This window comes from Phyllostomus hastatus, unplaced genomic scaffold (assembly GCF_019186645.2).
Source record: "Phyllostomus hastatus isolate PE091 unplaced genomic scaffold, TTU_PhHast_1.1 phas_contig_86, whole genome shotgun sequence".
Classification (NCBI taxonomy): Eukaryota; Metazoa; Chordata; class Mammalia; order Chiroptera; family Phyllostomidae; genus Phyllostomus; species Phyllostomus hastatus.
The window spans coordinates 38,375,099-38,506,536 of record NW_025333977.1 but is presented as its reverse complement, the minus strand read 5'-3'; the positions used below and the strand labels follow the sequence as shown (position 1 = coordinate 38,506,536).

At 35.2% G+C, this 131,438-nt stretch overlaps 1 protein-coding gene and 1 long non-coding RNA gene across 4 annotated transcripts; both read right to left on the bottom strand.

The window, feature by feature from the left end:
* Nucleotides 1-9,986: 9,986 nt before the first annotated feature.
* OSTN (osteocrin) lies at nt 9,987-72,272 on the bottom strand. Of its 3 annotated transcripts, XM_045851412.1 has the most exons (7): nt 72,195-72,272; nt 66,358-66,505; nt 65,453-65,518; nt 42,807-42,905; nt 39,864-40,078; nt 13,810-13,906; nt 9,987-10,072 (listed from the first exon to the last, which is right to left on the bottom strand). In XM_045851412.1, the coding sequence occupies exons 4-6, from the start codon at nt 42,903-42,905 to the stop codon at nt 13,822-13,824; spliced, it is 399 nt and encodes a 132-aa protein (XP_045707368.1). In that variant the 5' UTR covers nt 65,453-65,518; nt 66,358-66,505; nt 72,195-72,272; the 3' UTR covers nt 9,987-10,072; nt 13,810-13,821. The 3 variants fall into 3 exon arrangements, with proteins under 3 accessions (XP_045707368.1, XP_045707370.1, XP_045707367.1); XM_045851414.1 differs by lacking the exons at nt 65,453-65,518; nt 66,358-66,505; nt 72,195-72,272 and adding an exon at nt 54,615-54,668; XM_045851411.1 differs by lacking the exons at nt 65,453-65,518; nt 66,358-66,505; nt 72,195-72,272 and adding an exon at nt 47,484-47,607.
* Nucleotides 72,273-74,539: 2,267 nt separating this feature from the next.
* LOC123827100 lies at nt 74,540-76,059 on the bottom strand. Its single transcript, XR_006787175.1, has 3 exons — nt 75,976-76,059; nt 75,734-75,812; nt 74,540-75,469 (listed from the first exon to the last, which is right to left on the bottom strand). It is a non-coding gene; the product is annotated as an uncharacterized LOC123827100 (long non-coding RNA).
* Between the last annotated feature and the right edge of the window lie 55,379 nt (nt 76,060-131,438).

Here is a 131,438-nt window from a genome sequence, read left to right as displayed (position 1 = left end):
CAAATCCAGCTACACCAGTGGTGTTTCCAGGCTCCCCATTATTTACACCCAGCGCGGACTTCTTGCACCCTAACACTGTTTCTTCCGATTTCCTGTTGAGTCATGCACCTTTCCCAGCCAGTCTCTAAATACAAGAAAAAAATCCTTTTTTTTCTATTTAATTATTTGTGTTTATTTTCTTTTATTATTTTTCTTTCCTTTCCTGTTCATTTTTCTCCTTCCTTTCATCTTTTCTTCTCTTTATCTTGCTCTCACCTTCCTCTTCTTTACTACAAAAGAGCATGGTTGCTATTAAAGATTGATAATTACTGTATTTCATTTTTAACAGCTGGAAAAGCTAAAACAGCAACACATAGAGGCAAAGGATGTTGAGATGGCCTGTGTTATATACTCTCTAACCTCTTCCCATCCTAGGAAATAAGGTAAGTTTTCATTTTGAAGTTTATAATTGACTTCTAAAAGATTACTTTTGCAATTATTTCTAAGAGGGAGGAATTTAAATTGACATTTCTTAATCCTATAGTGGTGATCAAGATCAAGGCTCATATTTTTTAAAAAAGATTCCAGTGGAAGTGTTCCTCCAAGGGTGTATCTGAGCTTTGTCATGTTAACAATGGGCAGCAAGGCCATGCATTCCAGGGTAAAGTGAAATAGGCCCTTACCATTTAAAACTGTAGCCCACTCTTGCTATTTTGGCATAAACAGTGGAACTGGGAGGACCACAGATAGAAATCATAAAGTTTTAAATCACTTTAGAATTTTAGAACATTTCATATGAATAAGAAGAAATCCCATTGCTTAATGTTAGGACCAAGGTTTGATTCATAACATTTAACTTTGCAATGACTCATCTATTGTATACCTCTAACATTTTATAACATTTTCTGGGGAATTTTTGTTTCCTGATGAATTAATTCTCATGTTTGAAAAAAAATTTATGTGTTTCTCTATTCATGTAATGAAGCGAGATTCCCTAAGGCTTATTTTATTTTTACTTGTTCTTCTCCTCCTAGATTTGTGTCTAACTTCTGCAAAACCTTATTTTTACAGTGCTACTAAGAGGATAGAGGATGAGATAATATTATTTAAACAATTAGCATATGGCAGACATTTTATATTTTAATATCTCAAAATGTCACAGTTAAGCATATAAACTCTAGAGCTAGACTACCTGGGTTAAAATCTTAAGTTCCATATGTCCTACCTATGAGACCTTGGGCAATTATATATCTTCCTGTGCTTCATTTTCTTCAGACCCCCCCGCCCCACCCCAATTTAAAGGATAATAATAATGTTTATGAGAGTGCTGGGAGAATTTAGCTAATACATGAAAGTCACTTACACTAGTATCTGACACACAGTGGTATGTAAGCTTAACTTTTTTTTATCACTTCAATCATTGTTTCTATAATTATTATTTTATTTTCAAACAAATACCGTAAGATAGCTATCACTAGGCCTATTTTATAGGTGAGAAAATTATAACTTAGAGAGGCTAAATTATATGCTGAAAATAACCAAATTGCTAAGTAACTTAGCTAGTGCTTAAAGGAGAATGGAAGAAGATGGAATGGAAAGTTAAAGGGAGGGAATCTTCAGGATTTTTAAAAGGACTTTAGCTTTCACTGGGTATCATATGGAATTCATTGGAAAGTTATGAGCAAGTGAATAATATGAAATAAGTTTTAATGGAATCATTCTTGATGCTTTGTGTAGAATACACTGCAAAAGAGGGACAAAGGTGGAAGTGGAAAAATCTTTAATTAGGCAACTTTAATATTCCAAATAATAAATGGTGACAGTTTGGATTAGAGTGGAAGTAGTGAATTGTTAAGTAGGAATCTGATTCTGGACCAAATGTCCACAAAGTATTCCTTAAAGTTACATACAGTATAAAAACAAAGGCAAGGTTCAAAATTGATTCCAAGCTGTTTGTTCTGGGCAATGAGGTAAAAAGGGCAATTTCTATTTATTGAGCCAGTTATAGCTGGAGAAGGAGACAGTTTGGTGTTGGAGAGATTTGGAATAGAAATTTGTTATACCTTTCCAGTCAGTTTGGCCTAGGATATGATACCAATTTTAATCCAAATTTCAGAGGCTTAATATAATAAAATCCAAACATTAAATTTAACTCATGTAGTATAACCCTCTACTATTTTGGCTACAACATCTGAATGTTGCTTTATCTTGCTAGTTTCCAAAACTGCCAAGGCAGAAGAGAGGGACAGAGGACACAGCTTAGTTCTCAATGGCCTCAGTTCGTAAGTGATAGGTATCACTTCCACTGAAGTTCATCAGCGAGAATCAGTCACTTGTGCTGCCACCAAAATATTGGCAAGAAAGGCTGGATATCTAAATGTTAGGAAGTCATATAGTACTTGGAGAGTGCTTCCTTTATCGAAGTCAATCCTTTAATCTCTTCTTAAACACGGAGACTGTACTCAACTGAGTCCCATTAGAGACAACATTAAATCCCTTTCACTGCATCCAGAACGGAACAGGCTCTCCAAGAGATACTAACTAGTCTTTATCAGATGGAATGTGACTTCTGTTCATTCACAGACCTGTAACTTTAAAGGACAAGTTATTCATACCATGTAATTTCAATAATTGGCAGGAGAACAGGGACAGAATAACCATCGTCGGTATTCCCATTGATAAACGAAAAGAACCAGAAACATACAACATCTAGAGTGCTGACCTCAGCAGTTCTGAAATCCCACTGGACAGATGTTATAAAAATCTTCTACCCTGGGGCTGAAGAAAGGTTTCTTGATTAGGGCTATCAGGGTCTAGAAGGAGTCCTTTGCCCACTGTATTATTTCTGCTGGCTCCACCCCTTCTAAAGTTTTTGCTTTTTCATTATTATTCTTGGACACAGTTATGTACTACTTGGGTATATTTCCTCCCTGAGGATTGAATGTCTTTTTTTCAGATCTCATTCTACTCTCATAAAGTTGGAGGCTCAAAGTTTATTTTGTCTCAAAATGTCAGACATTTTTCAACCAGTGTTTCTTCGGCAATGATGTGATTTTAAAAATCTGGAAAGCTTCTAAGCTATTTGCTACACACAAAGATTAAAAAAAATTATTTTGATTATTTTGCATCCTGACTCCCCAACTTAGTAGCAATTGCCTTTTACACTATCTGGAATATACCTTAAATACTACATACTGAATCTGACTTATGCCCTTTATTCCAAAATATTTACTGAACCTCTCTCACTTAGGCATTTTAAATTTTATCTTACAGTGTTTGGGATCTAAAAGTAGATCACTCTTTCAACAGTTCAAGACTTCCTATTTCTCAATGCTAGTCCCTTTTGCTTGTTTGCCAAGATGTCATTTTCTTCCTGCACTCATCAGTCTCTTGCAATACTTTGCTGCCTGTGCCCTACATCAACATAAAAATATTGCCAATATTCTGTTTTCCAATCTTTCCTTCCATATGTTCAAGAGAAACACATTTACATCTGAACTGTGACAGATGTCAGTTGTACCACTTATTTTGCTATTTCATCAAATGTCTCTTCGTTTTCACAGCCAACAATATCCGAGTTAGTATCTGCCAGCTGCTGAGATTGTGCCATAATTTAGGTTCTTAGAGCAGCACTTCTCTTCAAATTATCAAATTGTGTTTTGGGATAAATTAGGCAAACTACACTAACAAAATAATGTTATAATCTTAGTGATGTAACTTGCTTTAAGATCTATTCTGTATTTACATGAAGCCTTATACACATTAGCATTTTCCTCCTCTTTGTGCCTGCACCATATGCCCCTGGAACAGAATAAGAGAAACAGAGGTGAGCACACTCTTAAATGCCACCATTAGGCACATGATCTCTATCTAACTCAGCAGGGGCAGGGAAATACCTGGGAAATGTAGAGACGCACAGGGATTATTTGGAAAGTCCCATCATTACCACAGATATTTAGGGCATGTTATCACATGTGTAACAAAATCTTCCCGATAGTGATTTGAGTAGACCATTAAATATGTAAATTCGGAGTTTAGAGAAGCAGCCCGGGGTTAGAAATATAAATGTGACAGTTTTCATTGGGTCCATATTGCTCAGTATTGTGATGACAGCATTTAGGGAACAACTCTAGATAAGAAAGAGAAAACATTAAAGGCTGAGACCCAGGTCACTCCAAGGTTAGAGAATGGGCAGATACGAATTAGCAAAGGAGACTGTGTAGGAATAGCTACCAGGAAGTGGGGGCAAAGAAAGGAATGCCCCAGAATTCCAATAAAAAACTGTCTCCAGGAAACAGTAGTTCAACTGTATCTGAAGCTATCATAGGTTCAGTGAGATGAGAACAGACTTTCTTTCCGAACATCAATGAAAACGTTATTAATGGCTTTGACAGGAACAGTCTGATGAACTTTTGATTAAACAGAACATGGTAAAACAATAGAAACCACTGACAATAGGCCACTATTTTGAGGAACTTTGTTCTAAAGGGGAAAAAAAACCAACTTGGGATATAAGCTTGAGGAGTTGGAGGGGGTCAAGGAAGCTTTTTGTTGTTTTTAAGCAAGGAGAAATTAAAACATATCTGTGTGTAGTATATACAAAGTAAATATTTGTGATGATAAACATATGAATTAGATGCCCAGATTAGGTCACAGAAACCATCCATATTATGTCTGATGTGTGGTTCTATTCCAGTAACTGGAAACTGTCTACCATGAATAACAATGTATGAAGGTTAATGGATCCAGAGATCGAGTTTAAAGCAATAGTAACTTTAGCTTACCATGAGATATTTTAATTTTATTTAATTATTTAATATGTAGTCGACAAATACTTGCTAAATTCTTCCATTTGTTAAAAATGTAGCTAACACCTAGTATTACGCTAAAAACAGGAATTATGAGTGAACCAGACAGACACGAAGTGCTGCCTGAATGCTGGCTAGGCTTTTCCTCCACATAAATGATTGAGGAGCTGGCTCTACTGGTGACACTACTCAGGACAGCTCCCTTCAACCAGGTTTAAAATTTTTTCTAAACTGTATTTCATTGCATACTTATTTGAGCTGCCAGACTAACATATTCAAAGATATACAAAGGGAGAAAAAAGGCAGTGATGAAAACTTTCCAAAGCACACTATAAAAAGAAGATTGGATTAAAGGGGCCAAGCTCCTCAGTTTAGTGTCTAAAAATAAACTTCTGTCACAGAATTCAAATGTGGTTTTGTTTAAGGAAAACTGTGGCTCTTAAAGAAATGAAAAGTTGACCCTGAGTGCCATCATAACACTGTGTGCATGATGGCTGCAAGCATGAGGGTGGAGCCTACAGAGAGAGTGGAGCAAGGGAGGGAAACCTGGGCAGATAGATACTTCATTCATTTCAGTGTGTTGACTGCACCATGAGTTTTCTTAAAACCCTTTCATTGTGCATCCCATTAATCAATAGTGAAATCAAACACCCATACCCCTGAGGTCTTAATTTCACAAGCCATTTAAATTAAAGAAAATTTTAAAAAATTATAATTAGTTAAATGAAGCTACAGTGTCAAGCAATTGATTGGGAACAACCTACAGAAAATTTAAAATGACTTATTCATGCATTTAAAGATTAAAATGCTGTTACAGTTGGTTTGCGTTTTCTGAAACATCATTTTATGACCAGAATGTGAAGACTCTATGTGGCAATCAAATTACTTAAATATCATTTGGTGGTTTGCAAAGGGAACTTTAGACTCTCTTACTTCTTCTTTCCCTAACACATAGAAGTGTGTATATCACTGCTTACTTATGTGACTTTTTCTTGAGACTTCAGTTACCCCCAACTATAAAATAAAGGGTGCACGTAATAGGATAACCTACTGCATTCTCTGAACTGTATTACATGCAATACAACGCATATGACAATATTAAAATAGAACAGTGATGTCCAGTAGAGCTTCATGTGATGATGTGGCCATTCTCTAATTTGCGCTGCCCATGATGGTTCGTCACTAGCTACAAGTCACCATTATGCCCTTGAAATGCAGCAAGTGTGATGGCAAAGCAGAATTTTCCAAATTTTATTTAATTCTAATTAATTGAAAGATCCACATGGGGCTAATAAATACCATGTTGAACATCCCTTTTATAAAACTTTGTCATACTCAGGCACACATAAAACTATTTTATTCAAATTTAATGTTTTATCAAATAGCTTCCTAATGAAGAATTTGTTTTGTTTTCTTTTTTAGTTTGTTTTGGAAGTGCTATGTCTAAAATTTGTTCTCTAGATACAAAAAAGATAAGAACATTAGAACAAGACATGTATCTTCTTATTCTGCTGCTTAAAGATTACAGCTATTTAAGCATAAAGAAACTGTGGCATTTATTTAACATATTATATGCCTAAGGCTTATGTTGCAATTGATGACAAATCAGTTGCAGTTGAATGGCATAGGACTATCCAAATGGCTTTGCAGAGCTGAAGTCAAGAGTGCCGTATCTCTGGTGTGTTTTGCGTGAGTTCTTCGGCTGCACGCAGTGTTGCCTGGGGATGACTATATACTGTTAAACTATCAATTAAAATATTTTTAAAAGTATCTTGGGAAGTTAAAATGAATTATGTTGTTTTAACTTATGTAGAAAATATTCTTTCTTTTATGATTGTGCTGGCTATTTGTATTCTTTTCTGTCAATTTGGACAATTATTACTGAGACCACTACAACTAAATAAATGCATTTTTAAGGAACAGAAATATATCATTTATTAGACTCTAAAGAAAGTAGTAGTAAATGTCTCAGAGATAGATATTAAGACAACTTTCTTACAAAACAATGCACTTTTTGGTTTAATTCTCATCTCTGTCTCCTCTACAACATCAGAAACTACTTGAGACTCTTAGCATGTATGTAAGAAACTAGATTCCTTGTGCTGAAAACAACACACAAAACAAAAACTCATTGGCTTTTCATTGACTGTTTATTCCCCCCCCCCCCCCGCAACTTTACATTAAACTTCTCTTGGTTACATCCATACAAGCTTATTTCATGAATCCAAGATTGGAAATTCAATTTCAATTTTGTCTGCCTCCTGTGCTGGCACAGAAACATTGTCAAAGTAACTTTATAATGAAAGAATATTAATGACTAAAATAGATGACCAGATAAGTTTATACACATTCCCTTACTTCATTAATCGTGTGTTGCTTAAAGGTAAACATATCTCATCAGACAAAATGAACAAGTTGCTTAAAATGAAAAAAGAGCATAACATAGACCAAACTGAGTAATATGTTTATAGTGCTATATATATTTATTAGGAGCCACTCAGTGTACATAAGGATTAGTTGCTCAGTACTGCCTGAATGCTACTATTTATTTACACCAGTTGTAAACACAAACATTTTATCAGAAAGAAAGACAAAACTCCTGTTTTCATCATCTCATGTTTATTAACTTTGGAGCAGTTGAACAACATTCATGCATTTGAACCTTTGAGGTGATGCCATTCAAAAAGTATTCGACACTTCTTCCTTTGAGAAGATTCCATTGTTACCTTTCAATAATTTGCTTTAAGAAATTTAATTTTCTAAAGTTGTCTGTAGGTTACAGGTAGAACTTGCTAAACTTTTTGTAGTGTAAATTTTAAGACAATATAGCCAGGAATCAACATCCTATCATTGAAAGTTGATTATGCAGTTGATGCCAGAACCCAGAAATCTATATTCACAATTTGCTCTGTGAGACTTCACACAGGAACAAAGAAAAAAAAAGGTAATGTATTCCTTTGAAACTAAATGAAATGTCCCTTCTAATGACTTTTCAATGAAATATAGCTGGATTTAGTAATGTACAACACATTGGACATGTAAATGAGATGACTTGTCGTATTCTTAACAGAAATTAATGTCTTAATTTTCTGCTATGCTAACAGAATGCCCTATTTTAAACTAGTATACTACTGACTTATTTTTCTGGTTTGTGTAAAGTAGGGGTAAAAATTAAAATATGAAATAAAATAGTTACAAGTGAAGAAAACATTTTTATTTTTTCTTCATGGAAGTCTTATGTATATATTATATTACAAGACAAAGGCAATACACACTGGCATAGAAAGTGTAAATCTATATATTGTGACCACCTACATTAATTAAATTGGATGCCATAAGCATAATTTTGAATTAAAAAATAAAAGAGATAGAAAATCAGTTGGTTTAATCCAACTTAAATCTTCACCATGAGAAATTTTTAGGCTAAATTAGGTTTGGAAACATTTTGTCAAAGCATGAAGCACTTGTACCCAGTTGGATTGGAAGCTTACAAATTCTCATATGGGAGAAAAAGAAAATAAAGCACTTCCAAGAAATAGGACACATTTCTATAATGTTTTAGAAGGTTAATGAAAGGTGGGCAAGAAAAATGATAACTTCTTAAATAATTCTTTCAAATAATGACTTCTGTGGGATATTCACCTGTGTAACACTGCTAATTCTCTAAGGCAAGTGTATGAAAACTGGAATTGGTGTGCTTTCTCAAAATTCATTTTTCTTTGCTATAGCCCCTCTATCACAATTAAAAGAATCATTCATTTATTCTTTTTTTACTAAACTTAAAGGCTTCAGCAGTTGGAAAATCTTCTCTAAATCTAAGAAATTATATATAAAACCATTCTGTATTCTAAGTAATAGTATGTTCCCTTCTATGTTCTTAGTTCATTTTATTCTTTGGATCACACATTTATTAATTTTTAGTGAAGATTAAAAATCTCTCCTCTTCTTTCAGCATGAATATGCCATCTCATAACACTCTTTATTTTACACTAAAATAAACACTGCTCCCCTGGCCAAACATCTGTCCTCCCTCATATCAGGTTTCTTTGGCAGTGATTACCAGGGCTTAAAGAAGTGTTTTCCAGAGAGTTTATAAACTTCTCCAAACTTATAGTAAATCTCTGGTCCATGAATAAGTTATCTTTGTATTCTGAAAAGATATCCAATGCACAATGCTTAAATTACAGTAACATTGCTGAGAATTAAGCTTTCTAGAATACCAAACTTCATGCTTTGATAGGTCAATTAAAAATAACTTGGATCATTTTAAAGAAACCACTCTCAAACCCATTACACTCTTTAATGCCTTATTAAACACAGTGTATGGAATAGATTAAACAGTTTCTTGGGTGAGTCGGTAACATCAAAAAGATCGCTTATTGTACCATGTTAAAATTTACTGAGCTAAAACTATGTACATTTAACCAGCCCCAGACTGCTCTGGTGAGCTACTACTTGATATTCTTTGACTTCCCAATACTTTGATCTGTTACTTCTGTATGTAGTTTTTCTCCTCATAATCAGCCACTGCAGCTCTTAATTAACAATCAGTTGTAATTGAGAACATGGAAAGTTATTAGAGGATACAGGATATACAAGCTTAACCAATGAGTAATGTCTTTCACTTCCTACTCCAAGTCAGTATGTCCTGACTTGCAGGTGTTTTCTCAGGTTTGGGGAGGCTAAAATTTGTGGACTTAATTACTGCTGTTTTATCTTTGCTCAGAGATCTTTTTTCACTTATTCCTAGAACTGGGGATGAGTGTTTTTTTAATTGAAAATAACTGAAATTTGAATATAAGAAGTCTAATTTCATAATTATTACCCAAGTGGCCCACAGACAAAGGATAAGAAAGAAGTGAAAGCATTTAAGAGAAACACACAGCATTGTCTTTTTCCTTGTTCCCCAATAATGAAGAGATTGCGCCTACATTTTACAGAAACAAATTAGTCTTCAGTTATTCTTCAACTGCATAAATGTAAAAGGTAACTGCATATAGAAAGCATTTCACTGCATTGTGTTTTTTGATTGCTTCTTTAAAAAAGTAAGGTTTGGAGCCAAGTAACCATTCCTGAACAACTAAAATGTATTTTAAAAATATCCATGCATTGAAATGATCTGCAAAATTTTCTTGAAGCTGTAACAATACCATGATGTGATGGACCTAAGTTCAAGCTTCGGAAAGAATTCGCAGAAGGCCAGTTCCTTTAAAGTTTAATCATTAAAGATGATTAAAGGAAGCATCTTCCATGTTTCTGTGACATTTCACCCAAGGAAGTCACATCTGTAAAAATGAAAGTTGAAATGGTTAAAGCTAAGGAGGACTCTGTAGATAGGGGAAATCCATCAACGGCAGTTGAGAAAAGCTAAAAATCTACTTTCTTGATGTTACACTATGGTTTTTACTTATGTGGCATATTTTTTACTGCAAAAAACAATATGAAAAATGATAATTTCTGATCAAATGCATTAAAAAAGAGCATTTTTAATATATAAGCTAGGCACTTGCTTTCAAGCCACCCTTCCTTTAGTTGGGTACCTGCTATAATCTATTCCTTTTGAGATTTTAATCTTGGTTCAAAGGATGCTTCCAAGACAAACAAAAGAAAGGTAAGAAAATCTGGCTACTACCTTCTCTTTATTGTTATGATAACATGTTGATATTTGTAGTACATTTTGCTCTGTGTTAAGAATCCAAGCAAATAGTGGCATTATAACATGATATTTGTTATTTGAGGTATGTTAATTTATTTGAATGATGACATATTGATGTTGTTCTAAAACAAAAATTGCCAGTATAATATAGCAACATGTGCCTCGCATTATTAAAAGTCTTAATGCATGTGGCAACCAAGGGTAGCACAATTAATGGTGATATTTCTATGAAATTTCATCAAGTAGCATCCTGATTTCAATGGCAATGACCTAGAACTTGTTATTTTCATCTATAGAATTTACGAGCCCAAGACAAAATACCTCTTCGAATTTGAGTTACTTAGAACTGAGGCCTATTAAACTTTCAAATCTTGATTCCAATAGATTAATGATTTGAGGAGAATGTTGTGTAAATATTAGGTTATTGTCCTTTCTAAAACACATATCAGGGAAGAGATCAGCATTTTTTTTTCCTGAAAACTAAATAACACACATCAGCTGTTTCTAGACTTGACCTCTAATGAAGCAAAATTCCATGATTAGTACTAGTTTCACTTTTAGTGTGAACACTTACAGTGAAACCCAGAAGGTGAAAACCCACAAATAAACCTGCTCTCAAAGGGTATACATCTTCACTCACATAAGTGAAGCCAAGATTTTCACAAAGTCTGAGATAGTGTTTCTGTTTGTTTTAGAAATGTGTAACCAGTGACATCAAAATAGCAACGACAATTTAGTGCCCCCAAGACCTTATGGGTCATAAAGAGAATGCTGGCCTAGAAGGCCAGAGACCTGCTTCTGGGTCTTGCTCTAAGTGTCTTTAAAATTGCAGTAGATCAATTTCCTCCCACAGTCCCTCTATACTGTTTCGCTAAAAAGAAAAAAAATGGTTTAAAATTGGATTTATGTTCTTGAATCTCTAATGACTTAATTTCACGACTAAGTCATTAGAGATTATTATAATGACTCTTAAGTTATCTATTAGAAGATACATACATCTCCTATTGAATCCAAAAGAAAATTGTGACAAAAGGAAGTAGAATGGAAAAAAAAGTTGAATGGAAATTAGCAATATATATTTCATGTCTTTTATTATCCATGAGCTATAAAACATGAAACTTCACATGAGGAAGTCAAAAAATATCTGAGGGAGCTTGGTGAGAGTGGCAGGAAACGAAGAATTGAAATGTAATGGTTGAGCAGCTGAACCCACGATGATTGACAAAACAGAAAGAACATATATGATGTTCAGCTCTTTTCTGAGCTTATTTTGCATGTTATTACTGTCTCAAGATTTTACTAATAAAGACAGTGGTTGTCATGACACCCCACAAAGTCTGTTAAGTGAAGGACATAATATAGTAATTCGAATTTTACCCAACAGTGATTCTGTAAACACCTGTTTTCATAGTTTAGTAGCTATCTGGAGTTTTTACAGCCTAAAACTTCACGTAAAAATTTATATAAAAATTAATTCCTTGTATGATTTTTTATTATCATATAATCTGTTTTGGTCGAGCTCAGAAATACTAAAATGGGTAAAGACCAAGGGTGGCTAAGGTGATAGGGTACATGTGGAAACCAATCAAACTTGGTTATTTAAATCCCAAGTGTCATAACATTCTCAATATATCAAGAAACTAGAAGATTGTGGCTCTGATTTCAAGGAGTTACTTGATTTTTAGTAACAATTAGTTCCTTCTCACATATGATGTGGTGGATTTTAACAACCCTTGAAGAGTGACCATACTTTGTACATTACTAAATACAAAGTTGAATATGAGGTTGGAAGATGGTGCTGCTCAGAAGGTAGTGTTCTTGGCAATATTCACTAAGTCCTCGTGTATTTATGAAAACATACAGTAACTTCATAATAATTTCATTGATTGGTGACCCCATAAAAATATTTTAACTTAGTCATTCTGAAAGCAAGAAAGTTGAGGTAAAATACTGACTTATTGTGGTTTAGAACGTTTGATGAGAAAAACAATAGCATGATTTAAATTAGGTCAGGGCTAATGCAATGCTTCTTGGGCCTCTGCATCATTGATCTGAGGATTTTCTTGAGAAGAGCAAACAGCAGAGTTTTCTCTTCTACAACTTGCAGTAGTCAGAGCAGTTCCAGGCTGTCTCATCTATTTTGGGAGGGAAGGTGCACCCTCTCTAAGCTCTCACGTCACAAAATTCCTCGATTAGATTTTATATTTAATGCACATTTAGTGTTTAAAACATATACTATGTATGATTAAATACATTGTTTAAAATAAAGTTAAGGATTTAAGCTTTCTGGATTTGAATTCTACTTGTATCACTTACTAGCTATGTGGCATTGTGAGTTAATATAGTTAAGCTTTCCACTTATTTGTATACTAATAACTAATGATTATTACTTAATACATGTCAGGCACTATTTTAAGTGGTTAATGTATATCAACTCATTTTGTCCTCAGGACAATTAATGTATTAGAAATTATTGTAATTCTCACTTTATGGAGGAGGGTTTCAGAATTTAAACAAGGTCTCACATCTAACTGATGACCTGGGATTCGATGGCCTGGAATTTAACCCAGAAAGCCTGATCTCCCTGGCTGGCATTTTGTCCCTTTTATTGTACTACTACTCGAGATATTGGAGATAGTAATAGTACCTATGGAACAAGATGACTAAATGAAGCAATGCATGTTTAGCACTAAGTATAGGGTCCAGCACAAAGTAAATTTTCAGAACTGTTTTATAAGCCGTTACCATATGCATGTATTATATGTCCAATACCTTCTAGCATCTAATTTAACTTTCACAACCCCACTGTGCTATTATCTAGATTTTCAAGCTATAGAGAAGTAAATTATCTTAGTGGAAACAAGATAATGAATGAATGATAGAACCAGGATTTGGATTAGGTGCTCTGATTCCATGGCTAGTACTCTTTCTGCCACACCACTCTCTCTCCTCTGTTCTGTGTTATCATAATTCCGATGATGTTATTTGCAATAAAATGGTGTATGTCACTAGAATGTGTCTTTATCATAGAAGGATTGGTACTTATTATGTATACTTGTGAAGGTAATTTATTATGCTAACTAGAATTTTAACCTTTGTTTGCATATTAATATTCAATAATTATATAGGAGTCTGTGACAATACCTAAATAATTTTTCATAGTGAAGGACATTCTCTTAATTCTGTAGCATCATTTAAATTGTTTAGCATCAATATACTTAACTGAGTATGGACAGGTTTGAAAATGTGAACTTATAAGCTAGGAAATCAAAAGAGGGATTTATAAACTAAGATGGATCAATTGGTCCATTGTGGAATAGTAATCAAAAGCTTGCATGTATTGTTACATATTCAAATTGTACTTACGATTGGAAACAATTAGCCTCTGGAGTTTGAAAGCCGATTTCCACCAATCCGATCCATGGGGGTACCAAATCGCCTTTTTGGATGATCTACTGCTTTCCTGAAACAAACCAAGGAGAACACTTTTAAGCTAGAGTCTAAGTTACCATTTGTAACTTTTGCTCTTTTATTTTATGCAGAGTTGGGTGCTTTTCCTTCAGAGTTGGACTAACCATGATAGTTACCTTTCATCAACACCCAGTCTGTGCCAGACACTGCCTCTTACTGTTTTGACATCATGGAAGTAGGTATTTCTACCTCCTTTCTACATCTGAAGAAGCTGAGGCTTGGAGAAATTAAATAAATTATCCAAAATCAAACAGCCCAGATGAAAAGTTAGGTCTTATCAGCATACCAGCTTTCTAAGTGTTCAGTTTGGGTGAGGCCCTTTCCATCTCCAGATTTTGGTGTATTTTCTGTTAATTGAGGAAGATTGCACTAGGTCAGTGGTTTTCCCCAGCTTCTGCCTCAGACCAGTTCTTCTGGGAGATTTTATCTAGATAAGCTTTGTATGTGATGGTCTACATTTCTCATATGGTCTCTGTCAAATATTGTTTGGGAAAAAATAACTTGATTATTGAAATAAAATTTAAAATCTCCCATAGGAGGGCCTCATAGTTTGTATATTCTATAAATTAGTTCTTTGAAAAGAAGAAACATTTTAAGCTGATTTGTTATTACCATCATGTAGGACTATCAAATTGAAATTCTAACAGGAAAGGTCTCAGAACTTTGAGCGAATGATGTTCACTGACTTGGAGTTAAGAGAAGTTTTATGTTCACTTAATAAAGATAGAGATGGGTATAGAAAGGTAAGAAGCCTATGTAAACAACTGGCCTGTCTCACAGTTAAAAGTAATTGACTTACAGATTTGTTAGATTTTTTATTGAAATAATAGATGTGCTAAAAAGAGCACATATTATAAGTGAACAATATTAGACATAAGATTACAAGTGCAATAAGTACCCAGATCAAGAAACAGAACATTGTCAGAAAACACTTTTGACATGGGAGTCTTAGAAGTTATTCTCCTACCGAATGTCAGAACTCTGCTTCAATTGTTGGACTAACAATGATACAGCTTGTTACTTGAAAATCTCAGAGATGAAGGGTCAGTACCTCACAGGACAACTTGATTTTCAAAAGTTTAAAGAGTTAAACAAGATTTGTTGCAGAACTTTTTCAATAGCTTTAGCTTTTTCCTAACCACTTGCATTACATTATCAATATATTCCACATGATTTCAACACTAAACATGAATGAAAACCACGATACCTAAGATTTTTTTCCTATTGTCATTTACTATGCACCTATGTAAAGAATACTTTGGGGGGCTCATTAAGTCAGAAATAAGTCTTTACTCAAAAACCTATAATTAAGTACCATCAGATTGGTAATGATTTAATGTAAATAGTAGAGAAAAAATTCTCTCGTTTTTCTTGATACAAAGTGTTTACCTTACCTACCAGGTCTTACCAATGTTCCACGTGTCACTATTTGGTAAATACTTTATTTTAAATCTTTTAAAATTATAGAGAACAATGAAAACATGACTGATTTTTATGACTGCATCTTACACAGAAAATTCTATAAACATTGCTTAACTCTAATCAAAACAATTAATTTGAAGGTAACTACTATTTACTTAATACTTTCTATATGCCAGTCACTGTGCTTAGTGCTGTGTGCACAACAGGGATAAAAGTCGGCATTGAACCTGATATGGACGTTACTCTCAAATGATATTGCAGGAACAGGGCCATGTTATATGTGATTTTTTGGTTTTTGATGTTCTTAATTTAGCCTTCTTTTCTGCTGATTCACATGCATCTTCCTTTTTAGGCTGGCCTTTAGCTTTGTTAGTCAATGCAAGTGGTAACATCGTATGTATGATCTTATGTGACTGTCTCCTAAAGAAGTTTGGTGTGGGGGGGAATCTGAAAAAAAATTTAGTGCTTATCCTTAACCTATCCATACCCCTGCCTTCATTCTTCAGATTTCCGAAAGACACACCTTCTGGTGCCTATTTATTGCACTTCTGGATTTCTTGATATTAAATAACTATGTATTTTTTAACTTGATAATCTAATATAAAACATGTTATCTGGAAATGAGCATAAAAGTAATGGCCAAGAGTTACAAGAAGCTATGCATATCAGTTGTGCTTTAGGTCTTTCGATGTAATTATAAATGATGACTGTTGAGAAAGAGAAAAATGTCTTTCTATATTTTCTTATTTTCATTCACATAAGTAAATTTGTAGACTCTTTAGCATTTGTTTTCTTTGTGTTAGTCACAATAACGATTCCTCAAGGGATGCCCATGTCATAATTCACAGAATCTTTAATATATCCCTTTACCTAGGTAAAAAGACATTGCAGATAGGGTTACTAAAAACTAAGGAGATGAAAAGTTATCCTGGATTTTCTGGGTGGGTCTAGTCTAGTCACTGGAGTCTTTAAAAGTGGAAACTGACTGAAGAAGAGTAGACCAGAGAGTGCAGTCTGAGGACTGAACCCACCACTGTTGCCCAGGACGACAGAGGAAAGAGTCAGGAATCAAGGAATGCTGCGGCCACTGAGTTCTTAAAAGAAAACAGGGACGTTAGTCCTGTAACTGAAAGAAATTGAAATCTGCTGATGGCCTGAATGAGCAGGAAGTAAATTCCAAGAAAGAGCACGACCTCTCAACTGTTCTGTATCCTACAGGCAAACAAGGCCAAAGAGAGAGCACAGAGATGCATGCAGGGGGAGTTTTAGGAGCCACTCATTGGCTGACAATCAATCTGGCAATCAATCGTGTGATTGCACCTAATTGAAAAGAAGACTGAAAAAAGTTTTCTAGAGTGATATACAGTGACAGGTGAGGATATACCGGACTTCTGGCCTACACAATAATAGTTTGTGCTGTTTTAAGTGCAGAGGTTTGTGGAAATTTAATATCATAGAAATAAAAAAAGAATACATATGTCTATATGGTTTAAGGTTGATGTCTAAGTGTAATGTGGTTGATATGTAAAAAACAAAACAAAACCTGGTGTGATTTTTATTCCTTGAACCCTTACCTTCCTTCACTGACTACCACCATCCTAACTCCAGGGAAGGATAATACAGGAGCCACCTCAGGATCGACTAGAGTGCTCAGGGGAGTCCCAGACCAACAGAAAGAGGAAGTGAGAAACCAGCCCCTTCCAGATGGTTAAAGGACCCCGGAGAAGAGGAAGGCAATGGCACCTGGAGGAAAGAACAGCACTTCAGACACGTGCTCACTGCCCAAAGCTCCTGTAAAATGGGGGGTGCTGTTGGGAACCGCCCTGACTGGTATCAGAGGCTGAAACCCCCGCCTAGGCTAAAGCTAAGGGAACGCCCTTGGAACCGTGAGCCGGCAAGGAGATAAAAGCTTATCTTCCTGGCAGGAATGCTGCTTCTGCTGCTGAACCCCAAAAAAGCTTGGTCGGTTAGCCAAAGACGGGTAAGATTCCCCACGGGGGAATGACCCAAGCCAGGCACGATCACTTTGGGAGGCCCCCCAAAAGAAGGACTTGGGGGGGCTGCAGCAAAAGGGGGGTGATGGACCCTCACTCCTCGGCTTTGACAAAGTCTGAGTTCTCAGCGTCTGGAAGAAAATCTCCTTATCTCTCGGTGGCCTTAGTTCCCGTGCTCCACCTAAGCCTGAAACAATGACAGGGTAGTACAGCTCGGTACTGGGAAGTGCGGATTTCCTGGGGTGATCAGGCCTAAGAAAGAACATGTAAATTACTGTGAAACCTTCTTTGTTTAGAATGCTCTCAGTTGAATGAGAAGGGTCTTAGGAGGAAGTTAGTTTGTTCCTCAATCTTACAGCTCTTTGACCCCCAACTCAATAGACGGGCAGAGTTCTTTGTTTTCTATAGTTCCTTACTTCCCCTAATGAGTATTGTATTTTACCTGAGTTATTATGTAGCATGAGCCCAATAAAAGCAGGTATGGACGGTAAATCAGCGCGCTCCCCACTAGGGGGGGTGGCCATTTCGTCCCTACTTCTCCACAGAAACTAGTTTGTCTCTGTGCATGTTTTTTCTCGCGTGTTTATCGTCGAGCCATCCACAGCGTTCCATGGTCACTGCTGGCCGGTGACCCACGCGCAACAGGGTGCCATGAAAAAGAATTTTTTTACTGTACGAAAGAGAAGTATGATGGCCCCACGCACCATTGTTAATTAGAACATAACATTTATTATTCCACACTGTCAATCTTTTTGTTCAAAAATGAAGGTAAAATAAATGAAAATAACATTTTTCTTTCTTTACTACAGTTAATCCTTTTTTGCTCAAGTATGTGAGAGGCAGTTGTGGGGTAGGCAAAAGCAAAATAAATTCTCTTTTTCTTTCATTCTTTCCCTGTCCCCTGTTCTTTCCTTCTCTTCTTTTCCCAGATTTGATCCCAAAAGTATTAGGAATCAGGATGTGGTAATCTTGGATTATGTGTATAAATCTGTTGTCCTTCTGAGCTTCTCTTCCCTTTTTGATAAAAACCAAGTAATACCTGCCCTGCCTATCTTCCGGAGTTGTTTATTCACTTAACACACGTGTTCATTATTTTAATTGTTTTATGCATAACCATGTGTAATTTGTCCTCTGTACTGGGTACAGTGGTGAAGAAGATGTGTATTTGCTAGTAGAGCTCACATTTTACTTGAAACAAGCTAATGAAGTAACACATGGGAAAATATTTTATACACTTTAACTGATTTTACTATCCTGTGGTCTAGTCTAGTGACTTCAAACTCTTTGAAGCTTACTATGTCTACAAATAAAAGCTTTATAAAAGAGAGCAATATCTAAGAAGTTAAGCAAAAAATTGTCTCGGTAAAGGAGTGCCCCACCTTCCCCAAATACTGTGACTCTGGATGAGTTTCCAGGAACACTTAGGATCCTCAGAGCAGGGATTGAGAACTACTGGCCAAGTGGACAGAAATCTAGGTCATGAATGCTTTTGTTTTAGCAATAGATCCATAATTAGTTTGAGTCATCCAGTTTTGGATTGGTTGCAAATGCTTACATATATCTTGAAATCAAGTAAGAAAAATAAACAAAACAGATATAAAAAATCCATTCAATATTTGAAGTGTTAAGCACTAACAGAAAAAGGAAAACAATTATTGCCATAAAGGAGATAAACCAAAAAAAACCATAGCTCAACAAGTTAAACAGTCTCTGAACAGTCTTCTATCCATTAAGAATTAAAATGGCAAACTATTTTAAGATAGTATTTGTCTTAAAATTTTTGTTGATATGAAATATACATATAGCAATATTACACTCTATAACATAATAAACTGACAAGAATACACAGTGTAAAACATAAACGTTAAGACAGAGAAATATTCTTAAGACCAAAAGAGAAAACTGTACTTCTGACTATGTAGTCCCTCTTGTGACAAAATAATGGTATGACATGTTATATATGTGTATGTATATATATATACACACACACAAACTCATATATATATATATATATGAATGTATATAGTTTATCCATTTAACCCAATCCATGTTTTCCATTCTAAAAATATTCTGAAAGTAATGTAAGGAAAAAGAATATCCACCAAACTAATAGAAGAGAATGGACTGTTTATTTTAAATACAACTTTAAAGTTCACACTAAAATATAGTCTTCCTGTTCCAAATATGATTTTTAAACATTTATATTCTTTGATAATTCAATTACTAAAAATGTTTTGTATCCAAAAACAAGTTATAAAAATTGTATTTAAACTTCCAGAAGTAAACTGTAGACTGAATTTTGGCTTAATAATTCCTTTGATTTTCCTTATAATCCACAGGTATTTTTCAAAACTCTGCAGTTACGATTGTTCCAATATTTAATTTATAAGGTGTGCATTTAGAAGTCTTCTTTACTTCTTTCAGTAAATATTATGTTTTGAGATTAGTCTATGTTGACATGCAGAGCTGCTGTTGCTTTAACTGTGTATTTTACTGTATGAATATATACTAGTTTATTTATGAATTCCATGGTGAATAAAAGTTTGAGGTATTTTTTGTTATTATTGTTATATAATGTTCAGCTGAAAATGTTGCTATACATACCTGTAGTGCCCACTTAAGGATTTCTTTATAGTATATTTTTTAGTAGAAGTACTGGCTATGCCTATACAGAATTTTACTAAATAGTACTAGACTTTTCCAAAGCTGTACCAATGTACATGTCCAAGAGTAGTGTAAAAGCATTCTTAATGTTTCAAATATATGTCAACCCTTTTACTGTGGATTTTTCCAGTTTCGTGCTTCTCTAATCATATCTCACTGTGGTTTTGCTTTGTCTTTGCTCAATATGAAGTTGTGCTCCTTTTTATTTGTTTAATGACCACTTGAATTTTTTCTTTTGGAAGTGCCTGTTCAAATCCGTTGCTGTTCCTTTATTGTTTTGTATTTCTTTTAAATATTAATTTTAGGAGGGTTTATAAACTGTGAATGTTAGACTGCCAGTTATACACAAATATACTTTCCCATGTGTGGTTAGTCTTCTTAATTGTGTTTTTCATGAAAATCTTTAATGCTGTTTCAATTTTATTTTTTTATTTTATACTTATTTTTAATTTACCAGTGTGATTGGTTAGTAATATTACATAGTCATCTGTATAATGTATTGTGTGTTCACCAACTGAAGTCAAGCCTCCTTCCATCACCATTTATTCTCTCCTTTACTTTTTACCTCCCCTCATGCTCCCTTTCTCTCTTGTAGCCACCATATTGTTGTTAGTCTCTATGAGTTGTTGTTTTTTGTTTTGGCTTAGTCTCTTCCCTTTGGTCACCCAGCACCTCAACTTTATCACTATTGTGTTTAAAAACATTCTGTTTTATTATTAGTTTATTGGTGATTTTGATCATTAGTCAATGTTTAATATTATTGAATGCTTTTCCTGAATCTATTCAAATAATATAGCTTTATTTCTTTAATTTGTTAAAGTTAGTGACTTTCTAAAAAGCAAGTCACCCTATACTCTATTTTTGTGTTAAACCCAACATTATAATAGTACATGATCTTTCTGATATATTACTGAAATTGTTCTACTAATTCTTTTGGTAGGGATTTGTATCTATAGTTATTAATAAAGTTGTACTATAGTTTTCTTGTTCTCTCTATGTATGGTTTTTGTGTCCAGATAATGCTATTCTAAAGAAATTGGTTAAGGATCATATCTTCCCTTCTGGTTATGCTTTCTTTTATTTAATTGCATCATGATGTGAGAATATGTAAATCGATACAATAAACAAGCCTTTGAAAATTTTAAGGCTCCAGCATAGATTTATGATAAAAACTCTCAGCAAAGTGGTAATAGAGGGAACATACCTTGACAAACCCGCTGTCAGCATCATACTCAGGAACTATAAGCATTCCTTCTAAGATTGGGAGCAATACAGGGATGTGTGCTTTCACCTCTCTTATTAAACACAGTATTGGAAGTCCTAGCCATAGCAATCAGACAAGAAGAAATGAAAGGCATCCAACTTGGAAAGGAAGAAGTAAAACTGTCTTTATTTGCAGATGACATGATACTATGCATAGAGAATACCAGAGATCCCAGCATGAATCACTAGAACTGATAAATAATTCAGTAAAGTAGTAGGATACAAAATTAATATCCAGAAATCAGTTTCATTTTTATTTGCCAATAATGAACTATCAGAAAGGGAAATTAAGAAAACAATCCCATTCACAGTCGCTTCAGAAAGAATAAAATACCTAGGAATAAATCTAACAAAGGATGTAAAAGACCTCTACTCAGAAAATTACAAGACATTGAAGGAGGAAACTGAAGAAGATACAAATAAGTGGGAGCACTGTGTTCATGGATAGGAGGAATTAACATTATTAAAATGTCCATACCACTCAAAGCAATCTATAGACACAAAGTAATTATTCTCAAATTACCAATGACATATTTTACAGAACCAGACCAAATATTTTAAAAATTTATATGGAACTATAAAAGATCCCCAATAGCAACAGCAATCTTAAGAAAGAACAAAATTGGAGGAATCATGCTAGCTAATATCAAACTATACTGTAAGGCCATTGTAATTGAAACAGCATGGCACTGGCATAAAAACAGACACATCAAGCAGTGGCACAGAATAGAGAGCTCAGAAACAAACCCACATGTTTATAGTCAATTAATATTCAAAAGAGGAAGCCAGCACATATAATGGGGTAAAGATAGTTTGTTCACTAAATGGTAATGGGAAAATTGAATAGATAATGTTAAAAAAATAAAAGTAGACCCTTCTTATGCTACACACAAGATTAAATTCAAAATGGATTAAAGACTTAAATGTTAGACCTGACACTATAAAAATAGATGAAAACACAGGTGGCAAAATCTCAGACTTTGATTATAGTGATATTTTTTCTGATATATCTTCTTAGGCAAAGGACACACAAAAAAAATAAATGGGACTACATCAAACTAAAAAGCTTTTGCACAGCAAAGGAAATAATTAACAAAATAAAAAGACAACCCACAGTATGGGAGAACATATTTGCCAATGATACAAATGATAAGGGGTTAATATCCAAAATTTATAAAAAACTTATAAAACTCAACACCAAAAAAGCAAACAATCAATTAAAAAACAGGCAAAGGACCTGAATAGATACCTCTTCAAACAGAACATACAGATGGCCAGTACACATATGAAAGGATTATTCAACATCACTAATCATCAAAGAAATGCAAATTGAAAACACACTGAGATAACATCTCACACCTGTCAGAATGGCTATTATCAATAAATCAACAAATAAGTGCTGGAGAGGGTGTGGAGAAGGAGGAACCCTCCCCTGGCTGGTGAGGCTCAGTGGATTGAGTGTCCACCTGTGAACCAAAGGATTACTAGTCAGGGCACATGCCTAGCTTGCTGACCAGGACCCCAATAGGGGCACTCAAGAGGCAACCACACATTGATGTTTCTCTCCCTTTCTTTCTCCCTCTTCTCCCCTCTCTCTAAAAGTAAGTAAATTAAACCTTTAAAAATAAGAAAGGGGAACATCTTTACACTGTTGTTGGAAGTACAGGTTGGTGCAGTCACTGTGGAAAGCAGTATGGAGATACCTCAGAAAAATAAAAAATGAACTGCCTTATGACCCAGAGATTTCACTTCTGGGGATTTATCCAAAGAAACCTGCAACACTAATTTGGAAGAATATAAATATGCCTATATTCATTGTGGTGTTATTTACTTCAACAAAATTTGGAAGCAGTCCAAGGGTCTATCAGTAGATGAGTAGATAAAACAAGCATGGAACATTTACACAGTGGAATACAATACTCTGGTTTCTCTTCAAATCATATAAATCTTTTGCCTTTTACCTGGTGGAATACTACTGGGTCATAAAAAAGGAGGAAATTTTACCCTTTGTGATAGCATGGGTGGACCTGGCGAACATTATACAAAGTTAAATAAGCCACTCAAAGAAAGACAAATACCATATGACTTCACACATACGTGGAATCTAAGGAACAAACTGAGCTAATGAGCAAAATAAAGATAGACTCATAGATGGAGAGCAGGCTGACAGCTATTGTGGGGTGGGGGAGACGGTGAGGGGGAGAAGGCTAGAGCAAAAAATATTAAGGATTATTTGTGGTTAGGAACTTTATTAATTTTAATAAGTGTTTCATGTGAACTTGAACACTTTTTTTTCCCAATGGTTGGAGACATGCCAACTTTTATTTATCTTGCTCATAATTTTGAGTTTCAAGGAAAGAAATTAGGGTGTGGAGAGTGTACCCTAAAACAAATAGTATGTTTTGCTGGTACATCTTAACAGGGTAATATAATGCTTGCCCCTTTTTAAGAAAGACATACAGCTTCATTGATAGTGACGTATATGCAAAAGGAGAGAATATGGTAATGATAATGAAGAATGTTCTTTTAAATAGTTTAGTAATTTAGATTAGTAAAATATGAAATTAAATTATTATTCTATAAATCTTAGATAAGTATAGTAGCCAAGCTATAATACTTTTACCTTAATGCAGTCTCCTTTCACATTTAAACAGGGATGATCTCTGTAACCAGTAGTAAATTGTGGAAATGAGGATGTGTGACTTCCAAGACTAAGTAATAAAATATATCACAGCTTCTGTCTTGCTTTGTTGGATCAGTCACTCTAGGGGAAGCCAGCTGTCGTTTCCTAAAAACACTTTCACAGTCCTATGGAGAGGTTTCCCTGGCAGTGAATTAAGGCCTCCTGCCAAAAGCTAGTGAGGGACTGAGACTTTCTGCTGTGAGCCGTGAGCGGGCCATTCTGGAAATGGATATCCTCAGCTCAGGTACAGCCTGCAGACACCCACAGCCTTGGCCAACATTTTCACTGTCACGGTGGAGAGACCCTGAGCCAGAAGCACCCAGCAAGTTTTTAAATGGATTTCTGATACACAGAAACTGTGTGAGGACATTAAGTGCTTATTACTATCTTAGGCTCCTAATTTCTGGTCAACTTGTTTGTGCAGCGGTAGATATTTAACACAGTGACATTCAAAGTGCTCTGGGATTCCACAGGAGAAGAGATTGCAGCCACTTGGGGGTTCCAGGAAAATCTTATGGAACATGTGGAAACAATAAAACAAATGGTGACCCCTGAATCCTGCAATTTTGATTGTCCTAATTTAAAATTATAGTATTAAGAAATGACTATCAGAAGTCAGAATATATGCTCTTGGAAGGACAGATGTGTGAGGACAGACTGAAAAGGACTCAGCATGGCCCTATAAAGAATGAAAAAGGAGCCCTGGCTGGTGTGGCTCAGTGGATTGAGCACAGGCTGTGAATCAAGGGTTACCAGTTCAATTCCTGGTCAGGGCACATGCCTGGGTTGTGGGACTGGTCCCCAGTGGGGACCTTGTGAGAGGCAACCACATATTGATGTTTCTCTCCCTCTCTTTCTCCTTCCCTTCCCCTCTCTCTAAAAATAAATAAATGTAATTAAAAAAAAAAAAACAACTAAAACAACAACCCTGTTCTTAAAAAAAAAAAAAAGAATGAAAAAGGAAATCATCCCACAGAGGCATGTTTAAATTCAAGTTCCAGAATGTTGGGATGAAGGACAGACTGCATTAAGTCTGAGTGATGATGTAGTTTGTAGGGGCCAGTATATATTATCCTTTGATCAGAGAGAATGATCACTGCATAGAAATCAAAATGTTATTTTGATCAAGCTGAGTGTAGAATATGACTTTAACCTGCATTTAAAAGGACTTCCTTACATTTCCTCCCCTGGATTAGACAGACTTACAAAAGTATTCATAGTTATCCGATAAAACAGGAAGAAAGAGGACGAGCTGGACAAGTTCAACTGCTCTTTCCAAACTGGCCTATCAGATATGTGAGCACTTCTCCTCTGGGAAGAGGGAATAAGAAGGTGGGGCAGGGTTCAGTCTTTCCCGAACTGAAGCTCCTTTACATGGAAATATGACGCTGGGAAATATAAGACTTAATAAATGGGACACGTTTAGAATGAGGAAAGGAAGTACTCCTTGATAAGGAGGAAGTTGACTTATGATGTTGGGACTTCTATCTCAAAACTGGTAATTCAATTTTAAAGAGATTCTATTAAGTGAATGATGGTGGTGCTGACTAGGCATGACATCAGCTTCTAGAGTTTCATTCTGAGGAATGGGCCATGCGCACAGGCATTCTGAAGCAAACCATGGGCATGGGAATCAAACAATGAGATTGAAAGGGCTTAGTGTAAAATAACCCAGGTCTGGTTAACCTGAAAACTGCTGTAGAACTGTAGGTGAGGGCAGAAGAAATCTTTGTTTGCTTGGCTCATAAACCTCTTTGAGGGTCTAATGAAATTTTTGGAACTTCTGTCCAGGAAATAGATTTACACAAAAAGGTCTTCTGGAATTTTTTTGTTGGGGGGGGTGGGGTGGTGTTGGGTGAGGGGAAGTAGATAACTCACATTTCAGAGTCTGTATATAGAATCAAGTATTATCCTTTTTAGGGGAAAGTTTAGAGACTTCATATATAAATCAGGGTAGGGAGAAAAAGCAAAGGGACTTTCTCATTCTGGGGTGGTGTGCAGAGAGGCTTGCAAGGGCTGCACTGCGAAAAATAGCCCGAGATGGTTTTCCCGAAGTGCATTTTCTATGGTGCAGCCAGTGAGGAGGAGGAAGGAAGCATGGAAATAGGGCACCACACTTGGAATCCTTTTTCTGTATTTGTTACTTTGAAATGGGGCCCATTCTGAACTACTCCCTTTGGGTATTACCAAATAAGAACTGGAAAGAAATAGCAAACATTATGAGGTACCTAGGTTGGCCTTGGTCTGTGGCATTGCTTCACAATGAATTAGAAAGGAAAATGATATGTTAGGACATTTGCCTTTACTCTTAGGGGCTGTTGTCAAGAAGGGCAATCATAATTGACAAAGTTAAGCTAGACCTGCTATTCTCAACTTCTGTCTGAACTTCATGTCTGGCTTAGGATCAAAACTCATATATTATTAGTACAGTTTTTCCCAAACTATTTATTTGATGCATACGCTCTCATGAACCTCACAGTTTCTGGACTTGGATAAGTGCCTTATTCACACAGAACTTTAATTTCTTTATCAGAGCAGCTCACTTAACTGTAAGCCATTGGAATTAGAATTAAGCAACCTGACATTCTAGTTAGGGAAATAATTTTATCTCTCAAAACATACCAATAAGATGAGGTAATATTTTTCTAGGTTATTGTAGAGATTAAATAAAAACTATACCAAAATGTTAAAGTTGGATTCTTTCTACCTCCGTTTGGTTATCTCAGTTTTGAGTGTGACTCAAAAATACTGAGGGGAAAAAAAAGGTATTATTTCCTCTTGCATTCCAAAGTAAAGTGCTAGACTTACACAGTATTTACAAAGGATGTTGCTACAAACTGTTTTTTTTCTAGCTTTAATCCCATAAAAGGATTGGTATTGAATAGGTAAAGAAAGAAAATTTCTCTGGAATAAGTTGTTAGAAAACACCAGCATTTCCTTTCCTTTTTCATATAGAGGAAGGTCTTTAAGAAAACTATTCAGAGAGCTTCGTATACATACCTGCTGAAGCAAAGCAGACCCAAGAGAACGAAGTCTATGAGATCTAAAAGGCAAGAAGCTGTGAGAACTGGCTGGCTGCCAGAGTGAGGAGATGGATACATGAAAAAGAACAGCTCACTTTCAGTGACCAGAGTCATGGATGTGGGTTTTCTGTGGAGCTGATGTCAAGCAAGCCTGTGGGAAGAGTTGACCTAGGTTAATGATAAAAAGAACCTTCCCCAAGGGCTTTCTGCCAGGGGTTATGCATAAGGCAACTTCAGAAGGATGCTGGTGGTGGTGACAAATGATTTTACAGGGTAGGATGATGATGAGAAGCAAAATTGCCCTGCTGAAAGAGAAGCATGCCTGGGGGCAAGGACATTTACTAATTTATATCAGCATTTCCAATAGGGTTATGCAATGATCCTGCAAAAACATTCCATGATAAGGAGTCAGCTTTGCACATTTCCTGAAGCCAGAGAGCACTAAAGGTCATGGTAGTATCAGTCAAGTAGGACTTTTCTTTACCTCTCTGCATCCCATCCCCAACACGGGAGAGTACAGATGCAGCTAGCTCACTGGGATGGAAGGGTAAACTGACTGCAGCCCCTTCCAACTGCAGCTCTCCCGTTTGAAAAGGAGAAACCTTCATAACATTTGTGATTTGGGCTAAGACATAAGAATGATTATTTTAATTACTGAAATATGGTTGCTTTTCTAACAAAAGGGACCAAAGAGATATGTATAATTTCAGTGTGACCAATAGAGTTACATGGTACCTGCTTTTGTTTGTATGCAAGAAACAGGCAGAAAACAGTGACTACTGAATGGATTTGAATGCCTGTGGGTGGGGTTTAAAACTGTGTTCTGATTTTGTCTGAATGAGTCCTCCTCTCTCAATTTAGTGGTTATAATAACAATGTTATGAAGCAAAGTGTTTATTGACCTGAGTCTACAGAATGTGTGTATTTGTGCTGGGCATCTTCTATCAGCTCTCCAGATCCCTGTTCGGCTTTTTCTCACCCTGCCTTCAGTCTGGGAAGGCAACCTCTCTGCATCACAGAAAAGTTCCTGTGCTTTCTGGCTTTGGCTTGGGGCAGGTAAATGGTGGCCTTGGCTGGGAAGACTAAAAGGAGAGAGGAAATGAAGGTGAGATCAGAATAAATTCCACCTGGCTCCCTCTTTGCAAGATCACTTCCCTCTGACTGCAGGTCACTGATCTGCTCAGGGCATCTGACTCTTCAGACTGGGGCCCCACAACATTGTGTGACTCATTAACATTTGTCTGCACCCATTTTTTTTCTTTTTTTGCAAATAGTCTTGCTGTGAATAAACCCTCTCAAATTATTCTATTTCAACTAGACTGCCTGTTTCCTCTAGGAACACTAATTGACAAGGTGACATTATCTACTTTGCTGATCTCAAAATATTAATGAGAGAATTAAAGCAATAACAGTTGTAAAATGTTTATACTAATGAAATTCAAATATAGAGTATTATTGTTATTGCTTTGTAAGGTATTTTTACTATTGTGTGAAGGACTGAGGGAAACCATCCTATAGAAAATTTTCAGGCAAATCATTGATATCTTTTAATATTAAATGGTCATCCAGATAATATTGCCAGAAATATCATCATAGCTGCTTTTTTAATTTGTTTAAATGAGCTAACCATTCATTTACTTTCAGGTTTTAATCAAATGAAGTGAATGAAGACAATGTTTTGGACTTCAAAGTATAGCTGAGTTGGTTCGCTCTGAGAATTAATTTGCACATCCATCTGAAATCAAAGCTAGTGTCAATACATATAATATAAAACAAAAAACACACACAAAAAACACAATTAATCAGCTGCAGCGCCTTCCAATAAATTGCTTTTTGCTTCATTTTAATATGATGTGACATAGGCTATGTATGCCCTGATTAACCTTTTATGTTTGTTTTCATTTTTATTTTCCCCCAAATTTCCATTCCTTCTTCCATATCATCTCTTGTGTAGCTTATCAAAAGCAGAGTTCAAAATTTTCTTCTTTTCTGATTATTTCATAATAATTGAAAATAAAATAATGTGTTTCATATGCTTGAAACTCAGAGTTTTAAAATCTGGAGTCATGTACCATTATAATTCAGGCGTCCATAAGTGTGAATGAGAAAATATTATATCTTTAGTTTAATTACCCCCGAATTGAAATATAACATTTGCTTCAATTATGAATGTACAGAACAAATCACAATAGTGTTAGTAATACCTAGCTCTTTGCCACTAATAAAAATCACATGTACATTTAGATCACATTGTAGTCATTGTAGATAGTTTGAAATTGTTTTCTAGTTCAACATTACTTGAAATTATAGTTATTTTTTAGACCCATCTTTTAGATCTTATTATTTCATGTTAATAAAGAAGCATATATTGTTATATTATAATCAATTTTAAAATATGTTAATAATTCTGTTTTTATATATTGGTAATCTTTGAACTCTTATCAATTTTATCCAGTTAAAAATAATATTCTATAAGGGATTCATAGAGTTCCATAGGTTTCACCAAGTTCCAAAGTGGTCCATGACACACATCAGAAAAGCTTATGAATCTCTGGATTTAGTGATGGATGAGATCTCTAGAGTTACAATATGGCAACTGGATCTGAGACCATCACCTTCTTCTGGTGAATGTGGGAAGACAGGAAATGCATGCTGGAGAAAGAGAAAGACTGATGGCAGGTGCATGAAAGTCACGGATGTTTATAAGCAACAGAGAAAGGGTTTTGTACATTCATTCATATTAAGGTAACAAGAAAATTCCTGGCTTTGTTAGAAATTAAAAAATAAATAAAGAAGTAAAGCTTTCTAGACTAAATGATCAAAACGATCTTGTGTGATGTGACAATAGAGCAGCAAATAACCTTGGGTCCAGCTTTCCCAAGCAAAATTACTATAATTTTTATGAATCTCCTTTTTATAAAACAATTGCAAAGCTCTAAACTGTACTTCCTACTAGATATGTGAAATATTTTATTTTAGTCATGTGATTTTATTATATATATTTAAATAATGCTGAAATGTCTTTTAACAGATAATAAAAAATTTAATCCTAAACTTTGCGTTACCATTATATTTTGAAAGAAATCTAAAATTATTTTTCTATTAAAATTTAAAGATGTATATAGAAATATTTTATGCAATAGTTATTTCTTATCTCTCACTGTTTTATAATATACAAAAATTTACCATTTGTTTTAAGACCAAGAACAGGAATACCTGCATAAAATATGAATCCTTAAGAAAACTTTTGCAGGAGATGCCCTTAAAATTTAATCTGAAAGAGTAAAACATCAACTGTCATTTTTATTCCATGTTGTGTATCCCAGTTCTTATTAGCTCCAGAAATGACAAAATTAGAATATCAAAAACCCTGGCTGGTGTCACTCACTGGATTGAGCATGGGCATGTGAAACAAAGGGTCACTGGTTCGATTTCCAGTCATGCCTGGGTTGACGGCTAGGTCCCCAGTAGGGGACACATGAGAGACAACCACACATTGATGCTTCTATCCCTCTCTGTCTCCCTCGCTTCCCTTTTCTCCAAAAATAAATAAATAAAATCTTTTAAAAAATGCTTACTTGATTTTCTTACAAAACACAATCAGGCATCTTAGATAGCAAGACCCATAGTACTACCACCAATATAATTTCTCAAAAATAATTTTAAGGTTTGTTTCACCTACTTTTTTCCCCTCATATATTTCACTAGGGATATACAGTCAAAGTATTTTATTTCACCACTTGCAATAAATCTTCATTGTGCAGCAATACCTTCAACTAGAATACATTGTGTTGTTTTAGTTATTTTTATTACTTAGGTATAAAATGTTAATATTTTTTGTTATGTCATATGTAGAATATTTAAATGGTTCCAAAGACAATACAAAGTGTATTCAAATAAGTCTAGCTTTTACTTTTGATCCTTTTAAACTGTTTCTATCTTTTATTATAGTTAACCATTAAAATATTTTATATTTATCCTTTTACTTTTCTAATCTAAGTATTTTTGTACTTGTATTGCCACTTTTAATAGTGACATACCACAGTCAAGTGTATGCATTTTGCCATTACTACCAATGTCATAAATCTTACTGTATAGTAGTATACAGAGATAGCCCTCATTCTTTTTTATAGCTGATAGTAAGGCTTCATTTTTGTGTCATAGTTGATTCAAACAATTCCCTATAGATTCATGTATTTTGTTGTTACAGATAATTCTAAAATGAATAGCTTATACACAATATTTTTTTACTGTTTTTGCCTGTGAGATTTTTAGAAGTGGGACTGCTGGGCTGAGTGACAATCATATATCTAATATTGCTGGATATTGCCATACCTCCATCTGGGTTCCATTTTGTATTCTAATCAGCAACATATGGGAATGTCTTTTCCTCACAGCCCCACTAATTATTTTTCCTTTTTTTATGAAGTTTTGCCATTTTAACCTACAAAAATCAGCATATCAGTAAAGTTTAATATGCCTTTTTTCTCATTCTGAGAATGGTTGGCATCTTGCTCAGTGCTTGAGCCATTTGCATTTCTTTTTCCCATAAACTATTTTTTTACTTCATTTTTAATAGCTTTGTCCTTTTTCTCCTCTATTTTAAAAGTTCTTCATATATTAAAGATATGAATTAACATTTAACCTTTTATATGAGTTTCAAAGATTTTTCCAATTTATTTCTTTTTCTCTTTATTTTCTTTTATGTTATTATTTGCCATGGAAGCTTCTAAAAATGAAATTTATTTTTTCTGAAATTTTTTTTGAAATTTGTATCACAATTTGGAAGAATTTACCTATTTCTCTGTATAGAACTTCACCAATGTTTTCCTCTAGAGCCTACTTTTAATGATACGTATATAACTGAGTTTATTTATTGCTTTGTTTTGGTTTATTCATGGGCTGATAACATGTATTATAAATGAGGGAAAATAAAATATTTAAAAATATTTGGTAGGGCTATTCTGTCTTTTTTTAAAGGGTTTTCTTGGCTACACTCATTTCCATTTATCGATGACCTTTATAATAACTTCTTTAGCTCAAAAAATGTTATATTTTATTGGAATCATGTTGTTTGTAATTTAGGAAGAACGAATATCTATTTTTTTCTTTTTTTATTGTTATTCAACTATAGTGATCCCCATTTCCCCTCACTAACCTCCCCTGCGACATGCATCCTCACCTCCCACCTTCCACCCTCAATTTTACCTTCCCCTTGGCTTTGTCAATGGGTCCTTGATACATGTTCCTTGATGACCCTTCCCCTTCTTTCCCATTATCCTCTTTGCCCCTCCCCTCTGGTTACTGTCAGTTTGGTCTTTATTTCAATGTCTCTGGTTATGTTTTGCTTGCTTATTTATTTTGTTGATTAGGTTCCACTATAGGTGAGATCATATGGCATTTGTCTTTCATTGCCTGGTTTATCTCACTTTACATAATACTCTCCAATTCCAACCATGCTGTAGTAAAGGGTGGGAGTTTCTTCTTTTTTTCTGCTGCGTAGTATTCCATTGTATAAATGATGTCTTTCTATTTTTGAGTCTGATCCCAGATCATAATATGTATCTCCATTTGTTCAAATCTACTTTTCTACATTAGCATTATTTTTATAGTTTTTCTTATATGTTGTTTGGACATTCTTTGTTAGCTTTATGTATAGGTATTTTCCCTTCTTTATGCTATTGTAAATGAGGTCCATTCTATCTTCCACCTGATTTCTGTTTGTACATAGAAGGGCTATTAGCTTCATATTCTTATGGAGTTCTTTGTATCCAAAGAGTTTTGTCATTTTAGTTTTTCTATTATCTTGGTTTTCCAACTTGTCATTTGTAAATAAATGCAACTACTTCTTACTTTTGTAATTTTTATATTTTTATCATCTAAATGCATTTCTAAAATGTAATGTAAATAATGAGCATTTCTTTTTGTTCCTCATTTTAGTAAAACTTCTAGTATATTTCACCATTGAGTAAAATACAGACTTTTGAGCCGAGATACACACACACACACACACACACACACACACACACACCATGTTAAGAAAGTATTTGTCACTTCTTACTTTGTTTACCTTTTTAAAAATATGAGTAAATGTCAGACTTCATCAAATACTTTTTCTAACATCTATGGATATAATCATAGGCTTTTTCTCTATTATTCTCTTAATATGATGGATTACATGAAAGGAATTCCTGGTATTGAATCATACTTACTTTCTTGGAAGAAAACCCTCTGGTTGAGACATGTTATGTTTTTAAAGTGTTGTGGTATTCCATTTGCTAACATCTTATATATGAATTAGCGCATTGATGTTAATCTATGAGAAAAGTCTAAAGCTTTCTATTTAAAATGTAATAGTTTTAATTGGGGGTCTGTATTATATTTCAGGAAATAAACTTGGAAAGTTTACTTTTTTATTATGTTCTAAAACTTAAAATAATATTGAAATTATCTGATAAATTTTAGTAAAATGCTCCTGTGTAAATATCTAGATCTGGTGCTTTCCCCCAGACCAAAAAGAATTTTTCATGGTAATTAAACGTTTTTGTCTTTTGGGGGGAGTCAGTGCTTGTAAATTATATTTTTCTAAAAGTTACCTATTATTTTCTAGGTCTTCAGTTGAGCAAAGGGGTCCTATTCTTTTTTGAAAGTTCTTCTGTTTTGATGGTTTATCATGGTTATTTCTGTCTTATCATTTCTAATTTTATGAATTTGTTGTCTAACTTTTCTTAATTAGGCTAGCTAATAGCTTGTCCATTTGTTATTTAAAAAACAGCTTAGCATTTATTTATTATATTCTGTTTTGCTTTACAGACTTTTAGATTTCAGCTTTTATCATTATTCAGCATTTCCCCCCCCGCCCCCTGCTTTTCCTGGCTTTGCTGTTCTGTTTCAATTTTTGCTTTATAGTATTAACTTTATTTTTATTACTAAAATGGTAACTTTTATCTGATTTTTTATCTGTCCCATCATATTGCATTGCCATTATTACTATTTTCAATAAAGTATGTAAATTATTCTGCATTCCTCTTTGACCTAACAGCTTATTTAATGACATGGTTTGTACTCAGGTAAAACTGCCTTCTTGTAGTTTGGTTTTACTATGAAATTCTATTTTTATTGCATTTCTGTTAGTGACTACTTTTGTGATACATCTGGTTTTTGAATTTTTTGAGGATATTTATTACCTCAGATAAATGTTTGTAAACATTCCGTATGCACTTGAGAAAAAATTATATTTTCTGTATTGAATTTCATAGTTCAAAACAGATTATTAAGTTCTGTTTTATGAATTATGTTATATGTCTTCTATAAATTTTCAATAGATAATTTGCCTTGGATTTTTAAAGATGAGGCAAAGTAACCTATCATTAATATCTTTCTATTTCCTAACATTCCCTGTGGCTTCTCTTTGAAATATATTTTGTACACTTTTTTATTTTTATTCCCTTTCCCTGCAAAATTTGTCCATTCTTTATTGTCAACCCTTTAAAATCTTCTTATTTTTAGTTGTGTCTCACACACAGAAAAGTGTTAAATTTTTCTTTGTGAGTCAATTTGAAATAACCTGTTAGAATAACAGGTAAGTTACATACATCTACACTTATTTATACAATCAATACTTTTGGACTTATTATGTTTTAAAAGTAGTATTTATATATATATGTCTTTATATAAAGTTTTTCACTGTGTTCTATTTTATTGTGCTTTCTTTTTTAACAGAGGAATTTTTATTCTTATGGTTATTTTTATAGTAATTTTAATATAAAACCTTGGTTTTATATTAAAATATAAATATTGGTTTTATCTCTTTTCACTTTTTGTCTTTTATTTTTTTTGTAAAAGACTCATTAAATTTAGTTGGTAATATACTTGGCAATCTTTTCTTTTTCTTCTGTATGTCCCCAAGAAACTGTTGCAAAATTCTTTGATTTCTAGTTAATAGCTATGAAGCAATAAAAATTCACTTTAAATTTTGTATGTTCTCATTATTGTCTCTGAATCATTTGAAACTTTGTTGTATCAAACTGGATAACACATGACACTTTTTCCTGCAACCATCAATTCTAAAGTTATGCCCACCACACCAATTCTTATAACGATATTTCTCCAGTCATTTCAGTTGCCTGAAAGAACTCATTTAGTAGCTTCCTCAGGAAGTACTCATGAGAACAATATTTTTTACTTTTATAATAGTTTATTTTTAGCCTTTATATATAAAAATCTGCTCAAATGGTAATTAAATTCTTGCTAATTTCCCTTTATCTCTTGCAAGTTGAGCAATGTTAGGTAGAGTCTATCTCCTAATAAAGTCTCTATTACACTTCTTAAATAAATTATTATGATGAAAACTCAATGTAATATATTTATAATATATCATAAATATACATGATATATGCCATAAATATACTATGTATGTAATACATGTGGTATATATGATATTGTAAATTCATATGTAAATATTTACATATTTAACAAATATTCAACATTTATGTATCAATTTTCAAATTATTTAGTAGTTGCAAGACCCAGGATTCAAAGAAGTAATATTTATTAGAAGGTACAATATTCTGCACTTATCCCTTGAACTTCCACAGCCTTCTTTATAAATTGCTCTTTACACATGTTTTTTTGCTTTGTGTTACAATTTGTTATAAATATTGTTATATTTCTTAATAGGATGTGGCTTCTTTGAGGGAAGGAGACTAGATTTTCCTCCTCTTTCCCACCATATACTGATACAGTGCCTAGAACATAAGTGGAGCTCATTTGTATTTGTTTCTTTAAAATAGGGTCTGAATTTCAAAAAGCAGATGTGAGATTATTTCTCAAGCATAGGTGGGATAAATGAGATGATTTTACTTCCTAGCATAGCTTTGAGAATCTTTCAGAACAGGAGTCCAGCAAATTTCATCCTGTATGCTGGGCATCACTGAGCACACAAAGTCATGGAGCCATGAATAGGTATGACACGTCATAGAGTTACAGGTAACTAGGCAAGGCTGGAGCAAAGGATATGGAGATGAGTGATGAGTGCACAAAGGAATGAGGTGCCAGCCTGTGAATCCTTCATAGGATTTTATCAAGAAGTTTGTGTTTATCTTGTAAGCAATAGGGACATTTCACAAAAAGATTTTTGTGTTAGATGACCGCCCCCCACCCAGAGGAATAAGAAGTACATGGGAAATAAGTGGTGATGGTCGTAGAAGTGAAGATGAAAAATGACTAAAGAAATAAAAAATCTGAAAAGGATAATTTAGGCCAGAATTAATAAAGTCTTAGTGGATAAGAAAGTTCTGGAGATATTTAACACATAAAACAAGTATGATTTAGAGAATTTAGTGAAAAACAGAATGTTTAGAGTGAGCAAAATGAATCCTGCTGAGAAAAAGAAATTATTGTAAAGTCCCCAAATAGACTTTGAAAGAAAAAAAGAAAGAAAGAAAAAAGGGAAAAAAGAAAAAGAAAAAAAAGTGCCAGACTTTGGTAATTGAGTGGTCTCCTGTGCCATTGTTAAATGAAATTTATTGCATGAGGAACAGGTATTCAGGGGGTAGAAATGAAATGTATGTAGTGACTGTTTTAAAGTACTGACAGTTATCAATGGTTAAAGGGAGATTTAATTATTCTAATTCTGTTACAATAACTAACAGCTTGAAAAGTGTGCATTTGGAAGTCAAGATGGAGGCATAGGTAAACATGACTCAGCCTCCTGCACAACCACAGCAAAAATCACAACTAAACTACAAATAAATATTACCCAGAACTGTCAGAAAATTGAGTTGTCTGGAAGTCTGACAACCAAGGGATTAAAGAATCATAATTATCCAGACAGGTAGGAGGTGTGGAGACATGGAGATGTGGAACATACAGCCCTATTCCCACATGTGGTGGATAGAAATCAGGAGATACCTCAGGAGTGAGGGATCCCAACCCCACACCAGGCCACCCAGCCCAGGGTTTCAGTGCTAGGAAGATAAGTTCCCATAACTTCTAGCTGTGAAAATCAATGGCAATGGGGGCAGTGGAAGAAATTGCAGAATTCTCAGGCATTGCCTCTTCAAGAGCCTGCAATAGACTTAGGTCTTACTCAGACTCACTCCCTCGGGGCTCCAGCACTGGGGAAGGAGCTACAAGGGCACCAGTGGCATACTGGTGTCTGGCATCAGGGTGAGAGTTGGGGGACAGCTTCTTCCTGGACAAAACTCCAGAGGCCAGGCAGAGGCCATAGGCCTCTTTCTGAACCCTCCCTACACAGAGCCATGAAGTGGAGGCACCATATCTGAAACTCCATAAACCTGGTTCACATGGGTTGCCCCACCCTGGTGATTACCTAAGGCTCTGCCCCATCCAACTTACAAGTGTGCTTTTCTACAGTAGGCCACGCTACTAAGACAGGGAGTCAAAGTAGCCCTATCTAGTACATAGAAACAAATGCAAGAAGGCTGCCAAAATGAGGAGACAAAGAAATATGGCCCAAATGAAAGAACAGAACAAAACTCCAGAAAAAGAACTAAACAAAATGGAAATAAGCAACCTATGAGCTACAGAGTTCAAAACACTGGTTATTAGGATGCTCAAGGAACTCATTGGGCACTTCATCAGCATAAAAAAAAAAAGACCCAAGCAGACATGAAAGATACACTAAGTGAAATAAAGAAAAATTTACAAGGAATCAACAGTGGAGTAGATGAAGCTGAGAATCAAATCAATTATTTGGAACATAAGAAAAATACATCAGAACAGCAAGAAGAAAAAAGAATACAAAAAATGAGAATCAGATACAATCCTTAATCAGAACAGATTCATGAAAAGCAAGGACCTACATCCAAGATTATTCTATCCAGCAAGGCTATCATTTAGAATGGAAACGCAGATAAAGTTCTTCCCAGATAAGGGAAAGTTAAAGAAGTTCATCATCACCAACTCCTTATTATGTGAAATGAAAAAGGAGAAGATCAAAACTATGAACAGTAAAATTTCAACAAATTCACAACTATGAACAACTAAACCTAGAAAACAAAAACACACTAAGCAAACAACTAGAACAGGAACAGAATCACAGACATACAGATCACATGGAGGGCTATTAGTGGGGAGGGGGAAGGAGAAGAATGGGGGAAGAAGTACAAGGAATAAGAAGTATAATTGGTAGGTACAAAATAGACAGGAGGAGGTTAAGATAGTATAGGAAATGGAGAAGCCAAAGAACTTATATGTATGACCCATGGGCATGAACTAAGTGGGGATGCTGGAGGGAATGGAGTTACTAGGCAGAAGTGGATAAGGGGGAGAAAAAATGGAACAACTGTAATAGCATAATCAATAAAGTATACTTTAAAAAAAGAACAGCAAGAAGAAAAAGAATACAGAAAAATGGGGATGAGTTAAGGAGTGTCTGGAACAGCATCAGACATACCAACATTTGAATCATATGGGTGCTGGAAGGAGAAAAGAAAGAACAAAAAATTAACAGCTTATTTGAAAAAAATAATGAAGAAAAACTTCCCTAATTTGGTGAAAGAAATAGTCATGAAAGTCCAGAAAGCACAGAGAGTCAAAATGGACCCAAAGAGGACCACACCAAGACAAATCATAATTAAAATGCCAAAGATTAAGGAGAAAATCTTAAAAGTAGCAAGGGAAAAACAGATAGTTACCTACAAAGGAGTTCCCATAACAATGTCAGTTGATTTTTCAAAAGAAACTTTGCAGGCTAGAAATGACTGGCAAGAAGTATTCAAAGTGCTGAAAATCAAGGACCTACAACATAGATTACTCTATCAGGAAAGATAACATTTAGAATCAAAGGACAGATAAAGTGTTTCTCAGACAAGTTAAAGCTAAAGCAGTTAATCATCACCAAGCCATTATTATACGAAATGTTAAAGGGGCTCATTTAAGAAAAAGAAGATCAAAATTATTAACATTAAAAAAGGAATAAATTCACAACTATCAACAATTGAATCTAAAAAACAAACTAAGCACCAAGCAGAACAGACATCATTGTTGTCTGTGGAGATCATTTGTAGGGTTATCAGTTGGGAGGGAGAATGGGTAGAATGGGGGAAAAGGTTCGGAATTAAGAAGGACAAGTTGGTTGGTACAGAATAGCCAAGGGGATATTAAGAATAGTACAGGAAATGGAGTAGCAAATGAATGTGTGACCCATGGACATGAGCTAAGGGGGGAATTGCCAGAGGGAGTGGGGGTACCGGGTGGAGGGGGGCACAAAGGAAAAATTGGGACAACTGCAATAGCATAATAAATAAAATAATAAAAATATGAAAAAGGCATGCAAAAAATGCTCATTTGATTTTTTTCAAAGGTAAGGAATTCTCTCCATTTTACAGATAAATGAACTGAGGATCACAGAGGATAAGACTCTTATACAAGTTACATTGCTGGAAATGATCAGAAATTTGACTTAAATACACATGTTCTGACTTCAAGTCCTAAGAAATCAGTACCTTTCTGTATAGAAGAGTGGAATTATTCACATAACTTAGGAAGCTTTGTATCACTGGTTTAAAAAAATGGTATTCTGGTTATTTCTAATACATAGAAAACTCAATTAACAATAATATTTATCTCATAGCTCACTGTCCAAATGCTGTGATGTCTTACTTTAGGTATTTTATATCTGCAAGCAATGGTATCTTCCTCAAGAAACTTTATGACGAAAATGTGAAAGCATCCATACTGTAGCAATCATTTTGCTCATTCAACAGCTACATCCAAAATCATACTATTAAACTCACAAGTTAGCTAACATGCTGTCAAATCTGTTTATGTACAAGGCTTTCATTGTATTTTTTTTTCCTGTGGAATTCTATTTTTCTGAACCCAGAGCAGAAGAATTAGAAAATGAAAATGTTCCTTCTCCAAGTGTTCACTCACCTCTGTTTACCTTTGTGATCCATAGAGCCAGCTGAGAGTCTGTCTAGGGGAGACCCAAATCCAGAAAAGCTCCTTTTCTTCTTTGTTTCAATCACATCATTCTCCAGAGATACCAGTTCATCAAGAAGCATGAGTTTTGCTGCCAGATCAGCTGCTGATTTCTCTTCCCTAACTGTGGGTGGTGACTGTGCATCTCGGATTCCAGCATCCAAAGCCTGTGGGCAAGAAAGGTGATCCCATTCACCTCAAATATGTGCAATCCTATGCATTTGGCTTTTGCTAAGTTTAGCTGACATGCTTGTCATGAAACTTGATTTCTTGAGGAATTATGATGCAGAGAGACTTTTGGGGACAAAAGACATAGCATAGCGGTGATGTACACTGAGCAGAAATTAAAGACAACACTCACACACACACACACACACACACACACACACACACACACACACACAACAGAACTCCATGCCTGCCTCCCAAATTTAGTATATTAACTGATCATTCTTTCAAATTCATTCCCAGTAACAACTGTATCCTTCATTGTCATTCCCATAGCATTGCAGTTATACTTCTTTGATCTTTGCACTCATTGCATTTTTCTTTGTAACAGATTGATTACAATATATTTGTATTGCGCATTAGATTGTATCTTGAGGGCAGCAATGATGCCTAAATAGTCGTTTATTTGCTCTATTAAATGCCTATCTCAGTATTTTGCTCATAGTTAGTACTCAATTCATTTCTGATAAATATTTACTGAATTAATTCTGAAAAACACTAAACTTTATACTATTGTTTTCACCATTCATTCTTTATTAATTCAAGCTGCTAGGCATTCATTATGTACCAGGTTGTGCATAAGACTTAAGGAATGAAATGATGAACAAAATCTAGCAGTCTCTGCTCTCAGGGGCTTACCATTTTTATCCATTTGATTTATCAACAAACATTAATGAGTGTCTACAATGACTCAGAACTTTCTCAATGACTTTATTGCCCCATGTACAATTTCTTATTTATTTGTCTGTTGCACATATTGCCCTTTTGTAGTTCATCTAAGTCATAAAAGTATGGGTGCCTAGTTTGTGAGTATTGTCTTTTCCTTTCCGAGGCCCAATCACAGCATTTTTAAAATGCTCCTGTTAACAATCTCAAGTCATTGTGCAGTCTAGCACATATGACTTCTTTTCCAAGAGCCTGAGAATATTTCCCTATGGGAAGAAACTTATCTCCAAGGATCTCTGCCTTTTAATCACATTCTTTCATGTGTCAGATTCTTGACCTAGGCAAGACTGTTTTTCTCTTCTTCTTCTTGTCCTTGTTGAGTTATTTCTTCCATTCTGTTTGTTTTCTTCAATAAAACAAAAGAGTAGCATTTTTTCAAGCCTTTTAGCCTTGACTTCAGCAATTGTCTTTGAAATTCTTATAGTCCGACACCCAGACTCAAAACTGTTGGGTCTATCTTAATTGTTATGTTAGGGTTACCAAGTCTGGCTCTTCCTGGAAAAACTCTCTTCCCTCTGCTCTTTATGATTCCCATATTGAGTCCACTTCACTGCTTATCACCTTATAACTTTTTTCTTTTATTTCCCTCTTTTTTTCTATTCTATCCTGAATTCTGCCATGAAGTTAATTATCTCCAATACCCTTCCATTGTATAAAAAATTAAAAATTGCTCCTAGCTTTTTGTTACTTACAGTGCAGTCTGCAATATAGTTCCAATCTCCTCTTAAAATCTCAACTTCTATCATTTCCCTATATAAGTATGACAACATAGAAACTGGAGAGGAGAAAAATTCTGTAATCATGAGAGAAATTCTAAAGAACAGGAGGCAAATATTCAAAGGGGAAAAAACTAGGATATATTTCATTATCTCTGAGCATTTTCCAAAACATATGTTTTTATCCTTCCAACTGACATATGCACAAAAGAGTTTTGTTTATTTTATTTTTTTAATTTTTTAAAAAGATTTTTACTTATTTATTTTTAGAGAGGGAAGGGAGGGAGAAAGAGAGAGAAACATCAATGTGCGGTTGCTGGGGGCCTTGGCCTGCAACCCAGGCATGTGCCCTGACTGGGAATCGAACCTGCGATGCTTTGGTTCGCAGCCTGTGCTCAATCCACTGAGCTATGCCAGCCAGGGTGAGTTTTGTTCATTTTTAAAGATTTTTTTAAAAAAATATTTCATTTATTTAATTTTAGAGAGGGGAATGGAGGGAGAAAGAAAGGGAGAGAAGCAATGTATGGTTGCCTCTCAAGTGCCCCCTACTGGGGACCTGGCTTGCAACACAGGCATGTGCCCTGACTGGGAATTGAGCTGGCAACACTTTGGTTTGCAGGCCTGCATTCAAACCACTGAGTCACACCAGCCAGGGCAAAGATATTTTTAATCTTCAAAAAAATCATGGAACTCATACCAGAGTTGCTCTTTGGTAAATGCATTTCAGACCCTTCATTTTATTTCAGTACAAAGAATATTTCTAATAAATTCAAATAAGCCAAATTCACTTGTGTTTCTGTGACGATGTGTTCACATTTTTTTTCCTTTGTACTTTAGCGAGAAGAAAACATTTGTATAGTAATAACAAGTTTGGCCAAAACTAGTCAAATTTTGCCATATAAAAAGCTTCAAATTTCACGTAAAAACATTTCAACTTTATGTATTTAATATAATTATACATAAGGCTGAAATGATCAATTTTTCTGTCATGACTTCTGTTCAAGGAATACAAATACTGCTTATTCCAGTTTTTTTTCTTTTTAACATTTAGATACCTGGCTTTCCCTGAATGGACAGTGAGGATAAGACATAGGAAAAATGCTAATAACCTTTGCTTTTGTGTTTTCAAGGCATTCCCCTATTTGCCAGCATCCCCTGCTTCTGATATTAGTAGAACTTGTTTGCATTCATTATATATACAGTCCCTTAAGCTAGTTTCCATTACCTCTGTTGCTACATCCACTGAGAGCACTTCTCCTGAGCCCCACAGCATCAATGTCATGGCCAGGATAACATGTGCACTTGCCAATCTCCAGTCCAGCATCTAGGAGTCACACACACCAGGGTTAACATTGTTAGTTTGGCATATAAAGATAGAAAACAAAACTCCTGTAAAGCTTATGATATACAGGTGATAAATCAAATTATTCAGCTTCTGTATGTTGGAGTACACCTTTGCAAAACTTAAGTAATAGTTAATAGGACCCATCAATCTCCCAGAATGAATTCTATCAAGGCTTCATTTCCAAGGAAATGTAGATTGGAGTTCCACAGCTATAATAATGTAATTGGAAGTAAGCCAAGTCTGAGAAATCTCCTTTGTATAACTTTATTCTTTGTCTAACCTAGGACTGCAGCCCCGTGGACCTAAGGGGAAATGTGTGAAATGGGTCAAGTGTGAGGGAATAAGACCTGATGAGGTCTACAGCGAACCAGAGAGAATGTGCTACATCTAAAAGCATTTCAATCCAAATGTCAAAACCACCACAGATCCAATGGGAGAATATCTTTATGTTCTTGTGATATATAAGGGTTTCTTCAGCAAGATTCAAAAACTGTATCCCTTACAGAAAATTCTGTAAGATTTCATTGTATTAAAATTTAAAAATTCTGTATGATCAGGTAAAATAAACAAAATAAAAACAAATTAAAAGGTGGAATATATATCCAATACATGTAAAACAAAAAGATAAGTACTTGGAAAATTTAAATAACTGACAAAAATTTTAAAACTAGATGCACAAGTATAAATGGGCCTGAGTTTATATGGAGACGTGTATCTGAAAGTTCATAGCCTCATTGTTTATGATTGTAAAAAATCAGAATCAATGTAACTAACCTACTCAAGAAGAAATGGATATATCATCTGAGGTATATTCATACCATAGACTTAAAGCAAATGACTTAAATATATGTATATACTGTTAAAACAAATGACCTAAATGTTATATGTATTTATAAACATGGAATTAAAAAAACAGTTTTGGGGAAAATTAGATTTTCTAGAGCACTACAGATAGCATACGACCATTTACTTACATTGGAAATACACAAAGCAATTCCATATATTTAGAAATCTGAGAAATCTATACATATAATTAAAGCATATGGTACTTGATCATATAAACCAATGGTACTTGATCATGACTCTGATTGCCTCGCTGGAGAGTAGGGAGCAAGTAGAATCATGGAGGAAACATAAGGGTCTCTCTCTCTCACTCACTCTCTCTCTTTATGTGTGTATATACTCACACATACATGCATAACAAATATGTCAAAATCACATTTGTTAATTCAGTGCGGTAAGCAGAAAGATAGGTCATTTATACATTTACCTTTTTACATTGAAAACCATTACATATCCAATTCAAGTTCATCTGTGGTTTAGACTAGGCCTGCTGGCTGCCAGCCTGGCCACTGGTACAGGGGGAGGGAGATCACAAGCTGTGAGTTACAGCAGAATGGGCTTGCGTTCACCACCTAGTATGGCATTGGGAAGTCCCCAGTCCACCTTTTATGAATGTGATGTCTCAGTAAATTTCTATCTCCCTTAAAAAATCATTGGGAATTCTCCTGGGAACAAAAAGGAAGGAGTTCTAGGATGATCTGAGGAACTGGATTTGTGTCTCATTTTTGCTTCAGTGTTACTGTGACCTCGGTGTATACAATTCAACCTGAATTTTGCTTTATTTTCCATATTTGTGAAGTGAGGCATAATTCTCACCTCAAAGGAACTTTGAGAGGGTTGAGTTCATCTATATATGTCTTCTTTATCTCACATAGTATTCCCAATTTGTTAGTGAAAGAGCACATATGAAACTACTAAATATTTCTATAGTAATTATATTCTCTTTGGGATGACCCAAGATTTTCTTTGTAACACTTCCCTAAAATACTGTTATTATGAAACTGCAATGTAGATTTCAGTAATAAATGCTATCTTCTAGAAAATAGACAAGTAAATGTTTTATATAGACAAAGTATAAATAAAATGAAGATAAAATGTTTTAACACTGCTCTTAACATTTATTTGTCATATATAATCTTAATTCTCATGCAATGTAGTCTAAATTAGTTCTCCATTATATCTCTAATTTATCCTTTTGGGGACCTTGCTACATAATGTTAGCTACAACTGCTCCTCTGTATTCTGCCCTTTCTGGAAGGGGTCAGTGAATTTTGTGTCCTCTTCCTGACAAATGGATTTTTGAACTTAGTTTTTTGGTAAGTATCAAAATACAATAAATGATAATTATGCCTCTATATTGACACAGTAGGAAAATGAGAAAGAATGCAACCTTATGTGTTAAAAAATACCAACCCCAAACTCCATTACCTATTCTTGAGAAAATCAGCCACTGATTCATATTTTTCTATCTTATTTTGTTGATGGGTCTTTCATTTTCCTCAATAAAAGGAAGCTATATTAAAAATATTACTATTTAAGAATTGTTTTATATTTCTGGCATCTCTCTTTTTAAAATAGTTCTCTAATTCAATTGAAGATAACACAATTGTGATGTTTTCCTTCCTCATTTTTTATCATGTTAAAAACAGGTTACAAAGTATAAAATTGCCCTATTTTATGTCTTTCCATGTGGATTTCCTTTAACTATTTTTATGTACATTTTCTTAAACCAGGTTTCTCCATCTCTGCAATCTTATAAATGGCACAGGATGATGGGTGTTTACAATATTGATGATTATGTCTGAGGCATATATTTTTGTACTTGGGTGTATATAGGAAAAAAGTCATAATGTATCATCTTACAGATAACCACATCCTGATTATTTGGAGAGGGAGATGTAAAAATAAATGCAGAGTTTAAATACACACATTTAATGGTTTAAAGCCATGCTTGTAGCCAGTTAACCAAAAGGCCAAGTTCCTAAATATGGCATTTGGTACACTAATGAAAACAAACACCCTGGCACCTGCCGCACAAAAGACATTTGATTAACTAGTTGAAACTTGATTGCTACCAAATTAGAAACAGAGGAAATTATAGGGAGGGAAGGAAAAGACCAGGTTCGGCTCCATTTCCCTATTTTGTTGATAGTGGATAAATATAGCCCATGATTTAAAAATCTGTTCAGCCCCATGTACACTCCAGATCACAGAATAAGCACTCAAAGGATGTTCATTGTGTGAATACACCAAAGTGGAGGTGTTTACAATTTTTTCAGTATGCCAATAAATTTTATTGAGTAATATTTGAATATCATTTCTTTGGGTAGTGAGGAGCTTCAAAAGAGACAGTGGAGTGGGCATGAGATCTTCCTTACAAAATATGGTGTGCACTTTGTTAATTTTTTTAAGCAATTGCTCTATGATGTGCAGGCATTTTCACTTTTTAAATAATACTGCTGAATAAACAAACATCTTACACCATAAGTGGGGAGGGGTGAAGTTTGCTCATTTAAATTCGGGAAACAACATACATTGAATATTCCTCTAGAACACTGATAGTGCATTGACACTTACAGACTGACTCTGAAAGTTCAGTAGTAAAGGAATTGATTCAATTTTATTTAAAGCAGTGTTCATTGAGAGGTCTGTGAAAATGGAGAAAGACATTTGCATTATTGAGAGTCAGTACTGCAAAGTGTCATTTGTGTAAAAACAAATCTGTTAAGTAGGTTGGGGTGAAAAATAAAAGGTTGAGAATCACTGATCTAAAAACAAAGGAACAAACTGATATGATGGGAATAAGAGTAAGAGAGGATTAAGCTAAACAAGAGAAGCATTATTAGCCAGTATATGATTGAACGCATTTTTTAACTAAAAATTATTAAACTATCTACCTTGGAAGGCTGGTGTTGAGGAAAAACAAACTACTCAGGTGATTAAGGAAATTTCTCTTCAACAGTATATGACTTAAAGATGGATCTAACCACTAGACACCCTCAAAAGAAGACTGAGTTTGGGGGTGAATCTCAATAACTTCTGGAATTATTTTCCCTAATTTCTTGATCAGAAATATTCAAAATAGAATCTACTTGCCCCTATATTCACCAAAAATTAAAAATAAAGGGCTTAACAATAAAAGATTTAAAAGTAATTTAAAATGTTTTTTATCTTCTCTTCCCATTTTGGTGGAGCAGAGACCTTTAAGTGAGAAGTATTACATGAATGGTTCCAAGTTCAGATCCTAGGGAACGACTATGTGTGCCTGCCCACAACACTGCCCACAACCGTCTTTCTTCAAAAATGAGGGTGGTTTTCTACACAAGAGTTAAGTCAGCTTGGCCTTTAAGTAAATCTGTAAAGCAAAGTATGTTCTTCAGTATACCCTTTACCCTGTCCCATAAGTTACAGCCACCCAGGCCTTTTTGATAATAGAGAAATGCAATTGAAATAGTAGATAACAGAGTGATTGTAATTTTTTTTTCATTTTAAAAAAATGCTTACAGGAGACTATGCTAAACATAGAATCAGTATGGGATGCCATGATAGAAATAGACCCAATCTAGGATTTGTCAGACTCAGGTTCTGCCTGGGCTTGCGAGCTATATCACTGCATGCCTTTAGGCCAATTTTCTTCTGTAGAAGGAGTAAAATGAGGCTGGTCTAACTGACCTATAAAGTTGCTTCTAGCTTTTTTATAGTCTGTTGGTATACCTGGCTCTTTTCTGTTTGAAGTGCAGCCACCATAGGTAATGATAATCACAGGTGAATGTTGAGCTGGGAAACCTTTCTGCTGTCCCTCAAGTCAGTTGCATCTGTGTACAACATTTCATATAGGTTCTGACATAAATAGGTTCTGCTTGAATATTCCACCTGATGAGAAAGGACTTCCAAATCTTTAGTGTAAGATATCATTTTTGGTAAGAAAACCCATTTTATAAATATATTTAAGAAATGAAGAAAGTGCTGCCAACTGAATTATGACATGCTATCAAGTGTAAGACTCTATTGGATTCATTCTGATTTCAGAAATATTAAATACACATAAGAATAAATGAAATATGATCTATCTATTTCCAAACATTTATTTGCTTCTTTTTACTTGTTTTTGTCATCATGTTTAAGTCATTGTGCTCAGTCTCCCCACATTTTCAAAGCAAAATTTGTCAGAGCTGAGAAGACAGATGTCATAGTGAGCAGTTGTACCCCTCAGAGAGAAAAAGAGTAGTACAATAACTAACATATTATCACATAAAAATTTTAAAAAGAACATAAGTAACATTAAAATTTTTAAAGATTTGATGGAGTTGCTATTCCTCTGCACTTAGAATTGATAGTCTGTCTATGGAGGTAAAATAATCATTTAACTATTTGTACAGTAATCACAAATAATAGTATTAGTAGATATAGTTGATACAATATAGGGATTTTTGATAAAAGGAATTTTCCACTATCTGAAAACTCTATCAGTATTGCATGTGTACACACATATGTACATATATTTTACACATAATGTTACTCCAAAAACTTCTTTAGATGACCTAATAAGTACTTAAAAAATAAAGTCCTTTCAGTCAATGAGCAGGTATTCAACATAAGAAAATTATTTCTGTGATGGTGAAAAAAAAAATCAGACTTGGGTAGAAGGATAGGGATAAGTGTGTTTGCTGTGTTTGCTGTGCTATTTATTGGTCTGGTGACCTTGAACAAGAGGCAAACCTGTTAAAAATATCTCATAAAACTTACTTTATGAATTCACAAAATTTTAATTGTTTAATTATAGTTAATCTAAAATTATGTGATTAATGTACAATTAGCACAAATTATTATGGATTTGGCTTAGGTTTTACAAATAAGAGCAGTAAAAAGATTTAACTTATATTTAATATTATTTACTAAAATATATAAAGATATACATCATCTGCATAAAAACACTGCATTATATTTTTTTCTTATTTTATCATAGGTAAAAATTTTAGGGTGAACTTTAAATTGTGCATGAAAACATTTTGTAAACTATAAAGCAATGTGTAGAGATTAATGACATGTTATAAAAGTAATTATATACTGAGTTGAAGGCTGGTCTTTGAAGACAAGTCCTTCCAGGGAATGTAAAGCTTATACTCAACAACTATCTAGGGAATTTGGGATCATTTATAGAGACAATCTGCAAAGCGTATGTTAAACAACCAAGAGGATACATTACAATTTGACATTATACAGACAGTCTTAGTATTTCAGTGAATGGCATTTAAACATGGTGTGAAAGATAATTGTTTCTAGTTTTCTTTGATGAGTGAAGCACCAGGTGCTTGGGACACTTGACTGCTGGAAAGCAGAGGCGAGGGTTTCTAGGTCTTTTCTTTATTGGCACTGTTATTCAACAGTGTTAGTGAACAGTTCCACCAACAGAGAACTAAGTGTGGCTGTGGCACTTAGAACTTTAGAAGTGGGGAATTAGTTTCAGATCCTCATGAACTCAAATAAGAAATTTAAAATCACTGAAGATTTCATCAAAGAGCAATTGAATTACAACTTGTATCTTCTGTCACTAACATGTACATCACCTCTATCATCCATCCTCATGAAGATATATCTGAGAAATGATCATGGGGCTTAGTAATTTATTTAAAAATCTCTGTAAAATGTGTTATTCTCTGTAAATTGTGTGATAGTCATCTTGCTTTATGTTTTGGGTATGATCTTGAATGGAAAGTCCAAATTGACACTGATAAATTTAACATTTCCCATTAAAAAAAAGATCAGGGATTTCTTTCCCATTTCTCATTACTCTTCAATTGGCAGTGGTCAATTTTCCAAAGTCACAAAGCCAGTGAGAAGAAGAGCCAGAACAACAACTTATGCTTTCAGGCACTCAGTTTCATGCTCCTTCAAGTATAACCTATTTGTGGAAGTATAAAACATTTTTCCATCTCAAAAACAAATTGCTTATAAAGTGAAATATTTATGGATGAGGTGTTCCTAATGTGGAAGACACCTGCATTTTAAAATGACTTTCCCTGAATGCTACAAATCAGGAAAAATGATAATTTACTGTTACATATGAGTTAACTGATTTTATTCTATTTGGCACCATTTTCCTTCTATTTTGTACAATATAACCTTCCAGAATTGTCACATTTCGTGTTTTTTTTTTCTATTTGGAATTTTCAATCATACTACTAGTATCTTTCTTGCAAAAATTTATGAAGGCAGAAAGCTACATGGAGCCGTAAAGGAAGATCTTATTATTAAAAAGCTTAGCTATGTATGTTGAACAAAGTATTTAGCTGTCAATGTAAACTCCTTGAGGGTAGGAATTATGTCATGTTTACCAGTGTATCTCAGCACCCAACGGAATGCATACAGGGTCAACATTATGTGTTAGAATGAATGCATGGAGCAGCCTATGTGGCAGTAAATAGAAATGCAGGGAAGATATTAACATTCCAGTTTTACTGAGATGGAAACTGAAGCTTAGAGAAAGGGATTTTCCCAAGGTTTACATCTACAACAGTATGTGTCAAAGATCATGCAAAACTCCAGTATGTCCATTAATTTTCACATTGTAGATTCTCATTGTAATTCAAGGGACTTGCATCAATATTCTCCAACAGTTATTGCAATATGGTTTAAGATTAATCCTCATCAATCATTAATTTATGTTGAGATTCCTGAATTATTACTGTCACCTAGATGTAGAAAAGAACTTTGTGTTATGATTATATAAACTCTGGTAAGGGCATTTGTTATTTAATTTCAATATTTAATAATGGGTTTGAATCTTTAAAACTATGGACAGGAAAAAGTTGGCAGAGCTGCACTTAATAGGCTGTTTGGCCATTGAATACACAGGCAATTTTTAGGTAGTATTAAAAGGCTTTCAAAAGGTTCAGGTGGAAAAATGCAGTTAAATATGGCATTATATGCTTCAGGATAATGTGGAATATCATCACCTTCTTCACCCTTCATCCCACTTTGTACTTATATATAATATTTAATTAAATATTGACTTAAATTTTAATTATGCTAAAGTAGCCAATATCATCAATGAAAACACTCTCTAAAATATAAATGAAGGGCCAAAAGCACAAATTTAATAACAGCAGGATGCATTCATTAGGCAGACAGTGTACATCAGATACCAGTGATGTAAAGGTAAGTGAGACACTCTTCCTGTCCTCAGGGCTCTCAGTCTGGTGGGGGTGGAGCTTCCTCAGCCGTTGCCAGGCCAGGAGCTTCCTCCACCAATAGAACACTCTCTGTGGAATGCTTCATCTCCTTCAAGTACAATTTTTGTACATAACCCTTTATTTTAACATTTGCAAGTACTTTATTATTATGTAATTCATCTATCTCCTTTCACCCTAATGACAGTTGTGTTAGGGTTATTAGCTGACACAACCTGGGGTACTTTAAAACTCTGGTTTCTTAACTTCTGGTAGTGTGTGAACACTTTCTAAGAAAATAGTAGAAAGAATTTTGTTGGTCCTTAAGTTACAGAGATCTAGGTATGATTCCTGACTGAGCATGCCACTTAGCCTCTCTGGTTTAATAGCTCTATTGGGAAAATAGGGCAAAGACTTAATTTTTAGGTTTATTATAAGGATTATAAATAATATGGGTAAAGTGACTGGTGCAAAATAGTTACTCAATAAATAATTGCTATTATCCTGCATTGCCTTCTAAATATGGCAATTTTTCAAAATATTATTTTTATTTTTTATTTTTATGAAAAAAAAACCCTCTGTTATCCTTGCTCATTGTAAGGCAAATAATTAGTCCTTAGAATCTAGAATTATAGCAGAATGATAGAAATTTAAATTTAATAAAGTAATATTGAGTAAAAGAAGGAAATTTCACTAAAAAGACTTATAAGTGGCAATCACTCTAATAATTAATATTATCATATGCTACATGTTATTATTAATTTCAGCCATAATATGTCCCTGAACATATAGCATACAATGCTAAAGAATATCATAGTGGGAAGAAAACAAAGGCAAGAAATCTGTTGTACTCAAAACATAATTCTTCTTTAAGCTCTAATTAACAAAATGAATGTTTAGTTGAATTTCAGTATAATGTGAAAAATAGTTTTTGTTTTATAGTTCATTATATCTTTATTAACCTCATTTTTAAGTCACTATTTTTGTTGTTAAGATCATGATTTTTCACATAATTTTTGTAATACTGACAGTACGGGATAGTCAGGTGTGTGTCATGGAAGCAGAGTCACCATGGGTGTCATGGAAATTGAGGATCTTGTGACATGAGCTACACTTGACACAAGTGAAACAAGGAGGCAGCAGAATGAAGGGATGGGCTATGAAGAAGGTCAGGGAAGAGATGACATCACTTTTCAATTTTCTTAGAAAATTGGACAGAGGAGCCAGAGCTTGCAGGGAAATTCAGCTACCACCATGGAGACCATGGACGCCCATGGAGAGGTCCATGGGAAGCCACAGCTACGACTTGGCGGGTCAGCGGCCAAGGTGCCAGTGGTGGGCTGGATGACATTTTAAAAATGCATTTTTTTTCACATGTATAGAGACTTATGTGTTATAGAAATATAGATTTTTAGAAAGGAAGGTGGTGCCCATTAGAAATTGTCAAATTAAACCCCTCAGTAGATAAGGAGAGTGAGGCTCAGGGACAATTAACTTGCCCAAGGGAGAGGAGGAGATGAAGGGGAGATATAAAATGGATGAAGAGGAGGAGAGAGAAGGGGAGCTGGTGCTTGGTGCTGAAGCTTGAGCTGGTGAGGCTGCTATAGGGGAGAAGGCACAAGGCTGGGCCACAGCCAGTTCCAGCCAACCAAGGATTGGGCAATTACTGGCAGGTGATGCTAACTCCTGCTGCAGAGAGGTACTCTGACGGTTATTTGGAGAAAGGAGAGGAGGGCTCAGCTTAAAAATGCCTCTCATCAGAGAGATCTTCAGGTACATGGGAGCTGGCCTGTGTGGGGATGTGCCCAAGGCTAGGGGAGAACTTGTGGCTCACCTCTTGTATCCTCCCATGCTGAGGGAGAAAGGAATCCCTCCTCAGCTGAGTGAAAGCTGCCCAAGTCAGAACTGAGGTTAGAAGCCTGGTTCCCTGACTCCAAAACCTGTGCTCTCTGATGGCACCATTGAATCTAAGCAAAACTTGTCTGGTGGGTAAGTGTCATTGAAGATGAAATATTGGCAAGGAGGTTAAATTAGAGGATGTTTGAAGATCAGCCACAAGATACTCTTATACTAGGTGCTCATTTTGTAATACAGGGAAAATTGCTGAAATGGAGCTTCCCCAGATCAGTCACACACTCAGTCTCCCTGGCACATCCGGTTCTTTTTTTCTCTTTCAATGATAACAGAATATTATTGAATCCCACTCTATGCTTAACGCTTGCCTGAAGTTGCACAGCAACATAGCAACAGAGTTGGGGTAATATTTTGGGACTGCTTACTTTGAGTCTATTCCTTTAAGACAAGCTCAATCAATCTAACTTTATTATACAAATGTTCAAATCATTGAAAGTATTTGACCAAGAAGTTAAAATTATAGCTCTGATGTCCCAAACAAACTCTACTAAACATATCTTCTTCTCTACTGCTTTTCTTCTCTCTAGTGACTCATTATAGAAGAATCAGTTCAAAATCCTGAGAAATAAAGGGAAGAAAGCAAATGTCATCCTTAAACACCTTAAATAACTTATTGAATGAAACCACAGTGCAATTCACTTACAAAGAGGAGACTTGAATTCATAGCTACAGGATAAAATTAACTTGCCCAAGGGAGAGGAGATGAAAGGGAGACATAAAATGGTTGAAGAGGAGGAGGGAGCAGGGGGAGCCGGTGCTTGGTGCTGAGGTCTGAGCTGATGAGGTTTCCATGAGGGAGCAGGCGTAAGGCAATCATAGAAAAGTTCTGCGACTGCTGAGGGATAAGCACCAAACTAAAGAAGAGGCATAAAATGTGCCTGGTTTTGGGGGAGAAAATATAACCTTATCAATTCTATAGCCTAAATGGGCATTAAAATAATTATACATCATTGTTAAAATTATTTAATTTCTAGGAAAATAACACAAAAAATAATCCCAGTTCAAAATCTATAGAATTTATTATTGTAATTCAAAAGAACAGTATTTGCCTTGCTAAACTGGATTTATTGAGTGTACACTATTTCCACAGAACAAAACCTGAAACAAAATATTAAATTTGTTCTTAAACAGAACTCAAATGTATGTTTCAGATTAACTTTCAATTCAATCATTTAACAGCAAAAGCACTTCATTAAATACCAAAAAATAAATATGATCCATCTACTCTAAACTGTTATTAATATCCTACTTGCATATTTAAGTTTCATAAGATGAAAAAACAGTATAATTTAGATTTAAAGAATGTATTATTTGATTAATTTAGGATGTTCTTTGGCTTCAATTTTGATAGAAATAAAGATAAGAGAAAAACTTTCCTTCCTACCTAGGTTGTTATAAGTGGATTTCTTTTGTACATTAGAAAATGTCTTCACATTCATCATCTTTGATGGAAGTAAACTAATGCTATTAATATACACATAGAATCATCATCTTTGTTTTGGAATGGAAAATAAAAGCTAAAAAATAATGTAATAAATATGAAATGTCTGAGTAAACAATTAGCTGCACTCATAGTTTGTATTACAAAATGATCTTCTTAGGTTTTTTACTCATTTTAGAGATGGAAATATTACTCCCCAAAAGCATTTCTAATTTTAACAAAAATCAAAATACAACCAAAACATTAAATGTATGTAAAAACTCATAAAAATAGTTAAAAGGAAAAATACTAGATTGTTATCAGCTTTTATATTTAACTTACCTTGTGGAAAATCAGGAGATTCTAACTTTAGAATCCTGTCTGTGCAGTTTCTCCCAAACTCAGCCCCGATGGTGAGTTCTCTCCCTGAGTTTTTATAGTCTCAGTTATACACCCCTTACTCCAATCCCTGCCTTTGCTCTCTCTTACATCATTTCTACAGATTTTCCACTGAACATTTCCCCAAGCCTCTCTTCAATATTCCTCTCTCTCTCTTTCCCTCTCCTATTCTTTCTCTTCATATTTATTATATCTATTGCTTTGATCATGGCATTTTAGTAAAAACAGGAGTCTTGGGCTCTGGAAAATTTAAGTAATCATTTAATATTGTGTTCAGCCTTAGACCCATCACCTCTTTCTGAGGTTTTAGTCCAGCTCAGATCATTACAAATCATATCAGGGAAATAGAAGGTACTAAGATTTGTTTTAAAAAATCACCAGGGTATTTCAAAGTAAGATTTTGTGATATTATAATCAGAAACCCAAACTGACTTACAGCTGTATATTTTGGACCCTTAAATTAAGTGATCATCTATGGAAATGGTGAGTAGTTCCAGCCTCGGTCAGGTGAACAGCTCTGTGTCAGTGGCACCGACAGCTCCTTCGTAATTAACATTGCTATACTGGGAAGGCTGTCACTAACAAACCTATAAATACTGAAGAGTGACATGTGGGCTATAAATGCAGACGTTTTAATCATTCTTGTCTTTCTCTTGTTCTCTAGTATTTTAATTTCTTTTTAACAAAAATATTCCTGCCTCCATCTGAAAGATTTTTCATTCTCATTTTCTACTAATCATAATGACAACTTTGCATACACAAATTGTAAAATGGTGTCCTGAAGGTAGTATGCTAATTTGTTAGATCATTATTAGCTCATTTGCTTCACAAATAGCTCCCCATTTGCCAGATAAAGAAACCGAGGCTAGATAAAATAAGTGACTTTATGAGATCAAACAGAGAGAAGTAGTAGCAGAGCTAGATTTCAAATAAAGATCTTAATTCCTCATCCAGTTCTTTTCCCACGACTTCATTCTGTCTCAGTATTCAAAAGCTAGAAAAAAGAATCCAAACCATATTGTGTTTTTGCACAAATAGAAATAAATTTGTTCCTTTGGTTTTGCTTTAAAAGCCTTTTAAAATACTACTCAGTAGTATAGGAACAATTACATGGTTAATTTGGATCTAGATGGGGAACTGACCAGAGCACAATTTGAATTGGTGGGACAGTAAATGCTTCATTTTTATGAAGGGTTTCCAGGGATAACATATGTCTCAACAAGCTTGAAATTTGAGTAGTTGGCAGCGATAGTTCACAAGTCAAGATAAAAATACAGCCTAATTGTGGACTCTTGTTTAGACATTACTGCCATAAAACGATTATGTTAGCTTGAATCCACATGATGGAAAACTCTCAATATAGATTTAACGGATGCATCATAATGCTACCAGAAGCCAATATTCTTGACGTACCTTCTACCCTTATTTGAAATGCCTCCCTCAGCATGCTGACAAGTGATATCTGTGGCTGATTTATTCCAGATCTGTCCCTGCCTAGACAGTCCAAAGATTCCACCCTATTTGTGGATTTTGTTGACCTAATTCAAAAGTTTGACTTAACTGTTCTGTAGCAGTAGAAATAGCAACAGTTTATTCCAGGAACATAACCATGGTACATTTAAGCCATTTATACAGGCTTCTGCACATTGTATACTTTTATGTAAATTACTTAGGCATTTGTATATAATAGAGAAACTCAACTATTTAAAAGAAGAGTAGAAATAGGACCATGTGAAGAAATAGAAAGAGAAACAACAGTTAACAGTTTGGAGAGAATGAGATGAGAAAGGGAGAAAATACTAAGGAAAAGTTTTTCACTTAGTATAGCATTATTTCACTCCCATAACAATCTTGCCAAGAGGGTATTATTCTTCACATATAACAGATAAGAAAGCTAAAGCTCAAATATGTGAAATGGATAGTCTAGGTGCTCACAGCTTAAAAATGATGGGACCAGGTGTTGGATGTTATTTTATCAGTCGGAATTCTGGGAGGAAAGACATGGCACATTCATACTGAGTAATTTGGTGAGAATTTAATGTGGGGAGCATGTAGAGGAACAATAAAGGATAGTGCAGTCATCTGAATCAATAATAGCCCATTATACCTAATCCTGAAGAGTTAAAGCTGATCACAGAACACAGAGGCAGAGGTGTGTGTGTAGAGAAAGTTGGCTGGCAGAAGTGTCACTTTTCATGAGGAACCCAGCCAATCAAGAGTGGTCTAAAGGGCAGGGACCCTAAACACTGAGGTTTCACTCTGCCTCCTTGATGCAATTTCCTTTCAGGCTTACCTTTGATCAAATCCAACTGACAAAGGGATTCAAAGGGAGGAAATAAAAGACCCAGCACATTGTTTACTCAAAATTGTGCTAAGACCAGCATGTCTGCACTTGCCATCACCTGTATTGTTATCTCATACTTCCTAACACTTTTTTTCCAGTTGGGTTTATTGAGGTATAATTTATGTACACAAAATCCACTCTTTTAAGGTGTACAGTTTGATAAGTTTTGACAAATGTAGGAAGCATGTAACCTTCACTACAATCAAGATATAGAACATGTCTAGAACAGCCCTGCCCCCAAATTGCCTTCATGCCCCTTTGCAAACAAACCCCTACCCTACCCTCTAGGTCCTGGTAACCATCAATCTGATTTCTGTCCCTGTAATTTTGTCTGATCCAGAAGGCTATAGGAAATTCAACAGTATGTAGTCTTTGGTGTCTGGATTCTTTTACTTAGATTGCTGCTACTGAGATTTGTCTCTGTTGCTAGAAGTATCAGCACCTTGTTTCTTTTTTAATGAGAGTGTTCTATTGGAAGGGTATACAACAATGTGCTTACTCATTCACCAGTTGGTGGAAATGTATGTTTTTTCCAGTTTTTGGTCATTATGAATAAAGCTGTCATAAATATTAATGTAGAGGTCTTTGAGTGGATATATGTTTTCATTTCACTGGGGCAAAATACATAGATTTGGAATTTCTAGATCATGTGGTGACTGTATGTTAACTTAATAGGAAATAGCAAAACTGATTTCTAGAATGGCTCCACCATTTTGCATTCCCACCTGAAATGAATGGGAGTTCAGCATCCTTGCTAGCATTTGACATTCATTACCATTTTCAAAACTTCTGCCATTCTAAGAAATGTATGTTGGTGCTTTGCTGTGTTTTGATTTGCTTTTTCCTAATGATTAACAATATTGAGGATCTATTCATGTACTTGTTTCCCACTCCTATATCTTCTTTGGTGAAGTGTCTGTTCAGATCTTTAATATCCAGTTGTGAGAGTTCTTTATTTATATATTCTGGATAAAAGATTTTTATAAGACTTATGTTTTGCAATTCTTTCCACTCTGTGGTGTGTCTTTTCATTCTCATAACAGTTTCTTTCACAGGCATTCTTAATTTTGATGAAGTCTCATTAGCCATTTTTTAAAAAAGGACCATGATTTATTTCTGTGTCCTCAGAAAAAGGACACAGAAATCATTCCCTCACTGAAGTTTGCAAAAATGTTCTCCTATGTTCCCTTCTATAAGCTTTTCAAAATTCTTTTGTCTATATATAAACTTTAGAATCAGCTTGTCACTGTACACAAAAGAGCTTACTGAAATTTAAATTTCAGTAAATCTAAAGATCAATTCAGAGAAAATTGACATCAGGAGTATTGAGTCTTCTGATGTGTGAACATGGTATATTTATTTCTTTTTATTTAGATCTTTGATTTCTATTTACAATATTTGTATTTTCAAAAGCATATAAATATTGCACATATTTTGTTAAATTTATACTTAATTAGTTTTTGATGCTGTGATAAATTGTAGTTTTTAAAACTTAAATTCCTGAGTGAACATCTGAATATATAAAAATAAATTGACTATTGTATATTGATGATGTGTTCTGTGATCTTGGTAAACTCATTTATTACTTCTAGTCAGTTTTTGTAGATTACACAGGATTTTCTAAGTGTATAAAATTTTCTTATTTGGTAATAAAGCTGTTTTTTATCTTCTGTTTCAATTTGTATGTCTCTTATTTCTTTGTAATTGTCTATTTCCTCTACTTGCTCCTCCAGTGCAATACTGAATATAAGTAGAAAGTGAACCTCCTTGGCTTGTTCTTGACCCTGGGGTGGGGAGGTCATTCATTTTCTTTCACCATTAAATATGATAATGCAGGGTTTTATATGTCTTTTATCAGGTAGAGGAAGTTCTTTCCTACTGTTAGTTATGTCAAAGCTTTTTAAAAAATCATAAATATTGAATTTGTAAATTAAATTTTTTTCTTCATTTGTTGAGATAATTTTGTTTTTAGTCCATTGATATGGTAAATTATAATCATACCTTCTAAGATAAACTCCACTTGATCATGATCATTATCCTTTCCTATATTGTATTAAAGTGATGGTACTTTTTAAGAATCCTTATTTGTTTAAATAAGGATTCTTTTATTTGTTTAAAATATATTTTTGAGGTTTTGGTATCAGAGTTATGCTGGTCTCATATTATGACTGAGGAGAATTACATCCTTGTCTTAATCCATTCAGGCTGCTATAACAAAAATGACCATATGCTAAGTGACTTAAACAACAAACAGTTATTTCTCATGTTCTGGAGGCTGGGAAATGCAAGATCAATGTGCCTGCAGATTGGTGACTGTTGGGGCCCTACTGTCACAGGTGTGCACAGGTAACCAGGTTCTTAGTGATCGAGGACGAAGAATTGAACCGAACACGCACAGTTTATAGCATAAAGAAAGAGGGAAGATTTATTAAGCGATAGTACACTCCACAGGACATGGGAGTGGGCCAACTCTGAGCAGAGAAGGAACACGTGGGCTGAGGGGATTCTATTCTTATAGGGCAGAAGCTCCCTGGCTAGTCTTTGGCGGGCTTTTACTGCGCAGGTACAAGGAGTTGGATTTCAAAGCTACTGCGCATGTGTGGTTTCCCGTGATTTTCTTGATTGGCTACTGGAGAAGGGAGTCCCACAATGTTATTTCATTATCATGATATTATAATGAATCAGGGATAGTGCGCAGGCGCATTCCATGATTCAGAGTTATCCCAGAAAACAGGAACAACCAGTCTTAGGGGTTTTTGTCATGCATACATGTTTTCTACCTCAGCCCTGCAGGGCCTCTGGAGTTTCCTTCCTGACTATCTCCTGCCTCAACTTCCCCCTGAGAGACATGGTTCACAAAAATCTTTCTGGGGTTGTTGAAGGGTGAAGGTCCGTCTTCCATAGCTGTTTCAGGCTTGGATTGGACAGTAGACCCTGCCTATTGAGAACCACAGAACTCTCGCCTTATTCTATCTAGAGGTTGAAGAGGAATTCCTGAGGCCACCGCAGATGCTGTATGTTGGTTAGCTTCGACATTGCTCTCAGGGATTGGTTGGAAACCTTGGAGCATTATTAATTTGACGTGGAACTGCTTAAGTTTAGAAGAAACAAATTTAACAAGTAAATTAAATAAGCAAGGTCCTAAAAGTAGTAAAAGCAGCAGTGTTATTAAGGGCCATAAGAGGGGTAATAACCATGTTAAGCCAGGGAGCCAGGAGGTCAGGGCTTCCCTAATCCCTTGGCCCTGTTGATTATATTTATGTAGCCATTTTTCCTGTTTATAAATTTTCCTTATGTTAGTTTCAATCATTCCAGAGTTATTTACATAGTTGCAGCAAGTTTTATTGATAACAACACATAACCCACCTTGTTCTGCTAGAAGATAGGTAAGGGCAAGGCAGTTATCGATGACTACATTTGCCAATGAGTCTACTGATCTTGAGAGTCTAGCTAGAGTATTGGCAGTATCTTTGGAGATTTCTTCTATAATCTTAGTGAGTTCCCTCAGAGTGTGGCCTCATAATAAGCAAAGCCTCCCCTGGGGGCTGCAGCGGCTATAGTGGCAGTAGCTCCAGTCACTACTAGACCAAAAGCTTTTTTTCTGCTGAGAGATGGACTTCCAGGACCGACAGTTATATTTATAATGGTAAGGTCTTGGGGTGCCAAGGTCCCTAAGATACAGTCACCCCCATGTTTAGAGTTGCTGAGATGTGTATAAGCAATAGCTTTTTGAATGATCTGTTAGCCAGTTATTGGGAGTCCCACATAGCCAGATGAGCCCCGGGCATGCTGCAATAACTGTGGCATTAGTGGAGTTATATTTGTTAAGGAGGGCATATGGCAAGGGGGAAAGGCAGTCCTTAAAAGGGCCTAAGTTATTTCCCTGATCTTCCCGTCCTGCAGGAGGCGGTAGAAATTTTGCTAATACTCATTGAAGAGATTGGTTCAATTTCCAAGTAACACATTTAGAAGTAACGTTTGTATTTGCATTGTGAGTTTTGTCAAAGCAGCAATGGGTACTATTAGGAATACAGTTAGAATCATAATTCGGGTAGCATACTATATGTGACCAATGTAAAGGTTTGAAAATTTCTCCCTCAGAAAGATTCTCTAGAAAGCTGGAACTTGAAAGAGAAGCCAGGGCTTCAAATGAGTTAATGGCCCTTGTATGAGTATTATTATAACATGGGGTGCATCCTATCGTACTGTCACATTTAAGAGAGGTGCTGGGGTAATTAAATGGCTTTAATTCTTTCCTGTGATAATTGCCTGCACCCAGGAGTCAAAATATACCCTAAATAATTTACTTTGTGTTTGGTAATCTGAGCCCCTTTTTTTGATACCCGATATCCTCTTTTAGCTAGGAAATTCAGAGTCTGGATGGTATTTTGATCAGAAGCCTCCTTGGAGGGGCTGCAGATTATTATGTCATCCACATATTGTAAAATGACCCCTCCTTGTAACTGTAAATCTCTAAGATCATTTTTTAATGCCCTAGCAAAGAGATGGGGACTGTCCCTAAACCCTTGCAACAATATAGTCCAAGTATATTGCTGATGTATCATCGTCTTTGGATCAGTCCACTCAAAAGCAAACAAATACTGTTAGGATGCAAAGGGATGCAGAAGAAGGCGTCTTTTAAATCTAATGCTGAATACCACTGAGCATTAATCTAATACCACTAATCTGGTATCTGCGAGAGCAAGGTGTAAGGGTTAGCTACTATTGGATGTAAAGGGACTACTGCCTCATTGACTAACAGATCCTGGACTAGCCTGTATTCTCCTGTAGGCTTCATCACTGTTAAGATGGGAGTGTTGCAGGGAGACTGACAAGGGACTATGAGCCCATGTTGTATAAATTTAGTTATGATGGGCTGTAACCCCTCCAAAGCTTCTTGTTTAATAGGATACTGCTTCCTGTGAGGGTAATCTGACCTGGGTTTTAATTGGATTTTAACCGGTAATGCAGTCTTTGCTCTTCCAGGAGTCCCTGACTCCTAAACTAGTGGGTTTACTGCATCCAGAACTGAACTTGGGATTTCCTCCTGATTTTGAACACTACTGATTATCATGACCTTACTTACTCAAGTGGCACTTCAGGGAACAACAAGATGGTTCCCATTTGAGCTAAAAGGTCCCGGCTTTACAGAGGAATAGGGCACTGAGGAACAATTAAAAAGGAGTGTTTGAATATTTGACTTTTAAATTGGCAAGTGATAGGGAATGTATAGAAATATGCCTTAAGATTTCCTTTGACCCCCATTACCTTAGCTGATTTGGAGGAAAGAGGTCCAGAGTAAGAGTTAAGGACAGAGTAAGTGGTCCCTGTATCAACAAGAAAGTTGATTTTCTTACCTGCCACATCTAGAGTTACCCGGGGCTCCTCGGTAGAGATGGGAATATGAGTATTCCCTGGGGCTGACCTGTTCCCTGGGCACCTTCAGTCCTCAAGAGTAGCCATGGCCTTGGGAGATGACCCCTTTCCACTATGGGAACGGGGGCAGTCTACCTCCCAGTGCCAGGGATCAGAACTGAAGTTCTTGCATAGAGGACAGGCCTCGGAGGTGGCTGAGTACAATTCTTTGACCAGTGTCCAGAGCGCTTGCACTTATAACAGGTCTGATCCTTTTGCCCCTGATTCTTTTGAGGCCTCCCTGAGCTCCCCTGATGGGGCTGGTTTCCGCCAATGGCACTGCTAAAGGCTAGTGTAAGGAGCTTTGCTTGCTTCTCCCTTTCCTTCTTTCCCTGTTTTCTTTCCTCCAAATCCCTATTGTTAAAGACTGAAAAGGCTGTATCCATAAGCTGATCTAGGGGCATCTGTGGGCCCATTTGTAATTTCTGAAGCTTCCTGCAAATATCAGGGGAAGATTGACTTATAAAATGCTGTCCTATCAAGATTCGACCCTCCGGGGATGAAGGGTCCAAGTTCATATATTTTTGGAAGGCTTCTACTAGTCTGTTTCTGAAGAGAGCCAGGTTCTCCTCCTTGCCCTGAGAGATTTCCCTAACCTTTTTATAATTTACAGGTTTCTTGATGCAGTTTCTCATTCCTGCCAGTAAGCAATCTACCATTGCATCCCTACTCCAGATCCCTGCCTGAGTATTGTATCCCCAGTCAGGTTCCTGGTCTGGGACAGCTTGGGCAGCAGGCTGGCTAGTGCCGGGGTTCTGGGTATGCAGCTGATCTGCATACTTACGGACCTCCTCCCAGATCCGCTGTTTCTCATCCGGGGAACAGCAGGTGGTCAGAATTATGTACAAATCCCTCCATGACATACTGAATGCTAGAGTAAGAGTCTGGAAATTACAAGTGAAATGTGAAGGGTCCTCTGAAAAATTCCCTAGCCTGTCTTTATATTGTTGTAATCAGTTATAGAGAAGGGCACTTGTACCCTTATAGCATCTTCAGGGCCTGCTACCTCCCTTAAGGGTAGGAGTGCAGGAGTGGTAGGGAGCTAAGAAGCGTCACTTCTAGTATGTCCTGCAGGGCTGGGTTTTTCCTCAGCTGGTGGCTTTAGGTTGTTCATAGCAAAAGGTGGTGGAGAGGTTGCTCCCTCTAAGTTAGGGGCAGAGACTCCAGAACTCTGGGGTTCCCTTAATCTCCCTTGAGAGACAGGTGGGGAGCTAAGGAGGGTATCTTCTAATTGATCAACACTTGGGCCTGTAGGTTTTGTCAGGGTGGGGCTGGAGCAAAATGAGGGATCTCAGTACAGAGCCATAAATGCCTGCACGTAAGGAACTTCAGACCATTTGCCTTCCCTCCAGAAGAATAGATCTAACTGTAGGATAGTATTATAATTTCTGCTCCCATTCTCAGGCCATATCTCTCCATCCCCTAATTTATATTGGGGCCAAACAGTGTTACAAAAGAAAACTAATCTCTTCTTTTTAAAATTTTTTGGGTCAAATTTATCCCAGTTGCTAAGAATGCAACCCAATGGTGATTTGGAAGGGATGGAAGATGTAGTTCCTATCTCAACTGTGGTGATCCTAAGAGAGAAGGAAAAGAAACACAGAGATACTCCTTTGCAGACTAGAGGTGTCCCTCTTTGCTGGCCTTAGGAGATTCCTAGTGGGCCATGGGCATCCCCTGGGATCCCACAGAACTACCAGACATCTCTGGGGCAAGAGATTCTAGTGAGAAAGACACTCCCTTGCAATCGAGAGGTGTCCCCCTTTTCTTGCCTCGGGAGCTTCCTCGTGGGCCACAGGGTGTCCCCTGGGATCCCACCAAACTACCAGATGTCTCTGGTGAAAGAAATCCTAGTGAGTGTCGGCCGACAGAAATCTAAAAGACTTGAGGGAATCACCACAGTCTACTTCTGTTTCTAATTATTGGGAAGGAACTAGTCCAGCATTCTTGAGCAATTGCCTATAATGCTGACAATCCCAGACTCTACCCTTGTGGCCCGAGTACATTTCCATTTCTGTATCCTTTATCTACGGGGACCCTCATTTTCCTGTAAGCTTTCAGATCTGGGGCAAAGGAAGTGTCTTACTAGAAAAATGGTTTCTGGCCCTGTAAACCATTAAGAGGAGCACCAAGATGATCTTATTATAAAATGACTTTTCCAGATCACAAAGAAGACCTTTAAATATTTTATCTAATTTTCCAGAGCTTTAAGAAATTGCACCTGCATCTGAAATCTCCCAGAAGGGGCCTCAAGAGATGTCTAAACCACCACCCCTACTGGAGGTGGGTCTCATAGAGGGGCAACAAACTGAGAGGGGAAATTAAAATACCCCTATACGAACAAGTAAACCACCTTAGAATTCCAAATTCAATTAATTAGGTAAGAGTGGCTCCACATGGCCATTCTAGTAACCAGTGACCAGCAGGCACCTGTTGTGCGGTTCTGAGCAATGTTGCTGCTTACAGTGATAGTATACACGTGCCAAAGATGGGAGTGGCTCATTCCCGCAACTGTACTTAGCGTTAGCCTATCAATGACCCCAAGGTAGATATCTTAGTACAGAGACAGCAGGAACCCTTCATACATAAAAGGCAAGTGGGGTATGAGTGAAGGTACAAAGACCAGAAGTCAGTTGGGGAGGACAAGCATAAAAGACTGTCCGTGGGCCTGATGAGGAGACTGCAAAAGGAAGTCATAGCGCAGGTGAGGTGGTGACTGATATCCCGCATGGAAGGTCCGACTATGCCTATTGGGGGAGCGGCCGTGGGGTGGGGCAGTGTTTTGTGCTTTTCACTGTTGTGCGGACATTTTCTTGTACCTGGCAGGGACTAAGGCTAACCCCTTTCTGCATCCAAGTTATCCTATCACAGGAGCCTTAAAGCGGCGGGCGCCCTTGTGGCTTTTAACTGCCTGACCTGTGCCCACAAATTGGCGGCCGACCTTCCATCATGGAACACCGAAACAGAATAGGTGATAATGGAAAGGGGCATCCTGGGTGTCAGAGCAGCAAAGGGGGCTTACCACTCCGGCGTCTTCTCCTGGCTGGCTCGTCAAAAAATGTCACAGGTGTGCACAGGTAACCAGGTTCTTAGTGATCGAGGACGAAGAATTGAACCGAACACGCACAGTTTATAGCATAAAGAAAGAGGGAAGATTTATTAAGCGATAGTACACTCCACAGGACATGGGAGTGGGCCAACTCTGAGCAGAGAAGGAACACGTGGGCTGAGGGGATTCTATTCTTATAGGGCAGAAGCTCCCTGGCTAGTCTTTGGCGGGCTTTTACTGCGCAGGTACAAGGAGTTGGATTTCAAAGCTACTGCGCATGTGTGGTTTCCCGTGATTTTCTTGATTGGCTACTGGAGAAGGGAGTCCCACAATGTTATTTCATTATCATGATATTATAATGAATCAGGGATAGTGCGCAGGCGCATTCCATGATTCAGAGTTATCCCAGAAAACAGGAACAACCAGTCTTAGGGGTTTTTGTCATGCATACATGTTTTCTACCTCAGCCCTGCAGGGCCTCTGGAGTTTCCTTCCTGACTATCTCCTGCCTTACTACATCCTGTTTCAGAGATGGGAAAAGTGAGACAGCTTTCGGGGACTATTTTTTAAAGTATATATTATTGATTATGCTGTTACATTTGTCCCAATTTTCCCCCTTTTCCCCGTTCTGCCCAGTACCACCCCCCTTCCCTTGTTTAATCTCTCGCCCCTGTCCCCGCCGTCCCCGCCGCCCCCGCGCTTAATCCTTGTCCGTGGGTCATGCCTATACGTTCTTTGGCTTCTTCCTTTCGTATTCTATCCTTAACATCCTCTTGTCTATTTTGTTTCTACCAATTGCGCTTCTTAATCCCTGCATCATTTCTCCCATTCTCCACCCTTCCTGTGCCAGCTGATAACCCTCCAAATTATCTCCATACCTGTGATTCTGTTCCTGTTCTGGTGGTTTGCTTAGTTGGTTTTTGTTTTTGTTTGCTATTCAGTTGATAGTTGTGAGTTTGTTGTCACAAATCCAGTTCACGAGAGCTCTGTCTTCATGATCTGCTGAACTCTCAAAGACCCTACCTCCTAACACCATCACATTCAGGAGTAGAATTTCAACACATTAATTTGTCAGGAACAAACATTCAATCTATAATAACCCCCACCTATTTTCTCAAGAATTTGTGTGGAATTTGTATTATTTTCTCCTGAAATGTTTGGTAGAATTTACCAGCAAAGTCACCTGTGCCATTAATTATCTTCGTGGGAAGGTTTTTAACTAAAACTTCAAATTTTTTATAGAGATAGGGTTAATCATTTAGCCATTTTTTCCCAAGTGAATTCTAATAGCTGGCATGTTTCAAATAATATGTCGATTTCACTAAATCATTAAATTAAAGTTATACTACTCTCTCTTTTGCTTTTTAATATTTGTATGATATATAGTGACAATTCCTTATTTGTTACCAATTCTGGTATTCTTATTCTTCAATCTTTTTTCTTGATCAGTCATGCTAGAATTATATCAACTTTATCTGTTCAAATAATTAACAGTTGGTTTCATTGATTTTCTCTACCATTTTTGTCATTTTATTTTACTGATTTCTGATCTGTGGTGTTTCCTTCCTTTTTATTATTTGGATTTAATTTGTTCACCTTTTTCAACTTTTTAACATAGACATTTAGATTATTGATTAGAGATATTTCTTTTCTTCTCATATGAGCATTTAGTGTTATGTATTTTCCTTCAAGCACTGCTCTAGCTATTTCCTATGCATTTTAACATGCTCTGTTTTCATGTTTTATACAATTTGGAACATTTTCTGATTTTCTTTAAAATATTTGACTAGGGGTTACTTGGAAATATGTCATTTAATTTTCAAAGTTTTGGTAATTTTCTATATATTTTTCTGTTGTTGATTTCTAATTTAATTGTTTTACAGTTAAGAAACATACTTTGGATTATTTATTTTAAATCTGTCAAGATTTGTTTTAGATCAGACAATATAGTTGTCTGGTGAAATTTCATGTAGACTTTAAAAATAATGTGCATTCTATTGCTATTAAGTAGAGTATCCTATAAATCTCAAAGAAGTTAAATTTGCTTGTAATGTTGAAATCTATATTTTAATGATTTTTGCCTACTTGTTCTCTCAATGATTGAGGAAGAATTGCTGATGTCTTCAAGAACAATTGTTAATTTCTTTATTTCTGCTTTCTGTTCTATTAGTGTTTGCTTTATTTAGTTTAAGCTCTTTTTATAGCCCTCTATCACTATGCAATCTATCTTTTTATTCTTTTTTAAATTTTATTATCTTTTTATTCTTAATAAAATTCTTTGTTTTGAAGTTTACTTTTCCTCACATTAACATGTTTAATTATAGCTTTCTTTTGATTACTGTTGGCATGGTATGTCTTTTCCCCATATCCTTTTGCTTAAAATCAGCTTGTGCCATTGTATTAGAAATGGGCTCCTATAGAGAGCATAGAATTGGTCCTGCTTTTATTCCCCAATCTGTTAACCTTAAATTTCAATTAGTATATTTTGGCCATTTGCATTTATTGCAATTATTGATTTATTTAAGACTACTATCTTAATTTTCTTTTGTTCTCATCTGTTCTGTTTCATTTCCTCTCACTGTACTTTATTTTGGATTATTATTTATTTTTAAGATGATGCTATAAGTTTATTAGTAAGCATTGTTCTATTGCCAACCTTCCTTCAAACAATATTTTCTCACTTCACATGAAATGTAACAGTGTTTCAACAATATGCTTTTGTTTAATCTTTCTCATCCTTTATGGTATTATTATCACATATTTAAATTTTACCTGTCATAAATCCCACAATTTTTTTCTAATTTTGATTTACAGTTATTTTTAATGACATAAAAGCTTTTTTAAAAATATATTTTATTGATTATGCTATTACAGTTGTCCCATTTCCCCCCTTCTCTCCCCTCCACCCTGTACTCCCTCTCCCACCCACATTCTTCCTCCTTTAGTTCATGTCCATGTGTCATACTTATGATTTCTTTAGCTTCTACATTTCCCATACTATTCTTGCCCTCCCCCTATCTATTTTCAACCTACATTCTATGTTTATTCTCTATACCTTTTACCCCTCTCTCCTCCTCCCACTCCCCTGTTGCTAACCCTCTAAGTGACCTCCATTTCTGTGGTTCTGTTCCTGTTCTAGTTGTTTGCTTAGTTTCTTTTGGGTTTGCTTTAGGTGTGGTTGTTAATACTTATGAGTTTGCTGTCCTTTTACTATACATGTATTTTCTTTACCTTCTTTTCTTAGATAAGTCCCTTTAGCATTTCATAAAATGAGGGCTTGGTGATGATGAACTCCTTTAACTTGACCTTATCTGAGAAGTACTTTATCTGCCCTTCCATTCTAAATAAGAGCTTTGCTGGATAGAGCAATCTGGGATGTAGGTCCTTGTCTTTCATGACTTGGAATATTTCTTTCCAGTCCCTTCTTGCCTGTAAGGTCTCTTTTGAGAAATCTGCTGACAGTCTGATGGGAACACCTTTGTACGTTATGTCCCCTTATCTCTTGCTGCTTCTAGGATTCTCTCCTTCGTTTTTACCTTGGCTAATGTAATTATGATGTGCCTTGGTGTGTTTCTTCTTGGGTCCAACTTCTTTGGGGCTCTCTGAGCTTCCTGTATTTTTTGGAAGGCTATTTCTTTTGCCAGATTGGGGAAATTCTCCTTTATTATTTGTTCAAATACGTGCTCAATTTGTTGCTTTTCCCCTTCCCCTTCTGGTACCCCTATAATTCGGATGTTGGAATGTTTAAAGATGTTCTGGATGCTCTTAAGCTTCTCCTCATTTTTTTGAATTCTTATTTCATCATGCTTTCCTACTTGGTTGATTCTATCTTCCTGCTGGTCCACTGTATTGTTTTGAGACCCAGTTTCCTTCCCTTCACTATTGGCTCTCTTCCGTGTATCTTTCTGCATCTCTTTTATGGTATCCTGCATCTTTTCATCTAATTTGCTCCCAAAATCAACCAATTCCATGAGCTTTCTGATCACCATTGTTTTGAACTGTGCATCTGATAGGTTAGCTATTTCTTAGTCGCTCAAAAGGATGAGTTCTGGGGCACTGATTTGTTCTTCTATTTGAGCCAGTGCTCTGTCTTTTTTTTTTTTTGGTCTGGTCGCTCTTGTTACAGTGAGGGGCGGAGCCTTAGGTGTTCACTGGGGCTGGGCATTCCAGTCGCTAGATTGTGACGTTATATGTGGGGGCGGGGGCGGGAGTGGGGATGGGAAGAAACAATGGCGGTAGTTCCGTTCTCCTGGGATCTCAGTCCCTTCTCTGGGATCCTGGGCTGCGAGCTCTGCTCTGGTCCACAATCACTGCCTCACTGGGTCCACCAGCTGCAGCTTGGGTACTCAGTGACCACTGCTACATTCTTGCACGCCGGATGGCTTTTGCGCTGATTTCACGCCAAGTTTTCCCCATCCTCCGCGTGTAGCCGACCTGCAGCAGACCCGCACCCGCCCGGCTGGTCCTCTCCTACCAGTCTGGATGTATGAGTCTACTTCAACTTCTTGGCTGTCCGACTTCCATTCAGATAAATCCTCTATCAGTTCTGAGTGTTGTTCTAGCTGTAAATTGTTGTTGTTCTAATATTGGTTGTGCGAGGAGGTACGGTGCGTCCACCTATTCCTCCATCTTGCCGGAAGTCACATAAAAGCTTTTTAAAACCTATAGTTACCTGCATTTGCCATCGCTGATGATGCTCTTCGTATTTGTTTACATTTACTTTTCCATGTGATACCATTTTCCTTTTGCCTAAAAACTTCCTTTAATATTTCTTTTAGTGTTTTGTCTGAAGTGGTTAATTCACCTTTATTTTTGTTTAGAATTATGAGGTAACAGCTTTTCTTCTTTCACTTTTTAGTATTAATGTTCTATTTTCTTTTGGATTATATAGTGTCTGGTGGGAAGTCAGTTATCTCTGTTTTCTGTGATGTGCTTTGCTGTCATTTTCTTTACATTTATACTAAGGGTCTCTGAGTTTCTTGGTTATTTTAATCAATTTTAGATGAAAAATGTCTATTATATCTTCAATTTTTGTCTCATTCTGTCACTTTTTTCTTTCTGTTACCCCAGTTACATGTATGTTAGATTATTTGACATTGCCCTCCACCTGTTGGAAGGTGTGACTTTCTTTACACTTTTATCCTCTCTGTATTTTAGTTAGAATAGTTTCTATTGAGCTAGCTTTAAATTAGTTTATTGTTTTCTGCTCTGAATGCAGTCACTGTTATTGTGTTTTTTTTTTAATTTTTGTTTTTAGCACATTATAGGCCTGGCTAATGAATGTGGATTTCACTTATGCTTAGGGCTTCCAGGAATTCTAACTTCCTGAGCAGCTTACATTTTTCCTTTAGGAATTTGTTAAAATTTTAACTTTTTATTTTCTTTATTAATTTCATGGTGGGCTCCTTCTTAAATGTTCTACCAAAGGTGAAACAATCTGCGTGCCCTCTTTCCCCTGAGATAAGCTGTAGCCACTTGGATTTTACTATCCCTGGTTGTTTATTAATTTCAACTCCCTAATGGGTTAAAAAAAAAGTCTTTGCATGTCTTTGTGAAAGTGACATTGTCTTGCAACTTACACATGAGGTGGAAACACAAATCTCCTTTCTTACATTTTTATGCTTGTTTTATACTATAAAAATATTTCATAATCCCTTTCCACTTATTTTTTCTGAAAATATTGTTTTTATTATGATTCCTATTTTGTAGATGTGAAAATACATTTGAAAGCATTTACTATTGTAGAAATAAAGTGTAAAGTATACCTCTTATCTAAGTTCTATCTTTCCATTGTATTTTTCCTTTGATAATGAAATTTTGAGGTATGAGAATGGTGTAAATTATTCCTTTAATAATAGAATTTAGAGGTACAAGAACTGCATTCATAAACCTTCTATTTTCCCCTGTATTTATACTGAAGTGAACTCTGAAAGGCTACATTTTTATTTTATCTTGATCTCCAGGTCAGAAAACTGATTTCTACCTCTGGACTTCTTTAGAACTCTGGCTTTGCACGCATTTTTGATGTGTTCAATGTTTTGGGCACATTGAGCCTAGGTAGTTGCTGGGGACAGGATTTCATAGTACACTGGAGGTTTACAGGCCACCTTTGAACCAAAGCACATTAGCCTTCATTTTTACTTTATAGAGCTAGCACCTCAATTTGTTTTGTTGGCCTTATTTCAAGAACTGTTTTCATAGCCACACCTTTTGCTAACCTTGATACAATGTCTTTGCCATTCCATACCTCCAAAGTTTAAACCTTTCCCTCATTAAGATCACCCTTATTGGTTACATTAGGTACAGGATTCTAGCTGCTACATTCTAACAGTTTAAATCACTGACTTTATTAGTTTAAAAACATGGAAATGCTGGGACACCAGAAGCCACACTAGAAGATCAACAGCCATAAATAAATAAATAAATAAATCCATATCCTCAATTTTCTCTGTCTCTCCCTCCCTCTCTCATACACACATGCACACACAAACACACATGACCCTCTAGGAAAATATCACATGCCCCAAATGAGGTACTAATCTAATAATAACCTATGAACATATAGTGCTTCCAAACTTACAAATGTCTTTATAATTTAGAGAACTGCTACACCAATGTTCTCTTGCCACAACACTGCCCATAAATAACAGAGCAACTATTAATAACACCATTATACAGAAGAAAAAAAATCTGATGTTTAAAGAATAATATTTACCTGTCCCATTTGATGAACAAGGAATTTTGGTGGGTCTCTAGAAGTTGTGATCTTGCATTCTAGGAGCCTATATTCTGACAGTAGGGAAGACAAAGTTGAAATGCAAGTAAGTCCAGGATGGTCTCTACATTATTTGGTGAAGAAAACAAACCCCCTTCCCCACGATGTTTTGCTCTTATTTTACATCATTTGTATAGGGTTTCTTTTCCTAATGGATAACTGATATTCTGGAAAATTTTTCACCAATTATTGTATCAAGTATGTTTTTCTTTCATGTTGAGTCAGGAACTGTTTGTTTTGAGTTAAAGTTAGAGGACATTATGGGGGAGGACCCTGGATAATGAGAATATTTATTGATTATCTTCTATGAGACAGGTACTACATTATGTTTCCTTATAGCCATCATAATCAATATAATGCATAGCAAATTTATAATGTGACAGCACTATTATTAAGTCCTTACCTCTATATATTGACAGAAATTGTGATTTCTATGTTCATTTTATAGGAGAAACAATGAAAACTTAGCTAAAGTCAATATACTAGTGAATGGTAAGCCAAGATTTCAATCAGATTTTTCTGAACTTAAAGCTTATGTTTTTAACAACAACACACACTTTCTCCCTCCATCTAATCCTAGAAACATCTACAAGGTAGGCCTTATGCAAAATTAAATCATGGGGAAAATAGGTTTGAAATACATGTATAAATGTGAGAGCTAGGATCTGTGTGCATGAAAAATGACCCAAAACCTTTTTTGTAAGCCTTTCTCAGCACTGCTTTCCACTGTGCCATGCCAGTGACACTGAGGAGTCACCCTGACAATGCTGGGTGTCCTTGACATTTCTGGTAGGCGTTCAGACCATCAACTTCCATCATGGAGGAGAAGTAGTGTCTGAATTACGCATCCCTTAAATTCACCTCTATGAATTCACACTGCGAAGGATCTTCAGGCTTAACAAAATAAATAAAAGTAGACAAATATGCTATTGTAACTAAACTATAAACCCTCCAGCAAGTAGGAAATGTTACTAACAAGGCTATTAAATACGTTAGGCATCTAGTGAAACAAGGCTTTACCTTAAGTAAATATACCTGGTGCACATCAGCTATGCTATGGATGCCTAAAAATGTTAACAGTACATTTAAACATAGACAAGATATTGAAAGGATGGAGCTAATAATCCTACTCTATGCTGGTCAGGTTTTATCATATTTTAGAAGAGATACAGTCATACTAGAGTGTCTCAAAATGGGGGCCCAACATAGGGTGGGGTCTGGAAATCTATTAAGCCAAGGGTTATTTAGAGGTATGGGCATGTTTAATTTAGAGGGAAAATAATCTATTGGAAGTCCTAATAATTATCTTGGGTTATAAAACACAGGAAGAGTATTTAAATTCAATTAGAACAAAAGACAATTTATCAATTACATTTTTATTACATTTGATAACAGAATTCTTTTTTTTAAAGAACAGTTAATCTTCAGGTCAAAAGATACTTACAAAAAAAAATGGATCTGTCAGGGGTGCTGAAAAAAGGGTTGTTACATCAAGGGGAGGTTAGATTAGGGAATTAGTAAGGTCTTTCTAAGCTTTGTGATTCTATAAAAAACAAAAAAAGAAATGTAGATGTATACTTACCTTTGAATAGAGTAGTTTATTTAGATAATCTTCCATATATTGATCAAGGTTACTATCATAGGAAAGTTTTAAAATATAAATCAAATAGCCTACTGTAGCTGTCAAACATATTGAGCACATCAAAATAAGTTTTCATTTGATAATACTAGCTTTTGCCATATAGTCAATTTATATCTGGTTACCTAACTAAACCAATATACTGGTTGAATAAAACACAAAGATAATATGTGATATTATCATTGATCCTTCCTGCTTTAGAGTTAGTTCTCTTATCATACCATATTTACTCAAAAAGTTATAATATTTTCATTTCAATAACTGTATATAGATGTAGGCATGAATGTAAGTCCTGGGCATTAATATTCCCTTTTAAATTTCATTCATGTCTCTAACTTTTACCTCTATATGTTAAATAATAGTATTTAACCTGAACCATGGACAAACAGTTCTAGAGTTATACGCATTTTGCATTATAATTCTTTGTTTTGTCAAGCAAAAAAAAAAGTTTAAGCTTAGTTTTCTCTGTCTAATAATGAATTCAACTTGGGAAAGGAAATGGACTGACTTACACATGATTTGGATGGTCTTTTTAAACTTTTTTATTCTTTTACTGTTGTTCTATTACAGTTTTCCCTATTTTTCCTTAAAGTCTTAGAGTATTTTATTTCCTTAGAGTCCTTTGTATACCAGGCCCTGAGCAAGTTAAGGTATAAAATACAGAGTTTGTGAGGGATAGCCACTGGTATCCTCACGTAACTTAAGGTCTTACAGAGGACTAGATTAATTTGAAACATAATGATACTTTAATGTGATTAGTGCTATACAAATGGCATGAAAAATAGTGTTATGGAAGCATATTTTAAACATGATTTGAGAGATTTACTTTCTGTCATAACATTTACTTTCCAGGGTAACCAGAGAAGGGCTGACAGATCTCACCCCAACAGTAAGTGTGTACACACATGTGTTTTTAATAAGGAGGTATCTTACCATGCAGAGGTCAAGACTAGAAGAGGCCTTTAAGGTCCACATGACTACAATCATAAATGAACAAAAGTAACAATTTTTTTACTCATTTAAGATTCACATCCTCTTTCAGCTTTCATGGATGTAAAAATAACCCAAAGCTATAAATCAGAGTCTAGTCTTAAAATTTTCTTAACTACAATTATCAACATGAACTATTTCCTTGAATAGAAATCATGCATGCTTAGCCTTGATCTCCTATATTTCTTAGAATATAAAAAATACTGTTTCTTACTCTTCACATTGTACCTTTGTTTTAGCATTTGTACTGATCTTTCTCATTACCAAAAATAAACTCACTCATTATATCTGCGAGGCTACTTGAATTCATTGACCTCCAAAGTGACACAAAACTATATACCTCTCACTAACATGTATATGGTAGTCTTACATCTAATTATAAATGTGGAGATAGTAATATGAAGTGAAATGTAAAGCTAGAATTCAACTTGGCACAGAATTGACAAGTGAAAGAGTATGTAGGTGTGTAAGCAAAGCCATCCTCTCCCCAGGCTGTCCCGTAATATTTTCCCATTCCATCCAGTCCAGTCTCAGAAGCACTGGGGCACTATTCATCTTGTTTTCATGTTTTACTTGTGCTTAAAGTCTGTCAAAAAATAACAACAAAAATAGGTTAAGTTATTAGAAGAAAAATTCATTTTATTATTGACATAAAACAACCAATAAAGTAAAAATTACTCACAATGATAAACATTGAAGGTTATGCTTAAATTGAAGAGCATAGAATGTGAGTTTAAAGTTGAAAATCAGCACATTTTTTTTTATTATCACCCTGTCTGATTTAGGCCATCTTACAAAATTAGCTTTTATTTTCTCAAAAGCCTTGTTTTTCTTTTCTATATCAACATACCTTTATTGGGCCACAGAAAAAACTTAAATTCTCCAAATGTTTGTATCTCCTACAAGAAGAGATTTGCTTTTTAGGAATCCTGTGGACAGACCAGGTAGAGTTAAGCTAATACATGGAAACTGAAAATAAAAAGGTTGCTTGCTTTCTGGCATTTATTGTTCATAGCTTTTGGTACAAAGGGATGAGCATTTTTTCTTTTCTTCTCAGACTCTGCAGATACTCCTGACTCATAAAACTCTTACCTGGTTGGGTTTGGCTGCTGGAGCCATTCTTACTCCATTTCACGAACATTTCCAGATCACTTCTTTTTTTGTCCTCTCCACAACTGTCTGTCTTCAGTTTTAAGGTTTCTCAAATCACTGGTTGGTTACTTCACTATTTGCTTTGCCTATTTGACTTTTTAACTGCTGTTGGACTTTACTCTTTGGTGCATGGCTGCTGGCATCTGTTCTCTATTTTTAAGTTATCAGGGTGCAAGGTTCTGACTTCTTAAGCTCTATTTCAGTCCTATGGAACGTGTACTCATTGAAATTACTTTTCACTCATAATACTCCATCTTCAAGGGCTTAAAAATCATGGTTTTCCTTTACCAAGATGGAGAAAGTAGAGGGTAGGTGATTGGAAAAAGAAGTATCCATAGATTTGGTGTCAGAAACTTAATGTATTCACTAAATATTGAAATAAAATTATGAATTGAGTGATTAGAATTATGGGACTTCATTTAATTCTATTATTTATATTCAGAGACACAATTCTTATTTCCTATTGCATAGATTCTATTGAAAGAGAAACAAATTATGGTAATTTTCTTTTATAAGTTTGGTTGCATTCCAGGAACAAATCAAAACTTGAGCTAAATTCATATCTCTACAGACTTCACTGCTGTCTAGGGATATGCTTTTTAGATAAATTATGAAACAGCATTTTATCTTATTGTTTAAATTCCAATGATTAGTATGTGTTTTGGTAACATGATAACAACCACCTAAACTTGCCCAGAATTTAGATTCCAGTTTTGGGACACGTCCTTTTGATGTGCATTAACTACAATATAGCATCTTAATGTTTTCTAAGTAGACTAGATTCTCAAGGTGATATTTCTAAGTACTAATATTAAATGATAACCTTATGTTTAACATCCTTTATTCATCAGCCATCAACTATTACTTAGAATTTATTTATGGGGTCTATTCTCAAAGACTCCATAAATAATATCTCTTCTGTAAATCCTTTTCTAGTCTTTTCACTTATATTTGTTCTTTCTTTCTCTGGTATTTCATAAACAAGCACTTTTATTCTTTGTTATTCTTAAATTAAAACTTCTACTACATCTGATTCTTCTATTAGATTATAACACCTTTCACAAAAATTATAGTTGACATACAATATTATAGCAGTTTCAGGTATACACCCTAGTGATTACATAGCATGTAACTTACTGGTGATCATCCTGATAAATCTTGTACTGATCTGACACCACACATAGTTATTAGAATATTATTGACTATATTCCCTATTCTGTACTTTACATCTCCATGACTACTATGTACCAATTAATCTGTACTTCTTAATCCCTTCTCTTTTTTTCACCCATCCTTCCAACCCCTCTCCCATCTAGTGGCTGTCAAAATGTCCTCTGTATATATCAGCTCTTAAAAGCTGATTTCTGGTTTATTATCTTAACCTTAGTATAACATTTGATAAAAATCTATATTAACTGAATTATCTTATCTTCCTATTCCAGCTGTCCACTTGTTATACAATGAACCCTGAGCAGGTTACTGTACTAGATATATTCTTCTTAGTACACATACATATACACATACACATACACATACATACACATATCTTTGGGCAAATTTTCTGGAGAAGGTGGATACTAATACTGATCCTGTAGTGCTGCATAGATAACTAACTTTAATGATATATGTAAAGCAAATGTAAATGCTTACCATATATTCAATAATAGCATCAGGTGTTCACAACATTCAATTGAATTTTATAAAATAGATAATAATGTTTTGCAAGGTGGTTGCAATTATTATAATTTTTTTAGCTGAGGGTGTGAGACAAAGTAAAGTTACGTGCTAGGCTCCAAATTACAAATCCAGTACATTTCTGAGATTGTGTTGGACCTTGAGCAAATTGTTCTCCTAGTCTCAGATAATTTGCACATTGGAAAATGTGCAGGGAAATTAATGGTTGATTTTTCTCAGAAGTAACATTTGAAAATTAAAATAGGACTGGGCTGTAATGTTTATGAAGACATTTTGATGGAAGAGGTTTTGGAAGATGAGGTAGTTCTTAGGAGTCCCTTAAAATACAGCAGAAAACAGATCTACTATACTGTATGTCTGTGAATGTCTCCTGTCTCAGCAAAGAGATGGGCCATGCACGGATACAACTCTTTGAAAAAAAAGTGTTCTAACAAAAAATATGACAGGTTTAATATGGTAAATATTTCTCTGTGTCTGAAGCATAATGAAATATATATATATATATTTATATGAAGTATAATGAAACATATATGTATGTGTGTATATTTATATATATAGATAGTACTTGGGTGAAGTATTATGGAAGATAAAATCCAGATAGTAAATTGGCTTATTTAAATAGTATTTTTCTTAATTATGTTCCAGAACTAGGCTGAACAATAGAGGCATAAAGGGGCAAGACATGCCATTCCTGTGCTTGAGAAACTTGTTCTGGAAAAAACAGGCATATTATTATAAAAAGTGCAAAGGTCTCTGTTAGTTCAGTGGAAGCATGAAGGAAGCTGTCTAACTGCCTCTGGCTGGAGGGGTGGAGGACAGTTTCATGAAGTAGGAGATGTTGAGTTAAGATTTGAAAAGAGTGTAAAAATACTAAGTGATGGGAAAACACAATGTGCAAAAGCATTTATGGATTGAAGTTCATGTTCTAGAAGTATTATATTTGCTCCAAAATATACAATAGTTGTGGATGTAAACTCAATCTTGGAAATGGACAATTTTTTTAAAAAATCAATAAATAAGATGATTACCTTGTATTTAAGATAACTTTAATGTAGCTCTCCTACCAGGTTCAGAGTTAACTCACCTCATATTTATTATTAGAGCATTTTACCATGGACTTGAGTTTTTGAACCAACACATGAACTAGTTAATAATCACAACTTGCTTATTTTCAATGAGCTATTAAATATACTCCATTCTGAAGCAAGGAGATTAGAGAAGTATAAACTATATATAGTTGGAAAGACTAAAAACCTCAGTAAGTAGAACAGACATTTGCTTATTGGCATAGGTACACCGAAGGATGTCTTCTCCTCACATTGCCAACATGTCAGTATTTTTAACAGATGTTATTAGGACACCACAGCAATGCAGAGATGCATGTAAGCTGAGAGCATAATCACTATGAGGACTGAAGGCTGATGATTTGACTGTGTTGAAATTACTCCGGTGTCCCTCTAATTTGTCACATGACTTAATATTTAACTCTGTTATATGGTTTTAAAATCTGGGTTCTTGATGATTTCTTTTTCTTTTTCTTTTCATGAAATGGATGATGATTTGTAAACTGATTCTTCATGTTCCTAAACCACTGAGCATTTTAAAAATTAGTTTCCATGAAATAGACGTGGTTTCAAAGGAAGTCTTGGCTCAAATAGCTTCTGTTTGGGGACTTTGACTGCTAGGATATCCATTCAAAGAAAGATGGTGATTTCTAAATTATGCTATTTTTACTTTGATATACTCCCTGTACTCTATAGTTTTCTCCATGTTGCTTCCCAAGATCTCCTTCCTGTTTGCCTTGAAGATATGTTACCATTAGCAACTGCTATTACTGGTCATCCCTGTTCCATTAACTACCAAATCTTAGTGGAAAAGTGAAAAAATGTTGCAGTTATAATTGGTTAAGAAAATATTTTCTTAAATATTTAGCATTCTTTTTTAACATGTTGAGACATGAAAAGCAAGTAAGAATTAAGAAAATGATTTAGCATAAAATAAGTCAAAATGATTAACTTTATTTTTCTATTTTTTATTTTTTGAAGATTTTATCTATTTTTTAGAGAGAAGAAAAGGGAGAGAGAAAGAACGGGAGAGAAACACTGATGTGTGAGAGAAACACCAATTAGTTGCCTCTCCACACCTCCAAATGGGGACCTGACCCTCAACCCAGGCATGTACCCTGAGCAGAAATGAAACCAGCGCCTTTCAGTTTGCAGTGCGACACTCAACCCACTAGCCACACCAGCCAGGGCCAGAATGATTGACTTTAACAATATGGACAACATGTTGCCTTGGATTTTCATGTTGCTCTTTTGACTTAATTCACTTCATCTTCATGTACCCTTGAACAACAAACATTAACTGAATGCTTATTTGTTCTAGGCACTATGTGATTAAGAAATGACTAGAAAATCAGAAAAAAAATTCTGCTCTTGAGAAATTCACCAACTAAAGGGAGTCAGAAACATATATTAAAAGATAACTTTATCTAAGGCTACTAGAAGAATTTACATGATGCAATGTTAAATCTCTATCTTGGGGGTGGAAAAACAAAACTTCATTTTTATGCATTAGGGACACACACATTTTAGCAGAAACCTTCACTAGAGGATTTAAATATATTTGGACATGTTTGGTGGTTCAGCAAGAGGGACTCCTGGAATTTTTTTGCACAAGAAATCAGTTTTATGATTTCCTTTCACAGGAAAGAACTCTGAGTAGCAGAGCAGGTTGAAATACATTAAAATTCAGTTTATATCTCATTGGAAGAAAGTATTTTTCCATATCCCTTCTCTTGTGGATATGAGAGGGGTGAAGAAAAAAGGAAGATCTGAATCTAGCTTTTTGGTAGAGCTATACGTGCTTTATAATGCATAGCCCAAGGACACAGTCAACAATGTGATGAAGGCTTAGGGGGTGGGGCTGGGCAGGTGCTAGGTGGAGGGGGTAAAGAAGGGGAAAATGAGGGACATCTGTAATAGTGTCAACAACTATATATATATATTATATAATTGTATATACAAATATATATATATGCTGTACAGCATACGTGTAAGTCATGGTGGTGGTGAACATAGTAGACCAAGTGGGTAACACTGTCCAGAAAATGGGCCAGAATAAATGTAGGGGAAGATGTCATGCTTTGGCATTCATTGGCAAATCTGACAACAGCAGAGACATCATGTCATCTTCTACATAGGCAATTTTGGCCTTGGCACTGGAAGTGCTGGCTTCTTTGGTAATGCCTTTGTGGCTTATGATGATTTTAGCATTCTCAGCAGCTCACTTCTTCCCATTTATCTAGAGCAGTGAAGAAGAAAAATGGAAGGTAATGCATGATCACTGAAATGAATCATTTTTGAACAACTTGTGTAATATCTTTTAGGAATACAAAGGACTAGGTTGATAGGGTTTGAAGGGATCTAGAAATATAACACTGAGTAAAAGCAAGACAAAGAGCACTATTTGGTATTGTTTTAATACCATCTAGGCCCCATTTTTAATTTCTCCTTTTATGTTTGATTTTTCCCTACAGAGAAATAACCTATAACTAAAACTATATTTATTTTTAAGATTATCCTTACAACTCACTGTTCTATATCTTCTAAATACTATCATGTTATCCACTTAGATTAGTAAGAAGCAGCTAGCTGGTACTTCAAAATTTTAGCTCTCTGCCAGAAAATAATTTAATCTAATCTTATGACTTATCGAGTCCATTTTCAAAAGAGCCATATGAGACCTTTATGTAGGCTCTGTAAACTTGTTCTTCCCCATGAGTGCCAGTTATCAACTTCCTTTTTCTCAACTCCATATCCATCCTTTATGATACTGGGGCTATCTTGTGGACCTCACCAGTTGGTAAAATGTAAGCCTTCATCAATAAAGGGCACAGGAGGGAAACTACAAGGTGACGGATGCAGGGAAAATCTTCCCTACTGAATCCCAACCAGTCCTCCACTAGTTTATTCAGCAAGAAAGTTTCACGTGTATCAGTAGACTATAATTCTGCAGAATAAACTGCTTCCAAGTAGCTCACTGTTAAATAGGCCACGTCTGGCCTCTTCAGACCCTTCGCAACGGCAAGCCTTTTCCACAGACAAGCTTTAGGCAGAACTCTGTCAAGTCTTTTGGCCATTCACAGGCTTGTGTGTTTCTGGGGTTGCCATGCTCATTCCAATGAGGTTTAAATTTCAGTCTCAGGGGCAAGGCCTTTCTCCTAATTCTTAGTTCCTTCATTGTGTGCTCTATCTCAGGCTAGTTCTAGTAGTTGCTATTTTAGTACCTGTTACTCATGGATCTCATGAGTTCCATTTGCCTCTTATAGTACTTAACTAATCTATAATATTTAAAAATTCTTTACATTCATTTTTAGTTGTTCAAATGACTGACAAATTTTTTATCTCTTGATTGGACCCTGATTAAAATATCCTATTTTCTATTATACTATTTACACTAACATATAAATATCCAAAAGACAAATTTAGCATTAATTTTTTAAAAAATTATTACTTGTTTCTTTTATTATATAATAAAAACCTATTGTTTTACTTTTTATTTTGGTGTCCAGGAAACTCAGAATGCACAAATTTATTATTGGAAAAATAGTAAACTTCTTATTCCAGGGTTAACAAACATTTTCTATAAAGAGCCAGATATTAAAGAGTTTAGGTTTTGTAGGTCATATGTTTTCTATTGCAAGTATTCAGCTCTCCTGTTGTAGTATTAAAGCAGCCAAAATAATACAAAGATGAAGGAGAGTGACTTTAGTTGAGTAAAACTTACTGACAAAATCAGACATGCAGCCAGATTTGGACTTTAGGCCATAGTTTGCCAACTCCTGCATTAGATAATAATCTCATTACACAGATACATAGTAAAAATACCACATACAGAAAATATAATTTGTGTAACATATATTATTATTTTAAAGCTATTAAGTTATAGAAAATGTATAAAGAGTTGAATGGACTTCCAAGTCAGACACTTTAATCTATGGGACTTAGTAGGCAGAGCTTTGGGATCAGACTTTGAATATGGACTCTGACATTTCCCACTGATATGCTTATGGGCAGTCCAGTTTGTGTCTAAACTTTATTTTCTTCTTATTCAACATAGAGCTATTAAGACTTTACCTCAAATGTGTATCACAATGGCTAGTATTCACAAAAAATTAAGGAATGCCTAGTGTGTAGAGTATATTATTTTAGGCAGAGGAAACAAAAAAAAAAGGAAAATTAGGTATAAAGTTTGCACTCAAGGGAAATGATATGGGAATAGAATAGGTGCAAAAAGATAGTTTATATACAGGCCAAACTGAGTCACATAGGTATACAATGAAGTCTGTTATTTTACCACTGCTTAAATATTATATACTTTAAATATTTGTTCAATATTAATTTAGAGGAGATGCTGACCACTGCATCAGGGGAGGAATCTAGGCCAAAAAGTTAAGAGAATTGGTGCTACATCTAGTCTAAGTAGCCAACACAGACTATTTTTATAAAGATGAGACTGAGATACCTTTATATGTCAAGGTCAATAACTATTATCAGTTGTCATAGAGACTTGATAGTAAATTGACTCAATTAGAGATAATAATGTTTTCTCATAATTTCTGAATATATACACACGTGTATTTGTGTGTATATATACAATTATATATTCTCATACAATTATCATGTATTATACATATATGAAAAATAATTCAAAAGCATATTTACAGAGTTCTATTAAGCATCACAACAAATCTACCTATGTAATTATCACCCAGTTCAAGAGGAATATTGACAGCACCCATTCCCCCTCCTACACACTGTTTCTTCCTTCTGAACAAATGTGACTATAGTAACCAATTGTACAATGATATGACTTTTTCATTTTTCCTTCCTTATCCTTTAGGTTTTGAGTTTCATGTAAATGGAAACATACAGTACATATTATCCTTGACTGATTTCTTTTACTCAATATTAGGTGAGTGACATTCAATCCTTAACAAAATATTGGCAAATTTCATCCAGCAATACATTAAAAAGATCATACACCATGATCAAGTGATATTCATCCCCAGGATGCAAGGATAGTACAATATTCACAAATCAATAAATGTAATATATCACATAAACAAAAGGAAAGACAAAAATCATATGATCCTATCAATAGATGCTGAAAAAGCATTTGATAAGGTACAGCACCCATTTGTGATTAAAACACTTAGCAAAGTGGGAATAGAGGGAGCATACCTCAACATAATAAAGGCCATATACTAGAAACCTGCATTCAACATCATACTCAATGGGCAAAAGCTAAAAGCTTTCTCATTAAGATCAGAAATAAGACAAGGATGTCTGCTTTCACCACTTCTATTCAGCACAGTACTGGAAGCTGTAGCCACAGCAATCAGACAAGAAAAGGAAATAAAAGGCATCCAAATTAGAAAGGAGGAAGCAAAACTGTCATTGTTTGCAGATGACATGATAGTGTACACAGAAAAATCCTATAGACTCCACAAAAAACTACCCAACCTAGTAAGTGAATTTGGCAAAATAGCAGGATACAAAGTCAATATTCAGAAATCAAGGACATTTTTGTACACCAACAATGAAATATCAGCAACAGAAATCAGGAAAAAATCCCATTTGATATAGCAACAAGAAAAATAAAGTACCTAGGAATAAACATTTATTTTAATGTGTCTGTTTATAATTTGTTTGCTTCTTTGTTTTGCTGAATAGGTTCCACTTATAGGTGAGATCATATGGTATTTGTCTTTCACCACCTGGCTTATTTCACTTAATGCTCTTTAAGTTCCATCTACTCTGTTGTAAAGGGTAGGAGCTCCTTCTTTCTTTCTGCTGCCCAGTTTTATTTTCTTCTTGGAATTTTTCTACATTAACATTGCCTTATTAATTTTTTTCAGCATATGTATTTTCTCTTTTCTCACCAGAAAGAAATCTCCACAAAACTTGCTTCTGTATTCTCTGTGTGCATGGCACACAGAGGGCACTTAAATATATACTTTTGAATGAATAAATGAATGATCTCATCCATACTCCTAAACATTTCAATATACTTTCTATAGTAGTTGAGAAAGAGGTGATGCTCTGGGAAATATACAAACTCACAGACTTTTCTATTTGCACTAATGTCAAACAATAGTTTTGGAAATTTTATATTGTTATAAAGTTTTGTAAGTATACCTACAACATTTAAAATGTCTAGTGTCCCTACTTAAGGTAGGTAAAAATATATCAGCTACATTTTCTTGCTTAAGGAAGGTGATGAAGAGAACTAAATTATCTTACATAATAAAAGAGGAGAAGTCATCTGGAAAGCAGAGGAGAAGGAGGAGGAGGGGGATGATTAAACAGAAAAAGAATAAAAAAGAAGAGAGGGAATGATGATTTAACAGCAGCTGCCATGCCACAAAGAGAGAAATCTCTTAAGAAAGTTTTGTTATGTTGCAATTTCATGAATTTTCTTACTTCCCCTCAAAATGTTTAATGAGAACCTACTTATCTCAAAATGTTTAAAGGGTTATGCTTTGTTTATGGTGTGCCTTATGTTCATCTTTTTTACCTATTTGTTACACCTATTATGGCATTTTAGGATGGACTTACAAAAATAAAGCTGTTCATAAAGGCTCATTAAACTATATTTATTTCTGAACAATTTATTTGTATGTTATTAAAAAACAAAGCAAAACCAGGATTTTAAGAAAGTCTATTTTAGTAACCAAAAAATGTTAAAAGAACATAAATGTAAATATCCCAAGTACAGTTTATTCTAATTGTGCTTTGGTTAACCATTTATTATTATGTCAATCAAATATATAATATACATAAAGCTCATTTAATTTCTAAGAAAAATTTGAAGGATCAGCATATATTAGATATTTCAAAACCATATTACTGAGTTTGATGTAGAGTCCTGAAGTAGTGCATGCAAGAATTGGCACAAAGCTTCTTACATAACAATTTATATTATATTATACATAGCACAAACTTATACATAAAATTTGTTATATATGCATATATACAAATTTATATCTGTATATATGTATACACAAATATATATGCATATGCATATAAATTTAAATCATTATTTTAACTTTCAATTATCATTATCTGACCTATTATCTGTATGTCTTGGCCTAATCATTTTCTTTATTTTAATTAGGTGGGAACTAAGTCATAGGCAGGCTAATGATCCATGCCCTGTATGATTTACAGAATGGTTGTAATATTTAAATAAAGAAATAGATATAAAATGTTTGATAAAGTCTAAAGGGCTGTGTGATTGTAAGATTAATATTTGTGACATATCAGTTAATAAAGAGGCAGCTTTGTGTAATAGAACACTAGGTAAAAAAGTTCATTCAATTTATTAAGCATAAAATAATGGCTAACATTTATTGAATGTCTATTATGTGCCTAGTGTTATGCTAAATGTTTTATAGATGAGTTTATTTAATCCTCCAAAAACCTTAAGTTGTAGGTAATTTACTAATGTGCAAACAGATGAAGTCTACCTGAGGATGTCCTGTTCTTATAAATTGGTTCTATTTTTATGAAGAAAAAAGGAAAAGACTTTTAAAATTCCATATGATCCTATCAAATTAGGATGTCATCATTATTAAATTATAATTCAAAGTTTTAGAACTTAGACAATCACTTCAGATGAGCCTTATACATTCAGTCAACAAATATTTATTGACACTATGTGCTAGGTATTGGCCCATGTTGGTTATTAGGTCAAAGACAAGCTCTGTCCTCATGATACTATTTACCAAGTGACAGATACAAACTGAAATAATAATGATAAAATTGTAAAACATTTTGATGATAGAAAAGTTTCACAATAGAGGAAATAAAAGGTGCTAAGGGAGCAGGAGTTGATCTAATGTATTCTGGGGATTCAAGAAATACCTCTCTAAGGAAAAGAGTAAACTAATAAACTGTAACAATGAAGATGGGTGATGTGTATTTCCAGGAGGAAAAGCAACGTATGAAAAATCTGAGAGGTGAGAGCATGGTGCTCTTGAGAGGCTTGGTATAGTCAGGCATTGCCAGAGGGTAGTATGTGGAGGCATGAGTGGCTCCAGGAGGTTAAAGAAGAGGTACGCAGAGCAATGAACATTAGAACCTTATTGATCATAGTAAGAACTGATGTTTTATCATAAAGGCAATAAGACTATGGAAAGTTTTTAGGCAGAGAAGGGAGGTGGTCAAATAAGTGTTTATCAAGATTACACAGTTTGATGAAAAATAAATTAGAAGGGAGATACATTGGATATAACAAAAAGTTGGTATATAGGGGGAAATGTTAGTGATGGACTAGGGTAGTGGAAGTTGGGACATAAAGAAGTGGATTTACTTGAGCATTATTTAAGAAATACAATAATAAGATAAGGTGAATTTTGGTACAATAGATATTATGTGGCTCAAATCCATCTTTTAAAGAGTGATAATATTAAAAAGCCCCAAAGCTTCAGCTGGAATGAGCTCCCTTGTCCAAGGTTGCACACATTTCTAGAGTCACCCACATACAACAACTATTCGGTGTGGGGATATAAATGTAAGTTCAGGAAATGGACTATTCAGGCATCTCTTAACTCTTCAGATCTGCATCCTAGGAAATAAACCACAGTAGCTGAGAGTAAAGGAGGTAGGTAGGGAATTACAGTACTGAATAGAAGATTTGAAATCATGGTTGGGTAGATAGGAAAAGATATTGACTAGAATATGAAAACATATTATAATCTTTAAACTCTTCTGCAAAGGACCACACTTTGGCACATGTTTCATGTGAATTCTTATAAAAATGAGAGGAGTTAAGAACAGATATTATGGCATGTTTCCTCTTTTTAACATGAGACCTGAAGTTCAATTCTTTGGTGACAATATCTTCTACCCTACACTCCCTGCCTGTCTTGAGACCAGCTGAAAATATTTCTGCAGAGCTCAAATTTAACTAGTTAAGAGGGACCAAGAAGGTATTTCAATTCATTTGACAGAAGTCTTTTAATAAAGAGGATGCATCCCAAAGTAAATGTCTCTGGATGAAAAAAGCATTATAGTTGAGTGAAAGTTTGATTCTGTCTTTTAAGGTCAAGAGCATATTTTGGCTACAAAATATATGATTCTCAAATTTAAAACATCTGTCCTTATTAATGATGCCTTAAAAAGGGTAATATAAGATTTAGCACCAAAAGATTGGCTACCTTAAAAGCTGACAGAGAAGACACTCTTTAGGGGTTCCTTTGGATCTGCTTTGCAGAGAAATTAATCCATCTTTGTTGCAGTGAGAATTGCCTGGCTAAAAAGTTATTGCTGAATAGAAAACTATCTCAGTCACTCATGACTTAGCTTTTATTGTCCAGAAACTAGATCATAGGCCCGATTTTCTAAAACCAAGGAAAACAAAATAAGAGCTGTGGCTGCGAACTTATCTGATTGCATACATTGGTTTCTCTTTTATTTTAAAAGATATTAGATACACAAAAGGTAGAGATTGTAATCATGAGTCAAATAAAAGCTCAGAATTAACACACGGTATTTCTTAATACAAAAATATGTATCTGCTTATCATGAACAAAATTTCCGTGGACAATGTTCTTACAGTTTTAGGAAGTAGAGTCTCTGTGCTGGATATCTTCTGTTTGCTGCTCCTGAACCTCCACTCACCTCGTCTATCTACACTTTGCGCCAGGAGGCTGGCCTGGTAAGTTGCATCAGCTGGCTCCTTTGTCCTGTGGCATTCAGCTGGTTTTGACTGATGGGAGGCACTTGCAGGAGATACTGTGGGTGGACAGGAAGGGAAGTCAGGGTTTTATCCCCATGGTCAATCTTCCTCAGGGGCTGCCATGGGTTGGCTCTCTGGACAGAAGGTCACAGCTTTCCTCTGTCTCTACTTAAAACTGATCCTTCACTTCACTCCCACAGGTCTCATGCTGGTGACAGTACTTCACTGTTACTAGCCCTGTCATACTGAGTTTTTCTTACAGTTTCCCTACACCAGACCCATCTCTTTACCCCAAACTCCTATTCTAAAACTTCCTCCAATTACCCAATTTGAGTGTGCCTTTTTTTTTTCTGCTGAGACCCTTATAGGATGTCCAACCTTTTGATGTTTCTGCGCCACATGGGAAGAAGAGTTGTCTTGGGCCACACATTAAATATATTGCAAAACATAATAACAAAAAAAATCTTGTAATGTTTTAAGTAAACTTACAATTTTAAGTTGGGCCACATTCACAGCCATCCTGGGCTGCAGGTGGCCTGCAGGTCCCAGGTTGGACACCCCTGCAACTGAACTCCTTAGGTTAAAGGTTAACATGTTTTTCTCAATTCTTCAAACTTCCTCAAAATATTATCAGAAGTAGGATTTAATCCACCTTAAATTATAATTTTTAAAATATTTTGCATGTGTGCTTCTAAATGTGTACATTAATTATAAATCAAGGATTTGTTTTTTTAGTGACTAGTCTGTGCAAAGAACTGAGCAATGAAGATGAATCAAAAATCCCACCAGTTCTCAAGATGATGATTCTAGAGCAGGAAACATGGAAAGTGTTGCATAGGTATAGAATGTGAGCTATAAAATGCATGTGATAATATAGATGTGGTGGGCTCCAGAAATTCAGCTCCATGTTCCATATTTCTTATTTCAAATTTTATACTTAATTGTTTTCAGTGCTTATTTTTTTAATTTTTAAAAATGTATTTATTTTTAGAGATGAGAAGGGAAGGAGAAAGAGAGGGAAAGAAACATCGATATGAGAGAGAAACATCAATAGGTTGCCCCTCACGTGAACCCCAACGGGACCAAACCCCACAACCCAGGTGTGTGCTCTGACCAGGAATCAAACCGGTGAACTTTGGCTGCGTGGGATGAGGCCCAATCAACTGAGCCACAGTGGTCAGTGCTTACTTTTATCTCTATTACTTTATTGTCTACATTTTCTTTGCTTTATGCACTTTTGTTTTCATATTTTTTATGATAATTTGGTAGTTATATTCAGGTTACAATTAATCTTTAGTGAAAACTCCCACTTTGCAAGCTTTGAACATCATCTGCTTTTCTCCCTATTTTAAAGGATGAGGGATTTAATTACACATGCCTTTCCACCTTCTCTGTTTGCTTCCATCATCTCAATTTTTAGTTAGTGGTATTTTTACAGTTGTAAAGATTCACAACTTTACATCCTTTTTGATAGCTATAATTCTCAAAGGTGTCTAATCTTATTTATAAAGAATTCAGCACTCACAGACCTTTAGAGCATAACTTCTTCCATTTAGAGGTACTGTGGAACATTATTTTGCTTGGTTTTCATATTAATAAATTTACATGTCTTTTCTACAGTCTAAAGGTATTACTATTAGATGTTGTGAACACCTTCTCCTGGTATTTACCCTTTTATAAACTTTATCTATGATATCTGTCATGAGCACAAAGTCTGAATTTTAATGTAATCAAGTTTATAAAATGCTAAACTTAGGACAGAAATTTAAAAAATTTCAAAAGGAATCCTTTTATTAGCATTATTGTTTTATTTTTCATATTTAATATTTAAATTCACCTGGACTTCTTAATATCTTTTTCAACAAATGGTGAATGAGTGTCCACCACACCATCTACTAAGGTATGTAGGGCTTCCTTTCTGGGATAATAATAACACTAATAATAGTGTTAATAATAACTAGTCTTTATTAAGCACTTGCCCTGTGTCCACCACTGTTCTAAGTATTTTACCCAACTAATCCTTACAACAATCCTGTAAACAAGGTGTTCTATTTTTTCTTTGCAATATATAGTTAAAATTTTAGCTTTATTAAGGTGATATATAAAAGTGTGAAGTATTTAAAGTATTCAGTGGTGATTTTATATATGGATACATTGTGAAAGGATCCCACCATCTAGTTTATTCCCAAAGATTATATTTATATATTATTATTTTAGTTAATCTTTATTGTACTTTTTCCATTACCATTTAGTCCTTTTATACCCCCTTTCCCCCAGTAATCACCACACTATTTTATTATCCATGTCCTTGAGTCCTTTTTCCTTTTTGCTCAATCCCTCCACCCTTTCACCTCCCCCACCCCCAGCTATCATTCTGCTCTGTATCTATGAGTCTGTCCCCATTTTCCTTATTCAGTTTGTTTATTAGATTCCACATATGAGTGAAATTATATGGTATTTGTTTTTCTCTGGCTTATTTCATTTAGCATAATGTTCTATAGGTCCATCCATATTGTCACAAAGGGAAAAACTTTCTCCTTTTTTACAGCTGAGTAAATTGTGTAAATGTCCTATAGTTGTTTTAATCCACTCATCTACTGATGGACACTTGGGATGCTGCTATATCTTTGCGAATGTAAATAATACTACAATGAACATAGGGGTGCTTATGTTCTTTTGAATTAGTGATTTGGATTCTTTTAAATATACTCCCAGAGGTGGGATTACTGGGTTGAAACGTGGCTAAATGTTTAATTTTCTGAGGTGTACTACTTTCCACAGTGGCTGTACCAGTCTATATTCCCACCTACAATTCAAAAGGGTTCCCCTTTCTCCACATCCTCACCAGCACTTGTTTATTGTTTTATTGATGGTAGTCATTCTGACAGGTGTGAGCTAATATCTCACTGTGGTGTTACTTTGCATTTCTCTGATGATTAGTGACCTTGAGAATTTTTTCATATGTCTATTGGCCATCTGTATGTCTTCTTTGGAGAAGCACCTATTTAGGTCCTTTGCTCATTTTTTAACTGAATTGTTTCTTTTTTTTAGGTGTTGAGTTTTGTAAGTTCTTCATAAATTTTGGATATTAACCTCTTATCAAATGTATCATTGGCAAATATGTTCTCTCATTCTGTGGGTTATCTTTTTATTTTGTTAATGATTTCCTTTGCTGTGCAAAAATTTTTAGGTTGATGTAGTCCCATTTATGTATTTTTTCTTTTGTTTCTTTTGCCTGGGGAGAAATATCTGATAAAATATCTGTTAAAAGCAATGTCTGAGATTTTGTGGCCTATGTTTTCTTCTATGATTTTTATGGTATCAGATCTAACATTTAAGTCTTTGATTCATTTTGAATTTATTCTTGTGTGTGGTGTAAGAAAGTGGCCTAGTTTCATTTTCCTCATGTATCTGTTCAATTTTCCCAACACCATTTATTGAATAAATTATTTTTAGCCCATTATATGTGCTTGCATCCTCTGTCAAATATTAACTATAAAAATGTGGGTTTTTTTTTTCTGAGCTCTCTATTCTGTTCCATTGATGTATGTGTCTGTTTTTATTCCAGAATCATGTTGTTTTGTTTACTAGGCCTTATAGTATAGTTTGTTATTAGGTAGTGTATTCCTCCAACTATGTTCTTCTTTCTCAGGATTACTGTGGCTATGAGGGGCCTTTTGTGATTCCATATAAATTTTTGAAATATTTTGTCTAGTTCTGTGAAATATGTCATTGGAATCTTAATAAAAATTGCATTAAATCTATAGATTGCTTTGGCTAGTATGGACATTTCATGATGTTAATTCTTCCTATCCATGAACATGGTACATGCTTTCACTTATTTGTATCTTCTTCAGTTTCCTCCTTCAATGTCTTATAATTTTCTGAGCCTTTTATATCCTTGGTTAGGTTTATTCTTAGATATTTTATTATTTTTGTAGCAATTATAATGGGATTATTTTATTAATTCCCCTTTCTGATCATTTATTATTGGCATGTAAAAGTGCAACTGATTTCTGGACGTTAATTTTGTTATCCTGGTATTTTGCTGAATTCATTCATTAGTTCTGGTAGGATTTTGGTGGTATATTTGGGGATCTCTATGTACAGTATCATGTCATCTGCTAATAATGACAGTTTTATTTCTTCCTTTCTGATTTGGATGTCTTTTATTTCTTCTTGTCTGATTGCTATGGCTACAACTGCCAGTAGTATGTTGAATAAGAGAGGTGAAAAGGGACATCCCTGTCTTGTTCTCGACCTTAAGGGGAATGCTTGTAGTTTTTGTGCATTGAGTATAATATTGGCAGTGGATTTGCAATATATATCCTTTATTATATTTAAGCATGTTCCCTCTATTCCCACTTTGTTGAGAGTTTTTTTTATCATAAATGGATGCTTGATTTTATCAAATGCTCTTCCTACATATTGATATGATCATGTGGTTTTATCCTTCATTTTGTTTATGTGATGAATCACATTTATTGATTTGGAATGTTGTACGAACCTTGTATTCCTAGAATAAATCCCAGTTGATCATGGTGTATGGTCTTTTTGATGTATTGCTGTATTTGGTTTGCTAATGTTTTGTTGATGATTTTAGCATCTATGTTCATTAAGGATATTGGGCAATAATTTTCTTTCTTTTTAATATATTTATCTAGTTTTGGAATTAAAATAATGCTGACTTTGTTAAATGAGTTTGGGAGACTTCCTTCCCCTTGAGTTTTATGAAACAGTTTGAGAAGAAGAGGTGTTAGTTCTTCTCAGAATGTTTGGTAAAATTCACCTGTGAAGCCATCTAGTCCAGGCTTTTGTTTGTTGGGAGTTTTTTGATTACTGCTTCAGTTTTTTGATTACTGCTTCAGTTTCACTATTCAGATTGTCTGATTCTTCCTGATTTAGTTTTGGAAGATTATATGTTTCTAAGAATTTGTCCATTTTGTCCAGGTTGCCCAGTTTGTTGATATAGTTGTTCATATTTTCATATGATCTCTTTCATTTCTGATTTTATTTATTTGGGTCCTCTCTTTTTTTTTTCTTGATGAGTCTGGTTAAAGGTTTGTCAATCTTGTTTATCTGTTCAAAGAACCAGTTATTGGATTCATTGATCTTTTGTATCATTTTTTTAGGCTCTATTTCATTTATATCTACTCTGATTTTTATTATTTCCTTCCTTCTACTCTGGGCTTCTCTTATTTTTCTTTTTCAATTTCCTTTAAGTGAAAAATTAGATTGTTAATTTGAGCTTTTTTTTTTTTGAGATAGGCCTGTAATGTTATGAATTTCCCTCTTGGGATTGCTTTCCCAGCATCTCACAGATTTTGGATTGTTGTGTCATCATTTTTATTTGTTTCAAGGTAACTTCAACATGTAATTTAGCTTCTGTCTTTGTGTGTTTTTCAGCATTCTTCTTGTAATTGATTTCTAGTTTCATAGCATTGTGGTCAGAGAAAATGCTTGATATGGTTTCAGTCTTCTTAAATTTACTGAGACTTGTTTTCTGTCCTAACATGTGGTCTATCCTAGCTAACATTTCATGTGCACTTGAAAAGTATGTATATTCTACTGCTTTAGGGTGAAATGCTCTGAAGATGTCAATTAAATCCATTTGGTCTAGTGTGTCAATTAAAGTCATCATCTCCTTATTGATTTTTCTGTCTGGAAAATCTATCCATTAAAATCAATGGGGTGTTAAAAATCCCAGACTCTGACCGTATTTCTGTTGATCTTTCTCTTTATGTCCATAAAAATTTGCTTCACATATTTAGGTGATCATATGTTGGGTGCACAAATGTTTACTAGGGTTACATCCTCTTATTGAATTATTCCTTTTCTCATTATGTAGTGCCCTTCATTGTCTCTTACTATAGGCTTTACCTTAATAGGCTTTCAAAGTCTATTTTGTCAGATATAAGTACTGCTACCCCATCTTTTTTTCCTTTCCATTTGCATGAAATATCTTCTTCCATCCCTCTACTCTTAGTCTGTCTGTATCTTTAGATTTCAAATGGGTCTCCTGGAGGCAGCATATATATGGGTGTTGTTTTCTTTTTTTTTTTAAGATCTTATTTCTTTTTAGAAAGAGGGGAAGGGAAGGAGAAAGGGAGGGAGAGAAACATCAATGTGTAGTTGCCTCTCATGCACCCTCCTTTGGAGACCTGGACTGCAACCCAGGTATATGCCCTGAGTGGGAACTGAATCGATGATCCTTTGGTTCACAGGCCAGCATTCAATCCATTGAGGCACAAGAACCAGGGCTGGTCTTGTTTTATTATTCATTCAGCTATCCTATGTTTTTAGATTTGAGCTTATAAGCCATTTGTATTTAAGGTGATTATTGATAGATACATATTTAGTGCCAGTTTATTGTTAAACTATTTTCCTGATTCTTCTTCTTCTTCTCCTGCAAGGAAGCTCTTTAACATTAGTTGCAGTACTATTGGTTTGGTGTTAACAAACTTCTTTAGCTTTTTCTTATCTTGGAAGAAAGATTTTTCTTATTTCTCCTTCAATTTTATTTATTTTTTATTTTTAAAGATTTTATTTATTTATTTGTAGAGAGAGGGTAGGGAGGAAGAGAGGGAAAGAAACATCAATGTGTGGTCACCCCTTGTGTGCCCATCACTGGGGACCTGGCCTGCAACCTGAGTATATTCTCTGACTGGGAATTGAACTGGTAACCCTTTGGTTCACAGGCCAGCACTAAATCCACTGAGCCACACTAACCAGGGCTCTCCTTCGATTTTAAATCATAGCCTTGCTGGGTAAAATAGCCTTGGTTGTAGGTTCTTGCTTTTCACCAACCTCAATATTCCACGCCACTCCCTTCTGGCCTGACATGTTTCTGTTGAGAAATCAGATGACAGTCTAATTGATGCTCCCTTGCATGTGGCTATACCTACTTTTCTCTTGCAGCTTTTAGAATTCCCTCCTTGACTTTAAGCCATGCAATTTAAATTATAATATGTCTTGATGTAAGCCTTTTTGGGTTCAACTTGTTTGGGGCTCTTCAGGCTTCCTAGAATTGTGTGTCCTTTTCCTTCATCAGATTAGGGAAGTTTTTACTCATTATTTCTACAAATAGGTTCTCCATCCCTTGCTTTCTCTCTTTGCCTGGTATTCCCATGATGTGGATGTTGTTACACTTCATGTTTTCCAAAATGTTTCTTAAGTTCTCCTCATTTCTTAAAATTCTTTTATTTTTGCTGCTCTGCCTGAGTGGTTTTTTTTTTTCCTACTTGGTCTTCCAAATTACTGATTCAATCATCTGTTTCATCTAACCTACTGTTTATTCCTTCAAGTGTATTATTTATTTCAGATATTGCATTCTTTATTTCTGACTGGCCCTCTTGTATGGTTTCTATGTCTTTTTTTCATGCTATTGAGTAGACTTATAATCATTACTCTAAACTCTCTGTCTAATAAATTTCTTGCCTCCATTTCATCTAGCTCTTCTGGAGAATTTTCTTGTTCTTTCATTCAGGGTTTATTTCTTTGCCTTCCCATTTTGGCTCCTTTTTTTTTTTTTTATTTGTTTCTGTGTATTAGGTAGATCTGCAAAGACTCCAGTATAGGCCTTTGTCAGTTGTTGCTTGTAACTGGCCCTGGTTAACCTGTTCAGAGCTATCAGTGATTCACAGCTTGTGGCTCCCTCTGCTGGGTCTGTTTGTGTGCACAAAGAACCAGGTTGTGCAGCAAGGCCATCTTTTATCAGCATGGAGCCCTGGGGAGGGTCAGCTAAAGTCTCTTAGATCTCCCAGAGACCCACCTTAGTTTTTAAACTAATCAGAGATATAGCTTCAAACTGTAATCAGCAGCCCAGTTCAAGCCCACAGAGTGGGGCAAAGTAATTCCTGTTGGTGGGGCTATTGCTTCCCCTCAGGCTAATGCTATTCAGAGGGGAGTGTTCTGTCTGAGAAAGGTGGCTTCTGCAGTATGGGGATGACTCAGCACAGGAATCCTGGTGGCTGTTACTTGCATTCTTTCCTCAGAGCCACTTGCCACAGATTTTCGTTAAAGTTCCTCTAGTCCACTCTGCCCTCTCTCTGCCAGAGCCCAGGGTGAATGGCTGCAAATGAAATGTTGTGTATTGACCTTTCAAGAATCTCTGACTCTCCTGCTGTCTTTTCCTGGCAGACAGAAACCCTGCTGCTTTTCACAGCTGGGTGTTATTCAGGTTCCTTTCAGGCTCTGGTGCTGTAGGTTTCAGAGACCAGCTAGGGGTTTAGACTTCACACTTTTCAGGGGGAATACCCCAGATGTGGAAATATTGCTCCAGAACTTCAGCTGCAGCCCATGGGAGCCAAGCCAACCCTCTTGCACCTCCTCTGCACTCCTACCAGTGTCGTTGTGGTGATGTGACTTCTTCTATCTGTGGTTTTATAAAGCTTATCTCCATCTAATGTTTATTTGGTTATTCAGGAGATATCTCTACAATTTAGTTGTAATTCCAAATTGATCCTGGGGGCAGTAGTGTAGCTTCTGCTACTCCTCTGCCATCTTGGATCCTTCTATTTATTTATTCTTAGAGATAGGGGAAGGGAGGGAGAAAGAGAAGGAGAGAAAAATGTATAGTTTGCCTCTTGTACACTCCCAACTGGAGACCTGGCTTGCAACCTGGGCATGTGCCTTGATTGGGAATCAAACCAGTAACATTTCAGGTTGTGGGATGATGCTCAGCCCACCGAGCTACACCAGTCAGGGCACCTCCATCTAGTTTTTTTTTTTAATTATTTTATTGTTGTTCAATTACAGTTGTCTGCATTTCCCCCCACCATTCCATCTAGTTTTTTTTTTTTTTTAACAAATCCATAACCTCACATATTTACCCTGAGGACATTATGCTGAGTGGAATAAGCCAGATAGATAAAGACAAATACTGCACAGTATCACTTATATGTAGAATTTAAAAAAATCAAAAACTAAAAGGTCAAACTCATAGAAAAAGAAAGTAGAAAAGTAGTTGCAAGGGGCTGAGCATTAGGGAAAATAGGGAGAGTTTGGTAAAAGGGTACAAAGTTTCAGCTCTGAATAAGGCCTGAGAATTTAATGTAAAACATGATAACTATTGTTGATAGCATTATATGATTTAAATTTGAAATTTGTTAAGAGACTAGAACTTAAATATCCTCACCACGAAAACGGCACTATTTTTACAGAAGAGGAAATTGAAGCACAGAGAGGTGAATAATTAGGCCAAGGTCACATAACTAGTAAGTATCAAACTGTGTTTTAGATAAAAGCAGTATAGTTCCAGTATCCACACTTTTAATCCCTACATTCTAATCATCTTTAGTCTATAAGTGTGTATGAGTATGTGAGTATGTTTTGTTTTCTTTCTTTCTTTCTCTTTTCTTTTTCTTTTTTTGGTGTAGTTATTTGTTCCTGAATTTATTCCACAATATTTTTATTACTGTATTTTGTAATATATCATAATATCTAATAGGATGAATCTTTGTTCCTCCCTTTCCAAACTGAAATAACTATCTGTGGATGTTTATTCTTTAATGACACATTTTAGAATAGTTTTTGCATAATTTGTGGTATCCTCTGCTCTGTATATTTAATCTGAGTCCTCTCTAGGTACACAGATTACATTTGTAAGGGTCGTCATTTCCCACAGTGAAGTCTGATGGATCAGAGTTCTCTTGCTTTTTTATTTAATGGTTACTCATATCTTCCAACAAAAGTATCCTGATTATGTTATTTAGGGGCTTCTCAGAAACTTTTAGTAAAATTGTACATTGCTTAGTTTCAAAAGTGAATATTTGTTCTGGTGTTCTCTGATTTGTTTCAAACATTGAAACATTTGGCAAGTGCTTCCTAATGTGTGGTTTGGCGTAATAGTGTTTTCTTAATTTTAATAAAGGATACATACATTTCTTTTTCTTTTAATAAATCTGAATCCTATTTTTACATTTCTTATAACATATTCCAAATATGAAAAGAGCAATGCTAATATATCTGCATAAATGATTGAAAGTAAAATAAATAACCATAAAAATACTTTCTGTCTGAACCAAATGGATTCTTAAACTGTGTTAATTAAATCAGGTTTATGTTTAAGTCTATTTTTTGAAATATCCTCCACATCCCCACTCCCATTCAAAAAAGGAGTGTAGAAGTTGATCAGTAATGTTAATATTTTTTAAGCCTCACCTGAAGATATGTTTATTGATTTTAGAGAACAAAGAGAGAAAGAGAGAGAGAGACATTAATGTGAGATGGAAACATCCATCAATTGCCTCCTACACATGTCCCAACTGGTGATAGAATCAACAACCTTTTGGTGTACAGGACAGCGCTCCAACCAAGTGAGCCACTTGGTCAGAGCTGATTAATGTCTTAAAAAATCATTCTGTTATTATTTAGAGAAGAGGCTATGAGAACAAGAAGAGAAATCAAAATATCAGACACAAATTGTAAACTGATAATCAAGTTAAGTTGAGCAAAATAACTTTTATCTAGACAATGCATATTGCTTTCTAATTCTCTTTAAATAATCATTGGATACAGTTTGGTATATTCTGCAGATGCTTTTTAATCCTATGTAAAAGAAGAAAACTAAAAATTTTACATAAAGGAAATTTACCTAGATTTGCAAAGTCTTTCTTCACCACTCCTAGATAGTTTCTGCTGATCTGAAAAAGAGAATCATAGAGTCTGGCTTAGAGCACTGGAATCATATGATTTTAGTTTAAATCCCAGATTTACTATTTGTCAGCTATACCTCTTGCCAACTCTATAACATTTGTCAAGTTACTTAAGTTCTCTCAGTATCATTATATTTAACAGTACTTACCTACTAACATCATTTTTATAATCAAATAAAATCATCTATGGAAGGCTTGATACAGAATAAGTATGCAATAAATACTTGTGTTCGTATGGACTCAGCCCTGGTAAGGATTTTTCAATGTTCCTACTTTCCTAGCTCTACCTCTTTTCATGACTTATATTTGGTTTTACAAATCTGACTCAAGAAGAGTGATTATATGGGTTGAATTGAAAGAATAACTTAAGAGGAGACACTAATAAAAATATTACTGATGGTAATTTGAGCAAACATCTTCTCTAAGAGTAGAGTACATGTGAGCTCATTTATTCACTCATTCAAAAAGCACAATGGTGTATACCTGAAACTAATATAACATTGTATGTAAACTATAATTAAAACTATATTAAGGGAAAAAGCCCACTTATTTCTATAATAATAATGTTTTAATTTCTACATGAGTTTAATTGGCTAGAAGAAAGGTTCAGAGAACAAAGGAAAAGAGGAGTATTTTTAAAAATTGTTTTCTGCTCTCCATGAATTAATATGTGAATAATATGCAAACATCTTCAAACTTAGGTATATTTCTTTCTATAAAAGAGATAATTTGTATGTCAGATGAAGCTATATAATTCTGAATATGAATGACCTTCAGTTAGTAGAAAAATTTAAAATGAATAAAATTAAAGGAATTTGGAAAACTGTATATATATTTCCTTTCTTCATTTTGCTTTTTAATATCATCTATTCTGGAAAATGGAGCTACAGAATTTATACCTTAATCTAATTCAGCACAGCAATGGGTCAGAAACCTGAATACTTCAAAGGCTTTCTTTAAAAAGTCCCTTCCCTGCGGTGTCACTACCATGAAACAACATTTTCTTAAGCAGAGTTCTCTCTGAAAATTTCCATGGAACCTTGTTTCAGGTTAAAATAAACTTGTTCAGGCTCATTATCTTCAAAAATATAATAACAGAGATAAGCTAAACTTATGCTCCAAAAAGAAAAGAAAAAATGGAAAGAAAATTAAATCTGTTATGTATTTACCATTTCAAATTGGTAATTATTTTATTTCAATGAATCATAAAAGAAAGCAAATAAAATAAAGGTTTATAAGTGGTCAAAAATAATATCCTCTGTGGTATTTATTGCTGTGGCTTCCTCCCCTCTCTAAGCCCTTGCTAAAGAAGAAATCAACTTGACTTTGAGTCTGTTTGAATCCAAATCAAGCTGGGTGATTTGTGGTTGAATAATTGAATGCATCTAATTTTAAGTTATTTAACTATAACATGTCAAACATTTTCTGTCTGCCTTATATATTTCTCAGCATGGCATTTTAAAAATAATATTTGATAACATAATGCAATAAACTGGAAGATTTAATGAGGAAGCCATTTTCTTCCAAGTTTTGTTTTCTTTGTCTATCAATTCCAGGTCTACTTCCACAGGTATGGCATGATAAAAGATGCTTGTTCACATTTGGGTAAGTATACCTAGAAGGCTAATTTCTCTTCTTTCGTGTCCTTTTCCTTTCATACCTAAAATCCATTATTTCAAAATTTTGGTTTTATAGAATTTAAATGATAAGTTTGTTGTTTTTTTGTATAATGATCGTTAAAAAACTTTTATTTTATTTTATTTTGATTTTATAGAGAGGGGAAAGGGGAGTTCCCCTCTCTCTAAAAGAGAGGGAGAGAACCAATAATGTAAGAGAGAAACATTAGCTGGTTGCCTTCCATTCATGCTTTGGCTGGGGACCAAACCTGCAACCCAGGCATGTGCCCTGACCAGGAATTGAATGGGTGATCTTTCGGTATGTGCAACAACACCCAAGAAACTGACCCACACTGTGGGGCGGTTCTTTTTTCTTCTTCTTAACCAGTGAGATTATTACTGATTAAGTATATGTTGAAAGTTGTTAAGTTTTTTTAACAACTTTTATTTTACCTTTATTTAAGTAAAAAAAGAATTCATCTTCTCTTTTTATAACTGATAAAGCAGAACTAGAGATTTACATTCTATGAATGAAATTTTACATTTTGGACAGAAACACATTTTGTACATTTAGACTTAGAATGACCTGGGGTGTAGTTGAAAGTACTCTGGGTGTGGGAAAATTGTGTTCTATTCTTAGCTCTGTGGTAAATGTCTGTATATCGGCCACATTCCCCCTCTAGGCCATAGTTTTCTCAAATGAAAATAGAGAGTGGGTCAGATGGTACTAAAATCCATTCTTGCTTTTATTTCTATGGATCAATAGGTTTGTAGTATAAACACAGTGTAGAATATAAGCAGAAAATAAAAAAAAAACTATTTTTTTCCTTGCAGATTTAGTGGCCATAATTTTTATATTGAGAGTACAAGATTTCAAGTTAGCAGGCAATTGCATGGAACATTTAACATGCTGTTTTAGCTATCACACTTACGTGATGAGATTTTCCTGGAATAAAGTCTACCTAAATACATTTCCAAGGCACTCTATGGGATTCTAATCTGATGTCTATAAATTATTATACAGACCTAAGTGTTTAAGAGTCCAAGTTATTTTTACAAGTTGAGTTGACATTCAAAAGCATGTCATGCTTGCAAGCCAGTCAGCTTGATGAACATTGTTATTAACCCTTTTTATTCACTGTTCAGACCACCAAAACACTTGTACTCTGAATGTGATGTTTGACATTGTAAGCCAATTTAGAAATCTTTTACTAATAGAAATAATGACTACCCTATTGAGGACATAAAAGTTAAATGGGTTGCCTCATGAAATCACATTCCGGGGTTGACATATTCTTCTGGCACCCAGAGACTTCTCATTTAAACTGACAAGCAAGACTAACTAGGTATGAGGGATTGTTCCAAAAAGATTTCCAGCTCCAAACACTCTAGCTAATTGAAGAACAAGAACAGGGCAACTTCTCTGCTGATTCTAAAATTGCAGCTTTATTGTTTGAAAGCTTATACAGGATCTGTAATATGTGTCTGGTACAGTCATTTTAAAGTCACCTGAGGGGAACAGGAAATAATGAGTATAATACCAGGTACTCTTCTGGCTACTCAAAAACAGGATAAAACGATAATAAGGTGAAACAAACTTAGAGTAGCCTAATTACTGGCCCCTTTTCCAAGGGAATTTCCAGTTCATGTTCCTCTAAGTGGTAAACAAAGACAGCATAATTGAAAAAAAAGTTTTGTTAAGAACTTGAGCTTTGTAGAAGTTCTGGCACTTACAAAGTCTTTGAAATTATCACTTTAACTAATGATATGTGTAAGGATTAAGATCAACCACAAATGTGAACAGTTAGAGTTGTAATATAATTTGATTTTGCCTCGAGGCATTCCTGGCCCTTGTAATGGAATAATCCTGCCCAAGACCTGCATAGATTTAGGCAACTAAATAGTGTTTGTTATTCCTTCCAGGCAATTGTCCTGGCAATGGTAGGTCACTGGCTGGTATCTGCATTGCTTGTTGGATGGAACTCAGGTATTCAAATTTGAGATCCAGTACCACTTACTCATGTCCTTCCCCAAATTCCCTCCAGGTTGACTCTTCCCATTTAGGTCTCTACAGACAAAAGGAATCTTTCAGCTTATTTTCTGCCATCAGGAAGAGGCTCAGCTTGACACCTCATAAAAACTATTGGCCTTCACTCGAAAGTCAGGAGGTCTCATGTTAAAAACACAACAGTGTGTCGTTTCTCTGTGGACTAAAGGAAAATAATTTCTTTCCTGAGCTCTCTGAAAGTATACAATTAGGCTGAGATATGGTGAAGAGAAATTAGCAAAAAGTAGAGAACAGTTCAAGTTTACAGCATGGTATATGTAAAGACTGTAAAATAAGAGGTCAGAGTATGTGGGGAACAAAAAGAAATCGACAAGGGCTAGATGAAAGAAAGTGAGATGAAAGCTGGAAGGAAATAAGACTGGAGGAACAGTGTACATGGTCTACATCATTTTGGGGCCTGTTAGAAAAGGGCAAGGATTCATATTTTAGCTGAATTGAAATGAAAAAATTTTGAGGATAGTGGGTGATGATATGAGATCACTTACACTTTTTAAAGATAACCCTAATGCTGTGGAAACTTGCTAAGGAAGATGAAACAGCAGAAAAGAGAACAATCTCCAAGATGTTGTCATACTACCTAGTGAAAGGGGTGGTTATGTTCAGAAGACAGAAATGACGGTGCTGAAAAAATATATGCAAAATACTTACATATTTAAAAAATTTTTACATATATTTATTGATTGTAGAGAAATAAGAAGGCAGAGGGAAAGAGAGAAAACATTGATTGGTTACCTCCCACACATACCCTGACTGGGGATTGAACCTGCAACCTTAAGTAGGCGCCGTGACCAGAAAACAAACCCCCAACATTTGTTATATGTGATGATTCTCCAACCAACTAAGCCACACTGGCAAGGGCCATACATATGTTTTACATATAAAAGCATCCCATCGCAATATTGGAAAATAGAAAATAAATAATTAAATAGATACAAAAGTTGATGAATTATGGAAAGGGAAAACAGTTGCATTCAGAATTGAGACCAAAGAAAACCATAATCCAAAACACACATAAAAGACTACTTTTGAAGAGATAGGCAGTGGGGTGTACTCTGGTGAATAAGACATTCAATAATTTTATAGAATGCTCAGTTTAATGTACATTTACTAAAACTGTAGCAATACAAAACAATGTCTCTACTTTATGCAAGCACAGTTTGTTTACTTTGGTAGCAAAACCTGTTGGAAAACACTCCTAAGAAAATCTGTTTATAAAGTAGTGGAATACCATATAGTATTTACAACTGAACTACATAAAACAGGTAGATATTAAAAATTCAATATTAAGTTAAAAAGCAAGATGCAAGAGAATATACATTGTAAAATGACGCATGTTAAAATACAAACTCTGTATTGCTTAAGGATACATACCTAGATAAAATGACTAAGAATGGCTTTGGGTGGTATGCACCTGCCACAGTACTAGGTACCTCAGCAAGTGAGGAAAGGACAGAGAACTAAGAAGATGGTGATTAAAAGGGACTTCAGGCCTACCATTAATTTATGACTGAAAATAAATGTGACAGAATATTTAATGCTTGATGGGAATATTTGTGTTAGTTATACTTTTCCTTGAACATTTCCATATTGATATTTTTGACCTGAAAACAGTAGGCTAATTTTTAGGATAGACATAGACTAAAAACAAATAAATGATCACAATATAGCCCTCAATGCTAAAAGCTAAAGATATGGAAAGCACAAGGGAAAAATTAGGAGGCATGTAGCATAGATCCTGAAACTGCAACATTAGTCAAATGGAACTTTATAAGGAGATCATAGAGATAGTGTAGGAGAGGCAATCATTAATTCTGAGAAAAAGAAAAAAGCCCAGCTGATGACACAAAATGTCATGTGCCTGGCATAATAAATGAAATAAGAATGATGGTGAAATCATCATGAAAGTTCAGGGAGCTAAAATGTATGTGCAAACCCACCACAATAATAAATGAAGACACTAACAATAGGTTACCTACAAAAGAAGCAGATTGGCAGTAGATTTTTTTAACGGCAACAATCATTGCTAAGAGAACATGGAAGAATGAGAGAATGATTTTGAAGTTAGGAGCATTCAGTCAAACTAACATCCTGGAGGAAAAGTAAAGCAAAGACATTTCCAGGTGATGAAGTGTTCAGAACATTTAAAAAGCCTTGATTGAAATTATATTTAAGAACATAAAAAGTGAATGTGAGAAAGGGAAGATGTAGGTATAGAAAATGCGATGAAAAACTCAGTAAAATCAAAGTTTACATATTGCTGATGAAAGTTGTAAATATAAATAGACTCCTGCAATTCAATTTCCAGATTCTCTACAATGAGAAATAATTGAGACAGGGGTAAAGGAAAGAAGGAAAATGAAATTGGGCTATGTTTTCTTTTATTCATCAAATGGATACTAAGTAAATGTAGGTAACAATAGAAAAAGTTGAAATGTAACTGTAATAACTGAAAAATTGAAACAGAATATATAAATTTTAAATCATCAGAGGTACAAATGTTGAAAAAATTTTATAAATGTTACTAATATACCTAAAAGGAAAAAAAACACCCCAAAACCCACAATCCTCATCTCTAAACATTTAGCATATAATTAGGGCCAAAAATGACAGAAATAAGATCAAAAGATAAGGATCATAATACATATAAAAGGGTTTATTCTCTACTTTAAAAGATAGATGCTCTGTTATTGGGTAAAAGCAAAGTAACTAATAAGCATATGAACACTGTTTTCATGAGACACTAACAAAAAGTCTTTTTAAAAAGTTGAAATATAGTCCAAATATAATATATTCCAGGCAAGTTCTAATGCATTTTTAACAAATTCTAATAAAACATAAAAACATCAAATGAGGCAAAGATGATATTCTTACCGTATTCTTGGGACAATTCTATCTTTTCAGGATATATTACTCTTTAAGTTCATTGCTTGCCAGATTTTAAAATATATTATTTAGGAGATTTTGCCTCTGCTTTGTAAAAAGGACTTTGTTTAGAGTTTGTATGTGTGTGCACAGCCATATGGATGGTTTTAGTATATAGTTTCTTATAATGACTTGAGTTTTTTATCTACATTTTATGCTTTAGGAAAATTTACATAACATAGGGAATATTTGTTTCTATGGGTTAGAATATATGTTTGAATATATTTTCCTATTTATTCTATAGTATTATATTAGATTTTCAGTTTTAAAGCCTTTTCTTGTATAAACATAGCTCCTTTAAATATAGGTGCATATAACTGTGTAGATATATATTTTAATAAACATGAGTAAAGGATAAATGTTTATATATTTCTCAAGCATCTATTTTTTAATTTTAAATATACCAGAATAATGTTTCTTATTTGCCCATTTGAAATTTCTATAGACCAACATTTTAAAGAGCAAATTGTGACTCTTTTTTCTTTAGATATATTATAGGATAATAATTTACATTTTTTAACTGGTATCTTTAGTTGTATTTCATTTGCATTTCTATAGGCTTGGGATTTGGAATTCTATAAAAATAAACTGGTTCATGAAGTCTTTATTCAGGAGGCATTTGATCTCTGCAACTCAAATTTTGTCTTATGGAAGTAAGGTTCTACTTCTTTTGCTGATCTCTCATTTAGAGATTAATTAATAAATATAAGTTGTAATTCTATGCTTGTCTTTTAAGTGTTCTGGAACTGTTGTTATGTAAACCCCTCAAAGTAAATTTTTATTTTTATAATCTCAGAGTCTAGTGTGCTAGCATGGAACCTGGCACATGTTAGGTGATCATTACATGTTTACTATTTAGACTATAACATGTTGAAGTGTAGGATCCAGTTGCCTGATATTTGTTGAAGAATAGAGAATATAAATGATGATAACGGTACTCACTAAAATCATAAATTTAGAGAATGGAAAGGTCACTGTAGAAAAGATGGGAGTCCAATTTACTAAATATTAATCCTTGTTCCCAAAGGCCTCATGTGACCTCTCCTAATGCTGGTGTACCTCAGATACTTATACCAGTGAGTATTGCCAACCTTGATGTTTCCTTAAATCTGCTAATTTATTGAGTGATTAGGTATTAAGGCCTGTAACCCTTAGGGGAAGTCAGGAAATCCAACACTTGTGAGCTATTTAGGAGTTTGAGTCAGAGAGTGTTTGGGAGCTCAACAACATCCTGAATACCTCACAATATGGCTTCCAGGATGTGAGCAAGAAGGCTGACTCATCCAGGGATATTTGGGCAAAGCTTAGATGTCCTAATTCCATGCCATGCCCTGTAAGGCCCTTAAATTTTTCATGAGAGGAAACAATTATTTTGTTCTTCTTTTCAGTACTTTTTACCAATTAGGACTCTAAAAAAAAAGAATTTATCAACACTGTAGAGAGGAGATTGATGAGATGGTAGCAGATCCTTGGCCTGGGAAACAATCTATTGGCATTGCTAATAATATTTGTGGTTGGAAAGGGAACAACATTGGTCTTTGAACTGGAACACATTTGTTTCTGAATTTAGCTTTATCCTGGATGATCTTATAGAAATTTTTTACTTTTCTGAGTTTTAGTTATTGGTTTATATTATATGTGAATATATATGTATATACACATTATTATTATAAAATTTTAGGCTACTAGACTATTTTCTCTCCTAGGTCACTACTGGATTCCAAGCAACTTGACCTATTTTGAAATTTTCATTTATGTCCAGTGAACAGTAAAACTGATCCTCCAATTCTTTGGTTGAATATTGGTAAGAAGGAATTGGATTGCTTTTTGGTCTCTCAGCTGGCATCAAGTATAGAAATTAGAAAACTTAGGGTATTTGAATACCATAACAAAAAAGTATTAGATGATACAATAGAAAAGAACCCATCAGGATTCTTAGGATATAGTCCCAGCAGTGGAATTGCCAGGCCAAAAGGCAGTTCCATTTTTAGTTTTTTGAGGAAATTCTATACTGTTTCCCATAGTGACCATACCAGTCTGCATTCTCACCAATGGTGTACTAGGGTTCCATTTTCTCTGCATCCTTGCCAGCACTTGGTGTTTGATGATTTGGTTATGACGGCCATTCAGACCAGTGTGAAGTGATATCTCACTGTGGTTTTAATTTGTATTTCTGATGGCTAGTGATGCTGAGCATCCTTTCTAAGAATCCTGAAACACCATTTCAAAAGAACCTATGCACACCGATGTTCATAGCAGCACTATTTATAATAGCCAAGTGCTGGAAACAGCCTAAGTGTCCATCAATAAATGAGTGGTCAAAAAACTGTGGTACATTTACACAATGGAATACTATGCAGCAGAAAGAAAGAAGGAACTCGTACTCTTTGCAACAGCATGGATGTACCTGGAGAGCATTGTGCTAAGTGAAATAAGCCATGCAGTGAAACACAAATACCATATGATCTCACCTGTAAGTGGAACCTAATCCACAAAACAAACAAGTGAGCATAATACAACCAGAGACATGGAAATAAAGAACAAACTGACAGTAACTAGGGGGGACAGGGGAGGGGGATAATGGAGGAAAGAGGGGAAGGGTCAAGGAACATGTATAAAAAACCAGTGGACAAAGATAATGGGGTGGGGGACTGAATGTGGGAGGTGGAGTGGGAGGTGGGGGTAGGTAAGTAAGGCAGAGGAGAGTAATGGGGGAAATGGGGACAACTGTAATTGAACAGCAATAAAAAAGAAAAGAACCTGTCAAACTAAAGTGCTAGCTTCAGATATTGGAACACTTTAAAGATATTAAAAGAATAGTGCTGCTCCCTCCCATATTTCTGGATCTATGAAGAAAGCTCCAATGTGGAGAATAGACTGTGGTATTCAGGGACCATTTCTCACATTCTAGGATTTTTAATAGGTAGATCTCCCAATATTCAACATAGGATTACATTGTGCACATTAGGATGTTCACAGACTGGGAGGTGCGCTTTTCCAGTTATGATAAATTATAATTGTGTTACAAATAATTCAAATTAGAAACTTAGAGGAATTATACACTTCTAGTGAACAGAATGCCTTTAATAAATCTTTTAATCCCTGAAATATATTTTCCTATTTATAAAGTAAGGAGATTAGATGATCTTTAAAGAAAGAGTGGAGTATTTATGGAAAGTATTATTTTGTAAATGAATTTAAGCTGGACCATTTGTGATAGGCCATGATGAATCTGACAAGGGGAACAGAGGAGAGTAGTTTGGGGACATAAAGGAAGCAGTATGTTAAAATGGATGTGAGTATGGTGTTTGTAGAACTGAGAATACCTCAACATGATGAATCACCTGGCTCTGTGACTTTGAGCAACAGTTAACCGTGTCCTCTGAAATCTGTGGTGCAAATATTTCATTCAGATCCCTTGATGATTTGATTCTCGGCTGATCTTGGATTAAATCTTAATTCTCAATGAAGACAAGTTTCATTCAGACCTTTGCTGATCCTCGAAACACATCATTTTGGTCTTTTGCAGAGATGAAGACACTGAGCAGTGGTTTTGTTTGGGTTTTGTAATACGACATTTGGTCACTTCACCAGTTTCCACATCTGCTTCCAGTTTGAGATGAAACCACTTAAACCTCATGCACCCACTGAAAGCTATGGTTTTGTCACAACATGGTGTCACAAAAATTACATAAACATATAAACAGAGGAAAACTTGCTGCCTTTGTTTTAAACTTTTGGTTTATTTTTCTGAAATCAATTCAGAACTGAACATTAACAAAATTAAAGCTAAGCAGACCAGACAGTGATGTTTCTTGCTCCCCTTGAAAATCAGTATAGATGTACTAGCATTCACTACAATTGTTTCCCGTCTAGATGTTGACCTACTAGCATTTTGACCGACTTTTGTTTTGGGCAACTAGATGTTATCATTTTATTCCTGAGTTGGAAAAAGAATATAGCCACTTTTATTTATTGATATGTGGATGTCCACAAGTAAAATTTTAGTTATAGTTTGTCTATTTTCTTCTTAACAAAGAATCATCACATTTTCAGACATGAAACATACTTCAGAGTTACCAAATATACTCACCCTCTACCCCTGCCATAATACAGATGTGTCACTGGGTTTAAACAGAATCTAAACCCCCTGATAATATCGAACAGGCTGTGGTTTTGCTCCTGTCACATAACTGTCAATCATGTTCAGTTGGTAAAGTGTAATAGTGATGAGGTCATTGTTTTCAATTCGATTGCTAGAAAGGAGGGTGCGCTTTATTCTACTCATTGGGCAAATATTACAACTTCCATACAGTTTTTTGTTGCGACTCACTTCACAGAGGATCAAAATGTGATCAAATTTGTTCAGACTTCCTTGTGAAAAGAAACATCAGGCACTGTTTTAAACAAACACATGCACATGTTCGCTGCACATAAACATACACACACTCACAGATGAAGCCTCTCAAAGTATACACTTAAAACTTCTAGTGAATTCTCATTACATACAGAAAAAAAGTCCAGATCCTTTAGCTTGACATTTAAAGTTCTTCATAACTGGCTTTAACTTCTAAGTCTAGCCCGTTTCCTACACTAGCCCCTCTGACACCCATGCTCAAGTTAATTCAAAACAACACTATAGACTCGATATGTCATGATCTTTATGCTCCTTAGACTTAATTTTATCCTTCTCTTTACTTAGCATACTGTTTCACCTACTCTACTGGGAAAGTTACAACTCATCTTCAGCTAACAATTTTTGGCTTCAATTAAGTTTTTTCTTTTCCCCTAATCTTTGCTTGTTTAAGAATCACTGGAATTAATTCAATCCATTCTGTCTATCTTGTTCAGACCTGTGTCATAGTATTTATTAAATCTGATCATAATTATTTATCTAAATAAATACCTATCTACCTAGTTTGAAGGTCAAATCCCTAGGACAGTGCATCAAGTTTGTTTGTTTGTTTTTACACTGGGAATAGAGCACAATCCAGTCTTTCCTGTTTTTGTCTCCATCTTTTTGCTCTGGATTATGCCAGCAGCATAATTTTTTCTCCTGCCTTCAATCTCTACCTACTTCTACTCACCTTTCATGCTCTATTATGACTACTTGTTTCAAAGTATTGATAATGAAACTTTTCCTTCTTAAAAACTTCAGAGCATCTCAGATATTTAAAGTTAATTCTGTGGTCCTTATATTTTAACACTGGCAATTAATTGTTTTACCATAATTGCTTTCCCTCCTCATCAAATGACCTTGTTTTCCCTCTTACTTTGAGTACTCACTTTGATGAAACGTAAAAACTAGATTTTATCAGATACCAATAACTGCAACATCTTCATGGTCACAGACTCCAAATCTCAGTCTCCTTGCATCCAAACCCTAACAGTGCTCCACAAACTGCTGCTTTGAGACATTAAGGACATGTACTTATATCCCCCATGTCCTCACCTTGCTTAGAACCCAGCTATGCATCACTCTGCCCCCAAATCTTACTGATTTTACAAAATGAATTAAATTCAGTGTTCCTTATACACTGACCTTGCAACCATATTGGAGAAAGGTATACACACTTTATTTAAAGACTTGGCTTTTAAATGCCTGTCTGCTAATTTCAAACAGACATTTTGTTCTGACCCACAAACCACTTAAGGGAAGTGAACTTTTTTCCTCCTCATTAAGAGAACTCTTTTAAGTCTTCCTTCTTCTTTAACCACTATAGCCACCTCCTTCCCAGCCTCATTCTCAGCTGATGCGATTACTTTCTGTTTCACAGAGAAGGAAAAAAAGCAATTAGAAAAGGATTTCTACAAATTCCTACTACCACATTTACTTACATGTAAACATTAGTCCCAGTGCTATCTGCTTTCTCTACTTACCCATTGGTGTATCAGATTCCAACTCCCTTGCCCACTCACATACACTCCTTCTCCAATCCTCCTTCTCTCTCTCCTATCTCACCCATTTCTCTCATTTCAACCAGGGCAGCAGGATAGAATTAGATTAATCTATCTCCCATTTCAGGCAAATCTTTTGTTGATTTTATCTCTTATTCCAGCTACTGTCCCTTTTTTTTTCCACCTTTGACAACAAAACTTTTCAAAGAAGTTAACCTTCACTAATTCATTTTCATCTTTTTCCTCTTGATCCTATTTTACTGAGGTTTTCATTATTACCAGTTTACTCTTACTGCTCTTGTCAAGAGCAGTAATCACTTCCCAATGCCAAGACCAATGATCCCTTTCAGTTCTCAAGTGACTTAAAAGTATTTGTCACAGGTGATTACTCTTTCTATGCTTCATTTAGTTATTGGGACACTAATTCCTTTGGCTCTTTTTTTAGTTCCGTACTAGCACTCCTCTCCTTCACTAGTTCTTTCTCCCTCTCCCTGGCCTCTTAATTTTGTAGGACCTCAGGGCTCAATCCTAGGCCTATTTTTCCCTCTCTATAGACTTATCTAGTCACAGGTCATTAAATATCATGCATCTCCTAATGATTCCCAAGAAATGAAGGGAGAAGCACCAAAGAAATCCTGCTTAATTAATAAACTGTGGAATGTTGCTATTAATGAAAGATAAATAAACCAATATAGTAGTTATTTGAAAGGTCAAGTAAAACTATAAACTTTAAAACAATAACACATGTTCATTTATTTCCTATATGAAACAGCTTTAAGCCTGATGAACACAATAGTGAGAAAAGCAAACCAGGTTTATGCTCTTCATTCATGACATGTTCCAGATATGTGAACCATGAGTTAAGGGGCTAGGGAAGGCAAAGGTAGGACAGGAGGCCTTCTCCCCTTTTTTCTAGCCCAGGTATTTTCCCTGAACTCTACCTAGTACCATACATTTAACTGCCTATTCAAAACTGTGGTACATTTACACAGTGGAATACTACACAGCAGAGAGAAAGAAGGAACTCCTACCCTTTGTGACGGCATGGATGGAACTGGAGAGCATTGTGCTAAGTGAAATAAGCCAGGCAGTGAAAGACAAATACCATATGATCTCATCTATAAGTGGAACCTAATCCACAAAACAAATAAGTGAGCAAAATAGAACCAGAAGCATGGAAATAAGGAACAGATTGACAGCAATCAGTGGGGAGAGGGGAGGGTGAAATGAGGAGAAAGAAGGGGAAGGGTCTGGTCAAAGAACATGTATGAATGACCCATGGATATGGACTGTGGGAGCAAGGAGGGAGGGAGTGAGCGGGTCAGGGGAGAGCAACCTGGAAAAATGTAGGGCAACTGTAATTTAACAACAATAAAAAAATAAAGAAAATGACTGGTTTTATTTAAAAAAATAATTGGTTTAGCTACTAATACCAAACATGATTTCTACAATGGACAGCTAGGTTGTCTAAGAAATACTTGTTCTTCCTGGAGTCTTCCTCACCTAAATAGTAACTCCATTCTTCCTGTGGCTTGGGCAAAAAATTTTGGTGTCAATCTGACTTCTCCCTTATCCAGTATTTGATCAACTACAAAATCCTATCACTTCAAAGTATTTCCCGTATTTGACCATTTTCATCCCTTTATCCATAACTTCCCAACTCCAGGCCATCATCACTTCTCACCTGGATAACTTCAATAACCTATTTGGTTTATCTGCTTCTATCTATCCTCTTTGGTCTTTCTTAACATAGTATTCATAGTGCCCTTGACAGTGGAAGTCGAATTATTCTACTATTTTGTTCAAAGCCACTGGCTTCTCAACTCGCTAGCACCTACAAGGCATTACATGTCTATATCCCCTGTCTCCACCTCACCTCTCTCACCTCATCTCCTATAACTTTCCAGTTTACCCTAATATTTCACTTATAACAGCCTCTATACTTTTTCTGGAATATTCCTAGTATGTTCCCATTTCAGGGCATTTCCACCTACTATTTTCTCTGCTTTGATGACTCTTCCCCAGACCTTTGCATAAGTTACTCACTCATGTCCTTCCGGTATCTGCCATAATGCCAACTATTAGAGAAGAAGTCCTCCTTGGTCACTCTTTATAAAAGTTTAACCCCTACAAACTGCCTTCTCTTCCTCTGTGTTATTTTTCTTCGAGGCACTTATCACCACCTTGTACTCTGTATTTACTTACAGAGTAAGTGTATTTGTGTATTGTCTGTCTCCCCCTACTGGACATAATAAGAATAAAGGCTTTATCTGGTATCACCCTCTCTTCACTGACAGCTAGGATATTGCTTACTACATAGTACTTGCTCAATAAATATTCACTAAACGAATGAATTTATTATTTTCTCTTCACTGTCTTACACGTATGGACAATATCAGCAGCACTTGGCTAAATGTTGTTCCCTGAATTACATAAAAGGCCCTGTATTTTACTTTCTGTCTTAATCAATTTTTCAACACTCCTCATCCTCAATTTCACACCCTCAATTCATACCTATATTCCAGGGCCCAGCTTAGACACTGTATTATATGCAAAGATCCTCCCAACTAGAAGATCTTTATGTTTATCCTTAGGATATCCATAGTACTTCATAAATGTAATTACTTGTGGCTTTTAGTACTTTTTCCTCTATCATTCTATAAATTCTTAGAGAGTAAGTACTAGATTTCTCCTCCTGTCTACCTTCTTCCCCAACTCCAGGCTATAGCATATGGGAGTTCCTCAATAATTACTTTTTGAATAAATATAAAAATGAAAGTTTCATTTCACTGATGTATACAAGGGTATACAGAAGTCCTTCTCATAGTCTTAAATCAGGGGTTTAAGAAAGAAAATTCAAACCTCTTACATACACTACACAAATTTACATGGTCTTCCTTACATGGCCTTTCATGATCTTACCAAGCCGTACAATTTCACCCTGTGGCATCCCCTACCTCACTCATCATGCTTCCATTATACTAGCCTTGATTTTTCTAGCATCTTCGAAGCTGTTTTCCACCTTAGAGCCTTTTTGCCTTTACTGCTTTTTCCACTTGCATTTTTGCTCGGCTTGTTGTTCTGTTAATGGATAACTCAGGTATCAGATCAAATATCTACTTCTTGTACATGTCTCCCTTCCTTGCCCACCTAACTTAAGGATCCTGCCAATTCTCTTTATCAGCTCACCCTACATTATTGTCTTAATAGCAACAATCACTATTTGAAATTAGGTTTAGAAATTTTTTTACTTGTTAATCACATGTATTTTATCTCATCTCTGCTCCTACCCCTTGCCTCCCTCAGCGCCATATACCATAGTCCTTATGTCTGGAACATGAGATCACAAAGGACATGAACCCGATTTACCATTTCACTACTGGTTTCATGATGCCTAAAGCTGCACCCCGTATAGGAAACGAATAAGCATTTGTTATTTTTTTAAAAATGTATTGTTTAGTTGTGTTTTCAAACAATTACTATATCAGTTTATTTATCCTTCATTAATAGCAACATTCCTGAATTTATTAATTGAGCAGGTTTTCTTTGTTGCTTCTTCCTTCATCACAGGAATCCATATATTCAATACCAAAGGGAAGCACACCTTTTGGGGTATGTTTTTTCAGAGAAACACTAACCCCAAGAGAAGTCCTGAGATGAATTGTAGTTGATAAAGTCAACTTCACATTTATGAAGGACAAAACTTAGTTCCTGAAAATAAGCACTTTCCTTCTTACTCATGAAACTATTTTGTGCTGATGAAATTATACAGCATCGGTAGTTTCTAAGGAGGAATAGTCTAAAAATAATTCCTTGAATCTCTGAAAGAGAGCTAGTCCAGATTGAAAATATACACAGTAATATTCCAAATTACTAATATTTAAGAACTTTGGTATTTTGTGGCAAATGTGGCTTTCAATGCTTTTGTGTGCAAAGATTTATTAAATTTTTTTCATGAGACCAAGAAAGAAATCAATATAAACATATAGAATTGACACCATGGAAACAGATTCATGTTGAAGGGTTTTATACTTAGCTCTCTTAATGTTTTTCCATTGTGGTTGACATTTGCTGAAGACAAATGGAAACATCTTGTTTTAACATGAAACTTTCTGGGATCCTCCCAAGCAGGCACAATCTCTCTTCTTCTTTTTAACTCCAAAACCTTCTCTCCCTCTCTCTCTGTTTTATAATTTGTCACTTTCTACCTTGTGTTAAGTTCCTTCATTACTCCTGAATAATTAAATTCTCACTAACTATGCATTTTTAGCACTTCCCATTGTCTTCTATAATTTGAAGTACACAGAAAGTGTTTAATAAATGTTTGTGGAATATGCAAATAACAGTATTTACACATGCAGTTTCTTTTTACTCTTTTAGGGTCAAAATTTTAAGAGGAACACACTGACAATGATTAATTTGTTTCATTGAACTTCTTTCTTCCAGAAAGATAAACTCACATAGAATCATGTACAACGTAGATTTCTAGATTTCCCTAGGGAGCCGAAATGACTGTCTAGCTCTTCATTTACAAGCTTTTAATAAAAACCATAGAGGATTTAGTATTAATTTATAAACAAATGGTGCAAAGGCCATTAGGATATGTAAATCTCTTTCCTGTATCTGGTACAATGCTATAATCAAGTACTAGAGTATAAGCAAGATGATTATAATGCATTTAGATGTAGAAGAGTGCATTTAGGCACAGAGCTGCATTACAGATACGCAGAAAAATAGGTCTAGAGGTTTGTTCAGGAATGGAAGGTTGCCTGTTGTATTTACAGAGGGGGATGAATACAGAAAAGTAGCACATGGAAGTGTGAGAAGGAAGTTGAAGACTGTATAGGTCCTGGACTGTTCGAGGTTTGGGCCTTAAACTGGCAGACGAAAGGGAGCTCTTGAAGGTTTCAGTGCAAGGCAAGGGTAAGGATAAAAGCTGTGCTTTAGGAAGAATAATCAGGAAGCATATGCTTCCTGATAAGTTGGTTAGAGACAACTGAGGAAATAAACTCTTTTCAGAAGTTTTTGCAATATTCTAGGTAATTATTTTTTTCTATGGGAAAACACATAAACTTTTGTTGCTTTTTGGCATCTAAAGGGAAAAATATCAGATAATGAATGGGTTATATATGTGCAATTTTTCTATGTATTCATGTGTACATATATTCTTGTCAGAAATATTGCTATTTAGATTTATAGACTAGAACATTTGAAAGTGTGTCAGAATGCATCTCCAGTATAAATATTGGCATTTTTTAAAAAAATTAGATTGTATAACTCAGAGTTCTTATCATGAATTCAATTTTAAATTTCATTGAATTTTTTAAGGAGCTTCCATTATAAAGATACTAATGGCAATTGATGTAGAATAACTTTTAACTGAGCATTTTGTGACTATGTGAAATGTGATATCTACTTTCAGAATAAAGGATTTTCATATATTTTTGGAGAACTTAGTATCAGAAGAAAGCAGGCAGTAGGCAAGAAGATACAGTTAATAAGTCAAGTTAATTCTCCCATATATAGGATGGTAATCTTTAAATATTTTCTAGAAGGGTTAATTTATTATAGACAGTAGATTGTAGTTATTTTATAGCACACACACACACACAAACAGACATGGATACAGAGAAAAGGTTTTCTTATTAAACTGCTACTAAATTACTAGTACAGTCTGATCCCTTTTTGGATATAAAATATAATAATCAACACAAATTTGACTCCATGTTCCCCTTCGTGAAAAGTCACCTGTCTCATGTTTTTACAGCACCATTGAGTAATTAAACCAGACATCTTGGATTCGTATCTCAGCTACTTTCTGACTCTTGAACTTAGGCAAATTACTAAACCTCTTTTTATATTTATAGATGATTGGTTAAGTTTTCTCAATTACAAAATGGGGTCAAAAAACAATAGGATCTTACTCAGGGAGTTGTCATGTGAAGATTAAATTGTTAATACATTAAAATATTATAAATAGTGCATGCATATAGTAGGCACTCAGAAAATATTAGTGATTATTAAATCTCATTACTTATTCAAAGAACTTTATGATTAGAATGTCCCTCCCCAAAGTTCCCTTTGCATATTAGGCAAACCACAGTTAGAATACTTAAAAAGTTAGAATACTTAAAAATACTTAAAAAGTCAGTTCTAACACTGACATGTGAGTGTTCCACAATGAACTATAAACTGCTTGAGAAAATATGCTTAGTTTATATTTTTATATCTCTAGTGCCTACAACATCTGGTACACAGGAATCAGATGAAGGAAGGAAGGAATGAAGGAAGGAAGGAAAGAAAGATGGAAGGAAAGGAGAGAAGGGGATTAAACATTAATTAGACATGAGTGTTGTGTCAGTTCACTACTGCTTCATGACCAAACAAACACCCAAGGACTAAGGGATTGACACAACAATAGTCATTAATTCTGCAGAATAAAATTTGCAACTTGGGAAGATATCTTGGAAATGGATTGTTTTTTCTTTATGTGACTCCAGCTAGCTGGGTTGGCTGGTTTCAAGATGGCTCACTCCTATTTCTGGTAACTTGGCATTGACTGTCAGCTGGTAGCTCATTCAGGAGTAGACTGAGAGCTCATCTACATTCCATGTGGATCTTCTGAGTCTGAGTTAACTTCCTTGGGCATGATGAGAACTAGGCAGAAGCTGTACTGACCCTTGTGACCTCACCTTGGAAGTCAGATAGCAGTACTTCTGCCATAGTTGCAGACACATCCCACATCTCAAAGGAAGAAGAGTCAAAGTCACATTGTAAGAAGAGTGTGTGGACTGGGAGAGCATACTGAAACCATTTTTGTAAATTGTAATCTGCTATAGGTGTGGTAATGATGATGGCAGTTTCTTGAGGTTTGTAAAATAATAATAGCAATGACAACAATGACACAAGACAGCTGAGTATCATTGCAAGGAAGTAACAAAGTAATTAAAATAAATAAAGTCAACATAGTAAGAAACCTAAAGATCAAATTCCTGGGGATGGTGATAAAATTGGAGTAATCTTCTCTTTCTCTCCTTGAAACACATGAATCCTCCCTTAAAGTTGCAAAAAATGTTCATGCCAGGTGTCTGTGGAGAGTTTTGTTGTATAACTTTGAACTAAAAGGAAGAGCATAAGAGGGTTATAACCATGCTGATATTAACTACATTTCTTTTAGATTGTTATGTTCATTCTTACACATTTGTTGTACCTGAATCTCACCTAAAGTAATACACCAAAGGAACCATCCTAAAAAAGTAGATACATGTAGAAGAGTTTCATATATTTTATGTAAAAAATAAAGTAATAGAAACTCAGATTGCTAGTCAGTTAGAGATTTAGTCTTTGATAAATATCTCGATTTCCAATCTGTCTTTAGCATACCACTCAAATGTCATGATTCTCTGTTTATGATTTTAAGACCCCAAATCCTGGACTCTTAGTTTAAACAAATACCTGAGATAAATCAAATGCCTCTGAACTTGTTGTCCATTACTTCTAACTCTGTCCAATATCAGAATAGGTTTCTCTATTATGGCATTTATTTCAGTGCTTGTACACACCTGCCTCTGATGATTGATTATACATTCTTTGTCATGGGTATAGTTCCTTATCCATCACTATCACAGTCTCACATTACTAAACATGGTGTTCATTGTATGTATTTATTGAATTGATTTGCTGGAGCTCAAGTTAAAGAGATATTATTAACTTAGTTCAGAAGTTTCAGAGATACACTCTGTTTTCTAAAATGTTAAGTATCTATCATAATTATTTCCTCTATAGAATAAGTGGTTAAGAGAACAGACATAGCACCAAAATGCCTAAGTTTGTATCCAGACACTGCTGTTTACCAGCTGTGTGAGACCCTTGAACAGGTACTAAAATTTTGCTTCAGTTTTGTCGCTTTTAAAAAGGGGTGGTAATAATGTCACTTCCTCATATGTTATGAAGAGTAAAAACTTGATATTTATAAAGTTATTAGAATATCATGTGGCACATAGCTAAGCACTATGTATTGCTGTTATAATTGTTGATTTCCCTTGGCATCTTTAAAAATGTCGCAATGTCTCTGATGCAGATTTTACTGATATATTTTTCCATGGCAAGAATGCTGCTTATGTACTTGTAGTTTACATTTCAAAAATATGCCTAACTCCTAAGTCTCCTACTTGGGGGGGATATCTATGAATTTCCTTATTGTTTTATATTGTGATGGTTGGCAGATGCATGAATGTCTCAACAAAATGCTGCTAATTGATGGAAAAGTATTTGCATTGAGATGTTGGTTTTAAACTACTTTGTCCTCAGAGGACATGCTGCTCTCTCCACAGCCGAGAATAATAAGTTACATGGGACAAATAATTACCTACATTTTCCACCATTTACTGTTTTTGATTGCTTTCCCTTTTGCTTTTTTGCTGGAAGAGTAAGTTTGCAAACTACTCTGGCAACTTTCTTTCCCTTGTTTAATGGAGTGTTAAACACAGTCTGAGTTGGGACTTTGGAAAAAGATAAATTCCCCATATAAACTAAAAAAAGTAGAGGCTGGCTCATATTTTGGTGAGGAATTGATTAGTTCGTTTATTCAGTCAGTCTTTTAACAAGCATGTTTTGAATGTCTGCTCTGGACCTCTCTTGGGTAAAAAGTTGAGATGATGAATATGAAGAATTTGTTTTGTTATAGGAATTGGTTTCTTGTTGTTTTTTAAATAAATTCTATAATGTACTCTAGTTGCATAAAAATGCACCTAGAGTCAAACAAAACACTTAAGGATTTCAATGTGGTACAAGAACAAAAGAAGGAGTTGTGATAGGCTATTATGTGCTCAATGGTCAATTACTCCACATTTACACAGGGCTCCTGCTTGTGACCAAACAGAAATACATCAGAGTGTCTCAGGACTGAAAGAAAACCTAAAGAAATTATTGAGTCCAACCTGATGTACTTTATTTAAAATAAAATCAGTCTCTATCTGAATGCCCCTTCATTCAAACACTCCCTCCTTACCACCTTCCCCAGTCCCTCCCCCTCTCCTCACCGGGAACCACATCTCATAGGATTTGCCTAACTCCTAATGAGCAGGCTCATCAGTTGTTAACAGGGTCCCATTCTTTAAGGAAATAAACATCATTGCTAAAACTGTAACATCTAGAAAGAATGGATTTACTAGAAAGAGTGATGTTTATTGTCTGAGGGGACACCGAACACTGGTTATAGGAGTGAAAGGGAGGCTCCCAAGGGGTAAAGCCCCAAAGCAGTAGAGTTCTGGATTTCCTTCTAAGGAAGTGAGTGCAGGCAAATGCAAGGAGTATAATTTGTATGTGAGATAGGAGAATGCAAGGAGAGTGCCCTGAAAGCTGGATTGTTCAGGGCAAGAGAAGTGGTTGGAAGCTTCTGTGAGCATTCCACAAAGAGTACCCAGCCACCTTCTGAAAGAAATAACCATCTACAACAAGCACTTAGTATGTAGCAGGAACTATTCTATGTTTTCACATATATTAACTTTTGTAATCCTTGCAAAAATATCTATGAAGTAGGGGCTAGTATTGTAATGCCCATTTTTACAGATGAGGGAACTGAATTCCATAGAGCTTAAGTAACTTTTCCAAAATCACACAGGAAGCAGAGCAGACTCAGAATTTGAAGTTGGGAAATCTGAGACCAGAGTCTGTGCCCTTAGACACTTGGCAATTTGGCTATCAAATATTTAAAGACTATTAGCTTAAAGATGGCATTCAACTTATTAACTTATTCTGGGGACCAACTTCTATTTATGCTGTGAGTATGAGCTGAGATCTTTCCTTCTTGAGGCTATGTTGCATTTGCCCCTTCACCCTGGCCACAATATCTGCAACTCAGTGATGTCAAAACTGTGGCTGACTTTTTGAATCCTCAATGCTTGACATCATTAAAGAGGAGATTTTAAGATGGCATATTGCAGAAGTCAGGATACTTTAACTGAAACAATAGAAATCCAAAGAAATTAGAGTGCAATCTTAATAGTTTATACTTTATGACCATCCAGAAAAACAGTTGTGTATGTAATAAATTTACATTCAGTTTTATGATCATGTATTCTACCCTTCAAAGTCTTTGTTAAAATTTAGAAAACTGACAAGTAATAATGCTATTTATTATTAATTCTGTTAACATTTCAGTATTAGATACTAAAACCACAAAAAGGTTGTTGCCAGAATTATCGAATCTGTTTCATTAGTCACATAAATCTCTTCTGCTTTCCCTTTGTAGAGGAAGCAATCTATCTATCCATTTATGTCAGTGTTGTTTGACTAGTCTCTGTAACCAGTGCTACAGATCTGAACATGTCCTTCCTTCTCATCAAAATTAATACTGAGCCCTCTTTTCTCACAGTTAGCTGCCACCTTGAGAAGTAATACAATGAGCAATAGAATTGTGATCATTAATAATGGCTCAACGCACATATATCAACACTGGGATCTTATGCATTTGAAAAGGGTAATTTTTTAAAAGTTCAGAATTATATTCAAGATTATTAATTGTTAAAGCTACAATCACTATTCAATATGCAGTGTTTTGAGTATGGGGGCCCTATCTATGTCTTAGAATATGCACAATATGCAATAATTATGTGTTTAATATTTCTTCATTGCAGTTGGGCCAAAGCCCAAGTTAAATACCCATTTCCCAGGTAGAAGCTAGAAGCCTTTCTTGATCCTCTTTAAATTCTTATAAAACTTTTTAAAGAATATCAACTACTATCAGTTTTGCATCATAGCTAATTGTGAATGTAACTGTCTTCCTTTACTGTATAGGAAGAGAACCAGTTGAATTAGTTAGAAATTACTTTATACTACTTATCTGTATGACCAGTAAACACCTTTAAAAGCTCTTTCCAGTTACTTTTCACTTCATTTTTTTCTCTATTTTGATTCTTCAGCTCACATGGAATTTTGGGGGTTAGCAATGATGTTGCTTTTCTTATTTTCCATTATTAGCACTTTATTCAAGAAAAAGATTTACCAGATGAAATATTTTCTTTAGTACTTCTTTCTATGATTTTAACCTCACTTCTCTCTCTCTCTTTCTCTGTCTTTCTCTCTCTCTCTCTCATACATCCAAACACGCACACACACACTTATCTTAGTCTTTTTATAATATGATGATCCTGAATTATTTACTTCATTAAATAAATAGTCATTGTGAAGAGTACTATGTGAGAAGTAGTTCATAGGTCTGTAGAGATAGAAAACAGTAAAACAAGGTTCTTCATCCTGTAGGTGAGGGTAGTATAGAATTAAAGGTCTTGAAGAATATCAGCCTTGAATTTTAAAAAGGCAGCTGTCCCAGCAGTGTGTGGAAATGGTTGAATCACAGATGAACAAGGAGCAAGACAGGCTGCAATGGGACCAGCTGGGAGTTTATGGGAATAGACTAGGTCAGAAAACAGTGGGGCCCTGAGCTATATGGCTAACAAATGGAGAAGAGGGGTGATTGCAAGAATTTCAGAGTTGGATGGATATTATTCCTACTTTTCAAAGTCTTTATGCTCATACATCTAAAGTATATTTCTTGTAAGCATTAAAGATTTGCCTGTTTTTAAGAAAACTTTAATGTAAATACTCATACATTTGGACTTGAAGTTATGGTATCTCTCTGTTTTCTATTTGTCTCACTACTCTTTTTTCCTCCTTTTTCCTTATATTTTGTCAAGTCAAGTTATTATTTCCTTTGTATCTTCATCATCCATCAGTGACTAAAACAAATAGTACTCTACAGATCCTTTAAAACATTTAAGCAACCTCTTTTTGAAGCATAATGTATATGTAGAAACATGTACAAATAATAAAGGAACTACTTGATTTATCAGTGGTTTTAATCTGCCTCATTGTCTTCAATATTTCTCTCCTTAGTTACATTGTACTTAGTCATGATTTTTCTCAAATGTAAATTTATCACATTGTTCTTCTTTTTCTTATATTTCATTGTCTTGTTTCTTATTTTTAAACAGCTTCACTGAGACACCATCAACATATTTTATCTACATATTTCTCTTTTATGTGAATAATGAGATTTTAATACATTTTTTTCAGCCAACATTCTCCCAAATCTGAATCTTTGAATCCATTGTTCTCTCATTGTAGATGGATCTGTTTTTCAATGTGGAAGTTTATTAATATTTACTCCATCAATATTAACAATTAATTTAAAAGTAAAAGTTAATACTATGATTAAAACATTTTGACTTTTATTAATTGGTAAAACTTTAAAAGTTTGATAGTATTCATTGATGAATTTGTTCTGATCCAGGAATTCTACTTTCAGGAATTTATCACATAAACACTTTCACAGGCAAATATATATGTATAAAATGTTTACTGTACCAATATTGTACTAGAAAGAGCACTGGGAAGCAGCACAAATGTTTTTCAGTAGAAAATAAATTTAATGAGGACATTGATCATCCTGCCATGCAATGTTTTAGACAGCCAAAGCAATGATGGCTTTGTGAATGCTCACATGGGAACATATCCAAAACACATTTAAAATAAAGTTTTAAAATTACATATTTTGATTATCTTTAATGTATATATGTGTGAATACACACACACACACACACACATGCACACCCCCCCAACATATGTGTGTGTAGATATGTAAGTAGATGGGAGCAGAAAAGAGCATCTCAAATAGGCATCGATCTCAAAGAAGTGGGGTAGCAAGTGTTAGTGGTGGTACTTTTACTTTTCACTTTACAGCTTTTCAAATTGTTTTAAAATATGTAATGAATAAATCTTTCTTTAAGACTAGAATTAAAATGTTAAATAGTGCTTTGATCTGCTCGTTATATTAATTTCCTTCCATTAACCTCAGAACCAGGAAATGCCAAGCTCGTTGAACGAAGTGTTGGGCATAAGTGCCTCCTGATAGTATATGCTAGTAGCTGCAGCAATGGCCCTGGGGGCAAAGGTCAATTAAGAGTAACTGATCTTAGAGATGTCCAACTCACTGAGTTTCTTTTATTAGTAATATCCCATTTTGTCTCTGCCACCTTCAATGATTCTTTATAGTTGAGCCAAAATTTTTGTTTCTTTACACCATTTCCTAGAGTCTATTACCACAGGAGGAGACATGCCTATACATCCCTGTAAGGTATGCTTTAGAAAACCAAAGCAATCCTTTCCATATGTCACCAGACCTCACTCTCACTTGAGGACAGCTCATAAAACTTACCTTATAAACTCATAAAAATGCTATAACCATGACTGCCACACTGTAAATGCTCAAATAAAGTCAGTTGTTTTATTATCATTATCATTATTGTCATCATCTTCATTGCTATTATCTTTACTGTGTTGAGAGGCAAAATGTTACAGTGAGTTAGTAACAGATCCCAGAAAATCACCACAATATTCTGATTCTCTGGTTTTAGGATTTAAAGGTACATAGAGATTTGAAGGAGTCCCTAAAAAAGTTGTGTCAATCAGTCATTAAGCATCTATTCTGTGTCATATGCTCTGGGCTTTGGGATATGGTAGTAAAGATAATTACTGCTTTTGCAAAGAAATCCTAGATCCTAGGATTTAAGAAGTGATCACTTCTTAAATGTAATCACTTCAAGATGGAATGATTCAGATACATTGTGTCTTAGTTTTGAGATAAGAGGAAATAGCTATTCATGGGTACTAGTAGCAAATAGGTTCATATGGATCTTGATGACACTACACTATATAAGAAGTAGCCAACTAAAACTGCAAAACAAAACAAGGTGAAGGTATTAAGACTATATATATATATGTATACATACATACATATAGACATTTATACATAATATCTATCTACCTATCTACACACATATATCATAGATACAGACAATTGTATGGTGATTACCAGAGGGAAATCGGGGTAGGGAAAAGTAAAAGAGGGTGAAGGGGGGATAAGTGGTGATGGGAGGAAACTTGACTTGGGGTGGTGAACACACAATACGATATACAGATAATGTATTATGGAATTGTACAGATGAAACCCATATAATTCTGTTAACCAATGCCACTCCAATAAATTCAATATAAAATAAATCAAAAAATAAAAAAACTGTAAAACAGTGTTACTGCTACTATAAAATGGTATTTGTTAATGATTCAAATTTTTTTCCAGCAAGAGGGAATTGTTAACCTAAAATATTTTTTAAGTCCTGAAAAAAGCATACTTTTAGCCTCTATTATTTTTAAAATACACAGTTAAACACACTGCTAGACACTCAGCAATGCTTTAAATTAATTTTATTTTATTAATTATAGTAGCATCCAAGTACATTGAAAAGTAATGCACAAAAGCATGATATGTATATGTATATATGTATAGATGATTATTTCTATCTACAGAAAAATCTTAGCAAGCACTTTGAACTTTTTGCATTGGTAAGTTTAGAATTATTGGTACAGTAGAAAGAATCCAGGACTTTGAGTCAGAAAACCTGTGTCTATATCTGGATCAACCAGTGAGCACATTCTTTTTTAAGTAGGGACATCTACTTGTCAAAATTTTGCTTGATTACAAAAAGCCAAGTGCAGAGAAGATTGTGTTAAAGGAAGCTATCAATAACACTGGCACTTGATGAGGAAAGGTTTATCATGGCTCTATTTCCTGTGATTCTGATCCATTCTCACTCTTGGCCATTCTTTGCTCTAATTGTCATGGAACAGGGACTTCTACTATGATAGCTGCTCCCTCCCACCAAGACTTTGGAGATAAGAGAACTGAAGTAGTTCTCTAGCTTAAACTCATTAATCATTTATTGAATAAGGAGAATCTGTCTCCTATCCTTAATCAGTATAATTAAAAACTATAAAGGGATAATTCAATAATACACTAACCTAAGACCCAGGGTAACACAATAGAGCAATATCTAGAGGAACAAATCTTATGAGGCTGTGACAGCACTGTTGGCAGAAAAAGGGTGGGAGAACAAAAGAAAGATGTGTGTGCATGCTGAGTTTGGGCACAGGTATCTACCTCCCTTTCTACAGAAAAAGCAGATGTCTTAAACATGTTAAAATTAATTCAGCATGGTCTAAAAGCTAGTCTTGAGTTTAAATAGACACTAAACCTTCAAAATGCTTTACCACAAATTATATATAACTTATTAATCTATTGCTCAACCTTGTGCAGTTAGTTAATGAGAATCTGTCCCTGAGACTTTGATGATCTATTAATTGTTAAGTTCAAAGTAACAAATAATACCTTTATCAGTCATCTCAGAGGATGCTTTTTAAATATGTGTTCCAAATTGTTATTCAGTGTTTTGACTCTTGCCGCTTCTAAAAAACAAACTGCAAGAGCAATATAATCTTTTTAAAGTCAAAAATAAATATTTCATATTTTTCAGTGAGTTTGAAGACAATGGTTGCAAAATATTGTGTACAATTTATTATTTCTGTGCAAATAAATGTGGGCTTAAAGCCCTAGATTCAGTTGTGGGGAGAAGACTAGATCATCTGATGAGTCTTTCCCATTTTTAATCCTAATTAATCTGGCATGTTTCTTTTTTCTTTCTTTTAAGAGGTGTTTTTTGCCCCTAGTATATACTTCTGGAAATTTATATAGAAGAGAATCACATTATAACTAAGAACATTTCCCAAAGCCCTGACTTCCTACTAAAGAGCTAAAAGGAAATAATTGCAGCACAATTTACAATAGCCAAGTGCTGGAAATAACCTAGGTGCCCATCAGTAAATGAATGGATCAAAAAGCTATGGTACATTTACACAATGTAATTCTATGCAGCAGAAAGAAAGAAGGAGCTCCTACCCTTTGCAACAGCATTGATGCAACTGGAAAGCATTATGCTAAGCGAAATAAGCCAGGCGGTGAAAGACAAATACCATATGATCTCACCTTTAACAGGAATCTAATCAACAAAACAAACAAACAAGCAAAATATAACCAGAACAGGCTGATAGTGACCAGAGGGGAAAAGAGAGGAAATTTCAGGGGAAAGGGGAAGGGTTTACAGGAACAAGTATAAAGGACACATGGACAAAAACTAGGAATGGGGGTGGAAGTGGGAGGAATGTGGGGAGGTTTGGGGGTGGGGCTGGGATGGGAGTAAAAGGCAGAAAATTGTACTTGAACAACAATTAAAATAAAAAAAAAAATAAAGGCCACTCTATGTTTGGGGGAAAAAAAGAGAAATACTTGCTACTTTTGTTTTACAAAATATTTTCAGTGCAGGACCACTGCATGTCTGATGTATTAGTTTTGCTAAAAGTTGACCCATTTGGTCCACGGCAAGAAAGGCCACATTGCCCTAGCAGTGGCCCTTGGCTGCTACTGGAAAACCAATTGCACACGGTGCTGTCGAAACGCTCTCAGGACTATGGGCACTGCCTCACTGCCATTGCCACTTTTTCTGTTTCAACTGTGGCTGTTACAGTTGAATCATCTGATTCTAGCCATACCATTATGGCCCATGAAGCTCATTGTCATATTTTTAGATTTCTGGTTCTTCAGCAAATCTGATCACGTGTGCCTTTTGTTGCAAAAGCCACTGAAAATGGGCCAGTACTCAAGAGAATTGATGTATCTATCTTCCTGTGCTCCTTATATTCCATTCACAGGCATCTGCTATTATTGAGCATGGGAGCAGCCTCCTTAAAGGCAGACTTAAAAACATTTCTGACTGTTCCTAAACTCCTCATGTTTTGTACACATTAAGTAAGGCAGTTTGGTCACGAAATATGACCACTTCTCAGAAAGAAATCATCTCTTGGTCACTTGCTATTTTGAAAAATTCTGGATTGCACCCTGTCTACTCTGGGCATGAGGCATCTTTTTGCTCCCTACAGAGACCATGCCACATAGTTTGGTACACCCCTCCAGTGGTCACCCAGCCAAAAGGGAGGTGGGTCTCTGTGTTCAAACTGAATTGCGGTTCAGCTATCTGTATCCTTTCGCTGGATTGACATAAATGAAATCATAAGGATAATTACTACTTGGGTACACATGCTGCTCACTGAATAGCCCTGAGCAGCATGCAAGAGCCAAAGTGGGGGACAAAATGAGTATCTGTGAATTTCATGAAAATACTTTTGTCCCTTTTGAACTTGAATGTTCTAGACAATAGGTCTGGCATGAGCAGGGCATTGTTGAAAGAAGTTTTTAAACATACAGCAATGGACTACACCAATTCTGTGGCGGTGGAGGTAAACTAACAACCTAGGCACCTGTGGAAGGAACAATGTAAACCCCCAGAGGTAGGGCAGAAAGAAATACATTAATACTCTTTTTTGTTTATGATCCACCACTGGAATCTTCCTCGTGAAGGAAAATGTTCCCATATGGCTTTTTTATTTTAATTGTGGCAAGCACTTTAAATTCATCTAGGAAAGGTGGTAAGAAATCTGTTCCTGTCTTTAGCTGAAGTGACTGATGATAGCTTTGGAGGTCCATTATTCTGCCGACCACAGAGTGAAGGCAGTCAGACACATATAGGACATGCTGTGTGATTTTATTTAAATAAACTTCAAGGACCACTGAAATGAATCTATAATGCTGTAAGTCAGAGTAAGCATTGCCCCAGGAGTGGGGGCTGTACTGTTGGGCAAGGACATGAGTTTATTTGTGGGGTGGTGGAAATGTTCTATATTCTCATCTCTATTGTGGTTCAATAAAAAACTCAAATATCTGTATAATTTAGATTTGTGAACTTTAATACATATAAGTTGTCCTCAGTTAAAAATATTTCGAGGGGGAGATCACTTTTTTTCTCCTACCTGGGGTCAGAGCTAAGAAAGTTACATTCTTATTTTTGTGTATGTCATGCATTGTTTCTGATTCATGCTGACACTCTATGTAGTCCTTTTTGGTCCCAGCTTTATCTCAGGGATGTCAGCTGGGAGTTGCCTGAACATCATCTTCTTCCCCTACCTTATGGGGCAGTCATCAAAGTGCTTTCCCCAAGGTTTAGCAGACATCCTCAGAATAAAGGCTGCCTGCGTGATCCTATATTTCCCAGGGTTCTTGTTTTTTTTTATTATTTATTGTGCTCATCATATTCCTATTTTCATGTCACTTTACAATGAGTTTTAAAAGAGCATGAGTACAATGGAACACTATGGAACCATAAAAAAGAAGGAAATCTTACCTTTTGTGACAGCCTGGATGGATCTGGAGATTACTATGCTAAGTGAAATAAGCCAGTCAGAGGAAGACAAATACCACACAATTTCACTTATATGTAGAATCTAATGAACAAAATAAACTGACAAACAAAATAGAAACAGAGGCATGGATACATGGAAGAGACTGACAGCTTTCAGAGATGGGAGTAGGGGGACCAGAAGAAGTTGGTGAAGGGAATATCCAAAGAACACAAGTATGTGCATAACCCATAGACACAGACAACAGTGTCATGATGGCCAGAGGGAAGCGGGGCAGGGGCTGATTGGAGGTGGGCAAAGGGGCGAATAAAAAGGACATCTGTAATAGGGTCAACAATAAAAATAAAGAAAAAAAATGAGCATATGTAAGTGAACAAGTGAGTGCATATGCATTTCAGATACCTTTTATTCAGCATTTTTATTGTTTCAGTTAAGAGAGTCACTCTGGTTCTATACACTATACCTTAGAGAAAGAGTAACTGTTAGTTTTAATTTTCCTTCTGTGCTTTAGTCCATTTTCTTTCTTTTTTTTTTGCAGGCTGATTTTGAATGAGAAGTTTTTGATTATTGTTTGTTATTTTTCTCTTTCATCTCTGTATTACTTGGTTTCAGAATAGCTGTTTTGCAAATGTACTATATTCTCATCACCCAGTACAAAAGCTGATCTAATATTTAAAACTGGGTGCTACTCTCCTGTGACAAAACAGTGAAAAAACTTATTTATTCACTGATTCCCTGCGAATAAAACTTTTACTTTTTTCTCTCACCTATGTGTATGGCTCTGTATTCTTTCTCTTACCATCTCAGATATACAATTCTATGTGAGAAGTAATCACAAGTAGTCACAGCTTTTCAGAGCCCTCTCACAGGTTGGAACATCCCACCCCAGCTTCTGATTTAATGTAATAGACATGGAACAGACTGACAGATCTCATCGGGGAGAGGGGTCAAAGGGGACTGGAAGAGATTAGCCAAAGAACATATTTGCATATATACCTAGCCCATGGACACAGATGGCAATGTGATGGGGGGGGTGCTGGGTGGACGGGGGCAAAAGAAGGGAAATATGGGATATCTGTAATAGTGTCAACAATAAAATAATAAAATAAAATAAAATAATAAATATATTAGAATATAATAATAAACATGGCTTGTTCACCTAACATGCATGCATACCCTGCAGCAGATGAAATTGATTCCATGTCTGTGTCTAGTATCAGAGCCTAGAAAACATTGGCTGAAGTCAACAGTTGCTCCTGAAAATTTTTGTTTAGGTCAAAAACACAAACTCATTTCTCTCTTCAATTTCATTTTATCAAAATATTTGTTTACCTGTCATTTTAATGTTTAGAGAAAAGGAAGTGGGGAAAAAAGCATTATCTTATGGTGTGCCATCTGAATTAACATGCATACTTCTGGATTTTTCTAACTGTTGACTCATTGACATGAAATGCACAACAAGCCACCACTTTGTCTTCAACACGCAGACTAATTGAAACCTGTTTTGTCAAGTCCTCCCCTTCTCCTTTTCCCAGGAAGATTGAATAAGCCCGTAGGTTCCCACTGAATTTCGCATGTGTCTCTTTTATAGCTCTCATCACACTGTGCTGCACTGTTTTCATGCATCTTCTCCCTGAAAATTATGAGCTCCTTGAGAGC

Coding starts and splice junctions, on each gene's coding strand:
- OSTN (XM_045851411.1), bottom strand. CDS start 47,516: ATGGTGGCTGCACTTCAAACAGAAAAGAGCCAG. Junction 40,079..42,806: donor CAGTGGATGTAGCAACAGAG/GTAATGGAAACT, acceptor TCTTGCCCACAG/GCTTTGGATGCTGGAATCCG. Junction 13,907..39,863: donor GATCACAAAGGTAAACAGAG/GTGAGTGAACAC, acceptor GGTTTGTTTCAG/GAAAGCAGTAGATCATCCAA.